Source organism: Puma concolor, chromosome E1 (genome assembly GCF_028749965.1).
Source record: "Puma concolor isolate L17-30 chromosome E1, mPumCon1.1.hap2, whole genome shotgun sequence".
Lineage (NCBI taxonomy): Eukaryota > Metazoa > Chordata > Mammalia > Carnivora > Felidae > Puma > Puma concolor.
Window position 1 is genome coordinate 43,609,636 of NC_141680.1, and position 121,896 is coordinate 43,731,531.

A 121,896-nucleotide genomic window follows, 5' to 3' on the forward strand; every position below is an offset into this window, starting at 1 on the left:
GTCGGCTCCTTAGTTCCAGGGGCTTCTGTGGCATAGGAGGGGAGTGCTGAGCCACGGTCTGTGGCATCTGTCTCAGTCTCTTGGGTGTGGTCACTCTACCTCCCTGGTGTCTTTTCAACCCATGTCCTTTCTTCTGTGGCCGTCAGTCCACACACTCTGTACCCTCCCCACCCTGTGCAAGAGGCCCTCCAGGACCCCTCATCCTTGCCCAGCACCTTCCATGGCCTCCTTGAGAGTGTGGGGAAGCCAGCTGACCCCTCAGTACGCGAGGGGCCAGGGAGGCCCTCATTGCCCCTGGATGTAGTGGCAGAGCAGGGCTATTACCCACTCAGGGCTCTGCGGGGACGGCAGGGACACAGGGCCTTCTGCTCTGGTACACTTCCCAAATCGGTGAGGAGGAAGGGGTTGGTGCTCCCCTCCCCCCACTTGACTGTTGTCTTCATCGTGACCTATGGATGGCCATGAAGGGGAGTGTCACCGGCAACAAGGACATGCAGGGGAGGGAACAGAGGTGACCGTGCAGCACCGAATCCCCTGAATGTCACATGGGGATATGGAGAAATGGAGGTCAAGAAAGCGGAAAGGCTCACGGCAGGCCATAAATCGTGAGTCAATGGCCGCATCAGGTCAAGAGCCTGGGACTTGGTAAATCACCCCTGAGCCTCCCTCTGAACCAGGCCCTCCCTGTCCCAGGTTCTGTCGCGTCCAGCTGTAACAAGCAGGGTGGTGTATAGCGGTTTTAAACCACGGCTCCAAATTCTCTGACACTCTTCCTCTTGAAATCCGCGGTCTTGGCCTCCTTTCCTTGAATATTGTGACTGCTTCGATCATCAGAGGATAGTGAGGTGATGCTCTGTGACTTCCAAGTCTAGGCCATCCCGGGCCACCAGCTCCTGCCTTGTTACCTGGAACACGAATCCTTAAAGCGTGAGCTTCTGTGCAAAAAGTCTAATTGCACCGAGGCTGCCGGGCTGTGAGGAAGCCCAAACCCGGAAAACAGGTCAAAATGCTTGGCTCCCACCTTGAGAGATTTGGCTTCGGTCAGTCTAGAGCGGAGCCCGGGCCCCTATATTTTTACGTTCCTCCCGGGGCTCTGACGCACCGCGTTCACGCCCCAGCATTTGAGGACCACTGCCTTAGAGCATCCTCTCTGGCGCCCTCAGCAGACGGAAGAGGAAAGTGAAGTCAGAGAAGGACTGTGAACGGCACCCTTAGCCCTTGGCCCTTGAGAAGGCAGCCGGGTCTCTGCCCCTCATCTCCACCTGTTTTGGATTCCAGGGGAAATTCTGTCTTCCTGTTCTCACTGAAGGGGGCGGAGGCACAAAGCCATGGGCAGGGGAATCAGATGGGTTGGACGTGACACCCCACTCTGCTACTCACTAGCACTGGGACCCAGCAGCGTTGGTAAAGAATCGGCAGACCATTTTTTAAAGCACATTTCTTAAATTTTATAATCTGTACTAAGTCCTTAGAATAACCAAAAGAAGAGAGAAAGCTAGAACACTGAAAGAGATAGGTGATTGGGCAAATACATCATTAGGTAAATTGGCTTCGGGCTGACGGTTTGGTTGCCGTGACATTGGGCAAGTTGCTTGTCCATTCCAAGCCTCGGTCTCCCCATCTGTAAAATGAGGCTGATGAGGCCCATTCCACTGCATTGTTGTAGGGACGCCGTATGGCGGCGTGGGTTACACGCCAGGCAGACGGTAAGCATCCAAGAGATTCGACCTCCCTCCCTTCCTGAGCATTCGGACCACACAGAGGCCGCCCTGCTTTTGGCTTTGGTTTTAAGGAGCTTGTGGTCACTGAGAGGATATTTCACACTGGAAGTACATGCATTCCAAATTGATACCTAACTGTATATTTTTTTGGTATAAACTATATGTCGACTCTAACTTTAGCCCGGGGGGAGCTTTGTTATTTGTTTCCCTCTCATGAAAGGTATAATAGAGGAAGCAAAAAACTTGCCCTGTGCGTTCCAACTCCTAAATACACAATTTCCAATTTTCTGGGATATTATTTAAGTTTATTTTAGTTCTGGAGTCTCACCGTCCCCATGAGTAGCTTATTGAAGTTCCGGGTGGGCTCTAGAAAGGCCCGGAACAACGTCTCAAAGGGGAGGGGAGGATAATCTTCACGTTCATTAAATAGCAGGGCCTGGGATCTTTGCTGGTTCTAGGGCCTGGAAGCTTCCCTGACACGAGCTGAGGGATCTCAGTAAGAGGGCCGAGCTCACACCAAGCGGTATTTCTCTTGGCTTCTTTCTGACTTTTCCATTCTCTGCTCACACTGAGGCCAACGAGGGACATGCTGGATCGTGGTCTGGCTGGGGGTTCACTTTCTTCTCTTCTTTCTGGAGTTGATCATTGGCCTCACTGCCCGTGACTGTGCCCCACGTGTGAGAAAAGACCTGTGAGATTCTTCAGGTTCTCGGAGGGGTCGGGGGACTCCAGAAGAATAAATGCCACAGGCCATATGGTCAGTGTCTACCTCTCTCCCACCCACTTCGTGTCCCAAGCGCTGTTCTTGGGACAAGGCCTTCTCTGGCACTCAATGGTAACAAGAGAAGCGGCTAAGGCCACGGTAGCACCATTGTGTTCTAGGTGCTGTTCTAAGTGCTTACAAACCACAGCCCCATGAAAGAGGCGCTCTGCACGTTTTCACTTGCCAGATAAGGAAACAGGCACAGAGAGGTTGAGTGGGGTTTACCCTGGGGCTTCAACATGAGGGGCGCCTGGGTGGTGCAGTTGGGTAAGCGTCTGACTCTTGATTTCAGCGCAGGTCATGATCTCACAGTTTGTGGGATCAAGCTCCGTGTCAGGCTCTGTGCTGACAGCACAGACCCTGCTTGGGAGTCTCTCTCTCTCTCTCTCTCTCTCTCCCTCTCGCTCTCTGCCCCTCCCCCACTCAGGCACACCCTCTCTCTCTTTCAAAATTAATAACTAACCTTAAAGGAAAGAGTCTCAGGGAGATACAGCTCAGTCCACAGCAGGAACGGAGCTGGGGAAAGTATGTGTAGAAAACAGCAAGGAGAGGGGCGCTTGGGTGGCTCAGTCGGTTAAGCGTCTGACCCAGGTCACGATCTCACGGTTTGTGAGTTCGAGCCCCACATCAGGCACTGTGCTGTCAGCAGATCCTGCTTCAGATCCCCTGTGTCCCTCTCTCTGGTAAAGGTAGTTTGGCCCTTGTTGTATAATAAAGAATTTGTCTGTTCTTTGCCCTGGATTTATGGGAAGGAGCTTCTAAACCCTTGGAATTTCCCTACAGTGACAGGAGGGTTTGTTATTCATGGTAGGTCCCTGAGATCACCCTGAGTTTATGCTAACAAGGTGACTCATGTGAACCCTAGATGGTTTCAGGTTAGGGGCTGGTCATCTGGAAGCGTTGGGGCTCCGAACCACGTGATGTCAGCCTGACCTCTGGTGAGGGAAGGGGGCTGGAGATCGAGTTCAATCATGGGGCCGATGATCCAGTCACTAATGCCTATGTAATGAACCCCCAGCAAAATCTCTGGGGATGTGATGAATATATGAAAGTGACAAATCTTGATTTGGCGGGAGAGCACGTGGAAGGTCCGTGTGTCCCTGGTGAAATAAAACTGTAATTGTAAGTATAGTGCTTTCCTGAGGTCTGTGAGTCATTCTAGCAGATTATCAACCATGAGGGGGTCGTGGGAAACTCCAAATGTATAGCCAGTTGGTCTGAAGTTCAGGTGGCCTGGAGACCCCCAAACTTGTGGCTGTTGTCTGAAGTGAGGGCAGTCTTCTTGGAGCCCTTACCCTGCAGAGTCTATACTAATTCCTGGTAGTGTTGAATTGCATTGCAGCAGGGGCTCCTGGGTGGCTCAGTCAGTTAAGCGTCCAACTTCGGCTCAGGTCATGATCTCACGGTCCGTGAGTTTGAGCCCCGCATCGGGCTCTGTGCTGCCAGCTCAAAACCTGGAGCCTGCTTCCGATTCTGTGTCTCCCTCTCTCTCTGACCCTCCCCCATTCATGCTCTGTCTCTCTCTGTCTCAAAAATAAATAAACATTTAAAAATTAAAAAAAAAAAAAAAGAAAAAGAATTGCATTGCAGTATTGTAATGCTAGATGCATGAATGCCCGATTCAAGAATTGGACTTTATTTGCCTGGGTGGCTGGGAGTCATAGGTTTGGGAGAAGATGGTTATCAGGATTAGTAACTGGGGTTCTGGAAGAATAATCTGGCAGAGAATGAGGATGGCCAGAGCTCTCCCTGAGTCCCAGGCACCCTTGGTCATGCATTCTCCACATTGACATGCAATGCTGGTTACCAAAGATGCTTCCTTTCAGAAAATAAGGAACAGCCCACATATATTGGTAGAGTTGGAGCCACTCGAGGTAGGCCAGCCAGGAAGCTGCAGAAAACACTCACTTGCGGGAGGAGAAGCGCATTTCTTTCCGGTTCACGCTCTGCAGATACTAAAGCTCATGTAAGAGTCCTGGATCCAGACCGGGCCCAAGCCTTCTCTTTTTTTTTTTTTTTTAAATTTTTTTTTTTCAACGTTTATTTATTTTTGGGACAGAGAGAGACAGAGCATGAACAGGGGAGGGGCAGAGAGAGAGGGAGACACAGAATCGGAAACAGGCTCCAGGCTCTGAGCCATCAGCCCAGAGCCTGACGCGGGGCTCGAACTCACGGACCGCGAGACCGTGACCTGGCTGAAGTCGGACGCTTAACCGACTGCGCCACCCAGGCGCCCCCCAAGCCTTCTCTTTAAATGTAAGGGGAACATAGGAATGCAAACTGGTGTAGCCACTCTGGAAAACAGTATGGAGATTCCTCAAAAAACTAAAAATAGAACTACCCTACGACCCAGCAATTGCACTACTAGGTATTTATCCAAGGGATACAGGTGTGCTGTTTCGAAGGGGCACATGCACCCCCATGTTGATAGCAGCACTATCAACAATAGCCAAAGTATGGAAAGAGCCCAAGTGTCCATCGACGGGTGAATGGATAAAGAAGATGTGATGTATATATATACAATGGAGTATTACTCGGCAATCAAAAAGAATGAAATCTTGCCATTTGCAACTACGTGGATGGAACTGGAGGGTATCATGCGAAGTGAAATTAGTCGGAGAAAGACAAATATATGACTTCACTCACATGAGGACTTTAAGAGACAAAACAGATGAACATAAGGGAAGGGAAGCAAAAATAATGTAAAAACAGGGAGGGGGGCAAAACATAAGAGACTCTTAAATATGGAGAATAAACAGAGGGTTGCGGCAGGCGTTGTGGGAAGGGGGATGGGCTAAACGGGTAAGGGGCATTAAGAAATCTACTCCTGAAATCACTGTTGCACTATATGCTAACTAACTTGGACGTAAATTAAAAAATAAATAATTTATTTTAAAAAACCATAAGGGGCAGAGCAGCAGAAGCAGGGTACAGCTTCCCCCTGGGTATTTGGGAAACCTGGGGCCCCTTTTCTTAAGCTTCCTGTGCTCTCCAGCCTGCTTCTCTCCAGCGACAGCTAAGCGCAGGGAGCTTGTATTCAGACATTTCTAGAATATTCCCTGCAAGCGAGGCACTGCGCTGCAGGCTCCCCCCTCACTGGATCTGATTCAACCTTCACTGAAACCCTACCTGAGGAGATGACTTAATCTCTGGGCCGAGTGAGTGGAGCCACGAAGTTCAGACGGATTTTGCAAGACAAAAACCTAAATCTATTTTGTGGCTGCCGGTACACATTCCGACTTCGCCACATCCGCGGTCATTCCACCACAAACACAAAAGGTGCTATAAATTCATTTCCATGCAGGATTCATTGTTTCTGGCATTGTTCATTTCTTGATAAGTCGGCCAGTCCAAATAGCCAGTTCGGGTCCGTCACTGATCCCAAGAGCGCCATCGTGGTGTCCTGGATTTACTGACGGTGTTTGGCCTTAATCGCTTACAGCTGTTTCTTCTCATGAGCTGTATTTTCTCATCGACTTTGATGAGAAAAAATTTCAAGAGAGACGCTGGTCAAGAAGTTTAACTGCACATACGGAAGCAGGAGACTTGGCCTGTATTAAGTCATGGCCATCAGAGAAGACTCGAAAAATAGGGATGTATAAAGAAGAAAACAGAGCACCCGTAACTTCATGGCCTGGAGATAACTGATGTTCACATTTTGGTGTGTTTTCTCCGTCTTTTTTCTATGCACGTGCCTGTGCTTGCTCATAGCTGGGATTACCCAGCTATGATTTTGTCCTTGGTCCCAGCAAGCAGCAGAGGAAATCACCTGCGAGCTTGGCAATGCGGGATCTCAGGCCTTGCCCCACTCCTACTGAATTAGAATCTGCATCTTACCAAGGGATTTCTCCGCGTAGAAAAGGTTGATGAGGGCTGGTTTATCCCATGCTTTTTGCGCTCTGATTATATTGTAAGCATTTCCACATGTCATCGAAACATTGTCCCGTAAGATGATTTCTAATTGCGTAATTGCATAATATTCCATCGTGCGTGTGAACCACAATTTGCGTACCGCTTCCCCTCTCGTCCTCCATATTATAAGGAACACTCCAGGGAACACCCTTGAATCCACTTTGCTCCCTACCTCTGATGATTTCCCTGGAGCAATTCCTAGGAAGGAAATTACAGAGGCAAAGGCTATGGTGTTATACAGTGTTTTTCACGCTTTGGGGCTGCTCAGTACCTTTTGAATACACTTCTTATATCTGATAAATTTCCCACCACGTGAGTTCCATATGACCCTAGTAGAAGCCCAGGGGCGCCTGCATGGCTCAGTCGGTTATGTATCTGACTTCGGCTCAGGTCATGATCTCACGGTTCGTGAGTTCGGGCCCCGTGTCGGGCTCTGCGCGGACAGCTCAGAGCCTGGACCCTGCTTCGGATTCTGTGTCTCCCTCTCTCTCTGCTTCTCCCCCACTCACACTCTGTTTCTCTCTCAAAAATAAACACTAAAAAAACAAAAGAAATTTAATAGAACATTGACACAAGGGCCGAACTTAACCAAAAAGTAAAGCATAAAACCTTAGGAACAGGGGCGCCTGGGTGGTTCAGGTAAGCATCTGACCCTTGATTTTGGCTCAGGTCACAATCCCACGGTTCGTGGGTTCAAGCCCTGCATCAGGCTCTGCGCTGACAGTGCAGAGCCTGCTTGGGATTCTCTCTCTCCTTCTGCCCTTCACCTGCTTGTGCGCTCTCTCTCTCTCTCTCTCAAAATAAAAAATAAATAAATAAATAAATAAATAATAAATAAACTTAATAAATAAATAAACTTAAAATGAATAAACTCTCAAAATAAATAAACTTTAAAAAACCACCTTAGGAACATGGCCCACCAGACATTGTACAAGGGTTCTAATTTCCTTACACCCTGGACAGCACTCACCATTTTCCATTTTCTTTTAAATTTTACATTAGAGCCCATCCCTAGTATGTGCGACATGGTATCTCGTCGCACATTGTGGTCTTGATTTGTATTTCCCTAATGTTTCATGATTTCAAGGTTCTTTTCATGTGCTTACTGGCCATTTGTCTATCTTCTTTGGGAAAATATCTGTTCAAATCCTTAGCTCATTTTATTTATTTTTAAAAATTTTTTTTTAACATTTATTTATTTTTGAGACAGAGAGAGACAGAGCATGAACGGGGGAGGGGCAGAGAGAGAGGGAGACACAGAATCGGAAGCAGGCTCCAGGCTCTGAGCCATCAGCCCAGAGCCCGACGTGGGGCTCGAACTCACAGACCGCGAGATCATGACCTGAGCCGAAGTCGGACGCTCAACCAACTGAGCCACCCAGGCGCCCCACCTTAGCTCATTTTAAAACTCGGTTATTTGTCTTTCCATTGTTGAATTTCCAACGTTTGTTATATATTCTTGACGCTAACCCTGTAAAATATATGATTTGCAAATATTTTCCTTGTGATTTGCTTCTTCACTTTCTTGATAGTATTCTTTGATGCACAGTTTTTCATTTTGATGAAGCACAATTTACCTATTTTTTCTTTTGTTGCTTGTGTTTTGGTGTCATATCTAAGAAACTGTTGTCTAATCCAAGGTCATTGAGATATACAACTATGCTTTCTTCTAAGAATTTTATACTTTTAACTCTTACATTTAGGTCCTGGATCCATTTTCTTTTTCTTTTCTTTTTCTTTTTTTCTTTCTTTCTTTCGTTTATGTTTATTTACTTTTGAAAGAGAGAGAGAAACAGAGCGTGAGCGGGGGAGAGGCAGACAGAGAGGGAGACACAGAATCCGAAGTAGGCTCCAGGCTCTGAGCTGTCAGCACAGAGCCTGATGTGGGACTCGAACTCACCAACTGTGAGATCATGACCTGAGCTGAAGTCGGACACCCAATTGACTGAGCCACCCAAGCACCCACCACCCTCCCCTTTTTTTTGAGAGAAAGACAGTGAGAACATGTGTGAGCAAGGGAGGGGCAGAGAGAGAATCTTAAGCAGGCTCCACACTGGGCGGGGCTCAGTTTCACAACCATGAGATCATGACCTGAGCCGAAATTAAGAGTTGGACGCTCAACCCACTGAACCACCCAGGTACCCCACCCCCCTTTTCTGGATCCACTTTTTAGTCAATTTTTGTATGTGGTATGAGGTAGGACTCCAAATTCATTCTTCTACATATGGCTATCTAGTTGTCCCTGCATCATTTTGTTGAAAAAACTATTCTTTTCCCATGAAAATGGTCTTGGCACCCTTCTCAAAATTCAACTGATGCAATAACATCAAAGAAATAGAATACTTAAGAATAAACTCAACTAAAGAGGCGAAAGCCTGTACACTGAAAACTACACATTGCTTAAAGAAATTAAAGAAGACACCAATAAAAAGACATCTTATATTCATAGATCACAAGACTTAATGTTATTAAGATGCCAATACTACCCAAAGCAAATCTACAGATTTGATGCAATCCCTAACAAAATTCCAATGCCTTTTTTTTTTTTTTTGCAGAAATAGAAAAACCCATCTTAAAATTCATACAGGATCTCCCAAATGATATTGAATAGCCAAAATAATTTTGAGAAAGACGAACAAAGTTGGGGGTTTTACCCTTTCTGATTTCCAAACTTACTACAAAGCAACAGCAATCCAACAATGCGGTACTAGGATAAGTCAGACATCTAGACTGAATAGGGAGCCCAGAAATAGACTCTCATATACGTGGTCAAATGATTTTTGATGAGGGAGCCGGGACCATTCAGTGAGGAAAGAACAATCTTTTCAACAAATGGTTTTGGGAAAATTGGATATCCACATGCAAAAGATGGGAGTTTGACCCTCACGTTATACCATATACAAAGATTAACTCAAAACGGATAAAAGACCCAAGCTACAGTTTAGTAAGAACTAACACTATAAAACTCTCAGAAGAAAACCTTCATGACATTGAATTTGGCAGTGAATTTTTAGGATATGACACCAAAGACACACACGACAAAAGGAAAATGGTAAATCGGACTACGCCAAGATTAAAAATTTAATGTGAGGGGCGCCTGGGTGGCTTAGTCGGTTAAGCGGCCGACTTCAGCTCAGGTCATGATCTCGCGGTCCGTGAGTTCGAGCCCCGCGTCAGGCTCTGTGCTGACAGCTCAGAGCCTGGAGCCTGTTTTGGATTCTGTGTCTCCCTCTCTCTGACCCTCCCCCGTTCATGCTCTGTCTCTCTCTGTCTCAAAAATAAATAAACGTTAAAAAAAAACAACAAACTTAATGTGAATCAAAGGAGGTGATCAACAGGGTAAAAAAGGCAATCCACAGGATGGGGACGCAAAATAAATGGACAAGCAAAATGAATGACAGATAAAGGGGTAAACAAAATGTGGTAAACAATACCGTTCAGCCTTGAAAAGGAAGGAAATCCTCTCACGTACTACAATACGCCTGAAACTTGAGGGCATTACATTAAGTGAAATAAGCCACAAAAAGACAAATACTGGATGATTCCAGTTACATGAGGTCCCTAGAGTAGCTGAATTCATAGAAAGTAGAATGATGGTTGCCAGGGGCTGGGAGCATGCGGATGTGGGAAGTTATTGTTTAATAGGTAGAGAGCTTCAGTGTTGCAAGATGAAAAAAGTTCTGGAGACGAACGGGAAGTATGGCCACACAACAACGTGAGTGTACTTAATACCTTTGAACCGTACGTTTAAAAATGGTTAAGATGGGAGGCACCCGGGTGGCTTAGTCGGTTAAGCTTCTGACTTTGGCTCAGGTCACGATCTCGAGGTTTGTGAGTTCGAGCCCCGCGTCGGGCTCTGTGATGTCAGTGTGGAGTCTGCTTCAGATCCTCTGTTCCCCTCTCTGCCCCTCCCCCACTTGCGCTCACTCTCTCTCTCTCTCTCAAAATAAATAAATAAACTTTAAAAAGACGGTTAAGATGGTGAATTTTATGTTGTATGTGATTTACTACAATTAAAAAATATATTTAGGGGCGCCTGGGTGGCTCAGTCGGTTAAGCATCCGACTTCGGCTCAGGTCATGATCTCACAGTCCGTGAGTTCAAGCCCTGTGCTGACAGCTCAGAGCCTGGAGCCTGCTTCAGATTGTGTCTCCCTCGCTCTCTGCCCCTCCCCACTTGTGCTCTGTCTCTATCAAAAATAAATAAACGTATAAAATTTTTTTAAAATATTTAAATCAATTCACCATACATGTATGGGTTTGAGAAACTTTTTTTTTAAGGACATTTTTCAAATGCTCAAAGAGTATACCGTTCTTTGTTCCAATAAGTGGTCATACCTTGCCAACCCGTCTCAAGATGTGGCGACCTCCAACATTTTAGCAGCTTGGCTAGCCACAAGAATTACCTCTCTCCCATTCCACGCGGTCCCAATGCCACACTGTCAGTTATGGGACACCGACCTCCCACCCCTGTCCCAGCTAGAGCAATCGGGCTTAACCCCCAGGCATTTGGATCTGGAGGGAGTCATCAATGCAAAAGAGCAGGGATTCATGCCGTGAGAACCACACTGCAATGTCAAGGCCTTGTGGGATTTCGGAGAAACACACCCCATCTGCCCAGCTCTGAGACCGGCAGAAAGCCTTTGGGATATTCGTTTACGGGTTCAGTCCGGCAACATCTACTAATGACCCTTAAATCCTGTGCAAATATATTTGAAGTGGCCCCGGGGGTTAAGAATCTGACCATTGTTTCTCCAGCAACAGCACTTCTGCCCCACAGCCTGAGGGATTTTCCGTTCTGCTTGCTATTAAATATTTGGTTATCGCATATTAATATACGTCAGAAAGGACACCCTCTTTCAGCCTGTTTGGGTCACATGATTGCAAAGTGGTACTTATCTTCTGGAAAGGGATCAGACAAAATACGTCAGGAGACACAGAAATATCCCCTTTCTGGGAAAATAGATAATCCTAAATACAGAAAAGTCGATTGGGGCAGGATGTTCAATGTCCACGGTGACACAACCGTCTGCCTTGTAACCCTCCAACCTCTGACTGGGGGACTCGTGACATAATCAGCCTCTTTCTGCTTAGGGTGGATCCTCAATGTGCCGCTCTAAAGATTTAGGATGCTAACAGATTCCCTCTCCTAGGGATGAAGATAGAGAAGGGAAAGAAGCTGACAGGGCCGGAGAATCCCATCCACCATCCTGACAATAGTGAAAACATTATAAACCATCAGATGTTTCAAATGCCCTCTTGCATAGCCAGAGCAGGGTCCCAGGAGCTGGGGCTAGACAGGGGAGTTACTCTAAGCAACAAAGCATCAGATCTAAGCAGGGCAGGCCAAGGCCAAGGTCCAGTTGTAGAGAAGCATTCTGGATTGCCTGTTTTTTTTCAATTGGGTATGGGTGTGGGGACACAGTGTGCTAACGGCGGGGCGGGAGTGGTGGTCAGAAGGCAATAGTCAACCCTTAAGGAAGCCATGGCCCGTCATCTCAATGGCCCTGGCAGCCACTGGGAATAATGGCTACGAAGGTCCCTGTAGCACCGTGAAAAATGCTTATGTTATCACGGAGAATACATAACTTTGTGGGCCTATATCACACACATACTCATGCAAAGGAAGCAAGACTAGGGTTTGTGCTGACTGGGACGGGTGGGACTGTGGGTGGGTTCATTTGTCCTGTATTTTAAAATTTTTTTTTTCAACATTTATTTATTTTTGGGACAGAGAGAGACAGAGCATGAACGGGGGAGGGGCAGAGAGAGAGGGAGACACAGAATTGGAAACAGGCTCCAGGCTCTGAGCCATCAGCCCAGAGCCCGACGTGGGGCTCGAACTCACGGACCGCGAGATCGTGACCTGGCTGAAGTCGGACGCTTAACCGACTGCGCCACCCAGGCGCCCCTGTCCTGTATTTTAAAATAAAATCATGGCACAAATCAGGAGATAACTGAGTCACTATGTCATCCAGCAGCCCTCAGACCCCTTGGGAGAAGCCCACGGCAAGCCGAATTCCCACACCACGGCCGAGAAGGTCTGGGATGGCTGAGAGTCTCTCTCTCTCCCTCTCCCGGGACCCTGAGCCCCACTCTTTGGGGGACCAGGCGGGGATTAGGGGCAGATGTTGAAGCTGGCAAGGCCCGGCTGTGTGGAAGCCAGCGTGCTGTGGTTCCAGCTCCCTGGCTGTCCGTCTAAAGCAGCCCTGAGGCCGGTCGGCCCTGCCCCACACATGCCCACATCCCCGGCCAATCAGGCCCAAGGGACCTCCAGGACAGCATCTTCCTCACCGATGTGCTGGAGAAAGAATCTGCTTCCTGTTCCAGCTCCTCGGGAGACCCGCGTGGGAGGTCCTCAGAGGTCAGCAGCACGGGCTGCGGTGGCACCCCACCCATGGATGGCCCTAAGCCCACCCACCATCCACTCATTTCTTCCCAGCTGCTTCCTTCTCAGGGTTCTCAGCATTCCCGGGACGGCAAGGACACTTTCTTGGGGCCAAGGCGTCGCTGGGCCTCCGTGTCCAGGCCAGGCCCCTGGCAGGGCTCCACACCTAACCTCTGCGCTTACCCCCGCTGCCGTTCCCCTGGTGCTCCCCCGGTAGCCCTTTAGGAAACGTGGGAACATTTAAATCCCATTCAGGGCTTTCAGTGAAAGCAATATATGATCTCTAGGGACTTATAAATAGTTTGACAGTAATTATCGTTAATAAACTAGGTAAAAGTCATTAATTTTTCGGTTAGAAAAAACAAGAAGTTTCCTCTATTGAAGAATCCAACTCAGGGGCACGCGGGTGGCTCCTCCCATTAAGCGTTGGACTCTTGGTTTCGGCTCAGGTCGTGATTTCACAGTTCGTGAGTTCAAGTCTCACGTCAGGCTCCGAGCTAACAGTGTGGAGCCTGCTTGGGATTCTCTTTCTCTTCCTTTGCCCCTATTCGTGCTGTCTCTCTCTGTCTCAAAATAAACACTAAAAAAAAAAAAAAATGATAAAGAATCCAACTTAAACTATAAAAAACACATTCAGCCCCCTCAGAGTCAACCCAGTGTGGCCAACTGCCTACATCAGAACCACTCATGGTGTTTGGTAAAAATTGCAGATTCCTGGGCTCAGCTCCAGAATCAGAATCTTAGGGAGGTGAGGGCTGGGAACCTGAATTTTTAGAAAATGTTTATTTTAAGAGAGAGAGAGAGAGCGTGAGCAGGGGTGGGGCAAAGAGAGAGGGAGACACCAATCCGAAGCAGGCTCCAGGCTCCGAGCTGTCAGCACGGAGACCTACACAGGGCTCGAACCCATGAACCCTGAGATCATGACCTGAGCAGAAGTCAGAAGCTTAACCAACTGAGCCACCCAGGCACCCAGGGAACCTGAATTTTTAACAAGCTCCTGTGGTCATTCTGGAGGACAGCGAAATGAGTAGCTGAGTGGCTTCCCTGCTGAGGGAGTCTGGCTCCCTCCCCTAAACCCCACACCCTGAGCTGGGCACTGGCCGGCCCGCACGCACCTCGGGGTCCCCAAGAGACCCTGAGAACCTGGGGGTGTGGACGACGCAGCAGGCAGTGGGAGCTGTATTCCGGGTTTATGCCAAGTTCTCTAGAAGCACAGGAGAGAGCGGGACTCCGAGAGAAGAAAGACGTCTAGGAGAAAAGGTCTCCAGGGCCACATCACGAAGTGGCCCGTAGAGTTGACCAGGGAGCAAGGCTGTTCCAGATCAAGGGCGCAGCGTGAACGGTTCAGGGCCAGGGCCCGGGGAGGGGGTGGGGTGAAGCAGGGGCGGCTGGGGAGCTGCAGGGGGGCAGGAGAGGGGTGGTTGGGGGGTGGGGGAGGGCAGCTCCACGCGTCGGTTTGGCTAAGCTGAGAACCCCCTTCCCCATGGGGTCTGGGGCAGAGTTGCTCCGAAGAGGAACTTCCAGGAGATTTGGAAAAGAGAAGCAGCATCACGGCTTTCAGAGGGTTGTCTCCACCGCTGTCTCCAGAGGCAGGGGCCTCCCCCCACCGGAGCCAGCTAGTTTGTCCTCGCGCTTTTCTGCTCCCTGTCCCGCCCGAGGGCCTTGCTGGGCAACGGCCCCCACAGGCCTCTCCATCGGCTCCCTGCACGCCTCCCCCTTGGGCAGCTGGACGCGCTTGGCGTCTCACATTTCCCTGCAAGCTCCAGCTTGTCACCCGGGCAGGACTTTCTCTGATTGTCCGACTCTCCTTGCTGAACATTATTCAGCCTGTCCCACGTTTGGGTAAGGTCTAATGCCTATAATAATTCCCTTATTCCCACATAGGCTGCTTCCCTGGCTGGACCCTTTCCAAACAGTCCTTGTCATGAATCTTTTTAAGAGCAGGAAAACCCTTCTGTGTAAGCATCTTACACACACACACACACACACACACACACACACAGATGCACACAGCTCATCTGGGGTAGATCTCTTACTATCCAGGGCTGAAGAAGGAGAGGTCCCTCTCACCCTCACATGGTAGGAGAGCTGTGCCCTCCTTCCCGCCACCTGCTGGGGACAGGAGGGTGGGGAGGCCCGGGTGGTCCAGTCCTTCACTGACGGGCCATCCTCAGCTTCAGATCCTCTCCAAAAGCTTGGAGGGCTGTCCTCTGATGTGTCCTTCTGAAACACAGTCATGGCTGCTTGAAGACAAGATCAGACCACAGGTTGCCTAGGGCCCCTCTTTTCCCAGAAGCCTCTAAACTCAAATCAGTTTCCCTCCCGGGAGATCAGATCTTCCTCGCCGGGATTTCGAGCTAGAGATGGTCCAATTTCTATCCTTCAAGGCTGACTTCTGCAAGTTAAGTCACAGGATTTTCACATCAGGGGCTTCTCTGCAGTCCTGAGCATGACAGCCAGCCCCTGTCCTTGCCACCTGGCGATTCAAGAGCACTGTACCGAGAGCAATATGGGAGAAACTACATCGTGCCATGAGAATACGGGGGAGGGCCCTCACCTAGGCTGGGAAGCCGAGAGGGGGCTTCCGGGAGGAAGTGATGTAAGCCGAGGCAGGAGCAGCAGGGGGGGCCCCGGAAAGGCTTTCAGGTGGGGAGTGAGCTGCACGAAGGCAGGAGGTATGGGAGAGGAGGGGCTGCGGGGAACTAAGTGGTGCCCAGTGAGGCACCTGGGAGGCGGTGGGAAGAGAAGGAGCTGGAAAGCTGGGAGATCTGATCAGGTTGAGCTGAGGGCTCTCTATTCTGGGGCCACAGTCAGCAGAGGAGGGGCAGGGTCAGATTCTGCTCCTTTGGGACGACGGGCTTGGAGGAGGTGTGTCCGGAGGCCAGAAAACCTCAGAAGCCAAGACAAGGGAAAGGTGGCTGAATCAGGGGGCAGCCCTGGAGAGAGAGAAATGGATTCGAGGGTCATACGGCCGCTGGAAGATGGGGGAAAACCATGCACGTGGTGGTCGGTGGGTTGGATGCAGGGGATGGAGGGGGAGCAGGAGGAGCCGTGGGGGGTCCCAGGTGTCTGGCTGGAGCCCCTTGAAGGGCTGGAGGCACCCAGTTGGTCGGCCGAGCGGAAGCTACAGTGTGAACAGTATTGTTGGTAAGGTGAAGTCTCTAATGAAGGCGTGACTATCAGGAAAAAAAAAAAAAAGGGAAAATAAGATGATTGAGGGGAGGGAAGCATTTCGCGCCTGAAGAGACTAAGAATGAGAACTAGAAAAGCTGAAAACGTGTTTCCGGGTCTGGGGTCTCTCACCCCTGCGCCAGAAAGAGGGTCATGTGGACCGACGGAGGCGCGACAGCGTTTGGGGTGTGGTATTTAAGTGATGGCTGCAGTGGTGGGCTAGGCAAGGCCCACGGCCACTTCCCCTTGCTGGTTCACTAACTCGGCAAACACCTACAAAGCACCTGCTTGCCACGTGCCTGGCCCCGTGGTCTCAGCACAGGGCACACGGCCCTCAGGCCCTGCCTGATAGAGCTTCTGATTGGGTGCGAGAAGCAGACATGAGGCGACACTGATACGAAATGACAAATCGTGATAAGCGTTGGTAAAGAGAAGAGTGGGGTCCTGTTTCAGATGGGGACAGGCCTCCAAGGAGGTGACATCTGAGCTGAGATTGGAAGGCACAGGACTCAGGAAGAGCATTCCAGGCGGTGGGAATAGTGTCTCCCTCCCAGTGCTTTCGAGGAATGAAAACAGAGGCACTGTGGGTGGAGGGGGGCCAGAGCTGGGTGAGGGTTGGGGACACCGATGGGAGATCGGCTGGAGAGGCGGCGGGCGCTGGCTGTGCTGTTTGGAATATTTTAGCCAAGTCCGGGCCAAGTGATTCCTCAGGGCCCTCGTTACCCCAAGTTTCAAGGACATTTTTTTCAGAGTCATCCTGATCCCTTCTGTCATAACAGGCTCTGGAGTCTGTTTCCATCACCAGCTCTCCTCTGAGAAGAGGGGGCACTCGGGCTCTCACGAAACAGGTGACCCGGAAGATGCCCCTTGGTGCCCTGCCAACCGCCGGACAACATTTTTAGAAAAGTTCCCTTTTAAACTCAACTTCTCTTAGCCAAATTGACCGGGGAAAGATAAGTCCCTACAAATAGCGATCGCCAGTGCATAAGGAGAGTCATTATCTTAAATTGAGGCTGGTTTCTAAGAAAAAAAGAAAAAAACCCCGCACGCCACTGGCCAAAACCTCACCCCCACCCACCCCCGGCACAGACGTGAGCGCGGTGGCTCCATCACCCTCCTTGCAAGGACAGGGCTCGACATGGGCCTCTGTGTAAAGGGAAGGAAACAGGCAGAGGAAGGAAGGCCAGAGATTAGAGAAGTTGACAGATGTAAATAGCCTCAGAGGAGCCACACTGTCCCAGCGTTGCTCCCCAGGGAGCCTTTTGTACCAAGGAATCTGGTTGCCTGAATGAAAAATGATATCATTTATTTCTTTAGTCAGAGCTGAGCTGTTTTCTTCAGACACAGAAATAACTCAACACCGCAACACCAAATTGTTGGCCAAGTGCTAGAGGTATCTGTAATTTGGGCGCTTGGTAACATCCTAGGCAAGGGGCCAAGGACTTGGTTTCTTGGGAGGGGCCCTGCTCCCCGCAACAATGTTGCAAAGCTCAGAAGGACGGGGAATGAAAGAAAAGCTTTTGCAAAAGTCCCAGAACTCTAGCGTGCTGTGGAGCTGGAAGGGAGCTGGACTTTTCATCACTGCTGCTCAAACCATGCTCCCCCGACCAAACATCCATTCATTCAACAAATATCTACTGAGCACTGACTGGTCCAGCCTGTGCAAAGGCACGGGGGCCACAAATGTGCAAAAGCTGGGGCCCTGCCCTGGAGAGACCCAACCCAGAGGGGAGGCAGCCAAGTTCAGCCCGTGTGGCAGTCCCTGGGATGCAGTGGTCTGCCCCCACGGAGGAGGCAGCGTTCGAGTTGACTGGAAGACAAAGAGGACTTTCCAGACCAGCGAAGTGGAAAGAGAGTGTCCTAGATGGACCGAACAGCATGTGCGGAAGCACAGAGGCTTTGAAATTACACCCGACTCTTTGGCAACTAAAAGAAATACAATATTGCAGGGAATAAAGTGTTAAGGAGGCCAGTGATTGACGATGTGACTGGACAGGTAGGCAGGAACCCGATCCTATCTTTGTGAGCTAAGGAATTCAGAGTTTATCTTTTCGGTAAAGGGGGCCAAGGAGGAATCTTCAGCAGGGAAGTGATACGATTAGATTTTTGTGTTAGAGTACTCACTCCTTTCTGTCTTGAAACTCTACCATACATCACATTGGAAAACTAATGCAGGCAACTTCTTTACGGCATTGTTTGTAAGAGTGAGAACACTGGAAACAAAATAGATGTCCAGGAGTAGAAAAATGGAAAAACAAATACTGGTGGAATTATAAAATGTCATAGGGCTCAATAGTTAGCATGGCTCGATCTTAAAAGCATGATTTTGAGTAAAAAACAGGTGAGTTTCAGATTATGTATGGTATGGTAAAATGTGTGTAAAATTGAAAACCACACACGTTTGTATATCGTTATGAAGAATATATGTGTAGAAAAGCATAGAAACATGGATTGGTGCTTCTGGAGAGTGAGGGAAAGGCATGGGGAAGGGGAGAAAGACCAAGAGACATTTATCTAGAATGTTCTATTTGTTTTTATGTACAAAAGAAACAAGGGAGCAAAAGCAGTAAATTTCCTGCATTTAAAAAAACTTTGAACTTTGGTTTTTAAAAAACCAAAGATCCATCTGGTGGTCCTGTAGAGGATGATACGGGAGAGGCTGAGAGAAGGGAACCCAGGCTGGCCTCGCTGCCTCCATACGGCTCCTCCTGGTTGGGGGCGAGCTGGGGGCAGACCCGAGGACCCCCAGAGGGCAATGCACAAGGAAACACCCCACCTTCTTGGGCTGCTTTCAGCCTCTGGACAGAGCTGATATGCAATTCTGGCCTCTTGGCTGGTGTCCCTGGAAGACACGGCCACTGCTCGTCCTGTCCAGCTCACTGACAGGAATGTTCTTCAACAGTTCAAAGAAGTAAGAATGAATCCTTCCAGAAGGAATTCGTTTTTAGACAACTACTTACCACTCAGATCTCCACCCCTTGACCTAGTGAGAACAGGAGGAGCATGTATACATCTACATATGTTTATGTGTCTGGGCTAGAGCCATGGCAGAAAAGAACAATCAATGCATTTACGTTTGTGCTTTCCTGGGCCAAGCTAATCCTTGCTTCCATCGGAGCCTGGATTTTGTGAGCATCCAGTAAGGGAAAACTGACTTTTCTGCAATTACATACAAATCTCATAACTTAGGTGTATCCTAGAAGGAATACATCTGCCCAAAGCCCACAGCCTTACTTAAACAAACCTATCATGCTTTTTTTTTTTTAAGTTTATTTATTTATTTTGAGAGGGAAAGAGAAACAGCACCAGCTGGGGGGTGGGGGGCAGAGAGAGAAGGAGACAGAGAATCCCAAGCCGGATCCGTACATTTAGCGCAGAGCCCAACACAGGGCTCGATCTCACAAACCATGAGATCACATGACCTGAGCTGAGATCAAGAGTCAGATGCTTAACTGACTGAGCCACCCCGGTGCCCCTATCATGCTTTTTAAGAACAGAGGCATCCATAGCTACATAATTAATAATATGCAAATTATTCTTCTTGGGAGGGGAGGGAGGGCATCCCTTGGTCTTTAATATATAGAACCAGGAGAACATACCAAAGAGAGACTCACTGTCTTTTACACACACACACACACACACACACACACACACACACACACACCTCCCCACTATAATTATAATTACCATGCTGGTTTCCAGATCAGGGGTTAATAGCCTTGGCATGGAGACGCCTGAAAGGCACCCAAGACAATTAGTGGTGTCCCTTCACCACCCCCCTACATGCTGTCAGAGTCTTTGCATCCCCCAGGTCCCTGTGTAGCTCACTCCCTTGCTGCACTTAAGTCTCGGCTCAAATGCCACCTCCTCAGAGAGGCCTGACCCGGCCACCTGGCTCTCTATCTGCTTACAGAGCTTTATTATTTTTTTTTACAGAACTTTTCATTGCTGGGCATTATGCTGTGCATTTCTTTGTTTTCCAGCATCCGTCTCCCTGCCCTAGACCGTGAGCTTCATGAGACTTCGTCATCACAATAACATGTCCGGAGCCTGGGGCGGTGCCTGGCACACAGCTGGCCTTCTGTCCATCATAGTGGGACGAATGAATGATCATCCCTCTTTTTCTCTCCATGCCTACTTCTCCTTTCCCCGACTTCCTCTCGACTGCCCCATCTCTCCTGCCTCCGTCTTAAATCTGCTGGCAGGATCAGCCCTCAGGAAGTTGTGAGGCAGGTGAGGTTCTTGGCTCCTCTCCTCATGTCCCTTGCCCAGCCTCCCTCATGAGTACCTGTCTCCCACCTGACAGCTCCGGCCTTCTCGGTGGGCAGGACTCAAGCTCAGGGACGCCCGATGATTGTAGGAAGTTGGGGGGAGTGGGGCTGGAGGGAAGAGTGTAAGAAACGTAGGGCTCAGTCTCCAAAGCAGCCCTGCCAGGTCACAGAGAACGGAAGGTCATCCGGGGCACCCGTTAGCACCCAGGACCCAGCTTCTCGCCTTTCGCCAAGGAGTCAGCACTGCCATTGTAGGGACTCAGCCCCTTCCTCCTTGCCCCTGGGTGCGTCCTCTCTCCTGCCCCGATAGACAGTATCTGACTCTGCCCCACCCCCACACCGCTGTTCCTTCTGGCTTCTGCTGCTTTGTGTAATAAGCTGGGATAGAGAGATCTAGCTGTGTGCCTGGTTCCACGCCAGCATCACCCCCCACACCTGGTGTGTGTGCACCCCCCAACCCCAGCTCTTTTTCTTCCACTGCCTCTCCTCTCTGCCCCTCCTCGTCCTGGCAGCCTGCAAAGCTCAGCTCGGCTGGACCCCACCACTACCTTGCTCCCTGGAAACCCGCACCCCCTCGGGTCTCTACCACTCTGGCGGCAAATGATCACATACTCCATGGCGGTATTTTCCACTTGATTCCCCAGCAAGGTTACAAACTGCTTGAGAGTCAGGGCTGTGTCTTAACCTCAGAGACCTAATCTGCAAGGACGGACTCAAGCTACTTCTTTTCCCCAGAAGCCAGATACCCTCCTCCCTCTTCCCAGCATCATCCATACATCCCGGTCCGTTCTAGCCAACCTGATCTCACAGAAGAAGAAATCCTGGATAAACTGAACAACTGTGTAACCACAAGGCACACAGGCGCCTACTGTATGCTGGGTCCCAGCGGTGCTCTGGTGAGCAGCAACAGACCAAGAATCCCTGCTTTCCTGGGTCCTCCAGTCGGGGGGAGGGGAGAAATTAATCAAACACTTACATGATTAAATCTATCGTGTGACTACTAAGGTGAGTCCTTTGAAGGAAGGAAGCATTGCTCATGAAAGATGAAGCATGGTTTCGTTGGTCAGGGGAAGTGACACTTGTCTGAGGCCTGCGGGACAGACAGGCCTTGAGGAGGTACGCAAGGGACTTTCCAGAGGGGCCAGCATTTGAAAAAAGGCATCTGAGCCCCAGCCTTTCCACAGAAAGCTGTATCTCTTATACTTGCGTCTATAATAGCCATGTAATTTATTGCTCGAACAGGATATTTCTGAGGGTAAATGTGGGAGCTATTAATAATTTCACTGGGCCAATAGGTGTCAGTGCCTGGGCAAATCGGGCGCATGGTTCCATTAGTTAAGAGTGACAATCCCACCGCCTCCTGCCCCTCTAGCAATGAAAGGAACTTCCAACTATCGGGGTGGAAGCCGCCAGAAGCCTGAGGTTCACCTGCCGGTGGACAAGGGAGAAGACAGAGGGTGCACTCTAGGAACATTGTGGGGGGTGGGGGGCAGGGAAGTTTACACAGGCCCCAGAGCTAGAACCAATGATCAGGAACTAGGGCAGACCCGCGTCAGGGAACAGGTGGGAGGTGGGCGGTGACACCAGTTTCCAAGGGCAATGACTCCAAGCTTGGCGTGTGAGCTCTCCGCCCTCTCCAGCTGCCCAGGTCCCGCCTGCTTCAAGGAAAATGGGGAAGTTTGGGTTCCTGTGGCTTCTTTGAGTTTCTTTTCCTTTACCTCCTTGTGCAAAGGTGGCCTGATTTGTACTTGGAGTGCAGGTAGAGCCTGATGGATTGCGTGTGTGTGTGTGTGTGTGTGTGAGAGAGAGAGAGAGAGAGAGAGAGAGAGAGAGACCTGTTTCCCTCTGCCCCTCTGTCTGACTCTCAAGACTATTAATACAAACTGTACCGCCAGAACATGTGCTCCCCACAGCAGAACGCCACCCCCCCCCCCCAGCTGAGCCTGTTGTCTGTTCTGTTTCTGATCGGCGCCAGGCTCATAGACCCCATGTAGGTAGAATATAACTTTCCATAAATAACCCCTAGCCCGACCTACAATTTAGGCTTTGGGTTTTTTTTTTCCCCCTCGTGGTAATGAGATTATAGCCTGGGCTGATCCCTCCTGGTCCTGGGGTCCCAGAAAGCGGACCCTAGGTCTATCTGGGGTTGGACATTGCTTGAAATTCCCCGGCTCCCCCACGCTGCCTGGCACATGGTGAGGGCTCAGTGCATGTTGAGGAATGTGGTGGACCGAGTCTCATGCCCCCTCGCACGACCACGCACCTTCAGCCTCAGTGCCTTTGTTTGGGCCAATGCCCTCTGCTTAGAATGCCTGTGCCTCCTTCCCCACCGGGCAAACTTCTAGGCAGCACCCACCTCTGCGACAGCTTCCCTGAGCTTTCCTCCTCATTCCTACCACAAAGTGAGTCCTCCTGCGCTCTGTCCCGTAACGCTTTGTACAGACAGTGTGACCTGATGGCTTGCCCACGTGCCTGCCAGGCTCCCAGTGGCTTAAGTGAGTGTCAGAGCAGGAACCGAGCCCACATCTGGCCGCGGGCAGACATTTAACCCCTTGGTGCCCCCACTTTCCTTCGAATCAAACACAAGCCTGGCTCCAGAGCCTGTGTCCCCATCCACTGTAGCACGTGGCCTCTGAGGCTGGACCATGTGTCTGTTTCCTACCTGCTCTCATTCCCCAACTCTGAGACATTCCTCAGGGTGCATGGATTCCCTGCAGGCTCTCGCTGGGGCCTCCTCGGGGCCTGGAGGCAGATACTGACAATTATCAAAAACTTGCTGCTGATGATAAGGAATTTAGGAGGGTTCACTGGGAGTTAAAGTGAAAAATCGGCGGGGCTGGGGAGGGCTTTGGGGTGGGGTTACCCCGAGAGGGGCTGGACTGGATTCAAAGCTTTGAGTCATCCCTCCTTGTGGCAATTGAAGGATATTTCCTGAGTGTCAGCCAGCGTCCAGCGCTGTGAGGCGCCTTGGTGAGGCCACGCTGAGAGAAGGGCAAGACGTCGGCCCTGCTGGTGAAGATCGTTCATTTTTACCAGGGGGGGCGTGAGATTCACGTTTGGAAAAACGCCTGAATGAGCCCCCTGTGAGCTGGAACCGAGTTGTACTTGGCTTTGTGTCTGTCCCAGGACTCCGCAGGGCTTGACCAGGTGAGACACACGTCCACGAATGAGTATCGCACGGAAGACAGAATCAGGAAGCAAAGCAGTGGCATGGACAAAAGGCCTGGGGCACATGAGGAGAGATCAGCGGGGATTGCAACATCTCTGGAAGGTGCAGGCTCAGAGGTGACAAGGAACATGAACTCCGAAGTAAGAGCAGGTGTCATTGGGGGTGGTCTGAGGTTGGGGGTGGGGAGGATCAACTAAAAAGGCAGGGGCGAGTATAGTTCGGCCTCTTGGAGTCAGGAAGGAAGTTTGGTAGAGGGAGGATGGGAACCCAGCAGGGGAAGGCTTCACGTGTCAGGCTGAGAAGCCCCAACTTGATCTTGGGCAAGGAGGAGCTACGGAAGGATTTTGAGCAGGGGTGAGGCACAATGAGAACAGTGTTTCTGGATGACAGTGTGGAGGGCAGGCTGCTTCAGGGAGACCAGGCTGAAGTTATTACAATGGCCACGGGGAACGAATGAGGTTTAGGTTTGGAAAGGAAGGGACAAACATGACTTTTCAAAGGGAGGACATAATTGCCACAAGGGCCACCACAGCCCAGGCAAAGGTGCCTCAAGGTTGCAGTCCTAGCGCCGAAGAAAAGGATGTCAACTTTGACAGGAATGGCTGTGTGTGGTTGATGAACATGAGACCACATCCTCTCGGAAATGATTCATTGTCTTTATTAACAATGCCTCTGGAAAGAACAGACTGGTATTTCATAAAGCAATATTAACGTTGTCATTTCTCTACAAGAAAAACTTTTGCATAAATAACTTAAGTGAGAAAATAAATATGTAACTTAACTCTTTGTAAAAACCACGACTTTCATTCTTGTGGACAAATCCCACATGGAAGGATTGTGGAAAGGACCAGCCTGGCGGGATTTCACACGGCATGTGCTTCTGGTTTGGTGTGTGTGTGTGTGTGTGTGTGTGTGTGTGTGTGTGTGTGTGTTACACAATTAGAAACTACACAGAAAGTAAGAGGTGTCTGGAAATGACTTTCAAAAAGATTTTTGGATGACATCTATCAGGCTTTGTGGTTTCTCGGCATATGTACAGCACTTGTAATTTTTTTCCCCAAGTAATATTATTTCAGTGTAAGATATGACATCACAGGTAACAGCACTAAGAAGCTAGGTTCTAGACAGAATTGTGTCTGTGAGTGATAGGCAGGAGGATGTCTGCAGAGGGATTTGCTGGTCTTTGCATGGGTGGTGGCTGCTCCCTTGGGCCTGCAAGTCCAGTGTCCTGGGACCTTCTCCTTCTTGATTGGGAACAATGCCCAATCAATGGCATTGTTTCTGCATCCTTTGGGATGGAGGGGTGAAGACAGGCAAACATCCGGGGAGGGCCAGGCCGGGAGAGAACACAGCTTCTTCCAGGAGTTTGTCAGCCCTAAAAAAGACGCCAACCCCGCACCCCACCCCCACGGCCACACTTGTTTTTCATCTTTGGCTGTCAGATCCGGGCATCACAACTCTGAATTCTGGACGTGACCATGGCAGCATTTCAACCCAACCTCTCTCTCTCTCTCTCCTTTGCCCATTCAAAAGACACGCAAGGCCTTGGAATCAGGTGACCGTAGACTCCTCGAGATACAAATCCCACCCCCACCTCCATTTTCCGAATAGGAAATTGAGGACAAGAAAGAGAAGAGTGTGGTCCAAGGTCATCCAGCACGTTAGCGGCAGAGTCCGGACTAGAAACCATATCTACGGACCCCGGTCCTGTGTTCTTGGCACAACAAGGCACTAAAGGCTTTTTGAGGGGCAGAGAAGTGGAGAGGGAATCTTATCGCACTTTCTTAACCAGTCCCGGGACTTTCCTCCTCCCCCATTGCTCCCTTAGAATCCCTGGGCGGTGAAATGCTTGCTTTTCTGCCTCCTCGGAAGTGGGACCAGCAAAGGTGGGCGGCCCCTGTAGGCGGGGCTGCGTGGCTCAGTGTCTGTGACTCTCAGCGCCCTCCCCTGCCCTGCGGGACCCCCTCGGAGACGAGGGAGTGGGGGCTCTGCTGGCGCCCGGGATCCGCAGGGCCTGGCTACCTCCTGCCAAAGCCCAGAAGGTCTCAGCCCCCTGCCCTGGGTTGCAGGCATTTACAATGAGATACAAACAATCAAACCGCGCGCCGAGGGCAGAAACCCAGGCGCCTGGGCCGGGGCGCGGGTTGTGGGGGGAGGCGCGGCGCGGCGGGCGGCCTCTAATAGGCGTTCTCCAGCTCGGCCTGGTTGGCTTTGGCGCCCCGGGCGCGGGGGCGCGGCTTTCGGCCCTTCTGCGGCCGCGCGGCCTCGGGCCCGAAGTCCTTGAGCTCGGACTGATTGTGGAAGCGGGTGAGGCGCTTGCACTTGCACGAGGCCACCAGGCGCACTTTGCGCGCGCGCGGCGCCGCGTCACCGGGGCACAGCAGCTGCACCCGCTGCGCGCGGTAGCGGTCGGGGATGCAGCGGAAGTCGGGTCCGCTCGGGCGCCACCACTTGCCGCGGCCGATGGCGTTGGGCAGCAGGCGCGCCGGGCCGCACTGGCCGGAGCACACCAGCTCGGTGACCGGCTTGGCGCTGCGGCAGGGCCCGTCCGTCACGTAGCGGGTGAAGTGCAGCTCGCGGCAGCTGTACTCGGACACGTCTGCGGGAGAGACGGCTTGTGAGGCCAGCCCGGCTCCCTCCGCGCCACCAACCCCCCCAGCCCCCAGCCCAGGTCTTTTCCAAACCTGCGGGCTCTCCAGATGGGCATCTATTACTGGGAGGGAGGGGGTGGCGGCTGGTGGAAAGAACGCCGGCCCACCCTTTCCCCCTAAAACTTTGGAGCCAAGCGTCTGTTGCCGTTCGAATACCAGCCCCATCACTGTGTGATCTTGGGCAAGTCACTTAGCCTCTCTGTGCTCCTTATCAGAAAAACGGGTTGCCCTAAGGAGTTAGTTGCGTATACAATGCAGGGGACACTGTGAGCACACAGTAAGAGCTGGAAGCGTTGGCCGTGGCTGTGTGTTATTCTTCTTCTCCAAGGGGGCCCTTTTCTCCAGATGGAAGTCACATCTGTGCCACAGAGGGCCTGGTCGAGGCAGAGTAGGTATTAGCCACACCCTTTACATGGTCTTGGCTTCTCCTAAATTCTTTTTCCAGCCACTTGGGAGGGATGGTGAGGGGATAGAGAAAGGAGTAGGGGTTAATTGGAGGTAATAAATCAGGGCAACTGCCGCCAAGGACAGGGATGGAAGGGGAGCTGGGGAGGAGAAGTCATTAGACGTGAAGAGAGCCAAAGGCAGCTTGTCCAACCCTCTCATAATCGCTGAGGACACGGAGGCCTCGAGAGGGAATAACACTTGCCCAAAAGGCAGAGTTGGGTCTCCTCACCCCAGTTCCCTGGGGCCCCGGCACCTCTGGGGTCCCACAAAGGCAGAAGCTATGTGCCTGAGCGCCCAGGTGGGAGGCTGGGCTGGGGGTGGGGGCAAAGGGCTGCCTTTTACTGCAGTTACTTCCTGCCCCAGGGGACAGAGCTCTGACTGAAAACCTACAGGTTCGCCTGCCACAAACATTTATTAAGCACCTGCTGTGTACCAAGCACTCTGCCGGGGACATCTCTTGTTTTGTGCCATTTAGATGGATCTCCGAGGGTGACACAGGCTTGTTCCTGGGTTGGGGGTGGGGGAGGGGGGACTGGGCTCTGTGGCCTGGCTTCGTGCCCTGAAGGCACCTTGATCAACTCTCCTACTGTGGGCTTAGACAGATGGCAGCCTGTCCACCACCCGAGGGTCTCATGGGGACAGTTCCCATGTGACACAAGGGATGAAAAATAACCCACGACCAAAACCAGAGAGAAGCAGAGAAGGCTCCACTCCCCAGGCCCTGCAGAACAAGCATGGCAGGGGAGATGTGGGGTCCGCCTTCCTCCCGTGGCTGACCTGGTTTCTGCACTGGTTTGGCATTCTCGCCACTGTTCCCGGGCTGCAGGGGTAGCATGTGGGGGTGGCCTGTTTGCCCAGGGAAGGAGGTGTTTTGGACTTTCCAAGAATAGTGCCCCTGGGTCAGGCACTTCCTCTGCAGAGGGTGACTTTGTTTTGAGCTCACAGCCTCCTCGGGGCCTGTGGCCTCTTATAGGAGCCCGGGGAAGTGGATGGTTTGTACTTGGGACCCAAACAGCGGCATGAAGCAGTCGCTTGAGCTTAATCGACCTTGCTCGGCAGGTGGGGGGGGGGGGGGAAGGGGGTGATGTGCTGCCGCCCTCCTCTTGTGAAGACTTGAGGCCCCAGGCCTCCTGTGGGGTTCCCCAGCCTTCACAATTGTGGGGCAAGGAGGGATGGGTTGAGAGGGGCCTGGGCAGTGGATTCCTCACCAGCCCGCCCAACGACCGGAGGGCAGTGAGGCCCTCCCTCTGAAGTGTCATTCCGGCCCCCGCCCCCAGCCATTCCTGCCAGCTGCAGAGCCAGCTGTCACCCCCGCCCTCCCCGGGCTTCTCTGCGCAGACCTGACCAGGAACCCAGATGTGCCCTCCAATGGGGCTGTTGCCTTGTCACTGGGGTCAGGCTCCCTCCCTAGGAACGAGGCAAGGCCTGGTCTGGGGGCAGAAGATGGGGGCACCTGTGTCCACTCCCTGCACAGAGGATGCCACCTCCCCTCCAGGGCCCGGCCCCAGCTGCCGCCCAGGTCCGAGGCTAAGACTGTCCCTGCAGCTTGCATTCCTTCAAGTGCCAGCTGGCTGGGCAGACCGGGGGCAGGGGGAATGTCCCTTTCTCACGGCTCTGTGTGGGGTTTTCTCTGGCTCTCAGTTCCCCACCCCCCCACCCACGATCCCCCTCCAGGGCTGTCTTGGAATGGGATCAAACTGGGGTCAAACCCGAGCTCTTCTCACTACCAAGTTACTTAGCATCTGGAGATCTCATTTCTTTACTTGCCAGCTGAGAGGTCACCTCATGGGGCTCCCGCACGGTGGATCCCCGGGGTAAGGTTCAGGTATGGCCTGTGTAAAGGATCTGCATCCGGCAGGTGCTCACAGCTGTGAGGCTCCCTTGCCTTGTCCCCTCTCCCGAGGTGCCAGCTGGGGGACCTATCTCCTGTGATCTCCGGAGGGGATTCTTTGAAACTGTCTCCGTTCTGAGGCTCTGAGCCTGTCCCAGAATTGGGCTCTCGCCACCTCAGCCTCCTTCCTGCCCCGGGCTCCCGCGGCCAGCCCCCTGCCAGCCCTGGACCCCTGCACCTCAATGCCAAGGCTACTACGTTAGGCATGCTGTCCTCCTCTGCCTCCAGGCAAGACTGTCCCTCCTGGAGCGCCGGCAGCAGGGGGACTGTCTATCCCAGTCTTCAAAACCTCCCAGAGAGAACCCTCCCAGGCCCCTTGTGCTAAACATGCCCTCCTCTACCCCATACCTTTGGCCTCAAAGGGATGGTGAGGGGGTCTCCCTCCGTTCTCCGCTCGGTTCATGGTCTTGTTCTCCAGCTCTGGTGGAGGCTCAGGGTACTCGCCCAGCTCAGGGATGATCTCCGTGGCATCGTTCTTGAAGCCCTGCCAGCCCTGGCCCTCCACCACACGGAAGGCTGCGTGCACCAGCAGGCAGACAAGACACAGGGCGAGAGAGAGCTGCATGGCGCCAGCCAGAGGAGGGCACCCAGCCTTCCAGTAGCACAGGCTCCGGTCCCCAGCCTGGGACACGTTTGCCTTTTTAAAGCCCCCTCTGCCTCGTGCCAACCAATGAGGACAGGCTGGGGCAGGGCTGGTCCCACGTTTCTCTCAGCCCAGGGGGAGGGAACGGGTGTGCTCAGAGCAAGCCCTCCCCAAAGACTTCTCAGGCACAGCAAACTCCCTGGGAGCCGGTGCTCCCAGGGGACCTAGAGAGAGGGGGGCGTGTGAGGCGAGGCTGCCCTCCAGCACCTCCCACGTGCAGGCGGCTGTGGTTTTCGGATATCAAGATGAGCTCCAGCTCACAATCTTTACCTCCTTGGGCCCCTCGGGCTTTCTCAAAACAAGCTTTGGGCCAGCTTCACAAAGAAAACTACAGCCCGGAGCCCTCCAAGGGCTAAGCCCAGCCAAGTGCCTTTCTCAGGCCAAGTTCGTTTGTTACCCCACTGACAAGTGGCCCGAGGGGTATATCTTTGGCCCCCACAGACCCAGGCAGGGGCAGAGGATACTTTTTAAGAAACCCCATTGGTCCCGGTTCCATGAGGCTGAGCATCGATTACGCTGATCAAGAAAGCCCCCGTTGGCACCCTCTGGAAGGCAAGAGAGAAAACTGGAGGGCCGCGGGGAGAGTATCTGCTTGGGCGAGGGGGCGGGGATTCTGGCTCCAAGGCCAGGATGAGTAAGTCAACGGACAGTGGTGATGGAGCGCGAGGAGGAAACCGTGGGGATTCTGCGCGTGGTGACAGGCACTTCTTGGCCAAGACACTCACTGCTGCTTGCGGACTGATGTGCCCAAGGCAGTCATTTCCCTGGCCAGGCTGTGGGTAGGAACGGAGAGCACAAAAGTCCCTTTTCGTAGCAAAGACCAAGGCCGGCATTTTCAGTGCTGACATCCTTTTTTTCTTCTGCATCATCTTTTTGTTTGTTTGGTTGGTTGGTTGGTTTCTCAGACAATTATATTTTTCAAAAACAGCTTTGAGTCCTATATGGAAAACCTTGTTGGTCCATGCTATGGGGTGCATTCCATGAAGCCATCCCAGGTCCAGCTAGCCACAAAGAAATCAAAAGGAATTGCTACCTTAGCCCTGGAGCAGAACCAGGGGCCTGAGAGGGGTAGAGGCACTGGGGAGGAAGGTTCACACCTGAGGTGCAGGAAAAGAAAGGAGAGCCAGCGGAAGCTTTCACTGCAGATGGATTGTTCCAGGAGGCTGGGAAGAGGGCTGTGGCCCGCGTCCCCTTGGTATTTTCACTGGGCAATGAATCAGTATGCCCCACCTGCAGAGCCTCCGCGAGGCCTTTGCCACCTGCCTTGACTTGCAAGCCGCTGTGTCCATCTGAAGCCGTCTGTCCCTCCTTTCCACCATCCATCACTCGACACATGAATGCAGCTGCCCTGACAGTTTTACAAGCCAGACAGAAGCCCCTGCAGGAAGGGCCCTCTCTGATACCTGCTTCCTAAGTCAGTTTCCTTCGGGGCAGACGAAAACAGCTGTGGCCATTGTTGGAGGTGATCTATCTCTCCCAACAGAGCCCGTGGGTGTTGTGAGAAGCCGGCCCTCTGCGCCCCCTCCCCCTGTCTGTGACCCTCCAGCCTCCTTTTCCCTTGCTCTGGAATGTAGACCATTAACCCTATCGTGGCCGGACAGCCGCCTTCTTGCCCTGGATTTGGGAGAGGGCAGTTCCGATGCCCGGATTCCTGAAACTTGGCGCTGTTTGCGCGGGAGCCCCACCTGCTGTCCGGAGCTACAGACCCATCCGCCTGAACCGGAGCCCGTGGGGGCCCATCCTTGGGACACTCCTGCCACCTGCTGGAGACCGAAGGGGGAGCCAGCGGCCCGAGGATGGCTAAGGATTTCATTTGGCTTCAGGGTTTTATTTGAAACTGAAGTGAGGTGAAAAGAAACAAGAGAAGAATCCAGTGGATTTGAACCGATGAAGTGTGTCCATCCTTTCGAATTCTTCTCTGCCAAGGTATAGCCGTGCTCTCCACGGAACGGCTCACAGATGCCATCGATGCTATGATGCTCATCTGCTTCACTTCCTGCTTATCCAGCTTTATATGTACTCAGTTCAGGAGTCTGTCTTTCTTCAGAGTTAAACCCCTAGGGTTTTAGCTCACTTCTGTTGTGGATACTTTAGGCTATTTCAATGCTCCCCTATCCTCAGTAGGGATGCTGTGAATTTCCTTGCCCAAAGCAATTTTTTGAGTTAAACTTTTTGAGATCATTGTAAATTCACATGTACGTATAGGGAATAATACGGAGAAAATTCCATGTACCCTTCAGCCAGTTTCTCTGTATGGCAACATCTCGCAAAGCTATAGTACAATATCATAACCAGGATACCGACATTGATACAATCCACCAATTTAGTTCAGATTTCCCATTTTACTTGCCTTCTTGTGCGCATGCACACGTGTGTGTGTTTCGGTCCATGTAAATTTATCACACGTGTAAGTTCAAGTATCCATCACAGCTAAGATAATGAATCACTCTGATCACAAAGATCCCTCTCACTGCCTTTTTATAATCACACCTACCTTCTTCCCACGCCCTCCCTCTTCACCCCTAACCCATGGCACCACTAATCTGTTCTCCATTTCTATAATATTGTCATTTCAGAAGTGTTACCTAAATGGAACCAAACAGTATATAGCCTTTTAGGATTGGCTTTTTTCGCGCCACATAATTCCCTGGAGATTCATCCTGGTTGTTGCATGCTTGTATCAATGCTACATTGCTGGATAATAGTCCACAAAGTAATTGAACAGACAGACAAACAAAACTTTGGGGTTATTTCCAGAAGCAAACGCTGGGTCTGAGAGGGTGAACAGTTGGCTGTGTATTGCAGGGTTGTTCTCCAGAAAACTCAGCCAGGTCCCCGCTCCCACGAGTGACATACCAGTAGGCATGTGCGTAGGTCAGCCAGGGCTGCTGAAACAAAGTACCACAAAGTGGGTGATACAAACAACACAAATGCATTGTCTCCGGGCGCCTGGGTGGCTCAGTCAGCTAAGCTCTTGATTTCGGCTCAGGTCATGATCTCGCGGTTGGTAGGATTGAGCCCCGCGTCAGGCTCTGTGCTGACCCTGCAGAGCCTGCTTGGGATTCTCTCTCTCCCTCTCTCTGCTCCTCCCCTGCTCACGCGTGTGCACACGCGCCCTCTTTCTCTTTCTCAAAATTAAAAAACGAAAGAAAAAAAGAAATGCATTGTCTCACAGTTCTGGAGACTGAAACTGTGAGACCAGTGTTGGAAGGGTTGGTTTCTTGTGATGGCTGTGATGGGAGAGTCTGCTGCATGCCTTTGCTCTAGCTTCTGGAGCCTCTCCTGGCAATCTTTGGTGTTCCTTGTTCCTTGACTTCTAGAAGCTTCACCACGATCTCTGCTGTCACCTTCACATGGCGTTCCCCGTGTGTGCTTGTCTGTGTCCTAATTTCCCTTTTTTTAAAAATTTTTTTTTAAACATTTATTTATTTTTGAGACAGAGAGAGACAGAGCATGAACAGGGGAGGGGCAGAGAGAGAGGGAGACACAGAATCGGAAGCAGGCTCCAGGCTCTGAGCCATCAGCCCAGAGCCTGATGCGGGGCTCGAACTCACGGACCACAAGATCGTGACCTGAGCCGAAGTCGGACGCTCAACCGACTGAGCCACCCAGGCGCCCCCTAATTTCCCCTTTTTTATAAGGACATCAGTCATATTAAATTAGGGCCCACCCTAATGACCTCATCTTCTCTAATTACAACTGCAACAAACCTGCTTCCAAATAAAGGTCACGTTCTGATGCACCAGGGGTTAGGATTCACGATATGAAGTTTAGAGGGGGCACAATTCAGCGCATAACAGCATGTGTCTCCACAAGGTGGCCAACACTGGGTTTGGGCTAAACAATTTTTAATTGCATTTAGTAATTTACTCGTTGTAACTAAATTTCTAGCAAGGCTGTTTTTCTTTTTCAATTTTTTTTTTTTAGTGTTTATTTCTGAGACAGAGAGAGACAGAGCATGAGTGGGGGAGGGGCAGAGAGAGAGGGGGTACACAGAATCTGAAGCAGGCTCCAGGCTCTGAGCTGTCAGCACAGAGCCCGACGCAGGGCTCGAACTCACGGACCGCGAGATCATGACCCGAGCCGAAGCCGGACGCTCAACCGACTGAGCCACCCAGGCGCTCCACAAGACTGTTTTCCTACGTGATTTGCTGGTTTTCATTTCCACCGAGCTGCCTGTTCATATGCCCACTTGCCAAACATTTAACGAAGCAAGACCTCATCTCCTGCTAGGAGGTCTGGACTGATTCGTGCGCCCCTCCAGGAGCTCCTGTACCAGGGAAGAAAAGAGTTCTTCCACAAAGAAAGCGGTTAGTGCCACTGAGGAAAGGTGCAGATGCTTTATTTTTTTCTTTAAAGGGACAAAGTGTTATGAGCTTTCAGAGGGGAGAAGAGTCTCTCCCACGTGGGATGGATCAGGGATCCTCACAGGAAGATGAGGCGTTTGGACCACACTCTGAAGGACAGGCCAAGTTTGGAAAGTAAGCTATGCTCCTTTGAATCCTCAGGATTACAGGATCTTTGATCTGAAAGGACGCTCCAAAGGCATCTAACTCTTTACTTGGTACTCAAGCCACCTGTCTATAATTCATGGGACCTGAGACTTCTTGTTGGCTGCATTTTTACACAGACTTTGCTCCCACAGGTCGGGGTAACATGGGGTCTCTGGATTCGGAGGGCAATCTATTTATAGGCAGCTGCCTGCATTGAGGGACGTCCACACCAGCCTGTCTTTATTCACAGCTGAGAGATTGTTTCCTGGAGAGCACAGGGTCTCTCAAAGTGGAACCCTTTGACTTGTTCAGTCAGCAGCTTCTGAGGGACAAAGAGGAGAGGGGTCCCAAAGACCATTGTCACTTACCCCCACCCCCTACTCCATGCTTAGAATGGGCCAATGGTTCCCCCAGCCCTTACAGGATGGAACCACCGTGTTCTTTCTGGAAACTAGGACAACCAATTCCAGAACCTCCCCAACGGCCATCCAAACTACCACCCTCTGCCTGGAGGGCCCCTGTCTGAAAACCCTAAAGAAACAAGTATTTCTTGTTAAAAATGGTAAAGTCAGGGGTGCCAGGCTGGCTCAGTCAGTTAAGCGTCGGACTCCTGATTTCGGCTCAGGTCATGATCTCACAGTTCAGAAGCTCAAGCCCTGCATCAGGCTCTGTGCTGACAGTGCAGAGGCTGCTTGGGATTTTCTCTCTCTCCTTCTCTCTCTGCCTGCCTCTCCCACCCCACTCATGCTTGCCTGGATGGCTCGGTCAGTCGAGCGTCTGACTTTCCGCTCAGGTCATGATCTCGCGGTTCGTGGGTTCGAGCCCCACGCCGGGCTCTGTGCTGCTAGTTCAGAGCCTGGAGCCTGTTTCGGATTCTGTGTCTCCCTCTCTTTTTGCCCCTCCCTGTTCACACTCATCTCTCTCTCTCTCTCTCTCTCTCTCAAAAATAAACATTTTAAAAAGTTAAAAAAAAAAAAAAAGAGTTCAGGAGAAAATGAGTAAACTCTGGCCAAAGAGAGGTTCTGTCACCCCATGTGTTTGGAGACCGATGTCCCTCTTCCAAGCCCAGCTGCACCTGTCCTCTGCTCTCCATTCTCTTTTCAACTCTTCCCTTCCTCTTCTTTCTGTCCAGTGCTCCAGTGCATGGAGAACGTTCCACTGGAAGGCCATTTAGCTCATGGGCTTGCAGACCAGATCTCTCAAAACCTCACATTTCCATAGGGATGTCTTAACGTTTTAGTGTATGTGCTGCCGAAGAGAGCACTTACGGTTTTAAAAATATGTACATTTCAATTATTTAAAAATATAATAAAAGCACATTGATCATACATGCTGTGTATCTATCTGCTTTTAATGAACTGGAGACCCCCCCCCCATTCATTGTGTTGCTCTAGGTTAACTCACTCTAGTGTAGACTGCCAAAATCGAATCTTTGCATTTGAACTTCTTATAAATGAGTCATCAATTCAGAAGGCCATGACTCAGAGACTGCCTTTCTAAAAATAAGGCTTGGGCTGCCACCCCCATAAAATAATCTTTTTTTAGGGGTGTCTGGGTGACTCATTCAGTTGGTTAAGCATCTGACTTCGGCTCAGGTCATGATCTCGCAGTCCATGAGTTCAAGCCCCGCGTCAGGCTCTGTGCCGACAGCTCAGAGCCTGGAGCCTGTTTCAGATTCTGTGTCTCGCTCTCTCTCTCTGACCCTTCCCCGTTCATGCTGTCTCTCCCTGTCTCAAAAATAAATAAATGTTAAAAAAAAAAAAATTTAAAAAAAATAATAATCTTTTTTTGAAAAAAAAGTAATCTCAGGGCGCCTGGGTGGCTCAGTTGGTTAAGCGTCCGACTTCGGCTCAGGTCATGATCTCGCAGTCCGCGGGTTTGAGCCCCGCATCGGGCTCTGTGCTGACAGCTCAGAGCCTGGAGCCTGTTTCGGATTCTGTGTCTCCCTCTCTCTCTGACCCTCCCCCGTTCATGCTCTGTTCTGTCTCAAAAATAAATAAACGTTAAAAAAAAATGTTTTTTAAATAAAATAAAATAAGAGTACAGAAACCACCGTATACCATACACAGTGGAATGCTATGTAGCAGTAAAATGAATGCTACTGTAAGAAACAATTGTCTGTTAAGCAAAAAAAGCCAAGTGCAGAACATTTTCTATGGAATCTCTCCGTACACACACATGTGCCTGGGATTTTCCTAGCAGGATATACTTCTTAAGAGTGGCTTCCTCGAAGAGGAGGGATTAAAAGTTTGGGGGTAGGAGACACTTTTTGTGATAAGCCTTTTGTATTGCTTGAATTTATACTATGTATATATAGCATTAGCTTTTCAATGAAAAGGTTTTTAAACTTATATTTTAAGAAACACTTTTCCCAGTCTCCTAGATTAGTGTTTGGCCCTAAAATCCTATGTAAAGATATAAAGATTATATTTGTCCAAAGAGACTGGACAAATAACGAGTTAGTCTAGGTTGCCTCTGCTACGGGGAACGAGAGATGAAAAAGGTTTTTTTCTGTCATGGAGAAAAGGCACCCAACTCTTGAGTTTTTTATTCGGAGAAAAAGAAAAAAAGCCAATGTTTATCATAAGGGAGATAAAAGCTAATGGTGGAGTCCAAGGCGTCTGAGGGCGGGGCCAGGTTTGGGGACTGCCCATTTGCAGGACCCCCCAAACCCTAAAAATGCCACCCAGTCATCTTCACGTGAGGCCACCTTGAGACTGTCACCCCCAGTCTCCTACTGTCTTGGGAACATAGATCTACCTCCCTTATTTGGGATGGGCCACTCTAGTCAAGAATATTCCAGTCAATTATCCCTCACAACAGCTGCAATTTTTAGAAATTAAATAAAAAGATTATTCCTATCACAGGAAATTTCTGGTACAGGGAAGATGTTTAATAAATATCTACTGCATAGGGCACCTGGGTGGCTCAGTCAGTTGAGTGTCCAACTCTTTTTTTATGTTTGTTTATTTTTGAGAGAGACAGTAAGAGCGTAAGCGGGGGGGGGGGGGGGGGGGGGGCGGGCAGAGAGACAGGGAGACGCAGAATCCGAAGCAGACTCCAGGCTCTGAGCTGTCAGCACAGAGCCCCACGCAGGGCTCAAACCCACGAACCGTGAGATCGTGACCTGAGCCAAAGTCAGACGCTTAACTGACTGAGCCACCAGGTGCCCTGGAGTGTTCAACTCTTGATTTCAGCTCAGGTCATGATCTCGAGGCGATTTGGGCTCTTTGCTGACAGTGCGGAACCTGCTTGGGATTCTTTCTCTCCCTCTCTCTCTCTGCCCCTCCACCCTGCTCGTTCTCTCTCTCTCTCTCTCTCTCTCTCTCAAAATAAATAAATAAACATTTAAAAATAACGAAATAGGGGCGCCTGGGTGGCGCAGTCGGTTAAGCGTCCGACTTCAGCCAGGTCACGATCTCGCGGTCCGTGGGTTCGAGCCCCGCGTCAGGCTCTGGGCTTGATGGCTCGGAGCCTGGAGCCTGTTTCCGATTCTGTGTCTCCCTCTCTCTCTGTCCCTCCCCCATTCATGCTCTGTCTCTCTCTGTCCCAAAAATAAATAAACGTTGAAAAAAAAAATAACGAAATAAATACCTACTGCATAAATACAATCATCATGGAAATGAGAACTAGTTCAGGAGGGCTAATTTTTAGATGATGCTTATTTTGAAAAGTTAGAAAAAGCAAACAGAAGAGCAGGGAAGAAAATCAGCTGTGGTAAGAAGGACAAAAAGATCATTTCTATGTAATGTAAGACATTTATTTTGGTTACAGTTAGTGTTTTAACACTGATTTGTGATACAACAGACGTTAAGCTTACTTTCCTTTAAAACCAATTTAATACCTTCCCCTTTTCTGCCCAGAAAATTCACGCTTTCACAATCAAATCACCCTAACAGCTGGCAGGAGGTAAGTTAAGCTTCCGACGGATCTGCTCTCTCAACCGGAGAGGGTTTCTATTTCCAATCAGGATAAAACCTTGACTTGGAAAGACCAACTCTGTTGGCTCTTCGGTGATTCCTGACACCGGTTTTACGACAGAAAATTTCCTGCGAGGAAAGTTCGTATCTTCATATTATAAGATCAGTGCTTATTTTAATTAAAACATTAGCATCTTAACATTAACTTGTGACACAAAAGGCACCAACTTTCCTTTTCAAACCATCCGTCACCATGGGTGGAACACAGTGCCACCTGCTGGTCATGTTATTACATACCCTATAATTTCCAGGTGGTAGTAAATTCCAGGTGGGGGTTCTCAGAGAACCCTACAGTGTCAGGGCCAAAGGGACCTTAGAGGTCTTCTAGATGGGCCCCCTGGTTTGACAGATGGGTGGTTTCTGCTCTCCAGATAACTCAGAGTGGCAGGGAAACAGACCAGCCTGTGGAAAGTGTGCTGCTTTAGATTTGAGAAGAAAGCCATTTGGTGCTCTAATTCGACCTATGTGAGGGTCTGCTAGTCAAAGAAGGGATCAGGTCAGGGAAGGGGGTAAGGGCACCCTGAGTTCCTATTCCACCATTTCCCAGGGGTAGAGAGCTGTCCAGAAACAGCTTCCACTCACAGCTGGGCATATGCTGGCTCTTACACAAATAAGAGTTTTATTTTACTCAAAAATTAGGAGCTAAATCTCATGAAGTAAATACGGGGTTTCTGGGACTAAAGACTACCAAGAAATCCCAAATTATCAGCATAAAAGTAGCCCCAGAGTAAAGGCAGTAATTTTCTCAATGGCCTTTTCTCCCTCATGCCCCCACAAAAAGGCCTTCGAGAGGTCTGGTTAACTAGCCTAAGTAGCTGTGGCCGTCCTGTGGGGTGACCACTGCCTAAGTGTGGGAGGGGGAACCCTGGCCCCCCAGCCCCAGAGCCTCTTCTGGAAGCAGAGCAGAAAGCTCCAACTTAGGGGTGCTGCATGTTTCCTGGAGGAAGAGCCACACATTCTAACCTAATCGGGGACCCACGTTTTACTTCCGTTTCCTGGAGCAGGGATGGGTTTGTACCAACTCCCTCCCGCCCGCGTGCAGACCCCCTGGGCAGTACAGCTTGAACCGCCGTACTCCATCCAGAGCACCGACTGGCTCTTGTGCACGCAGGCTGGGTCAAGGGCATGTTCAGGGCACCTGGGCACTCCCAGGGAGCTCCTGTCTTGGGGGAGGAGGGTAGCATGAGACAAAGAATTCAGCTTCAGGGAGCAGCAAACTTCCAAGTCTTGCCTTGGCTCTGCCTTAAGAGGCCGGGACAGCCTGGGGGCCATGCCCTCCCTCAGTGTGAACCCCAGCTCCTTTTTCTTAAAAAAGGTAACCATACATGAAGAAGCTCTACCAACTTGATCGGGTTACTGAAAGGAGCAAGTTAGATTACGTGGGACAGTGCTCTGGAAACCGTGAGGTGAGGTACACAGGTTAGAGAGGATGGCCGTTTCACTTAGGTGGGTCTACGTGGGCAGTCCGGTATCTGGAAAAGACGACAGACCCTAGTTTGTCCAGGGTGACTGTGGTCACAGAGAAAAGGGACCATGTAGCAACAGAGGTCACGACACCCATGAGGCCCTGCGGCACCCTGCTTCTCCTTGTCTGGCCGGACGTTCCAGACGTTCCCGGTCAACTCTTGAAAAAGGCGCATTCCCCGCCTCGACAGGTCAATGCTGCCAGAATTCAAATTTAAAACGGAATTTTTAACTACTCAACAAAAGTCCTGGATTTTTCCCTTCAGGCTTTCTGGGAGCTTGATACACCCACCAGAACAACACCCTGCACATGTCTGGTGCTCAAAAAAAAAAAAAAAAAAAAAGTTTAATTCCACCAACTTTTATAGACCTCTACGTGCTAGGACCTGGGGGTGTGGCTGAGGGCCACCTCTCTGCTGGCAGGGAACCTGGAGAGACAGGAACGCCTCACTTTCCACGGTGACGGTCATGGAAAGTCCTAACAAGACCGTGTTTGAAACAAAACTCCTATATTCTGACAAGCGTGTGCACACGTGTGCTAGTGCGTTCCGACATCATCCTTACAAAGTCCTAAAAAAGGCTGTTCCTGTTTGTGGTTTGCTCTACCAGCAGTGAAGGCTCCATTTGGACGCGCCGCCGTGTTTCATTTCTGCCTGGCTGAGTCATTTTTGCTCCCGGGGCCCCAGGCTCGCTCCTGGCATCACAGAGCCGTTAAGAACTACCTATAAGCGGGCACGGTGAGGAGCCACACGTCCATCCTCTGCCTGTGTTTCTGAGACACACACCCCCCGACACACCCACACACCCACACTGTAATTGGCCAACTTCCTCCCGTCCTTGGAATAGCAACCGAGACAAGAAAGCAGTTAGCAAGAGAGGCTGGCGCTGGCCAACACGGTCATTCAGGACAAACCCTTTGTAATTCTTCAAATGGTGGGGTTTTTAAATAGGCTGGAACTTCAACACTCTGTTTTCTATAAAAATAAAAATAAAAATAAAAAAAATAAAAATAAAAATAAAATAAAATAAAACCACGCCCGAGGCATCGCGCTTCTAACAGACCAAGCGACCTGAGAGCAGTCCAAGGGGAACATTCCAAAGCAGGGGATTCTGAACGCAAGCCTTCCAACGATTCGCAGCTTAAAAACTATTGACTTAGGGGAGTCCTCCAGGGGGAATCTGTTTGCCCCTCCGAGGGCCTCTTCGTTTAGATATCTTTAATCCTAAGGAAATAATTACAATGCAGTCTCTTCATGGGAATTTCCACCCGCTAACAACTGATGGCTTCTCCAGGCCAGTTCAGACCTCACGACGGGCCTCTGCCTCTGAGCAAGGTGCGGACAGCTAGGAGGAGCAGGGGGAGACAGGCATGGTGGAGGGAGAGGAGCCTGCGTTTGCATAGTTCCCTTACAGGGCTCGAGGTGCGGGGGTCCCCGCTCAGGAGAGGCCCCAGGGGTGGATGGTAGGGAGCAGGGGGGAGGGAGGCAGGGGGCAACGGAGGTCAGGAGGGACCCCTGTGGGCATCTCGAGCCTTACACTTGCACGGACCTCCTGCCTTCGGTCATCCGGGAGAAGGACACATGCCACACGCCTTCCCCCTCTGCGCCCCCACCTCAGGGAGGGGACATCATAAACTGCAGGCACAGGACACACACCAGGGAGCAAGAACGCCCTCCTTAGCAAGCTTCTTTATATGCTCCCCAGGGGGAAAGTGGCCCAGGGCTGTGTTGGGACAGACTTGTGGGCGAGTGCCTGGTGATGCTAGGAGCAGGGTGCACTGTGTTTCCTAAACATGGTGGCTTGGGACACCTCAACCGGGGGCTCCCCTGTCTGCCTCTAGAGAAGAGGCGGCAGGAGTGCCCTAGAGTTTCAATTTCCCCTCCTTGACCAGTCTGTCATTGAGCTGGCAGAGCTGAGCCAGGAAACCATCGTTGGGGCCGATCTCACGGTTCTGCCTCACGATGCTCAGCGCAGACTTGACATCCATCTTCTGGCGCATCATGAGGTACGCGATGACTAGGGTTGGGGAGCGGCTGTAACCTTCCCGGCAGTGGACAAGCACCCGGCCTGTAAGAAACAGGGACATGTGAGCTGGAGCTGGCGCCATCCAATCACAGAAGACCCTAGTCAAAACTCTCCTGGGGGCGCCTGGGTGGCTCAGTGGGTTAAAGGGTCTGACTCTGGATTTCGGCTCAGGTTATGATCTCAAGATTCTTTTTTTTTTTTTTTTTAACGTCTATTTAATTTTGAGAGAGAGAGAAAGAGAGACAGAGTGTGAGTGGAAGAGGGGCAGAGAGGGAGACAGAATCCGAACCGGGACATGGGGCCCGAACTCATGAAGCATGAGAGTATGACCTGAGCCAAAGTCAGACGCTTAACCGACTGAGCCACCCAGGCACCCCTGATCTCATGATTCTCGAGATTGAGCCCCACATCAGGCCCTGTGCGGACAGCACGGAGCCTGCTTGGGATTCTCGCCCTCCCCCTCTCTCTGCCCCCTCCCCTGCTTGTGCTCTCTCTGAAAATAAATAAATAAACATTTTAAAAAGTGAAAAACAAAACCAAAAAAAAAAAAAAAATCCTTCCGGGGAAATGCAAACGAAAAGTAGAGTAAGAAGCCATTGCGTACCCACCAGAATGACTCAGTGAAAAAGACGGAAAACACAAGGCGTCAGTCAGGCTGTAGAGCAGCAGGACTTCTATCTGTGGCTGCGGAGGGGGCTGTGCGTTAGCACAGCACGCCAGCAAACTGTGGGGCAGTATGTGCTCAGCCTGGACACACGCAGCCCCTACGGCCGGGCGGGAACGTGCGCACACGTCCACCAAAAGACACCAGAACATTCACAAGGCAGCGCCCGTCACCATAATCCCCGCTGGCAACTCCCAAAGTCCCACCAACGGTAGAAGAGATAAAGTACCAAGAACGAACACCAGAAACAACACAGATGAAACACACACAGGGCATCTGGGACCCCATGGAGCAGGAGAGCGGGCAAACTGCTCTGTGCTATCAGAAGGCTGGATGGTAGTGATGGGGGGACTGGGAGGGAACACGTGGCTGGCTTTCTAGGGTGCTGGCGGTGTCCTGTTTTCGGATCCGGGGGCTGATACGTGGGTGTGTGCGGCGCACTGATCCACACGCCTGTGATACGGGCGCTTCTCCACATGAAACTGCTATTTCAATCAAGAGCAGAACATGGAAACAACCCAAATGCCCGTCAACAGGTGAATGGACAAACCGGTACATCCACATGTTGGAAGACTACTCGGCATTAACAAGGAGCGAATTGTTGATACTTGCAGCAAGAGGGATGGAATACCCAACAATTACGCTGAGTGAAAAAGGCCAGGCCAAAAGAGCGTACATGTAATTCCATTTATACAGAAGTCTATGAAACGTATACTCAAGTCTGGTGACAAAAAGCAGACCAGGGGTTGGAAGGTGGAGAGGGGCAGAGCAGAGAGGTCACGAGGGCATATGAGGAAACTCCAGGCAGCGGGGGAGGGGATGGATGTGCTCACGATCTTGTTTGTGGTGATGGTTTCACAAGTGCATCCGTATGTCAAAACTTCAAATTGTAGGTTTTAAATATGTGTGATTTACCGAATGTCAATTATACCTCGACAGAATGGTTTAAAAGATAAAAGAAACATGCATGTCAACTACAAATACAAAGACAAAAATATCAAAACACACCCAGGGCACTTGGGTGGCTCAGTGGGTTGAGCATCTAACTCTTGATTTTTGGCTCTGGTCATGATTTCACGGTTTGGTTTGTGAGTTTGAGCCATGTCCATCCGGCTCTGCACTGACAGTACGGAGCCTGCTTGGGATTCTCTCTCTCTCCCCCTCTCTCTCTCTGCCCCTCCCCAGCTCGTGCATGCGTGTGCACGCGCTCTCCCTCTCTCAACATAAATAAACCTAACAATAATAATAATAATAATAAATCACACCAACAAAAAACACCCTCTCATGGCCCTTCAAATGGCCCACGAGGCCCTACTAAAGCTGGCTCCCCACGTCCAACGCCATCTCCCCCTATCCCGTTATTAACGTGATTAACGCTATTAACGCTATGACCTATCTAACCCCATGACGCCTCAATTTCCTCATCTGGGTTAAGAGCACCCATTGCATGATGTTGTTAGGGGACTGAAGGAAATGATATATAAACCCCTTAGGCTAGAGGGGCACCTGGGTGGCTCGGCCGGTTAGGTGTCCGACTTTGGCTCAGGTCATGACCTCGCGACTCGTGGGTTCGAGTCCCACACTGGGCTCTGGCTGACAGCTCAGAGCCTGGAGCCTGCTTCAGATCCTGGCTCTCCCTCTCTCCCACTCACACTCTGTCTCTGTTTCTCAAAAATGAATAAACATTAAAAAAAAATTATTTTAAGCCCTTAGGCTAGAGCCTGGCACCTGTAAACACTCAATAAATAACTATCATCTGGCATCAGGAGTCCTCTAGTGGCACCTAGTATCTTCCACTATGGCAGCCCAGCTCTATGTCACTGTTGGCCTTGCACAGATCTACCCCTCCTCTGCCAGACTGTGAGTTCCTTGAGGGCAAGGCCTGTGGGGTATTGGTTTCTGGATGCCCAACCATCCCTAGGATACATTGGTGTTCGATGAGTATTTGCTGACTAGCCAAGTAAATGATTACCCACCAATACATGTAGACTGCCATTACTTTGAAGGAAAGCGGCTGGTCCAGGGTCAAACACAGTCTCTTCTGTTCCCATCACCCCACCCCCAAAACATGACTCTATTTCCCCAGTGCCTCCCAAGCAGGAAGGGGGAGGCCTCCACTTTCCTGCCCATTCACTCTCCGGCCAGTGTACCCAAAGTCCGCAGAGCGGGGAACTCCCATCCATGCCCTGACCCTGGCAAGGGGACCATCTGCACAGAGGCTTCCTCACCACCTGGAACAGACTCAGAAGCCCAAGACGCACAGAACCAATGGGGAAGGGGAGGGCTCGACTCCCATCCTTCCAGGCCCCACCCAGACGCCATCCTCCTCTGTAAAGCCTCCTTTGATCTTCCTGGCTGGAAACGACGGCTTCCTCCTCTGAGCACTCCTGGCTGTTCCCACTTCTCCAAAGTGATGGACACCTGGTTCCCCTGAGCCCTGCACACTGTTGGAGGCCAGTGCATTTCTGTTGACTCACTTGGCCAATCAACCCCAGAAGCATTTACACTTGGCATTAGAGTCCTTGGAATTCGTTTTTGTCACTCACTCGGTAATTATTTGCAGCGTTGTCTGCTATGTGCCCGATACTACATCAGGGGCTGGGGAGACAGACAGGGGGACCCAGTGACCCAGCCTGAGGGCAGGCTTCATGGAAGAGAGAACACTGTGCCCAGCGCTAAAACGCAAGGTGGAGTTTGCCAGAGGACAGGGTAGGGAGAGGCAGAGAGAAATTTCCAGACTCAGCCCATGTGGGCTCCTGCTAAGGCAGGAGGTCACAAGAAGTCAAGCTATGTTCCTAGTTGTATGGAAAGAAGAAACAAAGTCAGAAAGCTCTAAGCTCCCCGAGTGGATGACCAATCCATATACAAGATGAGCAAAACGCACCCCCTTACCTGTGCCCCTTGTTGCCATCTACACAAGAACTCAGTACAGCCGAAGCCGGGGTTGGGGGACACAGGAGACCACGAAGGGCCTGACAGTGAAGTCTGCAGATTCCCTGTGTGATAACACTTCCCTCCTGAGCCTCAGATACGCCATAATCAGCATCTGGTACAAACTGGTCATTGGAAATCATTCCGGGGCGGAGGCCAGGCACAAGAAGCATTATGTAGTAGAGACAGCCTAGAATCAGGGGGACGAGGCTGACCGTGCCTTAATGGGGGGGGGGGGGCACTTCCCCTGAGAAGGTTGTGGGGAGGGGAGGAAGAGCTGCTGAGAGAAGTAAGCTAAAAGCAGAAAGGGCAAGAGGCCCAGCCTGCTCAGCTGACGTCTGCCTTCTGCCTTCTAGGATTTCCCCCAGGGACACCTTCCCTGACTGCCAGTTCCTCACCAGTTCTGCTTCAGTCTAAGGTTTGGGAGCATTTAGAAAGTAGCTGGAAGACGTGGCCCATGGGCCACAGCTTGCTGAGCACCAGCCTAAGCCAGTCACGGCTGCCCCCATTCCTCTGGCCAGGCATTCACGTAAGCCAAGTCCAGCCAGCGAGATGTGAGGGGAACCCTACTGAGGAGTTTCTGAGGACCATTCTATGAGAAAGAAAGAACAGAAAAGCAAAGCAAAGCAAAGCAAAGGAAAGGAAAGGAAAGGAAAGGAAAGGAAAGGAAGAAAGAAAGAAAAAAGAGAGAAAGAAAGAAAGAAAGAAAGAAAGAAAGAAAGAAAGAAAGAAAGAAAGAAAGAAAAAGGAAGGAATGAAGAAAAAGGAAGGAAGGAAGGAAGGAAGGAAGGAAGGAAGGAAGGAAGGAAGGAAGGAAGGAAGGAAACACATGAGAAACAGACGGCGGCCTCGTCTTTCACTGCACTTTGTCCTGCTGGGATGTGGTGACTGGGTCTGCCACTGCCATGGTGGGACCACTAGGGGACTGTCCAGCACAGAGGGCAGCAGGAGAGAGAGAGGAGAAACACCTTGTCCTGATGCCACCACTGAGCTGCTGAATCAACCGGCCCCAGAGCTCCTTCACCTCACGACTTCTTACCACGGAAGATAAACTGTTATTACTGAAGCTATTTGAATTGGGGGCATGTGGGGAGTGGCTGGAAATGAACTCTCAGCCAAAGTCAACTCAAACACAAGGACCCCAAGGCTGCCACCCGGTGAAAGGTTTGTACATCTTGTGTAATGTAGCACCACTCGATAGGTTCCAAGAGGAGGCCCACTGCGGGCCTCTTTTCCAGAAAAAAATCCAGTCAAAGTTGCCTTGCACTGTTTCCTGGGAGGCAGGTGCCTTACCGTTCTTTTGAGCCAAGGCCTGGTCAATGAAGTCTGCAGCCCTTTCAAAGTAGGCGCTGAGGTTGAACTCCTGCGTGTCATTGGCTTTGATGCCCAGGTAGGTGATGCCGGAGTCCTTGTAGAAGTTGGCGTTGGTGTTGACGTGCATGAAGGACCTGCCCTCAGCAGCATTCAGAACATGGGTGATGCCTAGTTTCTGCAGCTTGGGGATGTCTTGAGCCACCGACCTGGACAGAAGAGAGCAGCAGGGAATGATTAACTGACCCAGTGGCAGCCCCGGGGGGAGGAAGACAGAGAAGATTCTAAGTCTCTTGGCAACGCAAGGAACCCTCCACGCTCAGCCCCTGCCAGCTTCTCCCCATCTTATGACCCACCTTCCCCACGCCAGCCATATCTAATTACCGGCAGCTTCCCCAAATAGACTGGGTGGTTTCATACCCGTGTTGTTCCCGCTCTGGAATGCCGTCCTCTAGCTTCTCCATGGACACACACCCTCTCATTTTTCACCACCCTCTGCAGTATGTCCCGGTCACCCCTCCATTCCATCTGGCATCGTGTTCCCTATGCTGAGGCGGTGGTAGAGCCCAGTGGCTAAAAATGGGCTCCAGAGCCGGACTGCCTGGGCTGAGTCCAACTCTGAGACTCACCAGCCAGGTTAACCTTGAGCAAGTCCCTTGACCTTTTTGTGACTCCAGCTTCCCCGTCTGTAAAGTGGGGATGGTAACGGCAGCTACCCCGGGGGGTTGTCATTGAGTGTTAAATGTGCTATTGCGTAGACAGAGCCTGACACTGAGGACAGTGCTTTTCTAATGCCTGATGGTGCTTATTTGTTTTGACGGGCAGGCTGTGAGCTCCTGGAGGGAATGACCACGTCTGCTTCGGGTCTGCATGCCTAGCACCTGCTATAGCACCTGGCACATAGTAGGTGCCGAATAACTATGCAGTGAATCAGTGAAAAAGAAGGAAATCGGCACCACCTAGGCAGCCCCCCCTCCTTGGATTATAAAGCACGGCAGCCCCGCCAGTCCCCCAGAGGGACCCTTTCCGCCACAGACCACCAACCACGGTTCTGAAGCTCTCTCGGGTGAGGAAGCACTTGGGGACCAAGTGGCGCCAACAGAACCCTGGGGGTTACAAAACATTTGATCTGAATAGTCAAAGGGCTCCTTTATTTCATCTCACAACAACATCCCAATTCAGACAGCAGTGTATACTTTACAGAAATGCCTTCTCCTACAGGATCCTGTTTGCCTATCACAGCAGCCTGTAAGGAAGCAAGGACTCGGCTTAGACTCGGGCCCAACAGGACAGCGGAAGGATGTGCTTGCGCTCACATGGGCTGCTTGGAGGCAGAGCCGGGAGGAGACCTGACGCCAGCTCTGTTCTGTCTTCCCCTCACTCTGCCTGTCATGTCCACATCAACTGCAAATCCTGAGTTCTAGAAAACAAGGCTCATACAGGATCCTCTCTGCCCTGTGAACCCTGATTTGGTTAAGGGGCTCCCAACATGCGGGAGCACCCCCCCCCCTCACACACACACACACCCGTGGCCAAGTCGAAGCCAGATTCACTAACTGGGCAGGGGATGTGTTTTCTACAGCGGCCATCAGCACTTGCCAGTCTGGCTACCACCAGACATCCACAACCTAGGTTTTCACTTGGTAAGTGGTGGCAGCCGAATGTGCCAAACTGCCCAAGACAGCGGGTCCCAAGGGTGCCAAGGCCACTTGCTGCTTGCGTTGACTGGACAGGGGGCTGGCTTTCCTCAGAACTCCGCAATTACTGAGCCCTCTGGCTGAGGCTCTGGGACGGTTTTAGCTTGTCCCTGCTCACCATACTGCACACGGTTGTATTGTAAGGCAGTGGTTGATGAAAACAAACAACTCTGAAGGTGAACTCCCATTCACCTCCCTTCTCTATTACTTGACATTCGACAAATTTACCATTATCATTAATATCCCTATGAATGCGCATTATACAGTGCCTGACACACAGTAAGTGCTCAATACGGTGAATGCATAAATGCAATGGAGGAGACGGTCCCCCATGAAGGTGGGACCTGCCTTTGGACCCCTTTTGGCCCCGCGATGATCCCCGTTTTTGTGGCACTCCTTAGGGTAAGCAGCAGTCCTGTAGTACAGGACAGGGGGTACAGACATGAACAAGACTTTGACCCTGTCCTCACAATCCCTCAACCACTCTGGGCCACCATTTCCCCCTGGGTAAAAGGAGAGAAGACAGTTAGTTCTGGGTTTCCAACACGCAGACCCTGGCCCACAGAGCTCAGGGCGTTGGTTAATCAAACCCTATGTGCAAGGCAGGAAAAGGAGCGAGGAAACCCCGGCCCCGCTCTCCGGATCCCACATTCCTTGATCAGGCCTGCCCAGCCGGGAAACTTCCACGCCCGATTTGTGACGTCAGCCCGTTGCCATGGCAGCGAAGGCAGACATTCCGCGGTGACCTCACTGCAGAGCCAGGCAGCTGTCACATGACGCGCGGGCTGGAGACCGGCCGGGTGACTGAGGGCCACCTGTTAAGTGATCACGGTAGCCCGACCCCGCCCAAAGCCGAGTCCCTAGCGGGTAACGGCTGCGGGCCGCACGCCGGGCTGGCCGAGCGCCCCGGGCTCCGTGCCCCCCGCGAGGGGGAGGACCTCGTGGGGCCGGGGCGGGGTCTAGCCCCTCCGCCCCCACGCACGGGGGCGGGCGGCGACTCCAGCCCCCTCTGTGTTCCCGGACGGCGACCACGCCCCGCACCCCCCCTCCCCACGCCCGCGACGCCCCCACCCCGGCTTTCGGGTGGGCGGGGCGCCCCAGCGGCGACTCACGCGTTGCCCACGTAGATCCTGGGGGTGACCTCGTTGCAGGGCTGGCTCGGCAGGCTGTAGCAGCCGCTGCCGTCCGAGAGCAGGTCGTTGAGATCCTGCACCGAGAGCTCGAACGGGCCCGACATGGCGGCGGCCGGGCCCAGCACGCCGGGGCAGCAGCCTGCGAGGGGAGAGCCGCCGGGTCAGCTGGGCGGGGGCTCGCGAGCCGGGACCCGCCCCGTCCCGCCCCGGAGGCGGGCCCGCCGGGCGCGGGAAAAGGCGGAGCGCGGGCGGCCGACGCGCCCCGCTCCCCGCGAGAAGGCGCGCCGCTGGGGTCGCGCGGACGCTCCGAGGCCCCTAGGCACGTGCCCCGGCGGAAATGGCGCCGCCCGTGTTGGGGGGGGAGGGGTCCTTTTCGGCCCACCCGCGGCCTTTTCTGTACCGTTATCCACTGGGAAGTGCAGTGGCTTCATTGGACTAAACTCGGGACGCAATAAATGTTCCAATTGACCAGGCTCCGGTTGACACCACAGGTGTCGCTTAGTTTTGCAGGATTACCGGGACACCAGGGTTGGGCTTGTGACCTCTGACTGCCTGCTGCGGGACCAGCAGCACAGACCTCGCCCGGGGAGCTGGTCCGAAAGGCAGAATCTACGCCCCAGCCCAGACTTGCCGGATAAGAATGTGCCTTTTACAGCACACACTCCCTTCCCCCACCGCGATTCCTACAAAGGTTAGAGTTTGAGCAGCACAACTCTGAGACACGTTTCTTCCAACAGTTATGGAGACCCAGCATCGTGCCCAAAAGCTTGGGTTCTGCGCAACCAGACTTGGCATTCTGACGCTGGTCTCTCTGAACCTGTTTGCTGTTTAAAAAAAAAAAAAAAAAAAAAAAAGGATACTGTTGATGTGGGAAACAAAGACAAAAGAAAAAGTTAAATTTCCCTGCTACTCACAGCCCATTGATCAGTCCTTGAAACAGGCAGAGTGACCTTCCTCTGGGAGCTCAGCTGTCTCCACGTTGATACTTTGCTAAGGGCAAAAGGGAATCTTAGCTTAACGTTACCCGCCCCCTCCTCCTCCTGCCAGGATCTTGTGAGTCTACTTTAAACATATAGAAATTCCTTTGGAAACTTCCTTTACCTGTACCCCCCAAGATGTATGTTAGCAATCATCCTCCAAGCATATGGCCCCAGGATATACATCTGAAAGGGCTCCTGACTTTTTACGAACAGTAATAAATGACTTTTTCGTAACAATAGCTAGCCTCCTCAGGGTCCTGGAAATCTTGTTTCCAAAATTCCTTACAGGCTTTCTCTGTCCCTAACCCCCTCCCGACTTGAAAGTATATATTCACCTTTCCACAACCCCAGTGCTCTTTCTCCCCACTGGTCCTGCCCTCATGCTTTAAGAAAACCACCGATGGGGCGCCTGGGTGGCTCAGGTTGAGCATCCAACTTGGGCTCAGTTCATGATCTCGAGGTTTGTGGGTTCGAGCCCCGCGTCGGGCTCTGTGCTGACAGCTCAGAGCCTGGAGCCTGTTTTGGATTCTGTGTCTCCTCCTCTCTCTGCCCCTCCCTCATGCGTGCTCTGTCTCTGTCTCTCAAAAATAAATCAACGTAAAAAAAGAAAACCACTGTTTTGCCCCAAAGATGTCTCAAGAATTCTTTCTTGATCGTTTGCCCCAACATTTCCACATCATTTGTGCCTCGTTCCTAGGGTTGTTTGAAAGATTAAATGTGACGCTCAAGGAAAGCGCCCAACACTGTGCAATGAGCACTCAGTAGGTGTTCTCCTTCTACTTTGGCCAATGTAATGAGCACCCACTAGGTGCTACTACACCTGTGATACTGTGGAGGTGAATCAGGCTCCTTTGCAGCCGGTCCAAGAGCAGCTGCCAGCCCAGGGTTGGCTGCTCCTCATTTGCCGAGATCCCACTAAGAGCGGACGACGGTCTCTGTTCTCCCCCACTGCCGACGGCAGATTACCCACACCCACCCTTACGCCTCCCACCCAAAACCAGATGTCCTGGGAGTTCAGGAAACCTCATCCTGAGTCCAGCCCTGCCACTAACTCGGTTCTTGAGCAGCAAATCAGGCTGTGACTCTGGACTTCAGTTTCCTCATCTGCAAAAGGAAGAAATTGGATGAGATTATCCTTCAGGCCATCTTTCACCTTCCCCCCCAAAGCTGGTGGTCTCACGGCTCCAGGGGATCCATCACGGTGGAGACTAGTTAGCTTAGAGCCCAAGGTGTATAACCAAGGCTGGACTCCTCCACCCCAGCCCCCACCCGGAGCCTTCCCACCCCTCCCAGCGCACCACGCCTTTTCCCGTAGTGCTGGCAGCATCTGCCCTCGAGGCAGGTGGGAGAGCAAGCTTCTGAGTCTCGCCCCTCATCTTGACTTGGACCTAGATTAGCTTTCAAGCAGAAGCCCAGGGGTGGCCAGGCATGCTCCGCCACTCCTCTTCCTTCCCCAAGACCCGTCCCTGATGTCATAACTGGGTAACTATGACAACATGTCACGGGGACCGCTAAGGACCTCACAGAGGAGACTGAGTGCCTCATTTCTGAAGTGAGACTAGGAAGAGAAGATGAACAATTGCCTGGATTATCTCGCCTACCCTGTAATCGTCTCTAATCACAGGCAGAGCACGACCTTCAGGAAGAAACTGGACTTTGGCCACTACATATTTCACAAGAATAGGATACAAATAGGTATGTGGGCCATTGGGGCAGGACACTGTGATTAGGGGTTCTGGAAGGGTCCACCTTAGAGAGATTGACGGTAAACCAGACCAGGACAGGGCTTTGCAGTGATGTGGCCGTATCTGCTAGGTTGGGTCAAGAGAACAGCGTCAGTGACAAAATTTATCTTCCACCCGGAGTCCAGTGGACGGAAATGCTCATTTAAACTCGTTAAAGCCCGAGAAAACTAGAGAGGCTCCCACAGGCTAGTCCTATTGTGGAGGATGAGAGAGATGTTTTGTTTTTTTTTTTAATTTTTTTTAATGTTTATTTATTTTTGAGACCGAGAGAGAGCATGAGCAGGGGAGGAGCAGAGAGAGAGGGAGACACAGAATCCGAAGCGGGCTCCAGACTCTGAGCTGTCAGCACAGAACCTGATGTGGGGCTTGAACTCCCGAACCGTGAGATCAGGACCTGAGCTGAAGTCAGACACTTAACCAATTGAGCCACCCAGGCACCCCGGGAGAGGCTCTTTCACTGGGTGCAAAGAACATTGATCTCTACGTTTTACTTGTTCCCGCCCTCACGTTCTTTCACGTCTGCTAAAAAACTCATCAAAGATGTCAGCTTGGGACAGTTAAACTTCCTGAACTAGAGTAATGTCGGAATTCAAAATCGTAATGTGTATTAGTCGGACGGTCATTTAGAATGAGTGGGTTTTCCGAGGTGGCTGAGGGGACTCCTGTGTCGTAACGTGGCTCTCTTTTATCCTTCTCTAGTGAAGCCTACTGTCGATACCAAACCTCCGGTGGCACACACGCATCACATTTTAAAACTGAGCAAACTACAGGTATTTGTTCTTGCCATTTGCAGATGTACTTGACTGATCTTTATCTATGTCCTGAAGGGGTCCAGCTTCCCAGAGCCTCATAAATACCCACCTAACCCAGAGATTTGTCACTCCTCCCCTCCCCTTGCACACCAGCCATTTCCTGTGCTCTGCTCCCCGTCTCCATGGTGGCCCCCAATTTGCCCCTCCCCCACCATCCCAGAGGACGGTGATCCTGAGCCGTTGGGTGTTGGACGATGTCACCATGCTGGGGTGTGGTTTCTTACCAGGGTGAACAAAAGCGAATCGACAAAATCGAATATGAAAACAAGCAACTGTGTCAGAAAATCGCAAACGCCCATCGCGGTCCTGCCAGGGTGGATTGTTGGAACGAATATTTTTCCAAGAGGTAGTGTTCTTTCTCCCCTTTTCATTTTTGGAAAGTCAGAATTGACTTGCCCCTCGTTGAATTTTAGTGCGAGTTTCCCCTGAGCAGGAGGAGGACTCGAAGGAAGGTATCTTGACGGGTAAGCTGGAGAGACCAGATTAAGGGGAATAGAAACTACTCAAAAGAGGGACCTTCCTCTAGCATTAAAGACTCCTAACTTTTATTGCATCTAAGAGACTTTTTGGAGTCCTATTCAGAGTTTGTCATGGGAAAATACCGCATAGTTTTGTCAAATGGTGACCAGAGGTGGGACTCTGAAGCACAGCGTTCTTAAGGATCGGTTCCTCAAATATTTCCTGAGCAACTACTATGTGCTAAGTGCTATGAATAGAGATGAAATATATATATATATAAATGATGAAATATATATATATATATTTCCTTGTATATCTGAAATAGTTGAAAGCTGAAAAGAAGCAAAGCAGAACTTGTCCCTGGCCCTTTGTGATGTATCCATAGGCAAGCCCCTTCCCCCATGACATAAACCAGACATTCTCAGTCCTGGTTTCACATAACCATTCCTGGGGTGCTGCTACCAAATGCCAATGTCCAAGCTGCACCCCAGACCAAAAAAGTAGAATCTTCTAGCGGACATCAGGGTTGAAAAACCACTGATACAAACCTACCAATGCTGTGCACGTTCGCCAGAGTGTAGTCGATTTCAACAGGTATATGGGGCCTCAGGGATCAGCAGGACAGTGTGTTCCCTGCGCTTAGGCAGCCTGGGTTTATGACATCACGACTTCATCTGAGAGGGGTATTTTATTCTTCAACCATCTCAGGATTTTGTGTTTTTCAGCTTGAACAGAGAAACAAGAAACCGGGAGCTAGTGAGAATCACCGTGGAAAACCAGGGCATTCTGAAGAGGCTTGGCGATCGAAAACCGCACTATGACCGCAGATCATCCGAGATAGATTGGCAGGCACGTGGATACTCCGCCCTATTCCCTCGCACACACAGAGTTCGTCTGTGTTCAGAGTAGAGTCGGTCTCAGAAGAGACCCCTGAGTGGCTGAGGGAGCGATCATGAGAAATGCAACAATCGGTAAAAGGGAAGCTACCCAGAGCAAACAAAGCTAACGACAGGAGCAAGCCACCCTCCTTGGTAGCAAAGCTGCTATGCGTCAGTTTCAGAAAAAAATACCTCGTAGCGTCCTCCTTCAGGCTTTAATTCATTGAGGAAAGCCAAACGTACAATCAGAGAGGAGGAAGGGTATACCATTCAGTGTGCGGTTGATTTCCTTCATTTAGGAATGACCCTTCAAGAAGGAAAAAAAGAAAAAAGGCATCTGCGGTGTTTTTAAAAAACCCCCACTCCCTGGCTTTGGTCTGTAAGCCTTTTCTAAGCCAGCCTTAGGAGTTAGACTTTCAAGTTAAAAAAAAATTTTTTTAAACGTTTATTTATTATTGAGAGACACACAGAGAGCAGGAGCATGGGAGGGGCAGAGAGAGGAGGAGACACAGAATCGGAAGCAGGCCCCAGACTCCGAGCTGTCAGCACAGAGCCCGACGCGGGGCTCGAAATCACAAATCCTGAGATCATGACCTGAGCCGAAGTCGGACGCTTAACCCACTGAGCCACCCAGGCGCCCCTAGACCTTCCACTTTAGCACCAGCCCCCTGGCACTGACATAATTCTCTCTGATTTTTTTTCTTTCAAGAATTCAAGGCGCTATATCAGAAATACAACAAAATATCTTCTCTCCTGAGATGAATAGGTATGTCTTCCCATGGCTGCTTCTTACTGTGAAATAACAGTGATCACAGTTGATATCAAAGCCCTAAGAACTGTGTAGATGAAGAACAAGGGGCCCAGTTAAAGGGATGGATTTTGCTCTTCTGTTAGTATAAGGGAACTTAGGGCTGTGTCTTCTCTCCCTATGAGTAGGAAATGACTGGCTTTTGTCATCAGCTTTTGAGTCTTCATGTGAGTCTTAAGGGGAAGTGATTTGTTCCAATAAAACATAAACAGGAGGTCTCGTGGCTTTACTGTTGTGCCAAAAGTTGAATTATATGTCTCTGTCACTGTTCAAAAGTACCGTTGTGTTGGCATTTTGTATTATTTAACTTTATTAGTAATGGCCAAGTTTGGGATTTTTTTTTTTTTTTTTTATCCCTGGGGAGAAGGATAAATGGACACGCAGGCTTTCCAAGGAATAGGTCTGTGTAATTAATGTGTCTCTATTTCTCTCCCTCTCTTTTCCCCTGAATACAAGGTTACTCACAGTGGAAAAGATACAAGAGAAAGCCCTAGGATTTCTTAGCTGCTTAGACTCTCAAAACACTCCTAAGTGGCTGAATGCTCAATCCTAGGATGCTACAATAAAGCTTGGAACATAAAATGAGTAAGTTACATTTAAGGTACCTGAAGGCTTTAAGTCCCATCCCAAAATGGAGACAGAGTGGGGCAGGCAGAAGGAAGGATACAACCATTTTTATTTGGGGCTATGAAAAGAAGTGTCTATGAGAGAGAAAGCAAGAGAAGCATACACCATCACCACCATCGTAGAGGGGAGGAAGGCGGGGTAAGATGACCCAGCCACAAACACAGCTCTGTCAAAATGGAAAACAGAAGCACGTGATAAGATTAAGGTCCTGACAACACAGAGAACAAATGCCATTTCTCTGTGAATACACAGAATTGGAAAAGAATGCTTCATTGAAGTTTCCGTGTACTCTGTTCATTTATAAGGGGGCGGCCACAGTGAAAATGTCAAACGTATCTCAAAACATATGGCAAGACAACATTCCCTGACTGCTGTGACTGGTCATGCTGGGGTTGAGCCTGACTTTGTTTAAACTTTTTATTTTGAAAGAGTAGATCTTAAGTGTTGTCATCACAAATAAATAAACTGTTTTAAAATAGATTCACAGACGGGGCGCCTGGGTGGCTCAGTCGGTTAAGCGTCCGACTTCAGCCAGGTCACGATCTTGCGGTCCGTGAGTTCGAGCCCCGCGTCAGACTCTGGGCTGATGGCTCAGAGCCTGGAGCCTGTTTCCGATTCTGTGTCTCCCTCTCTCTCTGCCCCTCCCCCGTTCATGCTCTGTCTCTCTCTGTCCCAAAAATAAATAAACGTTGAAAAAAATAAATAAATAAATAAATAAATAAATAAATAAATAAATAAATAAAACGTTAAAAAAAAATTTAAAATAGATTCACAGGAAGTTGCAAATAAAGCATGGGGTGGGAGTGGGGTACTTCCGCACCCTTCACCCAGCCTTCTCCACAAGTTAGCATCCTTTTTTTTTTTTTTTTTTTTTTTTAGCATCTTGCATAACTGACAAGATGTAGTTCCTAGCTTTTTGGACTATTACGAATAAAGCAGCTATGAATATTTGTTCCATGGGTCTGCATGAAAATCAGTTTAACTTCCTTGGGATAAGTACCCAAGAATACAATTGCTGGGTTGTATGGTAAGTCTATTTTAAAAGGAACTCGGGGGGCGCCTGGGTGGCGCAGTCGGTTAAGCGTCCGACTTCAGCCAGGTCACGATCTCGCGGTCCGTGAGTTCGAGCCCCGCGTCTGGCTCTGGGCTGATGGCTCAGAGCCTGGAGCCTGCTTCCGATTCTGTGTCTCCCTCTCTCTCTGCCCCTCCCCCGTTCATGCTCTGTCTCTCTGTCCCAAAAATAAATAAACATTGAAAAAAAAATTAAAAAAAAAAAAAAAAGGAACTCGGGGCGCCTGGGTGGCTCAGTCGGTTAAGCGTCCGACTTCGGCTCAGGTCATGATCTCACGGTCCGTGAGTTCCAGCCCCGCGTCGGGCTCTGTGCTGACAGCTCGGAGCCTGGAGCCTGCTTTGGATTCTGTGTCTCCCTCTCTCTCTGACCCTCCCCTGTTCATGCTCTCTCTGTCTCAAAAATAAACATTAAAAAATAATTAAAAAATAAAATAAAATAAATAAAAAATAAAATAAGAAGGGCACCTGGGTGGCTCAGTCGGTTGGGCGTCTGACCTTGGCCCAGGTCATGATCCCGCACTTTGTGGGTTCAAGCCCTGCGTCGGGCTCTGTGCTTCAGCTCAAAGCCTGGAGGCTGCTTCGGATTCTGTGTCTCCCTCTCTCTCCCCTCCCCTGCTCGCCCTCTCTCTGTCTCCCAAAAAACATTTTTTAAAGAAACTACAAAACTATTTCCAGAGTGGCTGTACCATTTACCTTTCCACCAGCAATGGATGAGTGCTGCAGTTTCTCTATGTCCTCATCAGCGTTGGATATTATTCTTCATTTTAGCCATTCTGATATGTGTGCAGTCACATCTCATGTGGTCTTCTCATCTGCATTTCTGTAGTGATTAGTGACGTTGAACGTCTTTCACATGTTTGTCATCTGTATATCCTCTTGCATAAAATGCCTGTGAATATCTTTTGCCCATTTTCTAACTGGGCCGTTCATTTTTTTAATATTGCATTTTGAGAGTTCTTTATATATTCTAGACCAAATCCTTCGTTGGATCTGTGATCTGCAAAATATTTTCTCCCAGTCTGTCATTTGTCTTTTTGTCCTCTTAACAGGGTCTCTCATAGAGCGAAGTATTTTATTTTAATTTTTTTATTGTTTATTATTTATTTTTGAGAGAGAGACAGAGAGAGAGAGAGAGAGAGAGAGAGAGAGAATGAGCAGGGGAGGGGCAGAGAGACAAGGAGACACAGAATCTGAAGCAGGCTCCAGGCTCTGAGCTGTCAGCACAGAGCCCGATGCAGGGCTTGAACCCATGAACCCCGAGATCATGACCCGAGCTGAAGACGGACGCTTAACTGACTGAGCCACCCAGGCGCCCCAAGAGCAAAGTATTTTAATGTTGATGGCATCCAATTTATCAATGATGCAAGTGTTCTGTGTTTTGACTATATCGATGTCAATATCCTGGTTGTGATATTGTGCCGTAGTAATGTGCGACCCCTGGGGAAAATGGGTAAAGGGCAGACAGCATCTCTCTGTTATTTCTCACACCCACGTAAAATCTACAATTATCTCAAAATAAAAAGTTTAAAGAATAAATCCATATACCCAAATATAAATTAACTGGGTCCAGTTTATCTCAGTTTGAGGAATTACCTCAATCTAGATTCTTCTAAACATCCAGGTTAGAAACCCGGGGTCATCCTTTACTTTGTACCTCTTTCTCCCTCCCCCGACTACATATTTTATTATTTTTTTAATGTTTAGTTTATTTTTGAGACAGAGAGAGCGTGCGCATGAGTGGGTGAGGGGCAGAGAGAGAGACACACACAGAATCCAAAGCAGTCTCCAGGCTCTGAGCCGTCAGCACGGAGCCTGATGCGAGGCTCGAACCCACGAACTGTGAGATCATGACCTGAGCCAAAGTCAGAGGTTCAACGGACTGAGCCACCAGGCGCCCCTAACTAGGTATTTTAAATCGAGCACTCCTATCGCTTTGTCTCTGTGTGTGCTGTTAGTTTCCCTTCATCTGAGAATGTCACTTCCCTTTCATTCCTTAAGGATAATTTCATCACATATAGAATTCAAGATTGACAGTTCTTTGCTTTCAGCACTTTATAAATGTTGTGTGACTTCTTTCTGCCTCCATAGTTTCCTTTATAGGCAATACTAAAATAGAACTTGAATTGGTATTCCTTCCTGGTTGTTTCCCCCTGTTTTTCATACTTTAGCTAAAGTGTTCAGCTTTCAGAAGATTAATTATGATCTGTCTAGTGGATTTCTTTGGTCTCAACCTACTTGGAGTATATCAGCTTCTTTTTTTTTTTTTTCTTTTTTTTTTTTTTTTAATTTTTTTTTTTTTTTTGGGGGGGGACAGAGAGACAGAGCATGAACGGGGGAGGGGCAGAGAGAGAGGGAGACACAGAATCGGAAACAGGCTCCAGGCTCTGAGCCATCAGCCCAGAGCCTGACGCGGGGCTTGAACTCACGGGCCGCGAGATCGTGACCTGGCTGAAGTCGGACACTTAACCGACTGCGCCACCCAGGCGCCCCAAGAGTATATCAGCTTCTTGAACCCACAGGTTTCTAACTTTCACCAACTTTGGGGAGTTTTCAGCCATTATTTCTTTGAATACCTTTCAGCCCCACATTTCTCCTCTCCTAGGATTCTGATGACACAAATGTTAGCTCTTTTGTTATTGTCCCATGGGTCCCTTATCCTTTTTCTTTGTTGTTCGGATTGAGTAAATTTCATTGATCTGTCCTTAAATACCCTGATCTGATCTTTTGTCATTTCCATGCTACTACTGAGTTCATCCAAGTTTTAACTTTCATAGTAATTTCTCATTTCTATCATTTCCATGTGGTTCTTTCTCATAACTTCTATTTCTTTGCTCAGATTTTCCAATTCAAGAGAATTTGCAGTTGATTGTTGCAGCATTTTTATTATAACTGCTTTAAAATTCTTGTCAGATAAATCCTAACATCTGAATTATATCAGTATTGGTATCAGTTGATTGCCTTTTATTTACATTGTTGTTTTCCTGGTTTGGGGTATGATGAGTGATTTTCTATTGTATCCTGGACATTTAGGTCATTACGTTAGGGATCTTTTAATTCTATTTACATCTTCTATTTTAGCAGGTGGGAGTCCTGTTTAGGTGTAGTATATTGGTTCTTTTATGGGTTTTACTTCCAACAACCGTTGTTTCCTTCTTTTCTTTTTCTTTCTTTTCTTTCTTTCTTTTTCTTTTCTTTCTTTTTCTTTTCTTTCTTTTTTTCTTTCTTTTTCTTTTTTCTTCCTTCCCTTTCCTTTCTTTCTTTCCTTTTTTCCCTTCCTTCCTTCCTTCCTTCCTTCCTTCCTTCCTTCCTGTTTTTCTGACTTTTCTTTCCAGTTTTATGTTTTATTAACACAAAATATGACATGTACATAAGCTGTCTATTCATTTTCTTCTCTGAGCAGCCTCGCATTGGGGTTGGTGACTCCGATGGCCAGCTGGGCTCCTCTTTCCACAAGGACTTTGTGGTTCTTTGTGGTTCTTGATGCTGTAAACGATCTCTGCACAGTAAGGTTTGCTGCTCTTCAGTGGTACTTCCAGCTCCTTGGCATTGTAGACTAGGAACTTCCAGAAGCCACTGGGCAGCATGGACTTGGTTTTCTTGTCACTCCCATAACCAATGTTGGGCATCAAGATCTGGCCCTTGAATCTTCTGTGCACCCTATTGTCAGCGCCTCTGGGTTTCCACCATTTGCACTTAACTTTGACATATCAGTCTGACTGGTGCCAGATGAGCTTCTGGGTCCTCTTTTTCACGATCTTGGGCTTCCCCAGGGGTCTGAGGGCAGCCAGGATGCCGAGTAAGAGCTGGCTGCCACCTCCACAGGCAGCGCCGAGGAAGAGACGGCAGTTCGGTTTGTTTTTTGAGCCCTTGCAATACTATTCTGGTCTGCGTTGTTCTTTTGGTACAGCTGGGGTTCCTGCTCAATCCCTGCCGGTGTCTTCTGTGGTGTCAGAAGGTGCTTCCCTGGGTCGCATGGTGTTGCTGGGCCTTCTGCAGAGGGACAGGCAGGGAGACACAGGGCTTTGCAGCTGCTGTGAACAATTCGGGCCACCTGCTGGCACGCTGGTCTGAAACTAGGGCTGGGGTTCCCCGTAAGTCTCTACTGGGCTCCCCCTTTCTTGTCCTTTGGCTGAGAAAGCAAGCTTTCCACTTTTTTTTTCCTTCCTCCTCTTTCTGTTGGTGGCTCTGGGTTGCAGGCCCCTTCAGAGCTTAGTCCAGGGTATATGGGAAAGGAAAAGAAAACCCAGGGAGATTCACCACTTTGTTGTTCCTCGACTCTCAAGGGCCCAAGCCAGCCCACCATCTTCTTTCTAGCTTTCAAGGTTTCTAGCTATCATGGTTTTTAAGCTTTCAAGGTTTTTAGTCGTACTTAGAGAAGAGAAGGAAAAACTGATTCTGCACCATCTGGTTCTAAAACCACAAGCCTGCCTTTTAAAGGAAGCAGTGGTTGGAGACTGTATTCAAAGGGCAGGAAAAAATAAAATAAAGAAATTGACCCACATCAACTCCCCCAGTTGGTTCCTTGGTTCTGAACTGTATGACTCAAAATTGGGCCTTGTGCTTGGTCTGGTCTGTTGTCATTAAATAAGTCATCAAGGGCTATCATTTTGGTATGCATGATTCCGGGGACTGGTGGCACAAACGGTGTGACGCTGCGTAAGTGGATGTAAAACTGTGATGGGCTACGTGTCTTTATGTGCGTATTCAAGCACACAATGGTTTTAAAAGCACAATTGGCTAAGGTTTATCATAGCTGAGCACTGCCTGAAGGACGGATGGTTGTAACTTTCTTAAACCCCTCTCCTGCAGAGAGTGGAGGGGGTGGCAGGCATGGTTACAAATTACTGGATCAGGGATGGCAAACAGGATTAACTCATTTGCTAATTCTGCTGAATTGATGCCAGATACTTTGTCCTGAAAGATCCAAAAGCAGGGCTTAGACTTAGGGTCATGTTCCATGAGTTTGGTGTGCCGTGGATATAGGAATGGGCGGTGGCAGCACATATGCCTCACCCGTTTAACATCCCTGATCTAGAAAAGTCCTCCAGAGCTCACATTCTTCCTATAGACACAGGCAGGGCTTACCTGAGTTTGAAGGCCCAAGAGTGGAAAAAAAAAAAAAAAAAGCGATCTATCTTGAAGAGTATGTAATAAAGAGATTTCTTGGCGTGGGGGCCCAGAGCGATGGGCTTTTGCAAAGATTTTGCCCAGTGGTTCAGCACATAAATAGTTCTAGCTGGAATGAGACTTGGCCTGATATTTACACAAGTCCTACCAACATCTATTTGTAAACAAGTGCGTGTTTTGTCTTGTTTTGTTTTTTAGCAAGACTTTTCTGCTTTTTACAAAGAGTAGAAACACTTTCCAAATGACCTCTGACCCTGGGGCCCTACCTGTTCTACTCACAGACTCAGTAGCAGACAAACAGCTGTAGACACAGCTCATCTCAGGGGCCAGGAGGTGATTCGGACGGGAAATAAAGCAGGGATCACATTTCCATGCCTTGCTTCGTCATATACAGGAAGAGAATTATTACCATTTTATCTGACAGTTGTGTAAAAATACTAAGAAGCCAAAAACGCCTGTTGTGTAAATGAAATACAAAAAAAAAAAAAAAAGAAAAAAAGAAAAAAGAAAAGAAAGGAAAAAAGAAAAAGAAAAGAAGGCTTTAGGTGCTCAACCACTGTTCATATACTGGAGGAAAAACCACCAGAGGGGACTTGGCTAAGAGTTGGTTATTGTCTCTCAAGGGTCCTTTTGACCTCTGCGTTTTCTGCCTCGGTGCTGACTTTAGATCCTGGCTCTCCTGTGTAACGACACAACTTTGTACGTGTCATTCACACGTCAAGGGCCAGCTGCCTCCCTGCCCTGCTGCCTTGTGGAAGAGGTCAAGACTCCTAGCGCCTGGTCAGTGCAAAGAAGTCTGCGTCCTTTTGCTTTTTTCGAATGTGATCCTGGCAGGTGGACCTACCAGGTTAGTGAGCTACAAAGTTGCAAAGGTGTCTTTGTAGGAGAAGGCAAAAATGGAAATTTCGACATGGGCAGCAAATCTCAGGAGGGATAGAACCTGCAATGGGTAAGCAGCCTCCTCACAATCTTAACAGTTACACCCCCCCCCTGCATTTTGTTGTAAATTCTAGCTGGAAACACAGCCCTCACATATAAGTCAATTCTTTAATGGGTAGCCTCAATTATGGGACCACAAAAGGACGAGGCAGCAGAAGATACGGATTAATGACCATCTCTGGTAGGGAGACTTGAGTTCAAATCCTATGGCTCTGCCATTTCTTTAGAACTATGTGAGCTTGGACACGTTGCTGAAACTTTCTAGGCCTGTTTTCCTCATTCGGATAATGGGGTGATAGGCCCACGTCACAGGCTTGGTGTACGTGTCAAAGTAATGTATATAGCGGCCTTAGCATAGCTCCTGGCACAAAATCAAGACTTATACACACTGGCTATTAACAAGAAATCAAATTCTCTGAGCAGCTAAGATATATCACAAATCCTGTGACGTTGAGCACTTTTGCTCAAGGACAACCCATTAGGCCCGCACTGAATCTTTATACTTTGATTTTGACAGTCAGGACCGATCTGTCTTTGACAGGGGATATCATTTGGTTTCCCATGACCTAGCATGGCAAAAGCCTCTATAATCTGAAGGTGGGGGCAGAGGAGAAGCAGGGCAATTGTCAGGGACAAGAAGGACAAGTGATGGAACAGAACAGAGCAAAGCCAGGGCTCCATTCTAGGAATCTTGAGGGTATTTAGAAAAGGTACAAGCAGCCTTGTATTCCTCCCGAGTCCCTGAAAACACCACTGTGTCGTCCAATACCCCAGTGATTCATGACGACGGTGAAGTGTGCCTTAGGCTTCAGATAAAGTGTGTGCTCGATATTTAAGAAGGCAGAGAGCCAAGTTTTCCACTGCCAAGCAAACACTATCAGGGAGGTCAAAATCAACACGTTAGTGCTTGATGACAGGGGAGTCTCAGTTGCATGGAACATCTCGGTGGGCAAAACAACTCAATTCCCAACAAAGCTGAATAAATGAAGCGTCACTCTGTTTATAAAGCTTAAACATCTCTGGGGCACCTGGGTGGCTCAGCTGGTTAAGCAGCCGATGTCGGCTCAGGTCACGATCTCACGGTTGGTGGGTTCGAGCCCCGCGTCAGGCTCTGTGCTGATGGCTCGGAGCCTGGAGCCTGCTTTGGATTCTGTGTCTCCCTCTCTCTCTGCTCCTCCCCCACTCATGCTCTGTCTCTGTCTCTCAAAAACAAATAAACGTTAAGAAAAAAAAAAATTGTTGAAAGCTTAAACATCTCTGCAAATCGGCACTGCATAAATTCACCCCCGCCTCCCCCAAAAGACAGTGGCCACTTCACTTTGGTGCAAAGAATCAGGGTCAACTTGCCCATGACACTTTTAATGAATGAAATGTGTTCTTTTGTGATATGCCCCCTCTCAATTCGTGTTTTCCGCTCCGAAGGGGCGCAGTGAAAAACAGCAGACAAAATCCAGTAACAAACAAGACCTCACGCACGTACTCTTCTCGACAATGGAGTTTATGGAAAATTCTGCTCCTCTCCACACTTGAGGTTGCATGATGGTTGGCCCGGGGGAGGCCGGACTAGGTGGTGTTCCAGGTCCCCTCCGACCCGGCCGTTCTAGGATACAGTTACCTGACCCAACTAACAGGTACCCAGTGAGTGTCCTTGGTCAGCTTCTCTAGGAGCGCTCTGAGCTGGCTGTGTGCGCTCTGGAGGTCCTCCTTCACCAACACAGAGTCCACCAGGTGCCCGTAGTGCTGGTCTATGAAGGCGGCGGAAGCGGCCATCTCCCGCTGCTGTTCATCCTGCAAAGAAGAGAGGCGGTTACGGAGCAACTGGGTGGTTCTCGCTCAAAATGAGACACCTCCAGTCTTCTTCTCGGGCAGTGGTCCAGCCTCTCATTTTCCAGCGATGAGCGGGCGACTGTGGCCCGTGAGTAAGCGACGGCGCGCCCAAGAACAGGGTGTAGTGGTGACAACCCGTCACGGCCCCAGAAATGTCGCCAGGCGGCAGACCTCATCATCGTTCGTCCTCTCGAAATACCCACTACGCATCTGTTCACCTCCAGCCATGGCATGTGCTCTGGGGGGGGAGGCCGATTCTCTACCCATGCGTACATCTATGTCAGTATCACACTTCCTGTTGGAAGAGATTTCCAAAGAAGCGGTACTGTTGTGCTGCACGTCAACTTGGTTGCATAGTTAACAGCAAAGCACTACAAACACTACTAACTAGAAGCAAAGCAAACATTTCTGGAATCGACGAAGGGGAGAAAGGAGAACGAGTAACTCTAATGCCTTCTCAAAACTCCTAACTTCAGCACCTAGAACTGAATTCTTCTGGTCATTTCCTCAGACGCAGAGCCAAACACTAGCACAGCAGCTAGAGTTTTTTACGCAAGGGCTGGGATAATCCCGACCAAATGCCCCATTTCCTTTCATCCTGACACGTAAAGGTAAGGGACAGGGAGCCAGTGACCCCTCCTTTGCTCAGCCTGCTCAGGGTTTGCTTCTTCATTCAAAAACACTTGGAATAAGCAGAAGCTCAAGCGGGTAGCTGACTGACAATGAGCTTGATTTGGGCGGGGAAAGGCCAGCGGCAGATCCTACTTTAAGTAACACTGCAAAATGAAAACGGGCCTCTGGCACTCACCCACCTCCCTTTCTATCTCTTTCCAGTCTTTTTTTTTTTTTTTTTTTTTTTGAGTTTTATTTATTTTGAGAGAGAGAGAGAGAGAGAGAGAGAGACAGCATGAGCAGGGGAGGAGCAGAGAGAAGGGAAGAGAGAATCCCAAGCCTGACGCGGGGCTCAAACTCACGACCTGTGAGATCATGACCTGAGCCTAAATCAGGAGTCAGCCACTTAAACCTGACCGAGCCCCCTAGGCGCCCCCACCGCTCTCCAGTCTTGGGCTTACAGAGACTCAGTGCTTTTACAGAGCAGGGCGAGCTGTCCTCCCCCAAAGAGACCCACATTCCAAAATTCTCTCTCCTCCTCTTCTCTCTGTTGCCAATCAGCCCCAGACTCCTATTTTGGTTTAGAAGATATGTTCTAAAGGTCTAGGAAACAGGTTGGCATGCTACCACAAAAACGACAGAGACACGAGAAGGCTGAGGCCCCTTCTTCCCCTTACTTCTTTCTCCCAAGAGGGGAAAAAGTAGATGACACTGGGAGAATCTTTCCTTATTTTTTAATTAAAAAAAAAATTTTTTTTAAGTTTGTTTATTTTTGAGAGAGAGACAGAGCACGAGCAGGGGAGGGGCAGAGAGAGGGGGAGACACAGAATCCAAAGCAGCTCCAGGCTCTGAGCTGTCAGCACAGAGCCTGACGTGGGGCTCAAACTCATGAACCATGAGTTCATGACATGAGCCAAAGTCAGATGCTTAACTGACTGAGCCACCCAGGCACCACTTTAATTTAAAAAAAAAAAAATTAATGTTAATTTATTTCTGAGAGAGAGAGAGAGAGAGAGGCAGAGAGAAAGGGAGACACAGAATCCAAAGCAGGCTCCAGGCTCTGAGCTGTCAGCCCAGAGCCCGACGCGGGGCTCGAACCCACGAACTGCGAGATCATGAACTGAGCCGAAGTTGGACGCTTAACTGAGTCACCCAGGCACCCCCTTTTTAAAAAAAATTTTAAAGTTTATTTATTTATTTTGAGAGAGAGAGTGAGCAGGGGAGGGGCAGAGAGAATTCCAAGCAGCTTCCACACGGTTAGTGCCTAAATCAGGAGTTGGACGCTTAACCGACTGAGCCACCCAGGTGTCCCCAGGAAAAGCTTTCTAAATAAATACTCTCTCCCACAGGGCTCCTCCCCTACTCAAAAGCACTCTTCAGTAAGCCAGCGCTGTCCCTGGATCTTCAACCCCACCTCCCCATCCACCCCACATACACACCTGTGCACCTGTACCCCGCTTCTGGAGTTTCCCCACCTCCAGGCACCCTCATTGTTCATCTTGGAAGCATTTAGCTCTTTAAGAAATCATAGAAGGAACATTTTTGCCACTAAGTACCTCAATCCTCCTAATATTTGCATCTTGAAGGAACTCAAGTAAATCTCTCATGGAGTAAAATGGATGACATTTGTTTTACAGCCATAAATCCCCTGAACCCTTTTCCTGGGCTGTAAAGGTGGAACTCAACCACCCGTGGCTTTAGCAAGAAAGTCACAGGGGCACCTGGTGACTCAGTTGGTGAAGCGTTTGACTTCACCTCAGGTCACGATCTCAGAGTTTGTAGGTTTGAGCCCTGTGTTGGGCTCTGTGCTGACAGCTCAGAGCCTGGAGCCTGCTTCAGATTCTGTGTCTCCCTCTCTCTCTGTCCCTTCCCCACTCACACTGTGTCTCTGTTTCTCAAAAATGAATAAACATGAAAAAAAAAATTTTTTTAAAGACCGTCACAGTCCTGAACAGCAGACAGGACGGATTCCTGCCGTGCTGTCGCTTGCCCCATGTCGGATTCACTTGCTGGATCCAAGTCGGTATTTTAATTAAAAACTACTTGGGTTTGGCTTGGGAATTTAACAGATTCGTGTGTTCAAGTTCTTGACAGATGTCCTTGATTTTCTGGGAGGGTGCTTATGTGAAAGAGGGAAGCGTGGGGAGCCCAGGCAAAGTCACTGCTGTCTGAACTGGGAGGAACTTCCAGATGCCCCGTTTTGTGCCTTCTGGTGACGTGACCATCTAAGTCTGGCCAACAGGCAAATGGAAAGACGGTCCTGTCCAGAAGGTACAAGCACCCTTATGCAGCTGGAACAGGCCTTTTTAGGCCTTCAGAAATGATCAACTTTAAACTTACAAGTGGGGCTGCTGTGTCCTCACAAACTGGGGATGTAGGTGGCGTCTTCCTTTTTTCCTGTATTGCAGGCTTTACAAATATAACATAGGGCTTGAACTCTGAGGTCCTCAGTTGTTGCAGTGCCTGTGAAAGAAAGTTCAAGAATAGTATGCGTTTCGGAAATACGTTACTGTGAAAACGCTTTTCGAAGGCTCAGTAATAGTGTGCTTCATCACATAACCTCGGTGGCAAACGTCCCGAGCACACGGTCCTATGACACTGGACTTCAGCTGGGCAGACCAGCTGCTCCTTTTCCCGTCCTCCACTTTGACACTGGACTTGGCTGGGCCCCAAAGGCCCACTTGCTGAGAACGAACGTTCCAAAGCTCCAAGAGTTGCCATTTCTTTAAGCCCTGACCCCACAAGCTCTGATTAACCTTCTTATGCCCTTCTCCACCTGCCCAGTCCTGACAGAAGAGGCAGCAAGATTCAACGTGCTTCTATTTAGTCAACTGTCGTCAATTTGGACTAATCCAAAATATGTGTTATCACACAGGCCTCCTTATGATATTCAAAGAAGAAAAGGTTTGCTAAGCAAATGAGGAGACGAAGAAATCATCTGAAACAAACCCTAAAGACTTTAGAAGATGTTCAATATGCAAATCATCCTGTTCATTAGCACATATGACCTATAACATTAGGGCGTCAATTTGGAAATACTGCTAAATGTACAATCTGGGGGCGCCTGGGTGGCGCAGTCGGTTAAGCGTCCGACTTCAGCCAGGTCACGATCTCGCGGTCCGTGAGTTCGAGCCCCGCGTCGGGCTCTGGGCTGATGGCTCAGAGCCTGGAGCCTGTTTCCGATTCTGTGTCTCCCTCTCTCTCTGCCCCTCGCCCGTTCATGCTCTGTCTCTCTCTGTCCCAAAAATAAATAAACGTTGAAAAAAAAAAAATTTAAATGTACAATCTGTACCCTGGCCCCCAAAATCAATAAAATCACTTTTCAAAGAAAATGCTGAAATCTAGACTTTTAATTTCGATTACCAACCCCCAGTAAGTCCAAATGAGAGAGGGTTTTCCTCCCTAGACATAATGTGCTTGCTGGAATCTGTTTCAAGCCAACTGCTGTAAAATAAAGCCTTACAGCTTATAGCGTAAGCTGTGTCTATAGAGGAAGAAAAATCCCCAGATTGGGTTCATAGCTTAGAAGTTTTTCTCAAAGACAAGGTTAAAAAAGATGGTTAGGTCCCGGTCAAACACACAGCATGCAGCGTGTGCAGAACTGGAAATGTTTTTGAAGCGCTTCACGGGGTCAGGTCTCCCTCTCTTTTCCCTTTCAAACGGCTCTCCTGATCGCCTCCTTCGGTGATTCCCTAAGTCACTGTTTCACTTGTCTGGGGAGGCGGGGGTGGGGGGGGGAAGGAGGCACTAGGGATGCGGGAGGGGGGCGCTGTCCTGATACCGAGAGCTGAGCCCCAGCCTCCACCTGTGCATGGACATCTAATTCCCGGTCACGTCACAGGTGACCACTCGGTGCCGCCATCTACTCCATGATTTACTCCATGCAGAGGCTACTGTCCGAGGCCTGCAGGCCCGCAGAGGGTCCACGAGCGCCCTGCAATTAATGCGGCTTCGTGTATAGATGGGCACAGTCGGGGGTACAACAAGGCTTCCGTTAGATCCTCAAAGGGAGACTGAAGGACATGCAGTACTCTGGACTAGAAAACCCTAAAACTGAAGTTCAAATGCTCTGTTAAAATACACAGTCCCCTCGTTTACATATTCCGTCAACAGAAAATGCCCAACTGGCCCAGAAACTCACGTCCGGCTCCACGTCCACCAGACACATTTTGTTTCTGGCCATCACGGCCTGAATGGCGTCCAGGCTGGTTCCATAGAGATTTTCCTTATATTCACCATGCTCCAGGAACCTAAAACACCACCAACGGGGATCAGGCCTTTAGTTCCCAAGCTTGTCTGAGTGAGTGTGGAAAGACGGGCGGACTTTGCACCGCAAATTCTCTCCCGCTTCCCCCATCTCTTCCGAGAGCCCTCCCACGAGGTCAAGTGGACCACTGGACACGTGCAAAGAGCCCCAGCCGCACCGAGGCCAGCCGGGCCGGCAAGTCCACGTACCTGTTATGATGTAAGTCGGCCTCGAATGCTTGCTTAGAGACGAAGTGATATTCCACGCCCTCCTTCTCGTGGCTCTTTCGGGGCCTGGTGGTGTCTTTTAAAGAAAGGAAAAGGGAAACTGGGCAAAGAAATGTCACCCCACGGTGAGCGAGAACAGCGGCAAGCCCGTGGCCGCCTTCCTCTCCGGAACCCATTGCTGCTTTGCGGATAAATGATTTGTCTGTGTCCCTGTGGGGCAGGCACAACCTGTGATGTAGGAAAAGGAGGCCTCCCACTTTGCAGGTGAGGACACTGAGGTGCAGGCTGTGGCTTTTATTTATTTATTTATTTATTTATTTATTTAATGTTTATTGATTTTTGAGAGAGAGAGAGAGAGAGAGAGAGAGCGCATAAGCAGGGGAGAGGCAGAGAGAGAGGGAGACACAGAATCCAAAGCAGGCTCCAGGCTCTGAGCTGTCAGCCCAGAGCCCGACGCGGGGCTCGAACCCACGAACTGCGAGATCGTGACCTGAGCTGAAGTCTGACACTCAACCAACTCAGCCACCCAGGTGCCCCAAGGCCATGGCTTTTAATGAATCACAGAAGGGATCCCTAATCCTAACCTTTGATGGCCAAATTGTTTTTCTTTTTGAGAGCAATGGGGCCCCAAATAGAGATGACGCTGCTGTATGCTTTTAATTCCTTATTCGGCTATTTCTCATTTTGCAAGAAAAGGCATGAAGACAGTCCCGTTATGGACTAGATGTGCCTCAGCAAAGCTGGCTCTCACGCTAATAATTTAAAAACACACAGCGTTTCCCCACTGATTTCTCTAGCAGACTTGAGATGCACACTCGGGGGAAAATCCAGTCCTTCACAGAACAAGAGTACACATGAAGTAACACACCGTTTTCCGGAGCATTCCAAAAGAAAAGATGGGATCTTGAGGGACGTTTTCATGCCCTTGAGAACTACCCGGGGATGCTCTGTGCTCCATATGTGGCATCTCTGTCCAACCTCTGGCAGAGCTGCGGGGTCACTTTTCTGACCATGCCATTCACTTGCTTAAATGCTTTTTATTCACCGCCCATTACACTCTAAAGACCTTAGATGAGTCTCTCCTCCCACATCACCCACACTAACTTCCCCAGTCCCTAACGCTGCTACCCTGGGTCACACCTCCATCCCCGTGGATGCACAAAGGGAACTATTCCTTTCTTCTCTGCCTGGAAAACTCCTATTTATGCTTCAAAACCCAGGCGAAGAGTCACTGCCTCTCTAAAGTGGGAAGAATCGGGAAGCCCTCCTCGACTCTCCTAGTTCCTAAAAGCACGGGGGAAAGTCACCTACCTGTGGTGTGCCTGGAAGCAGGTAGGCCAGACCATCCATATACCCCTGCTCCGGGGGCTGGATCTGGGGGTCTCCAAAGGACCAGAAGCAGTAGGCCGCAGGTGAGAGGCCTTTTGTGTGGCCTCATTAAGGACACAACTGGGCAGGCTGCCTGGTTTGAAACTTGGCTCCACTACTTACCAACTGTGTGACGCTGGGCAAGTTACTTAACCTTTCTGAGCCCCAGTGTCTTCCTCTGCAGGACAGGGTGGTGGTAATCCTTCTCCTCAAGGGTACTGGGAGGGCTGTCCAAGCTACCACACATAAAAGCTCTTGCTACAGGTCCTAGACTCTTCATTCTCCTCTTCCTTATCACATCCGGAACCAGGACCTCCTGCCTACTGGCTCTCAGCATCCACAGCTGCTTCTAGACTCAGGAACTGGCAGGGGCGTTAGCACCTAGGAGGACGCCCAGCCCCTCCGAGGGGCTGGAATCCAGCTACAAGGGCTCTCTGGCTTCTCTGAACTGCTCTCTTACCCAAGCAGAGGGCAGCGGCCATCGGGGTCAGAGTCATTGTGAAGAGGAAGCTGGAATGCCCCCTGAGGTTTCCACTTTGCCTGCAATGTGCTCTAGACTCACCTCCCCCCCCAGGAAGGAACTGGGCAAGTGGACTGGACTGAGAGTGGGCAGAAGTGGCCTTCTGCCTCAAAGGGTCCTAGTGGACCACTGAGAGTGGGTTTCTTATCATGTGTAGGTCTCATGATCTGCATATAGCAGGCAGTGTGTCCATCGGTCCCTCAGACTCAAAGTAAGGATTAGGATGGATATGGGGAGTCAAGCCCCCATGAAATATCCATGCACGTGCGCGTGCGCGCACCCCGCCCCCCCCGCCCCCCCCCCCCCCCCCCCCCCCCCGCCATGTGGGCCCTCTTCTCTTACGTGGAACAGCAACACCAAAGTGCTGTGGGTTCTCTGCCACCACCTTCTGCTTCAGCTCATGCAGTCGGGCTCCCAGAGATCCTGGGAAACAAAGGGAAGGTGACCAGGGTCCCTGCTGAGCAACCTCCCCACCCTTCCGGGAGGAAACCAGGGAGGAAATCCTGCATTTGTCCCCGGAAATGCAGGACATCACCTACCAATCAGAACCACCAGGCGGGGCCGCTCACCAGGCTGGTGCTGGTACCTGGTCACCTCCTCATAGGTCAGCAGCTCTGGAGACTCGGCTACTGCGGACACCTTTCCCTCCTGGGGGCTTCCCAGTCTCTCCCTTCGGCCCAGCCGGAAGCTTCTCCGAAGACCAGCTTTGGGGGAAGGGCAAGGGGAACCGCGGCATTAGTCCCAGGATCTCCCGGTAAAGACTTTCTCCCCCTGGCCAGACCTTGGAAGGGGGGCTGAGTCCCACCGGCCTGCATCCCTTCCCTCCCAGGGCTCTGCTCCCAGTGTCTGCACCCCAAAGCCCGGGCAGGTCAGCCCCTCTTCTGGCTGACAAGAAACTGAAGGGAAATGTGAGCCCCCCAGGCTCAGCTATTCCTCAAGGATTCCTGGGGATGAGATCACCCTGCCTGGTTTGGGAGCCCACGGCCAGCTGTGCACGGGCAGGGCAGCGTCCCCACTACTTACCCACATAGTGCCCTTTGAGGTACCCCTCACAGTCAGACGTCTCTGGGAACCAAACAGAGAAAGGGCGGCCAGTGAGCCATGCTGGACACATCCTCTGACCCAAAGGTTCCTGGCCCCTGGGGGCCAGGCGGAACCCACTGGGATGGTGTCTCAGGAGGGTCAGGAAGAGACGCCATATCCTGGCCCCCCAGGAAAACAAGTTCTTCTGTTTCACTCAATGCTCCATGCTGAGGCCCCAAACAGCCTTTCCAGGCCCTGGCAGGGGTTTCTGGGCCAGCAAGCCCCTCTGGGCTAGGATCAGTATGCATCAGGAGGGGACATTCACTCGCCCTGTCCACCCCCTGCAGTCTCCTGCCTCCCACCAGCACCGGCAGCCCAGCCCAGCCGGCGGGGGCCCGTGTGCTAGGCGGGCAGGGAGGAGCTCTGTCCCCAGCAGCTCTTCACACCTCAGGGCACAGGGAGAAGGCAACAAGCCCTTCCAGACATTTCTACAAAAAAAGGAGTCTCATCCGGGTGCACAGGGGATAGATACCAGCCTACCTTTGTCACAAGGCTGATCATCTGCGGTTTGCACAAAAGACAGATGGAAGAGCGTTAGCGGAGGGGAACCAGGAGGCCCTGAGGCTGACAGGCAGCCGTGGCCTCGTGTGCGGAAGGAGCCCTCCATCTGTCCCCTCTTTCTTTCCTCCGACAAACCTGTGATCCGAGCTGCGGTGCACTATTAAACTGAGACTAGCTCTAATTAGTCTTCCTGTGTGTGTCTCATTAGCGGCCCCAAGCAAGCCAGCTCATCACCGGCGTTAGCAGCCTCAAGGCCAATTTACTCAGCAGTCCTTCTGACTTGAGAGCAAGTCTGGACGAGTGGCCGTGGGCGGTGGCCCGGAGCCAGCAGAGCGGCTCACTCCAGGATGCCTGCCGGCAGCGGGCTGGAACCTGCTCTCTCTTTTCCGGGGCTTGAGACCTGCCTGGGCAAAGGCAGGTGCCAGAGGATGGAGTGGCACCGAGCAGGGCTGCGGGCCAGCTGTCCCCTGGTCACCTGACACCCCTTTGGCCCCCTTGCTTGGTTCCGAGCCCCCCTGAATCCGAAAGGCCATACCACGGGGAAGCTTCCTCTCTATACGCGGCTCTAACCTGGACACTCTGGCCACGGGCCCTCTGAAAACCTGACACCAGCCCCCATGCCATTCTCCCATGTTGGAAAAGAGGATGTCCTGACTCCCCTACCTCACACTGTGATGATTAAAAGGCAAGGTGAGTATGTTTTCGAGAAGGCAGGTGCTACACAGAGTAAGCTGCCAGATAAAAATATAGGACACTCAGTTAAACCTGAACTTCAGATAAACAACAATTTCTTAGCATAAGTATATCCCAAATATTGCATGGGTTACACTTATATTAAAAACTCATTCATTGTTTATCTGAAATTCAAATTTAACTAGTCATCCTTTATTTTTACTTGCCAAATTTGGGTCACCCACAGCCTTCTCCACTCCTCCACCATCAGTGGCTCTTGAATTGTCAGGGTCGGAGAGCCCCTTGGGAATCTAATGAAGGCCGTGGACACTCTCCCAGACAACACAAACACACAAACACAGACACACACAATTTGCACACAATTTTGGGAGAGATGTTTAACATGTCCCCCAGTATCATCTATGGGCCCCAAATATAGTAGCTTCTCTCCAGGGACTAGCCCCCCTGACCTACCCCATTGCCCCTCCGCATCCCTCTCCCCATCCCCTCCTTCCTCTGGAGGCCTGTGAGCTCAGACAAGACCCATCGTGCCCTCTCCAGTCCAGTGCTTGCTTCTTCGGGGCACAAACCCCCTGAGTCCCAACCCCGGCCCCTCCCTGAAGTGCTTCCCTGCCCATCTACTCACAGGGGGGCTTCCTGAGGCTCTGTGGGCTCGGCAGGGTGCCTGTGGCTCTCCGGTAGCTTAGTCGCCTATGAGAACACAAGGAGATGGGCAGGCCCATGAGCTGGGCCACAAAACCAGTCAGAGGGACTGTAAAACTTCTGTAAAACTCAGGGAAACTAAGGCCTGGATTGCACAGGTAGGAACAGCCTGGCACTCCAAGGGCCTCCCACCTTCACAGTCAGTTTCCATAAAGAGAGACACTTTCACGGGAGCTCAGTGGTTCACGAGGAGGAAGAAACCAAGTCTTTTGCTCTGGGAGAAGCAAGACAGTCCGGCCCAGGACAGTCAAGCGATCAGTCGGTACTTTCCTATGACTGATTCTCAAGGAAAGGAGGTCTTTTCCTCACTCTCCGCTGGCCTCCCCATCTCCAAGAAAGCTAGGAAGCAGCAGAACAACTCCCAGGAGAGGTCAAGGGCAAAAGTGACTCTAATTTAACAGCCTTTTCCCCCCAAATCAGAGAGCTCAGCCAGGCACGTTGCCCAGTTTGGCCATCAGTGGAGAGACCGTCACCAAGGCCTCATCTCTGATCTGAGAAAACACTCAGGGCTCTTAGAGGTGTCTTGAGTTCCATATTTAAATGCAGCTGAAGACTGCTCCCCCAAGACCTGTGAAACCAAAGACGCATATGGGTCTGAGGTTCCCCTGAGGGAATAGGGCAAAGGTTCGCAAACTTCGCCACCTCAGAATCACCTGGAATGTCTGTTGGGACACAGAGCTCGAGTCTGCCCCTAGAGCTCCTGATGCAGCAGGTCTGGCGCAGGGCCCAGGGGTCTGCATTTCTAACACGCTCCCAGGGGATGGTTCCCAGGGGATGCTAATGCGCCTGGCCGGAGACCACACGCAGGGGCACCGAAACAGCTGAAGCCTGAAGTCTGTCCCTAGAGCATTCCACAACCCCAAAAGATGGAGGTGGGCTACAGGCCTCAGAAGAGGTGACACGGTCATTACTGCCACACCCTCTGAGGCACCATTTACACTTTTGGAAATCTATCCTAAGGAAATAATTTGAAGCATGAGGAAGAGTCTAACGTGCAGGGTGATTCCTGCAGTCTCGTAGCACTGAAACAGTGCAGACACCTGAAAAGTACAGCCCCAGGGAGGCAGTGAAGTCACCCAGGTATGATCCTTCCCCAGAGACACCTCCCTGCACGCCCCAATGAGGGGCGACCCTCCTACGATGTGACCTTGCAGAGCACGGGTCCTCCTCTCCAGCACCCGCCACATTTATATAAAGTGTTCGTCTGAACCCTGCGTGACTTGCCTGCTAAACTGTCAGCTCCTCGGGGGCAGAAACCGTACTTGCTGCCCATGAGTGAACGGTCTGTTTTCTGATGCGATATTATACAGCCATTAAAATCACACAGTAAAGAAGAGGCAATAATGTGGGGAATGCCGACGTCAAAATATTGAGTTATATACACACAAAAAGCAGGACTTCCAGGGCGCCTGGGTGGATTGGTCTGTTAAGCGTCCGACTCTTTGATTTCGGCTCAGATCATCATCTCGAGGTTCGTGAGATCGAGCCCCGTGTCGGACTCTGCACTGCAGTGTGGAGCCTGCCTAGGATTCTCTTTCTCTCCCTCTCTCTCTGCCCCTCTCCCTCTCGTTCTCTCTCAAAATAAATAAACATTAAAAGAAAAGTAAGACTTCCAATGCTACGTGCACCACTTACATAAAAAGCACAGGAAGGAAATAAATGATGCTGTCTCAATAGGGGCAAGACTTTGGGCAATTTTCTTTTCCTCGCCCTTCCCTTCTGTATGTTTATGTCTTATTTTTCAACTTTCTTTAGGTGTGTGTTATAAAATATACGTTAATTTAGGAACATAGATTTCCATATGTTTGTTTAAATCTCCAACAGCCATCACCACCGGTTAGGGCACAGAAGACAAAACACACAAACCATCAGTACTTACCTCAGGAGCAACACACAGTGCGCCCCTCCGGCCATGGTGGCAGAGATTTGGGGCTCTGCCAGCTACCTGTGCCTCTAGCCACTCCAGAGCGCCCCCCCTTACAACATACCCCAGACCCACCTTTCCTGGAACTGCTTGGAGGGGATGAGACCGGCCCGGAGGTTGGTGTCCCCTACTCGCTTGGCCTGCCACCACGTGGGATCATCCTGGCTCACCACCTCCAGGACCTGCCTGCGCTGGAAAGGCAGGCCTGCCTCCTGGCAGGGAATGGCCCGGTCCTCCCGAGGGTTGTAGTGGAAAAGAGCCCGCATGAACACCTGAAGAGGGCGTGATCACAGACAGGTCTATGCTGCATCGAGGGCCAAATGACAACTAGCGCCCACGGTCAGGACAAGCAAGGAGCCTCGAGAGCAGAAAGCTACTCGGAAACACGCTGCACATATTTTCCTATCGTTCTTCAGCCATTTTGAATATTATAGTCAGGAAACCCATCAAGGTTCAGAAAATTAATAGATGGGCTCTATATCTGAATTTCTCATTCCAAAACTAAGTATTTCCTTATTTACCGGATCTGCTGTCCTTATAACAACCTCTTAGCGTAGACAAAGCGGCAATTAGTCCTGGGAACAAAAAGTAAAGGCGAGCACGATTTTAACTAAAATGTTATTTTTGATATGCTAACTGCCCCTGATGAAGTCAGCAGCCATCTGCTAAATAAGTAATCTAGATATTTTGGTAAGAACCCAAATACTAACAAAACTACTGTTACTGACTCCTCACCATCCCCTTTCAGTGGGTAATTGACATCCACATTTTTTACAGCTCAGTCCTGCCTCCTCTGTCACATACTTGGCCAACCCCCAACTCTCCCCTTTACCCTGAAGTCACCCTCTAGAGAAGATGATGGGAAAACAATAGCATTTTGTCACACTTCCCTGTTCTATAACTTAGTGGATAGATCTTTTTTATTTCTATTTCCAGACCATTGAGGCCCAATTACATTAACAGCAAACAGGAGAAAAAAAAAAAAAAAAAAGCCAGGGGGCTTCCTTAAACAGATCCAAGTCATATTCCTTTATGCACCAGTCAGAAAAGATCCAGTTAGACAACAGTAAGAACTTTCTGGCCAGATATTGCAAGGACAGACACCCTCAACCAGCCACAGATGTCACCAAGGTCCCAGGTACCCGTAAGAGAGTATAATCTTAAATGCCCAGCCCAGATCAAGCTTCTGGATCAAGAATATTTAGGAAGGATGGGCTAAGGCACAGGCTACCCATTTTATCCTCCAGGAAAACCAAGTTTTCTCCCTGTATCGAGTTAGAACCTGCAAAAGCTGCTTACGGAGATCACATCAGCATGTCCAAGAAAGAACCACCTTCCATCAGATAAGAGTCTACATTAGGTAAGCCCTGGGATTTAATCAAAGTGTGCAAATAAGAAACAGTCGCGGAAAGACTATGTGTTCATTTGCTGTGAAACACGGACATCAAAGACGTTGTCCATTACTGATCCCCATTCACCAAAATGTTTATTGACAGCTACTCTGTGCCAAGTGTTGTAATGTCCCTTCTTTCATGCACTTAGTGCTGGGAGGCAGGAGCTGGGAATCACCTTTCTTGAAAAATTGGCACGCTTCCTTCCACCTACTAATGAAAAGTATGTTGTGCATTTCATCTCCTTTCTGCCTTGGCTGCCAGGAAGACCAGATCCAAATTTATTTGAAATCAGAGCCACGCCCTCTTTTCCGCTCTACCCACCACCTCAGCTCGGGTCATGATAATCTCCCACCGAGGCTTTTACAACAGCCTCCCCACCAGGTCTCCTTGCCCCCAGTCTCTACCCACTCTAGCCTCCCCCACGGAGCTGCCTGGGAGCTCCCGCATCCCCCGGGGCCTTACCATTCCAGTGCGCGCCAGGCAGACTTCCAGCAGCCAGCCCCGGCATCTCTTTGTCCAAGGGCTTTCTCTGGCCACTGCTCTACTCTAATCCAGCCAGCAGGGATTGCTGGGAATTAATTCCCGGGTGCAGCCTGGTGCGAGTTGGTGCCCTGATCTCCCAGCTGCCCTGGTGCCCTGGTGCCCAGATCTCCCAGCTGCCCTGGCTCTTGGGTGGGAAGACGGAGGGCGTGTGTCTGTAGGGCAGCCCTGAGTTTGTCCCAGCAGGATTACACCCACAGTGGTAACTTCCTCCTCTCCACACCCTTGAGCCTCCGTCTAATGCAGACCCCTCTGCCTGAACCTCCCTCCTCCTCATCTTCACCAGGGAAGTCCTACCAGTCCTCACCTTCCTCCAGCCCCACTTCTAACACCCTTGCTACATGACACCTTCCATGGCACCTGTAACTCTGCTCGGGATCCTTCTGAAGCACCAATCGTCCAGCAGTGAAACACTTGGTCCCCTGCCCCCCCCCCCCGCCCCTTCTGAACTAGGAATCCTCAGAGCTACTAACTGTCCCTGTCTCCAGCACCTGGCAGAGCGCCCGGCACAGAGGAGGTGCCCAAAAAAGGGTGCCTCACCGAAGAATTAAACAAATGGCAGTTACTTAATTGGTCCCGAATCCAGCACATTTGGTACCTTCTCCTCTTCATGGCCCTGATTTTCTACTTCAATTAAAATAACCTTGTCTTTTATTAGTAAGCTACGTCAAATCCTGTTTAGAAAGAGACAGGTACAAATACATGAATCACACTGTGACTGAATCACAGTTCTCCACTGAGCGTGCGGTCCAAGGACCAGACACGTGATCTCTTCCGGAATGACTGCTTCAAAGCCCTCCCCCACTTCCAACCCCGCCATACCTTGCTGTCCTTTAACCGGCCCTCCTCCTGGGTGGCTGGGATGATTTTCAGGGTAATGGATCCCTGGGACTGCGCCTGAAAGGGGAGAGGGCGAAGCTTACCACCTCCCACGTCCAAACCTCCGTGAGTTCAAGTCTTACTGTCCAGATCTGGAAACTCGCGTTCAGAAGGAAGTCAGACTCGCCACCACCCCTGTGGCCCACTGTCCCATGGTGGCACCCAGTTGGATTAACTAAAGGAAAACTCAAAACCAAGTACCATTTGCATTTTCATGGGACAAAGGGACAAAGGAGCACCAAGGACAGCGCATGCAATGAATTCCACTTTCCCATCCCTCCTGACCTCCCGTGCCCCAAAGGGCTGACCTCTCATGCCTCAAAGGGCCACCCTTCTTTCTATTCTCTCAGGTTATTTTAATAACCAAGTGCAGTTTCCTTTCCCTTCCTTGCTTCCATTTTCCCCACACGGGTTCTCCAATCTCAAGCCACTCCTCCTACCTTTCCAGGGGTTCCCCTTCCCTCTACCCGACACAGACTCTGCACCCCCACGTGGGGGCCCACGAGGCAGAATGCTGGCAGCCCACGAGAGCACATCTCGCCCAACGGTCTCCCAGGCCCAGCACCACCCTAGAACACAAGGAGGCCAGTGCCCAGAACCAGGGAAAGGGCAGTGGCGGCAGGAACACCAAAGGAGCCTGCCCGCTCCCTACAGCGGGGCCTCCTCTCTTCGGATCTTCCCATTTCTGCCCCTTCCCGAACCATCAGAAGTTAGAAAAGAGGGTCATGTTCGGGGAGGATGCCTTAGGGTAAAGCAGACAAAACTGTGATTGGGGCTTTTTACAACTGCAGCTTGACTTGAACTTCCAGTATGGGCTCTGGAGGTGGTTTGCGTCCCAGCACGTAACACCCTCTAGAATCCCCTTACAGATGGGAAGTGCTGTAGCCTTTCCCAGATGTTTACATCCTAATCATAACCACACACTGGATGAAAAGCCACCCCTGCTCTGACTTTACAGGAAAGTGAAACGCAAAGTGAACTAATGACCTGCCGGAGGCTGCACAGCTAGAAAGTAGTGTAGGCAGGATTCAAACCCAGGACCGGCTGACCCCAAAGCCCTTGCTCTTGGTCCTCCCTGTGCTGCAGCTTCTTGTTCCATATTCCTCAGCCCTTCGGAAGAGGGGGCCCTTTTGAGGGGATCTCCCAGAAGGGTCCTCGGGAAAGGGACAGGGGGAGGGGGAGGGCTGTGCTGAAGAGACGGTCTGAGAGGCAGGAGGCCCGGAAGCGCCATTCTTCCTGTTCCCCCCGCCCCTCGCCCCCTGGACACGCTGCAAGGCCACTTTGCCTGTAGCCTCTAAACATCCCCCCCCCCGCCCCCGCCCCCAGCATGCATGCAGCACAGACCAGAATCTGGCTGATCTCGTCCGGGCGCTTATGCAGGACTGTGATCCCGTTCACTTCTCGGAGCTCATCTCCAACGTGGACCAGACCTAAGAGACACAGGGGCTGCCCCTCAGCACAGGAAGGGGCCTCAGCCCCAGGGCCCCACTGGTGCCCACCCGAGGAACCCGCCGCACGCACGGCAGACCCAAGGTGTAAAGGCAGCGGGTGGGCCCGGGACTGGCTGAGCCCTACTGCGCGCGGGGTCCCTCACTCGGCACCGCGGCCTCCAAACCACCCAGGGAAATCCCCAGTTTACAAGGGCGCAGCTGAGACCCATAACGCAGCTTGCCCAAGGCCGCTCTGCCAAGAAATAAAGGAGCCTGTGTTCGAACACATTTATTTTGACATAGAAGGTCTGTGTTCTCTCACTTATAACCTTTGCTTCTTTAAAAACATTAACTCTTCACCTTCCCGGATTAGCAGACACACTCTAAGAATGTCTTTCTCCAGTCTTAACAAGAAAAACCGAAGGGCCCCGGGAAAGATGGCATCAAGGGTGTCACACACACCTGTCCACTGGCCTCTGCTTGAATGACAAGAGTCTCTACACACTGGGCCCTCTTTGCTAATCAAAATGAGGCCGGCAGCAATGGCCCCCAGAAGGCAGGCAGGAGTGCGGAATCTTGGGCCCGCCCTCGACCTGCTGAATCAGAACTGCATTTTAACAAGATGCTTGGGAGGGTGGGGGGGGGCTTCTGTGCTTGTTAATGTTTGAGAAATCACTGGACTTCACAACAGCGATCCCCAGACTTCTGGGGTAACACCTCTCTACACCAGAAGGTTTGCCTCCCAACGGAGTAGCTCTTTCACACAAATGATTCTCAACCTGTTTCCCACCCAAACAAATCTGGGGCGTGAACACCCTTCCCTCTGTAATAGTGACAACCGGGGTGGTGGGGAAGGGTGTCCCGGCTCCTCAGTTAGAAATTACCCGTCAAGCCCGTGCCGTAGGCTGAGCTACCATAGCCCTCGGCTAGGCCACGGGGCAAGACCCCGACGTTCTCCAGGCCCAAGGTATTTTCAGACGATCGAAATTTCTACCAGGCTTGGGAAGAAGAGAAATCCAGCCACACTTCCCGAAAGCAAAGCACATCCCAAACAGGGGCCAGAGAGGAGGAAAGGAGACTTGTGGGCCAAAGGGAGAAGGCTGGGGCACGCTGGCCATCACCTCGGCCAGGCCAGCACTGACGCCACTCACCGCTCCGGTCTGCTGCGCCCCCTCGCATGATCCGGGCCACCACAACAGCTCCTGAGTGCTCATCCCGCCGGATGGTGGCACCCTGCATCAGAGACAGAGCGGGTGGGATCCTAAGAGGCAGCCCCAAACCTCAAACCCCAACTCTCTGGACCCAACAGAGTGTCCCCATCTCTCCTTTTGTCACCCCAGAGGGCAGATCAATGGGGCTCTTTCCAGTGCTGAGGACATCATAAAACCGGCATCTCACATTAACACAGCACAGCAATTCACACCTTACAAAGCACTAACACTGGGGAGCCTGGGTGGTTCAGTCGGTTAAGCATCCAACTTCGGCTCAGGTCATGATCTCACTGTTCGTGGGTTCGAGCCCCGCCTCGGGCTCTGCGCTGCCAATCACAGGGTACTGGGCCTTCTGTGGTTGCCGAGGGGAACCAGTTATGCGCCAGCCAGAGCTTCGGGACCAGGACTTGGCCCGTGGACCACAGCAGAGATGATGTCTAGGGTGAGAGGCGCTAACAAGCCCTCAGTTTCGTGCACCGTGCAGGTGGGACTGTGGCAGGCAGGGCAGTGTCAGGTGAAGGGCTGGAGTTGGATGACCCTGGATTTGAATCCTCTCTGCCATTCACTGAAAGCATGCAGCCTTAGCAAGGAAGCCCCTTATCTTCTCTGAGTCTGTTTCCTCTAGGGTGTGGGATAGCACTTAACTCTGGGGGTTAGTACAAGGGTTCTATCAGGTAATGCAGGCAAGCCACGTAGCATACAGTAAGCACTCAGTAAACGTTAATCTTTTATTATTGGCTGTTCCTGCAAACGCATTGGCACACCCATTATTATCTTCATTCACGCCGCCTATTTGAAGCCCATAGGACAGATACTGCCAGAAACCATCAGCCAAGAACCCCATGGCTTCTTGCTCCCTAGACCTTCAAACTTTCCAGCATCTCTGTCCATCCTTTCCTCCTTTCTCCCCCCTCTCAGAGGAGGGGCGCCTTCCGTCTGGGCTGGTCCTTCTGTCCCCTCCCTTTCTCTGCCGCAGTCTCAATGCCCCATCTCTGCTGGCTCCTTCTCCTGGCTCCAAAAATATCACATCCCCTTCATCAATAAAAAGCCTGCCCCCCTCCCCCCATCCAGCAGCCACCGGTCTCTTCCTTTGGAGCAAATATCTTTTTTTTTTTTAATTTTTAAATGCTTATTTATTTGAGAGAGAGAGAGAGAGAGAGAGAAAGAATCCCAAGCAGGCTCTGTGCTGTAAGTGCAGAGCCCAACACAGGGCTTGAACTCACAAAATGTGAGATCATGATCTAAGCCCAAACCAAGAGTTGGATGCTTCACAGACGGAGCCCCCCAGGCGCTCCTGGAGCAAGCTTCTTAAAGAAGCAGTCGCATCTGCTCTCTCCACTTCCTGCCCCCCAAGTCCCACCAGCTGCCAGCTCCCACGTTCCATCTTCTCTCCTCTCTCTCCCATCTGACTTTGGTGCCCGCTCTCCCTTCGGGATCTTCTCTTAGCCTCGGCCCTGGTGATACCCCTCTCTCCTGGGTCTTCCCGGTGACAACTTGTCCTCCTCAATCTGTCTTTCAAATGGTGATTAAAAGGCCAGGATCTGGCCCTGGCCCCCTTCTTGCTTCACTGTCTACTCTCTACCCAAGCGGTCTCGACCTCTCAGGTGTGATTTTCACCATTCCGGGATGCTGGTGGCTGCCCACTCTGTATCTCTGAACAAATAACCCTTCCACTTCCTGGATGCCTCCACTTTTGAATTCAATGGGACCTAAGCTCCCTATTCCTCCCTTGAATGATGGCCCCAGTGCCCACCCGGCCATCCCAGCTGGATACCTGGGCACTATCCCAGGGATTTCCCACCCCCCCCCCGCCCCGACTCCTGCCCAAAGCGGTGCAGCCACAAAGTGACATTAATTTTTTTCTGAAATACTTCTTGGCTTTCTCTTCCCCGTTCCCACAGGCCTAAGTCAAGCCCTCTTTCTGAACCTCCACCTATCTGGTCCCCACCTTCAAATCAGTCCTCTGCTTCTGGCCTCCTCCTCCAGGCCACTTTCTATCTGGCAACCAAGATGATCTTTCTTTTTTTTTTTTTATTTAAAAAAATGATTTTTTTAAATGTTTATTTATTTTTGAGAGAGACAGAGTGTGAGTGGGGGAGGGGCAGAGAGAGAGGGAGACACAGAATCCGAAGCAGGCTCAGGCTCTGAGCTGCCGGCGCAGAGCCCGATGCGAGGCTCAAACTCACAAACCGTGAGATCATGACCTGAGCCGAAGTCGGACGCTCAATCGACTGTGCCACCCAGGCGCCCCTGGGATGATCTTTCTAAACTGCAAATCTGACCATGTTATTTCTTACCTAAAACCTTACAATAGCTCCCCACTGCTTTCAGGATCAAGCTATGACACGCTGCAGGGACAAACAGCATCTCCCTCCGATCCGGCCCCACCTCTGTCTCTCCTAACCACAACTTAGCATTCTACATCCACACTGGGAAGCCCAGAGCTCCCTGAATATGACAGAGCGGGCAATTAGCTAGATATAAGCAGGGAACAAGTGCTTTCTGACTGATAAAATAGCGGAGGCCAAGTTCCAAACAGCCAGGACAGACCCTAGGGGATATGCCCGAGTTCCTCCCTCTGATCACTACCCTACAGTAACCGATGGCTTCATTGTAATGCACTTACATTGTGGTTTTTAACCCCTTGCCCCCGCCCTCCCCCATTGTTGCCCTGACAGGTCAGACAAGGACCATATGGGGCTAAAAACTCCCCCTCCCAACTGACAGGAGGAGTCCCTTGGATGCCTGGCTACAGCCTTGGTCAGGAACCGCCCTATCTCTGACCCATAACCTATCCAAACAGAAAAATGAAAAGACAACCCTGACCCACAGTGCAGCTGTCACTTCTGGGCCTGCCAGCTCTCCAACGGTGGAGAGTGTACTTTCACTTAAACTGCTATGAAACCCTTGCTTGCGGGGCGCGTGGGTGGCTCAGTCGGTTAAGCGTCCGACTTCGGCTCAGGTCACGATCTCACGGTTCATGGGTTCGAGCTCCGCGTTGGGCTCGGTGCTGACAGCTCAGAGCCTAGAGCCTGCTTTGGGTTCTGTGTGTGTGTCTCTCTCAGCCCCTCCCCTGCTCGTTCTCCTGCTTCCCCCCTCTCTCAAAAAAATATATTAATAAACATTTTAAATAAATAAAAATAGACTAAAATAAACCCTTGCTTGCTTTAGAGTTTGGTTCTAAATTCTTTCTTGGCCAAACTCAGGAACCAAGGAGGGAGAACAGGACTGCCCATTGACAAATACACCATGCTGTTTCCCTCACCGTGATTTTGCTCAGGTAACTCTGTGCGGAGTGCCCTTCCTCTCCCTTTTCCTTCTGGGAAACTTGTTCCCTCTCTTGGAATTCAGCCCCGGCATCACCTCCTCCGGGACCACCCCCCCCACCCCGCCCCGTCACTCTCCTGTGACCTCCCAGAGGGCAAGGACTAAGTCTTAGTCGTCTCTGAACCTCCGGTGCCCAACACGGTGCCTGGCACACGATATGCTCACTGCATCAGTGGGTGCCTGCCCCATTTTGCAGGTGGGGAAACAGAGGAGCACTCCTCTTCCGTTTGCAGAAGTGGTTTAGCTGGGGATCCTTGGTGAGAGTGGAATGGGGGTCCCTGGAATGCCAGCTGCGGTAACTATCCGGGGCAAACACTCAATTCTCTGGACTTCCTCCACTTCCCTCCATCTAATAAACACCCCTGTCCCTTTGCTCGGTAAATCGGTGCTGAACTAGGACCAGAATGATGACAATGTGTCAGCTGGGGAGGAGAATGGCTGCTGCCCCGTGCTTCCTCAGTATTCAGAGCTGGATTTGGCCAACTTTTTCTGTAAAGGGCCAAATGCAAATATCTTAGGCTTTGCAGGCCACACCATCTCCGTGGTAACTACTTAGCACCGCTGTCACAGGGAGAGGCGGCCACAGACAATGGGGAAGTGAAAAGGCATGGCCGTGTGCCAGTAAAACTTTATTTACAAAAACTGGCAGTGGGCTGGGTGCGGCCTTCGGACTATAGTTTGCCAACCTCTGATTCGGAGCAGGATGATCAGGGTGGCCCTGTACAGCTGCGAAGGTTATTTACTGCACAAAGGAGCTCGGCCACAGTTGAATGAGGCCGTATACACCCACAGAAAGAGGTACCCTGTACACAGTGGTGCCACGGGGACTCATAGCAGCCGTGATGAAGCTGCCATCACTCACTCCAAAGACTTCGGGGCTGGGGGGGGTCTCTTCCCAGTTTTCTGGGTGGGTGAGGGACAGGTACAGCGACAGGGTTAGGGTGGGGAGAGGTGAGTGTCACATACCAGGGGCTCCTTGTTCTTCACCAGGCGGACAATCTTCACTGATTCTTCATCAAAATCCTCGTCAATATTCTCGGGCAGAGGGGGAAGAACAGGGTCGAAGTTCTTTTGGGCAACCGTATCGTGCACCATAAGCATGGCCTGTCAGGAAAGCGAGAGAAATGAAGGGCTCCAGCCCCGAAGCTCACAGGGGCCCAGGGGGGCCCTGACTAGGCAAAGATTTGGAGGTCCCCGATCTCAGGCCAGAGAGACCACCGCCCCCCAGACACAGGCACTGAGGACCCCTCCGCTCAGAATTCTCCTTCCTTCCTCAGCCTCCTGGCCGAGCGCTCCCTCCCGCCCCCATCCCAGGAGATGCACGCTGCGGGGACAGGCAGGGACTGTGGCGTGACTACCTTGAGGTGGGGGGTGGACAGCAGCTGGAGCAGCTCCCTCTCGTCGCTGTGCACGGAGGCGGCCTGCAGCTCTTCTATCACCTGTAGAGGAAGGACCAAGACAGAATGCACCTGCCGGAAGTCGCCCAGGGAAAGACGCCGCTCCCTGCGCTTCAGACCCAAGGGCCCTCGCCGGAACCGTGACAGCACCCAGGAGTTCACTAGCCCCTCAGCCACCCCAGGACGGTCGCTCCCAGGGAAATCACAGCAGGGACCAGAAGCGCCTCGGTAGCTCTGTAAGGTATTCCTAACGGGAGCTAACCTCTTAAGCCCTTCCTACGAGCTCTTCTGTTTATGTGGAGCTCCTCGCCTAACTGGCACAGTGAACTGAACACAGAAGGTGCTGTTGTTTCGCCATTTGACAGGCGAGGATCAAGTAAGAGAGATGAAATATCTTGCACGAGGTCAAAAAGCCAGGATTTGAACCTGAGCTTAGCTGGCTCTATTATCTGTGTCCTCACCACTGTGCTATTTTATAGATGAAGCAGCTGGGGCTCCGAGAGGTTGACTGACTTGTTGAAGGCCACAGAGCTAGTAGGAGAGGCAGTGCTGACAACCTAACGTGCTCTCAGTCACATCACAGGAGCGAGGGAAGGTCTGCACCCACAGGCTGCAGCCGGGCCTCGCCAGGCCGTCTCCTGAGGTTAGGTGAGTTTATTCAGGAGCTGGTCTTGGCAACCAACTGGGACAGCTTTTCCCAAGCCATGCAACACAGAGGACAGGTCTAGAAGAAATTAGGAAGCATTCCTTTTTTTTTTTTTTTTTTAATTTTTGTTAATGTTTATTTATTCTTAAGAGAGAGACAGAGCATGAGCTGGGGAAGGGCAGAGAGAGACAGAGGGCAACAGAATCTGGAGCAGGCTCCAGGCTCTGAGCTGTCAGCACAGAGCCTGATGTGGGGCTCGAACTCACGAACCGAGAGATCATGACCTGAGCCGAAGTCAGATGCTTAACTGACTGAGCCACCTAGGCACCCCTAGAAGCATTCCTGTAAAAAACAAGAATGCTGGGACGCCTGGGTGGCTCATTCGGTTAAGGGTCTGGCTCTTGGTTTTGGCTCAGGTCATGATCTCACAGTTTGTGGGTTTGAGCCCCGCTGGTAATGCAGAAACTGCTGGGACCCTCTTGTCTCCCTCGCTCTCTCCCCCTCCCCTGCTCGCATTCTCTCTCTCTGCCTCTCTAAACAAACAAACAAACAAACAAACAACAAATAAATAAATAACAAGAACCCCGAACCAGTAAGCAGGGACGCACTGCAAGTCTTTGGATCCTAGGGCTTTACATGGGGCCTCCCCCAAAGCACAGAACAAGGTGATTGTTTGACCTTCATATCGCCAGTCCTCAACAATGTGAGAACTGCTGATCTGATCCAAATGCTCTCATTTCACAGCTGGGGGAAGAGACTTTCTCGGGAACACACAGTAAGTGGGCGTCATTGTGTCCCCGAGTCCCCTGGCCTCGTGCAAGGCTCACAGGTTCTTTCCTTCCTGTTAGGAGGCCCAAGGAGGAGCAAGAAGAGAAGGGAAGGAGATGCCTCTTCACCTCTGGGCTCCGAGCCCCTGGGTCCCCTAGGCTAAGCGATGGTGACAGGCAACATGAAGGAGGCCTACGGGGTAGGGAGCAGGGCTAACACCGTAAGGAAAAACCTGGCTTACATCCTCAGCAAGGGCCACAGCGCTGTGCAGAACTGGGGTTGGACTTTGCCTCTCGTAATAGCGCAGCTTCTCGTGAATCTGCAAAGACAGCCGATTTCAGGCTGGGGCCTCCCAAGTCAGCTGCCCCGGTGTGCCCCGGATACCACACAGCCTGCCCATGACTGTGGGGCTGCACGGGGCTGCACCCGTGGGGTCACCGGTGGGACAGCAGAAGAGAAAGCCATTCACAGTGGGCTAATGAAGACCTTCCTGGGGGAGGGAAAAGGTTGAGATGAAGTGCATGGGCCCCGGCTAGGAAAACCTCTAGAAACCCTCACGAAATGGGATGAAATGAGGCTTTTACCTTCATTAAGTAACTGAGGCTTTTTTCACTGAATACATCCCTCAAGAAGCCCATCTCTTCCTTGTGGTTGGAGTCAGGTCTGAGCTGAGAAGTCAACAGTGCCAGGGTTTCGTGCAAACCTGAGGAGAGGGGAAGAAACACAAAGTAGAGCCAATGCAATGGGTACTTCCTGGGGACCCCAGGGAACCCGAAGTGGACCCTGCCGTATGGACATGTTCTCTCCCCAGGCTCTGGTTCCCAGGGTTCGCAGGTAAGGCCGCTCCCGTGAGCCAGGGCTGGGTCCACCTGCTTTCTGTCCAGCCTCGGGCTGCTGAGCAGGCTCTTGTCCTTCAGGGCTATGGCAGCCCAGCCAGGGGTCACACTCACCGGAATCCTCAGACAACACTGGCATGTCTGTGCTGGTCAGCTCCTGAGCTCCGCCTGGGGATCCTGGGAGAAGGAAGGTAAGCGCTGTAGCTCCGTCAAGCATGTTCATTCAACAAACAGTGATTACACGTCTGCTGTGTCTGTCCGTGATCAATCTGGGGACAGAGGGGTTGGGAACAAGTAACTGCTCCCTTTTGTCAGAGAGCAAAGGAAGACTAAGATTTGCTAGTACCCCCGATGTGCCAAGCATTATGCTGGGTGGTCTCATATGACATTTTTCTTAATCTGCACAAAGCTCTGAGAAATGGATACTAATATCCCCGTTTTAGCCTGATGAAGCCTGATCAAGAAACAGGCTTGGAGGAGTTCAGCAGCTTGCGGGTCAGAATCCATGCTCTGGTGGCCCTTCCAGGCTGGTCTCAAAGGTACAAAGTGGCCTCTGCCGGACAGTGGGTGCTCTCCTCTGCAGCATCCCCTGTGCCCTGTTACCTTCTAAGAGGTCGTGGTCTGGTCCCTTGGCCTTCACAAGTCCCTCGGTCACCTCCAAGTCCCTTGTCACACCTTCAACAAGTACCTGGCTGGGCCTACGAGCTCCCTCCTTCCCCACCACCCCCAAGTCCCAAACTGAAGGGAGCCTCCCCCAGAATGGAGTGTTAGAAAGGAGCTGGAGAAACGGGAGTCGGGTTTCTACGGGAGTCGGGTTTCTACTACGCAGGACTGGGGAGCCCTAGTTCAGGAGCCACCCCCCCCCAACGTGCTCTGCAGCACGTGGACCTCAAAAAGTCCTCCTTCAGAAGGGGACAAGGAGAGTAATGATTCATTCATTCCGCAAACATGGAGCACCGGTGACACCAAGATGCCAAAGAATGATCCTGGGCTCTCCAGCCACCGCACCCCCCCACCTCCATCCAGACTCACCCTCCAGTTCCTTCTAGCCGTGCCCCCCCCCCCTCCCCGAGGCGGCCAGCCACGCACTCCAGCTCGCTTTCGGAAAGAACCTGTGGGACGAACAAGGAGCGCGGCTGGCCGAAGGGGAGGCGAGCCCCAGGGGCCGCTCGGAGGCGGTCGGGAGAATGCCGAGCGGCGGGAAAGGAGCGCGGCGCACCGCCGGGAAGGGGGGGGTGGCGAGCGCGGGGAGTGGGCCGGGGGCCGAGGGGCGGGACGCGGCGCCCCCTCCCCCAGGCGGGGAGCTTGAGGGGCCGCGAGGCAGCCGCGCGCACGAGGGGCGGGGCTCAGCCCAGCCTCCCCGCCCCCTGCCGCGCCCCTCCCGCCGCAGCCCCGCTCCCGGGTCCGTTCCCCGCGGGGGTTCCTACCTGGGCGCGCCGGGATCTCCGTTCCACCGCCGGGAGCCGCGCGGGTGCCCGGAGCCTCGGCCGCGGCTGGCTCCGCCTCCCCGGCCCCTCCCTGCCGCGGCCGCGCGGGGCGGGGGTGGCGGAGCCGGAGCGGGCGGGGCGCGGGAGGAGGCGGGGGAAGGGGGCGCGGGAGGGGGCGGGGGGAGGAGCGCGGGGAGCCTGGGCGCCCGGCCCCGCCGGTCCTCTGCGGACCCGGGCTCCGCTCTCGGGCCTCGTATACCCCCACCGGGTGCCCACCCACCGAGCACCGAGGAGCCCGCGCCTGTGTCCTTCTACCCGGCACGCGGCCAGCTCTCCCTTCTGCCCCCACCGCCCGCACATCCCCCACCGCCGCGAGTTGAGGGCTGGACGCTTGCTTCACGTATTATTCAATATCGCAAACATTTATGGAGTGCTCTCCAAGTACCAGGCACTGTGCGGGGAGGCTGGGGGTTCAAAGACGACCAAGACAGACAACCTGGATTTAAGGAACTCCTAGGCCGGACCGGGGACAGTCAGACGCGAGGGCAAGTGGCTGTAACAATGCAGCGTGCTGGGAAAGATTTATCGGTGCACCGTGCCCAGGGGGCGCGGAGAAGGGAGGGAGGAGAAGTCGAGCTGGGAAGACAGCCAGGCTCAATTCTGCCCCGGTGTAGGGGGTGGGGCTGCGGGGCGGTGGGGGCGGGGGGCGCGGAGGCAGCTTGTATGCTGGGACTGCTGGGCGACAGGCACTGTGAAATGGCCGTGAAGATCACTGACTTTTATTGTGCTGTCTCTACGCCCAGGTGCTCCTTAGATCGCTTTGCATCATATCAGCCCCTGAGATAGACACCATTATTATCTGGGCTGTGTAACGGAAGAAACTGAGGTTTAAGGGTGGAAGGATGTGTATGGAGGAGAGGGCAGAAGCTGCTGGGTGAGTGAGCAGGTGGCTGTGGGTATTAAGAGGGTGAGGAGTAGGCGAGTGAGTTCCCTCCCCTGTCTCCCAGCAGCAAAGAACGCGCCGCAGCACTTGTCGGGAGTGGTGGACCCTGAGATTGCTTCTGAGAGTAAGCCTAGCGTCTAAGAAGAGGAAATGAGTTCCCAGGACCCCGCAGCCTGCAGTAGGATATAGGGAGGCTGTCCGCGGTGGAGTGTCATGATGACATTTCCCCCACCTTCATCAAAAATGATCTACACCAGTGCTTCTTTCTCAAAATGTAATGTGCCTGTGAATCATCTGGAGGTTGTATAGGACTGGAATGGGGCTGGAGTCTGCATTTCTAACAAGCTCCTAGGTGATGTGATGCTCCTTGTGCTGGGTATTCACTTTGAGTACAGAAAGACTGCACAGACACATTTTTACCAGAGAGCTGTGTTGGAGAGATACCAAGGGCCATCCGATACAGAGTCAAATGATTTTTTATGAGCACACCAACAAATGATGCTGGTATAACTGGGTATTCATGTGTGTACGTGTGTGTGTGTGTCCGGGGGCGGGGGGAGGGGGGGTACTGCAATCCTTACTTCACACCGCAAAGTTCAATTTAAGACGGACCATAGTCCTAAGCATAAACTGAATTGATAAATCTTCCAGAAGAAAACATAGGAGACTATCTTCTCCATCTTTTGGTAGATGAAGATTTCTTAGAAAGGACATAAGCAAGAGAGACACTAAAAAAAAAAAAAAAATTGAGGGGCGCCTGGGTGGCGCAGTCGGTTAAGCGTCCGACTTCAGCCAGGTCACGATCTCGCGGTCCGGGAGTTCCAGCCCCGCGTCAGGCTCTGGGCTGATGGCTCAGAGCCTGGAGCCTGTTTCCGATTCTGTGTCTCCTTCTCTCTCTGCCCCTCCCCCGTTCATGCTCTGTCTCTCTCTGTCCCCAAAATAAATAAACGTTGAAAAAAAAATTTTTTTTTTTAAAAAATTGATAAATGGACCTCATGTGAATTTAAAACTTCTGTTTATCAAAAAACACTATCAAGCCACGGACTGAGAGGAACTCTTCAGAGCAGATATATCTGACAAAGGACCTGTACCTGGAATAAAGAACCCCTGCAACTCAGTAATAAAAAGGCAAACCACACAGCCAACACACACACACACACACACACACACACACACAAGCAAAAATGTGAACGCACACTTCACAAAAGAAAATATATAAATAGCCAATAAGCATAAAAGAAAGTGCTCATCCCATATCATTTGTCAGAGGGAAATGCACCAGCCGCCAGCAGGTAGCACTATCCGTGCACTGGAGGGTGAAAGTGAAAAGTACAGGTAAGGCGGTGAGAACGCAGAGCACCTGGAACTCTCCAACTGCCATGTGAGTACAACATGGTACGACCACTTAGGAAAACTGGCAGCTTCGTTGAAAAATTGAACGTGCATCTACCGTGTGATCCAGCAATTCCAGCCCTACGTGCTCACCCGAGAGATATAAAACCATCTGGCTACAACAGCTGTACAAGAATCCAATGCATCTTTATTCATAATACTAAAAAATGGAGAACAATCCAGATGTCCTTCAATAAGTGGACGGATAAATTGTGGTGTATCCACATGGGAGCATCATCCTTAAAAAGAAATTCCTCTTCGAAGATTATCCTCACCATGCAACAACACAGGTGAATGTCAAAATACATGATGTCGAATGGAAGAAGGCAGACACAAAAATACATAACAGTATGATTCCTGGAGTGTTAGGATCTTTTTTAAAGATCTCAAAAGTGAGAGAGAGAGAGAGAGAGAGAGCAGGTGCACACCAAGGGGAGGGGCAGAGAGGGAGAGAGAGAATCCCAAGAAGCACGGAGCCCAAGTTCATGTTCCCATGAACAGTGAGACCATGACCTGGGCTGAAACCAAGAGTTGGACGCTCAACCGACTGAGCCACCCAGGTGCCCCATGGGGTGTTAAGAGCTTGATGCTGTCACTGCACCCAGAGGACTTGATTGGTCCAGAAACCCAGTTTATTATTATCATTATGCAAATTACCTAAATTATCCCAGAGGAGAGAGAGCTATTAACAGACCCATTTCAATAGAGTGGAGTTGTTGGGGCACGTGGCTGACGCAGTCGGTAGAGTTTACGACTCTCGCTCTCAATCTCAGGGTCGTGAGTTCAAACCCGAATTTGGGCGTGGAGCCTAAAGTTAAAAAAAAAAAAAAATAGAGTGGAGTTGTCAAAAAATTGCTCCTTCAAAAAGCACCAGATAGTGGGGCGCCTGGGTGGCGCAGTCGGTTAAGCGTCCGACTTCAGCCAGGTCACGATCTCGCGGTCTGTGAGTTCGAGCCCCGCGTCGGGCTCTGGGCTGATGGCTCAGAGCCTGGAGCCTGTTTCCGATTCTGTGTCTCCCTCTCTCTCTGCCCCTCGCCCGTTCATGCTCTGTCTCTCTCTGTCCCAAAAATAAATAAACGTTGAAAAAAAAAAATAAAAAAAAAAAAAAAGCACCAGATAGTGCTGCAGAATTTAACCACGTAAACAGACACCTTAACCTCTTCTAAAACATAGAAACAGAAGGAAGTCTTCAGAATTCTTTTTATGAAGCAAACACAGCACTGAGATGAAAACCTGATGAAGAAAGCAAAAAACAAAGAAACCCAACCCCAGAAACCTATCTCACTTATTCCTGAAAACTGCATGAACTGACAATTTCACCAGAACACCAAAAGAATACATCTTTATCAAGTACAGTATACTCTAAACGTGGCTTAATATTTGGAAATTAAGTGGCCTACCGTTTGTAAGTCTATTACTGTAACTCCATGTAAAGTAATATATTAACGTAATAAAAAGTGAAAATTAATATTAAGTCCATAGATGCATCCGTACATGATTTTCTTAATATCTTTGAAAAATGAAGGTGAACAAAAGGTTAAACTGAAAGTTACCATATGAGCCTCCTAGACTCCACTCCTAGACATGTGCCTAAGAGAGATGAAAATGAAAACACAGAATTTGTACAAGAATGTTCAAGCAGCATTATTTGTAATAGCCCCAAAGTGGAAAAAACCCAATGTCTATCAGTTGGTAAATGGGTAAATAAAAAGGGGCATCACCATGCAATGGATTTTTTTTTGACTTTTTTCAATATTTATTTTCGAGAGGGGGGCAGAGGGGCAGAGAGAGAGGGAGACACAGAGTTCGAAGCAGACTCCAGGCTCTGAGCTGTCAGCACAGAGCCCAAAGCGGGGCTCGAACTCGTGAACCTCGGGATCATGAACTGAGCCAAAGTCGGACACTTAACCGACTGAGCCACCCAGATGCCCCAAGTAATAAAAAGAAATGAAGTACTGATATACGCCACAACCTGGAAGAACCTGAAAACGTGGTGCTAAGTGAAAGAAGTCAGTCATAAAAGACCAATTGTTGTATGATTCCATTAATAGGAAAAATCCAGAATAAGCAAATTTACAGAGACAGAAAAAGGTGTGGTTGCCTAGGTTGGGGGAATGGAGGTGAGGAGTGAAAGGTAATGGGTACCAGCTTTCTTTTGAAGGTGATGAGAATGATCTAAAATTAGATTATGGTGATGGTTTTACAACCTCTGTTGAATATACTAATCTCTGTGAGTCTACTAAAAATGCTACTATTCAGTCTCTGAATAGACTACAAGCCATTGAGTTGTACAGTTTACATGAAGAGGTTTTATGGTGTGTAAATTATATCTCAGTAAAGTTGTTTTTATAAAAAGTAAATAGACTAAATCCTCCAATTGTAAGGGATTGTCAGACTGATTTAAAAAGCAAGACTTGGGGGCTCCTGGGTGGCTCAGTCGTTTGAGCATCTGGCTCTTTTTTTTTTTTTTTTTTTTTTAATTTTTCAACGTTTATTTATTTTTGGGACAGAGAGAGACAGAGCATGAACAGGGGAGGGGCAGAGAGAGAGGGAGACACAGAATCAGAAACAGGCTCCAGGCTCTGAGCCATCAGCCCAGAGCCCGACGCGGGGCTCGAACTCACGGACCGTGAGATCGTGACCTGGCTGAAGTCGGACGCTTAACCAACTGCGCCACCCAGGCGCCCCGAGCATCTGGCTCTTGACCATGGTCTCGCGGTTTGAGACACAGCCCCACACTGGGCTCTGAGCTGGCAGTGAGGCTCTCTCTCTCCTTCTCTCTCTGTCCCCCACCCCCCCCCCCACTCGTGCTTTGTCTCTGTCTCAAAATAAATAAATAAACTTAAAAAAAAAAAAAGGCAAGACTTAACTGTAGGCCAGCTAGAAGAAACTCACTTTGTACATAAAACACTTGGGTTCAGGTCATGATCTCTCGGTCTGCGATTTCGAGCCCCGTGTCAGGCTCCAGGCTGACAGCTCAGAGCCTGGAGCCTGCTTCAGATTCTGTGTCTCCCTCTCTCTCCCCCTCCCCTGCTCATTCTCTGTCTCTCTCTGTCTCTCAAAACTAAATGTTGAAAAAAAAATTTTTAATAAAAAAAATTTTTTAAGTTTGGTACCGAAGAAACCACCAACAGCTAGACAAATAGAACAGACTAGAAAGTGCAGAAATAATCCTCATGTATATGGAAATTTAACTTTTTAGAAAGATGACATTATAAATAAGTGTGGAGAGAGGAATTACTAAAAAAAAAAAAATAGTGTGGGGACAATTAGCTTGTCTTTATGTAAAAAGAAAAAAAAAAGAAAGCTGGATCCCCACCTCACTTCTCACACCAAAATACTTCTCCAGTGGATTTATTTTTATAATCTTGGAGTGAGGGAAGGCCATTCTAAGCCAAAATCCAAACCCAAATCTATAAAGGAAAAGATAGACATGTGTGACTAAGTGAAACGTAAACACATTTATGGACAAAATATTATTTGTAACATGATAAGATATGGTACACAACATGACCCATAGTTAAATTCCTTAATTTATAAGCATTCACACAAATCAATAAGATGGAAAAAAGGGGCACCTGGGTAGCTCAGTCGGTTAAGCAGCTGACTGGTTTTGGCTCCGGTCATGATCTCACAGTTTGTGAGTTCAAGCCCCACGTCGGGCTCCGTGCTGACAGTACGGAGCCTGCTTGGGATTCTCTCTCTGCCCCTCTCACTCTGTCTCTCTCTCTCTCTCTCAAAAATAAATAAAATTTTTTTAAAAATTTAAAAAATAAGATGGAAAAAGGAAAACTGGCTAAAAAAAGTAGTTTGCTACAAAAGAAATAGATAAGTCAATAAACATACAAAAAGATGCACAACTCATAATCACAGAATTCTAAACCAAAATAAAAAGCGATGTCCCTTTTCACCTACTAAGGCAAAAATGCTTAAGTTTGTTGACATCCAATGCGGTCAAGGACATACATGGAAATAAACAGCTTTATACTGGAAGGGGCATTGGTGCACGCCTTCTGGAAGATGATTTAGCATATTAGTTACTAAAATGTTTATATGTCCCTGTCCTTTAGCCCAGGGGATATTTGGGCCAGCAAGTTGGAAGGAAAAATACGCAGAGAGAGAAAGAGAGGGATGCTTGGGTGCATGAGAGTCTGGATTGGAGAGCTAGGGAGAGGCCTGCACCCCAGGACAGAGATGACTCAGGGCAGAGTGGGCCAGGATGGCTGGGGGCCCAGGCAGGGCTGGCGTCAAGGGCCAGGTCGGGGATGCTCTGGGCGGGTCAGCTGCACACGGAACGGGAAGAGGAGCTTGGTGGCAGAGAAATGAGTGGCTTGGGCTCCATCCTTACAGGGAGAGGAGGGTAAAGGAAGCAATTCTGAAAAAGTCAGACTGTCAGCGATCCTCAGAGAGGTGACGCAAAGAATCCTTGAGGCTACAGGTCTGCCTCGTTCAGTTTGGCGCTCGGCCCAGACACCGAAGGGAACGGGGAATAATTCCAAGAGGAAAAATGGGCTCCCTCCCAGACACACATCAGGAGGGTGAGTCAGAAGGGTCTGAAGAAAGGGCGGGTTCAGCCCATTTACGTCTCACGGAGAACAAAGGAAAGTACTTGTAACTACTTTTTTTTCTTTTCTGGTAACGTTTCCCATTTGTTGCTATTGTTATCCCATCTCAAAAAAAAAAAAAAAAAAAAAAAAAAAACCACAGTTTAGGGGCGCCTGGGTGGCTCAGTCGGTTAAGCTTCCGACTTCAGCCCAGGTCGTGATCTCACAGTCCGTGGGTTCGAGCCTCCGCGTGGGGCTCTGTGCTGACAGCTTGGAGCCTGCTTTGGATTCTGTGTCTCCCTCTCTCTCTCTGCCCCTCCCCTGCTCATGCTCTCTCTCTGTCTCAAAAATAAATAAAAACATTAAACAAAAACTAAAAAAAAAAAAAAAAAAAAAAAGGTTTAGATTCGTGAGATAGAATGCGCACACAGGAAAGGGCACAAAACAAGACTATGTCGCAAATCAGTGAAAAGTGAACACCTGTGGAGCCACCGCCTGGGCTGGGGAGAATCAACTGGGGGCCCCAGAAGCCCGGGGGTGCGCCCTCCCTGCAGATTACAAATTCAACCACTACCCTGACACGGAATCCAAAGCAGGCTCCAGGCTCCGAGCTGTCAGCACAGAGCATGATGTGGAGTTCGAACCCACAAGAACCGCAAGATCATGACCTGAGCCGAAGTCGGAGGCTTAGATGACTGAGCCATCCAGGCACCTCTGCCCTGACTTCTATAGTCATTATTCCTGCTTTCTGGTTTTACCATCTAAGTGTATGCACGATGTGTCTGGTCTGTTTTTAAACTTTTCTAAATGGAATCCTACAGTATGTCTTTCGTATGCCTGGCTTCCTTCACTCAGCGTAATCTTCTTTTATGATTTATCCAATTTATCCGTGTTGACTGAGATGTATGGCCAATATTTCTCCCCCATGTGGGGACCTAAGTGTCCAAACACTACTTAATGAAAAGACCACCCTTCCCTCACTACTCTGTTGTGCCACCTGTCACCACTGGGTGTCTATACTGTGCCTCCCTGAGACCCAGGCAAGAGGGTCCCCTGCCCCAGGCAGCAGGTGCTAGCACCCCAGTTCGCTATTATCATCTCAACTGTGTCTGATCCGAACCCCGTCTGTTGGATTCTTCATCATAATGATCATACTTTTTTCAGTTCTAGAATTTTATGTCGTCCTTTTTCGAGTCTGCTATGTAATTTTTTTATAGTTTCCACTTCTCTGCCCAGCATTACAAGCTTGACCTGGACCTCCTCAAACATAGTAAGAATGGTTGTGTTCAGGCTGCCGCTGCTGTTTTCAACATCTGGAGTCTCCACGGGTCTGTTTCTATGCTTCAGCTGTCTCTGCACGTTCTCGCTTATGGAGTCTTGTCTCCTCATACAGCTAGTTATCTTTGATGGTTTATTAGATGGTATTTTCTTTTTTTTTTTTTTTAATTTTTTTTAACGTTTATTTATTTTTGAGACAGAGAGACAGAGCATGAACAGGGGAGGAGCAGAGAGAGAGGGAGACACAGAATCTGAAGCAGGCTCCAGGCTCCGAGCCATCCGCCCAGAGCCCGACGCAGGGCTCGAACTCACGGACCGTGAGATCATGACCTGAGCCGAAGTCAGACGCTTAACCGACCAAGCCACCCAGGCGCCCCCTAGATGGTATTTTCAAAAACAATTTTTAAAATAACTTGAGACTCAGGCTGATGCTATTTTCCTCCAGAAAGGATTTTTTCATTGGTATCTTTAAGGTATCTTTACCTGGGGGTAAGGGTAGGGTCTGAAACCAGACCAGGACCATTTTAAATACAGGTTTAAAGCCTGAAATTTCCTTTTTTTTTTTTAATTAATTTTTTTAATGTTTACTTTTGAGAGAGAGAGAGAGAGAGCAGGGGAGGGGCAGACACACACACACACACACACACACACACACACGATCCAAAGCAGGCTCCAGGCTCTGAGCTGTCAGCACAGAGCCCTACTCGGGGCTCAAACCCACCACCTGAGAGATCATGACCTGAGGCCAAAGTCAGATGCCCAACTGGCTGAGCCATCCAGGTGCCCCAAAGCTTGAAGATTCCTAAGACACCTAAATGACAGAGGAAGCTGAGTGAAAGTCCATGGTGGCCTCATTTATTTGCAGTTCACCCTTCTCCCAAAATGCAGCCCTTAGGAGTTCTAGCCTAATGTGATATTATGTATAGCTATGTATGATACCTAAGGGTGGGCAATCTGGTGGATACATATTGAGAGAGAGGGCCACAGACTCCTAGCTCATCTTCTTAGCTGCTTCTTCTGAATCAGTACATACTCTCAAGGACAAAAGCACCTTGAACACTCAGCTCATCTTTCTGGGTTTCGACTTGTAGACCTCGGCATAGTAACCCCTCACACTCTTATTAGCTCTTCCCCGCTTGCTCTAAAACAAAAAACAAACAAACAAAACTTGTATTGTGAAACAATCTTAGATTTACAGAAAAGTTGCAAAGATAGCCCAGAAAGTGCCTGGATATCCCTCACTCCGCTTCCCCTCATATTAACATCTTACATAACCTGGTACATTTGTCACAACGAAGCAATTAACATGGGTACGTTACTATTAGCGGAACTCTAGACTCTATTAGCATTTCACTAATTTTCTTCCACTAATAGCCTTTCTCTGTTCTGGGATCCAATCCAAGCGACCACACTACTGCATTTAACTTCCAAAGTTTTTTGAGATTTTAAAATCTATGTCTGTTTCATCCAGCTTCTGAGGGAGGGTGGTCCTCATCAGCTCATGTGCTTTGCTGCCCTCCCCCCAGGATTTCACAGCTACTCCTGGAAGTCAGATGTGTTTCAGAGGTGTTTCAGTGGAAGGGATTGAAAACTTCAATTTGCCACTGGCTGGGGATGGGGGAGCCACAGGAGGGCCAGAGAGTGGGATGTGTGTGAGGGAAGCAGACTTTGTGGTGGTTTAGGCTATGTAGCCTCTCTTTGTTGTAGCAAAAAACAAATTGAAGGGCTCAGTGGCTAAACACATCAAAGCCTGCCTCTCGCTCACGCCTAGTCCGCTGCAGGCTTGGAAACTAGGCGGGGGGGGGGGGGCAGCTTTCTTCCAAGCGGTGATTCAGGGATGCAGACTTTTTCCAGCCTGTGGCTCATCCATCTTAGTTGGGGGACCCTTCTTCCCTCTTCCTGATGTTTCTTTCCTTCCAAGAGGAGAGACCCCCAGTGGTGTTAACACCCTTGGTCTCTCTCCACGCCTTTATTTATTTGATTTGAATTTGGAAGGAGAAACAAGGCGTGTATCAGGCAGCCTGCTTTTCTACTCTTTCTCCTGGGAGCTGGCTCGCCTGCGGAGGGTGTGTTAGGCGCTGCCACTCCCCGGCTAGGGTGTGACAGGGACGGCCCGGCCCTCGGTGGGGGGAGGGCTGCAGTTTTCTAGCACGGTCTAGGACGGTAGAAAGTCGTTCTGATTCTGGGGTTCAGATGAGGAAGCCCACTCTGCTCTACCCAAAGCCTTGTGTGTGCACCTGTGCAAACACAACTTACACAATTTACACTTTTTTTGAAGAATTTCCTCTTTTTTTAAATTTTTAACGTTTTTATTTATTATTTCTGAGAGAGAGAGAGAGAGAGAGAGAGAGAGAGAGAAGGGCAAAGAGAGAGGGAGACAGAATCTAAAGCAGGCTCCAGGCTCTGAGCTGTCAGCCTAGAGCCCGACGTGGGGCTCCAACTCATGAACCGTGAGATTGTGACCCAAGCCGAAGTCGGACGATTGACCCACTGAGCCACCCAGGCACCCCACGCTTTTTTTTTTTCATCGATTCAGTCATCATCCAAGGCAGTGGCTCTCCACCTAGAGTAGTTTTTCCTCCCAGGGGGGCATTTGACAATGTCTAGAGACATTTTTGATGGTCACGACTTGGGGGGCAGGGAGGACACTACTGGCATCTAGTGGGTAGAGGCCAGATATGCTGCTAAACATCCTATAATGCACAGGACAGCCCCTCATAACATAGAATTCTCTAGTCCAAAATGTCAATAGTTGTGATGTCCAGAAACCCTGATCTAAGAGGAAAAAATCTCTGTCTTAGATCAGCAGAAGCGGCTTATTCCAGGCACGTCCAATCCAGAGGGGAACCAGACCCGGTGACTGTCAAGCTGGGCTCTTTTCTGGCCAGATGTTGTCTGCCCTGCTCACAAGCCTTTCTAAACCCTGCCCCACAGCTGGAACTTCGGTTTCAATGAAGGTTTTCTCAGATGGCTCAGAGTAAACTTGAGAGTATCTGCCCCATTCTCCTTTCTCCCTAAGGTGGTTCTGAGTCCTGGAGGTCATTAATTACCATTAAGAACTAGAAAAATAGGGGCGCCTGGGTGGCGCTGTCGGTTAAGCGTCCGACTTCAGCCAGGTCCTGATCTCGCAGTCCGGGAGTTCGAGCCCCGCGTCGGGCTCTGGGCTGATGGCTCAGAGCCTGGAGCCTGTTTCCAATTCTGTGTCTCCCTCTCTCTCTGCCCCTCCCCCGTTCATGCTCTGTCTCTCTCTGTCGCAAAAATAAATAAACGTTGAAAAAAAGAACTAGAAAAATAGAGGGCAGCCTTGACCATTACCTACCTGTGTCAGCATCCGCTGGGCTCTCCACTTCCTGGGGGGCTGTTCCTTCCTCCCCGGGTCTGCCGCCCACCCCATCACCCCAGCCGTGGCACCTCCAGGCTCACGGATGTCATAAGGATGTGATGAGGCTGCCACAGAGCCACAGATCCAGGGGCCCTTTTCCCCACTGCTCTCCCATCCTGTGATGGCTGGGCACCTCCCAGCACTCTGGTAGGAAGCAGGACACAGGGCTGCTCTCAGATCTCCAAACCCATCGGGGGCATCTATCTGATGCTCCTCACATCCCCCATGGGATAGGACTAGCCACAGCGCCCACACCAATCTTCACTCTAGGCCCTTCTCCCCAACTCACGCACTACTTTTGGGCCTGAGGATCTATTTCTAATGGAATCCTCAAGCCTAGCTCCTGGCTAGGGGTGGGGCTGGGAGGGCAGAGGGAAGGACTTCACAATACGCATGCCTGGAGCAGGGACGATGCATATTGGACCCAAGACCATTTTCATAAAAATAAAATTTTTGTTAATGCCTCCTTTACTCTCCATAAATGACAACCATAAATAGTATGCCTTCTCATACACTTAATTTTTAAAAATCATAATACCGTATCTGTACCGTAATGGGGAGGGGGGAAGGAAAACAACTTGTAACCATATAACACATATTTCAAAATGTCAGTGCTCACGCCCCATGACACTGGAAAACATAATAAAGTGTCAGATGCTTGCCTCTGCTTATAATAAGTAAGTTCGGATTTAAGAAAAGTAAGAAGATCAGAATTTACTCTGTATAAGGACAAAAACAGGAAAGAGAGAGATAAAGATCAAAGGCTAGAATAAATATTATTTTAACCTGTGTTTTCATTTTATTTATTTATTTTGAGAGCGACAGAGAGAGCAGGGGAGGGGCAGAGAGAGAGAGAGAGAGAGAGAGAGAGAGAGAGGATCCCAAGCAGGCTCCAATGGGGGGGCTTAAACCCAAGAACAGTGAGATCATGACCTGAGCTGAAATCAGGAGTCCAAAGCTTAACCGACTGAGCCACCCAGGCGCCCCAGCCTGTGTTTTTTAAAACTGCAAAAATTGATTACATTTTGTAGTCTGTACATGTGATGGGAGTCAGGTTCCCAGGTCCCTGCTCATTCAATGCCAGCCGTGCCTCCTGGTCATTGTGAAATTAAGACATGTCTCCCCACATTGCCAGAATCACACGCACATACAGTCGCGGTTCCTTGAACCACTGAGTTAATGCTTCAAATAAATATTAACCCACCAAGTGAGAAAAATTCCAACCGTACGTGTGGCAGCATATATCCCAAATGTTAACCGTCGTTTTCCAGAGGGAATTACAGGAAACATGCCCATTCTTTTTTACCTTATTTAACATTTCCCAATAAAATGTTGCTTGCAACCACTATGAAGTTTTGCGACCAAGAAACCCCAGTCAGAGCTATCTTGAAGAACGATGTGCCAGGGCTCCCTCTAGTGGGCGTGTTTGTTTTTGCTCCTTTAAAGGCGGATTCAATTCTGTGATGAGACATTGTCAATTCACTTTGTTTTTTAATGTTTTTATTTTCTTTTTGAGACAGAGAGAGACAGAGCACGGGCGGGGGAGGGGCAGAGAGAGAGGGAGACACAGAATCCGAAGCAGGCTCCAGGCTCCGAGCTGTCAGCACAGAGCCCGACACGGAGCTCAAACTCACGGACCGTGAGCTCATGACCTGAGCTGAAGTCGGACGTTTAACCGACTGAGCCACCCAAGCGCCCCATTAACTCACTTTTTTTTTAATGCCAAGATAACGCAGACGGGGAGCCCCGCCTCACAGCGCGGTCTGCAGGTGGCTCCAGGTATCCCGCTCCTCCCAGTCCTTCTGCTTCCCTCAGCCCCTTCCGCATCGCCGCCCGGTGGCCAAAAGCGGTACTGCGTCCTCGGGAGGCGACGCAGAGGGAGGGGCAGTGGGCGCTGCCACCAGGACCCCTAACCTCGGTACCGCTGACCACTTAGTCTGGTAAAGCTTATGGACCTCCTCTCAGAAGAACCGTCTTTTAAACATGTAAGATCACATCCATATGCCTAAAAGAAAACCAATAATATTGAAGTGATTATCAAAGTACTTATAATTGTGTGATATAGTAATAAATGTGTTCCATCAGCGCTTTCAAAAATCAGCTCTGGTGGCAGGCCTAGTAACTCTTTTCCAAGTCCTGAGGGACACATACGGTATTTGGAGCTGTCGGCGACAACTTGATGTGCTCTATCTAGTGTCTGCCTTTTTTTTTTTTTTTTTTTTTTTTTTTGGTGACAGAGTCACAGGCACTGCTAACACTCACACTAGAAGGAAAAGATAAATCCCTTAAAGGTTAGTAAAAGTCAATGTGCAAGTTTTTTCCCATCCAAATTTGTGGACTCCCTGAACGCTACACTCAGACCTTCTGGGGTGCACGGCGGCGGGCATGGTTAAGACCCCTTCCCCCCCCTCCCCCCAGGGGCACGGGTTTGGGTGAAGCGCCCCGGGGGGGGGGGCTGGGGAGGGAGGGGGACGGTAACCCACGGGGCTGGCGCTGCACCGGGAGGGTCAGTAAAGGGAATGACAGAGGCGCCTCCCCCTGGGCGCGGAGGGTGTGACCGACACGGCCCCTCCCCCCCTTCCGTGTCTTGATCTCGTGCCTCTGGAGGAAGTTAAAGCCCCGCGTGGCCCGGAGAGGAGCTCCCAGTTCCCGCGTGTGCTCCTGCACGTCCAGCGGCCACCATGTGGCCCCTCGTCCTGGTCCTGCTGTGGGGCTGCCTCTTGTTCCCAGGTGAGGGGAGGGGGGCGGGGAGGGAGTATGGTGGAGGGATGCGGGGCTCAGGCCCCAGCTGGCAGAGAGAGGACCTCTTGATCCCACCGTCCCTTTTTGCGACCCAGCCTAGCCGCCTGATCCTTCCAGGTTCAGTCCACCGCACTAGCCCTCAGCCCGCAGAGGTTTGGGGGGGACGGGGGGGGGGGGTGCTGTTTCTTAGAGCCGGGTTTTCTCCCTGCCCTATCCGTTCCAAACCCTCCCTGGTCAGGTGGCCATAAGGGAGGTTTTACCTGTCATCTTTCATTTCCTACTCCACACTCAGCCTGGAGGGAGACCGGATGCCCCCTATGTGGTTGCCATGGTAAACTCTGCAAATATGTCTAGAGCCTCCGCTGGTGAGAAGTATCCGGTCTCATCACTTCACGGCCCGTCTTTTTTTTTTTTAACTTTTTAACATCAAGTATCAGGATGCATCTTGTCCCCGATGACAATTGTTCGAGTGACGATGCTTTTTCTTAGTGGTATATAAAATTATGGTGTCTCTTCCATGTGACAGCGTCTCGATTTCAATGAAATAGGACGGTATCATCATCATCATCATCTGTAGATGAGAAAACCCAGATGGCCAGGGAGGTCAAGCAACTTCCCCCAAGGTCGCACAGCTACTAAATGGCAGTGCCAGGATTCAGACTCTGGGCTGTGTGAATCTAGAACTTCCCCCATCACCATCCTTCAGTACCCCCAGTTTAGGGGACCAGCAACAGCCCTGTCCTAATATCCCTTGGCGGGGAAGGGACTACCAGCTCTTAGAGGGCAGCCGCAGGAGGGAGTGAGAGAAGAGGCGTCTTGTGGTCTTGACCCTGGTACTCGCATCCAAGGGATTCCGACCTCCGTCCCTGCTCTGGTTGCAGGTTGTGGAGCCCTGGTGGGCCCCAAGGAGATCAGTGGATTTGAAGGTGACACCGTGTCCCTGCAGTGCACCTACAGAGAGGAGCTGAGGAAGCACAAGAAATACTGGTGCAAGGAGAGTGGGTTCTTTATCTCCCGCTGCTCCAGCACCGTCTACGCGGGGGACGACGGCCAGGAGAGGACGGAGGGCAGGGTGTCCCTCCAAGACAACCCCCAGGAGCTCACACTCAAAGTGACCCTGAGGAAACTCACCCTGCAGGATGCCGGGAAGTACTTCTGTGGGGTCTCAAAACTGGGCCGAGATGAATCTTTCCGGGTCTCTCTGCTTGTCTTTCCAGGTAACAAATGTCTCTCCTTCCCCGGATGGGGCATGGGTGATATGGAGGGGAAGAGGGACAGGTGGGCAGCTGATCGGTGCTGGACCCGGTTCCCCATCACCAAAGGGTGGAGTGCTTGCATAACCTCATCAGGGCGGGGCACGGGCTGGGGGGGGGGGACGGGCGGGTCTCAGGGACTCGGTGAGGTGACACCAGGGTGGCGTGAGCCTCAGCCGCTGTTTCCCAAGGTCACATCTCGCAGATCCGTCAAACTCTGTGCTCGGTGCCTTTCCTTTTTGCTCATATGTGGGAGAGAGATTGCCATGGGCTGGGGTGGGGGGGAGGTGGGGGACAAGGTGAACGTCCCACAGAATAAAAAAGCCTCCCTCCTCAGAGTCAGAGATATTCCTGAGGATTCCGCAGGCAGGACCCACCATCGTGCATCCCAGACGCACTCCACCGCACTGCCAAGCCATGGCCACACGGGCCTCGCCTGGCTTGTGGCCCCAGCTCTTCCTTCTTGCTTCTCTTCCCCAGATGTTGAAGTCCCAAAGTCAAGTGTGAGGAGGGCCTGGGAACCAGCCTCGGAGGAGCTCGTTGAGCTCAGGGACACTAGGGGACTGAGGCTGGAGTCATGGGGCTCCGGCTGGGGACTGAGCATTTCTCTGGATGCCCAGAATCCTACCTGGCTCTGCAGAGCTGAGAAGAAAGAAGTCAGAGAGGACCCAGGGAGGTGGGCAGCCCCCGTCCACTAGCCAGTGAGGGTGAGGCAGGTCTTTGCATCTTTTTTGACACATCGGGGGGGGGGGGTGAGACTGCAGAGATGGAATGATTTGCCCAAGGTCTCATGGCAGGGAGTGGTGGAACCAGGATTCCAATCCAGATTTTTTCCGGCTTTGGTGTCTCCTCTTGCCCTTTCCTGGCCCCATAGCTGAGCCCCATCCCACCCCCGGCCCCATCCCCACTGCCAGATCCCCGACATCCATGGGTCTTTATTTTCATTCAAGGAAATAGAAATGTGCTCACGAAATAATAACAGCAGCACCAAAACCACATTGAACCTGTTCTCCATGATTTACAAGATTCTCTGATTTCTTCTGATTTTCATCGGTATTCAGACCTCATTCTTACCTAGTGGTGGTCAATTTTATCTGTATTTGGGCTCTCTATTTTCAATTTTTACCTCACTTGTAAATATTCATTTGTGTATGATGTATGCATTATTATGTTACCCTGTGTCAGACGTGGTTAACCTTTCTCTGATAACATTTGGGATATAGAACATAAAGAAGATTGACGGCCGTGGCATGCTGGTGAATGACAACCGGCTGCAGAAGCTCTGATTTGCAATGTTTGCCAGTTTCTGTGGTTTAAATGCCCCTGCCCTTGCCAATTTCTAGCCACCGATAGTTTAACAACCAGCTCACAAAATTCCTGAAAAGGTGGACAGTCCGCTCTCCCGGGTCAGTGTGAGCTGTCTCCAGCGCACCACCGAGTACGGTAAAAGATTAGAATTTCTAGAAAGGTCAGAACAAGACAAGAACCCGCTCTCATTTCTTTTGTTCACCATTGCCTGGAGGCTCGAGGCAATGAAATGCGACAAGATAAAGAAGTATAAATATTGGAAAGGAAGAGATAAATACTCACTATTTGCGGAAGGTCGGAGAAAGCTTGACCTTGTGTTAGAATAGAGGATGGTGGGGAAAGGGAGTGAGTGAGTCCGGGATGGCTTTCCAGCACAGAGGTGACTGAGGGGCACTGGGGAGTCAGGGAGCTCGGCGGCTCCCGGGGGATCGGCCACACCACGTTTCTGCCCACTGTGCTGGCAGAAGCTAGGCATTTTGTTCTTGAGAGGTCCTAGCCTCGCAGGGAGTCCCAGGAAACAACGTGTTGCAACATAATTGGGCGCAGGGTACTGTGGCTACCTACTCAAGAAGAAGGGACTTGCTCCTTCTGGGGAAGGCATGATGGAGGAGGGGAGGACAGAAAGAAGGTGGTTTAGGCCAAGATGGAGAGGAGAGGCAGGGGACACACAAGGCATAGAGGCCGACGGGACACCTTAATTAGGCACAGAGGGCAAATAGTGGTGTGGCTCGTACACCAGATGGCAAAGACGTAAAGCCAACATAGCGAGCGGAGGTCTGAGTTTTAATGCTTATTTATTTTTTTGAGAGAGAGCACAGGCAGGGGAGGGGCAGAGAGAGAGGGCGACAGAGGATCTGAAGGGGGCTCTGTGCTGACCACAGAGGGCCCCCAGTGGGGCTTGAACTCCTAAACCGTGAGGTCATGACCTGAGCCAAAGTCAGCCGATCAGCTGATCAACAGACTGAGCCACCCAGGCGCCCCAGGGTCTGAGTTTCAAAGACTTTGAAAGGCATGTTGCAAAGCTTGAGCTTCCGCTTATAGGCAATGAGGGGGCCATTAACTGCTCTAAAGCAAGAAGTGATGGGATCCGGTATATTTTTAGAGACGAAACCCGTATTGGTGCAAAGCGTGCCTTGGAAAGGGCAGGCTGGTGGGCAGCTGGGGACAAGGGAAGCCGAGGGTCTGAGCTGAGTGGGAGGCCAGCCGTCAGCTAGCATCTACCAACCATGGCTCCCAAGCGGCTGAGGGGAGACTGCGAAGGCTGTGAACAGAGGTGGGGGCGGGAAAGCCACTGGCTGCAACCCAGGCAGGAAATCTGGCCCGGAGCAGTGATCCTGGCCTCCCCTGAGACCAGCCTCTCCCTTTCCCTAGGTCCCTGCTGCCCTCCCTCCCCCACTCCCTCCTTCCAGCCTCTTGCTACAAGGAGCCTCCAGCCCCAGGCAAAAGCTTGGCAAACTCCGCTCCCAGAATTGAGTGAGTGAATGGTTTTTTCTGTCTCTCCTCCATTCCTCTCTAAAGAAACACCCCTGGAGTGCCTGACCTGGTGCCAGGCACTGCCCTTTATGGGCCCCCAGAGCCTGGGAGCTGTACTGTCCGTGGAGGAATCAGGGACTCAGCGGGGTTAGTTCCAGTGAGAAGCAGTACAGCCTGACCCCTGGACCTGTCCCTGTCGCCCTGCCCTGTGGACCCCGTGGCTGCTGAGGGAGGTCAAGGCCTGCAGAGGCATAGGTGGTGAGGGTGGGTCTGTGATGGTGACATGAGGTGAGGGCAGAGGTGATAACTGTCCAGGACCGTAGGGGCGGGGTGTGATCACACAGGCACCGAAAGGGGCTGAAAACCACACACGGGTGTGGGGTGTGCCTGAGATAAGGCCTGCTTGCTCAGATGGCTTCGTCTAGGACACCCGGGGTGTCCTTTAGCTGGGATTGTTCTGAGAAGTTGGTCCTGCGTCCAGGGATCGAGGGTCAGAGGTCTGGGAAACGCTGGGATTCGAGGATCAGAGGAGGTGCTGAGGCATTGCTTTTGGACTTGTAGCTTCTCCTGGTCTCCACCAAACAGTCACCACAGCCACGCGGGGGAAGACAGGGGCCGAGGCCTCTCTGTTCCCAGGGACCACTCCGTCCGGGCCCACAGGAACCACCCCGTATGCAGGAACCTCTCCATATGCAGGCACCTCTCCTCACGAAGCAACCTCTCCTCATGCAGGGACCCTCCGCCCATCCACACAGCCGGAGCCCGCCTCGACGGAGGACACTCGTCTGGCCCCCAGTAGGACCTCCCTGTCCAGGTGAGCCCCAGGCGACCAAGGTCACCTTTCAGGCCATCCTCAAAGCATAAGGTGTCTTTGAGCAAGTGAGGTCCTAGCACTTCCCCCAGGCCAACACAGCCTCCTGTCACAGTGCGGAGGGCAGACGCGGTCCCCAGCCCCCTCAGGAGGGCCCTTGAGCAGTGAACAACCTACACTGCCGAGCCAGCAGCCCTGGTGCTGTGGACACACAGACCCCGCCCCCCCCCAGGTGAAGGGTCCACCGTGGCCCCAGTCCCCACCTCTCTCCCTGCCCCAGCCTAAGAGGCAGCCACCCCAGTTTTGCCTGCATACTTTGCACTGGGCCCTGGGCCAAGCATGAAAATATGGAACCCGACCCCCCCAAATTGGTTTTTTTTCTCACCCAAATGGAGTCCCAGCCTGAAGGATTGGTTCTTGGGGGTTATATATCATCGCGTTCAGTGACTGACTGAGGCTTCCTGCCTAACTGTTGCCAAGTCCAGACCTAGCTGAAAGTGTTTCCTGGGGTTGGTAGTGGGGGCGGGGGTCCCTTCCACTGGGACCAGACGCTGCGGTCCCTGGGGCCCTCTGATCTCCTGGGGAAAGTCAAAGGACATGGCTGGGAAGCAGACTAAGAATGCCACGGTGCACGGCATGCCACTGACGTCTGGTGACAGCTGCTGGGCTCCTCCCGCCTCACCCACAGGGTCTCCATCCCAATGGTCCGCATCTTGGCCCCGGTCCTGGTGCTGCTGTCCCTTCTTCTGGCTGCGGGCCTGGCTGCCCTCGGCAGCTATCTTCTCCGCTGGAGGAAGGAAGGTGAGCAAAAGTAGGGAGGAGAGGATGGGAGGCCAAGGACCTCACTGAGACCTGCAGTCCCCCCACCATTGCAGGGACACCTTATGGGTCAGTGTTTCCCTCTGAGATATGGGCATCAGGAGCCCCGCCCTTCCCTTCAGAGGGAGCCCCAGGTCAGTCAACATTAGGAAAAAGCAATTCAGATGTGGGAATGGGAGAATGGGAGCTCTTGGCTTGCTCCCATCTGTCCGAACTCATCAGTCACTTCTGTCCCTACCGATCCCAGCAAACCCACGTCCAGCCTCCACAGATCTAGCTCCCGGTGTGACTGCTGTGGGGGCGGGGCGGGGCGCAGGAGGGCTAGGAGACTAAGCACTTGACCAGGATGGACCCTGCCTCGGGGTCTGGAGACGTGCTCAGCTCCCGTCAAGGCGTGGCTTCAAATCCCAGCTCTGCTACTTTTTATCTGTGTGACCTTGGGGAAGTCACCTAACTTCCCTGAGCCACAGCTTTTTCAGATCACAGATAGAGAATACAGCAGAAATAGAACACAAGCCACACGTGAAGTCTCAACTTCTCGAATCGTTAACATGAAAAAAAGTAAAAGGAAACCGGAGCTGTTAATTTTAATCATATACTTTATAAACGTGATATTTCCAAAACGTTACCCTTTCAACGTGGAATCAGTATAAAAAGCTTAGTGATACATATTCCACATTCTGCATTTTTTTCATATGGAGTCTTTAAAACCCCGAATAATTCAGAGTAGTCATGCCTGCATGACTGCGGCCGTCGCGGCTCGTGGCTCCTTTGATGAACAGCACAGTGTAAGAGGGTTGGCTGAAATGACGGTCACAGGAGCTGCTATGTGCCTTCTGTCGCTTCTGTCGCTTCTGTTGCTTCTGTTGCTTTTATCCCCTTTAATGCTCTCAATACTGTGGCATTAGAAACTTACTACAAGTGCCCCCGTTTTACAGGGGAAGAAACTAAGGCAGGGTGGTTACTCAGCTTGCCCCGAGTTTGCACAGCCAGGACACGGTGGAGCCAGGATGAAGGGTGCCAGAGCCCTTTGCAAATGAGCAATGTTGTCCTAGTGCAGGTGGCCATGGGGGGGATCCTGGCCATGGGAGGGGGGTGAGGGGGGGATCCTGGGCCTGCCTCCGACTTCTTCTTGTGTGGCCCCCAGGAAGAAATGTCGGCTTTGCCCATGTCCCCAGGTCACCACAGAGGAGTCAGGGAGAGCACACAGAGTGGGAGCATTCCTGATCAAGACCTCAGAACTTCTTAGCACCTTGCCTCTCAAATTGTGGTCCCCAGCTAGCAGCAGTGACATCCCCTGATAGCCTGTTAAAAGATTCTCAGGCCCCGAGGCGCCTGAGTGGCTCAGTCGGTTGAGTGTCCGACTTCGGCTCAGGTCATGATCTCAGTCTGTGAGTTTGAGCCACGCATCGGGCTCTGTGCCGACCGCTCAGAGCATGGAGCCTGCCTCAGATTCTGTGTCTCCCTCTCTCTGCCCCTCCCCTGCTCGTGCTCTGTCTCTCTCTGTGTCAAAATAAATAAAAACGTTAAAAAAAAACTTTTTTTTTTAAATAAAAAAAAGACTCTCAGGCCCCACCTCCAACCTGCTGAATGGGAGTGGGCATTTTTATAAAATGTCCTGGGATCCTGTATGCACACTGAGGTTTAAAAGCAATGACCTTAGCCCATGGAATTACTTCCCCAGCCAGTTTCCGGCCCACACAAGGGGATGTCCATGGACTGATCCCAAAAGGCTGGATCCGTGCTGAGGCACCAAGCTGGAAGGAGCTTCTCTGCACAGCCTGTCTGCCTGCTTCCTGTAGGGAAGGCCCTGCTCTAAAGTATAGGGGGGTCAGTCCACCTCTGTGGGAGCCGGTGCAGGCTTCAGGGTATTCCTGCTGGTCTCTTTCAGCTCAACTGGCCACAGAGACACAGAGGAACGAGAAGGTCCACCTCTCACACTTGGTAAGGAAGGCAGCTGGCCCAAACTCGGATCCCTGTGCGGTAGGACATCAGGATTCCCGGCCCTGCCTCTGCGTCTCCCTACCCGGTTGCCCATGACCGTCCTCCAGGCAAGGCTTGCATTCCATCTCTGGGGAGTGTGAGTGAGCCCCAAAACCAGGTGCAAGCCACAGAGTGCCCCTCCTCACCCTGACTTCCCAGCGGGTACCAGGCAGGGGTCTTTCCCGGGGACCCAGCGCCCTCTTCCCCTCCCCCTCTTAGAACCAGACATTGTCAGAGCAGGATCCAGAGGAGTCTTTGGGAGGGCTGCAGAACCACGGGCTCAGGACACAGAGGCCACACCTGCCTCACCCAGCCCCCCACCCCTCCCTGGGCTGTTTACTGAGATGCCTCCTCTCCATTCTCTTAAACATGGGGGCGGGAAAGGGGGGCCGCCATTGCCTTCTTTCCTGGCGCCAGCAAGGACAAAAGACTCAGGCCTGATCCCCCCCGGGGAGGGGCTGGGGCAGGAATGGGGTACTGGGCTTTGGCTTAGGAAGCAGCTGCTGTTGTCTCAGGAAGCTCGACAAGGCCAGAGATGGCGGACAGAAGTGAGAGAAAGGTCATGGACAAGGATGGGAGGGGGGCTGCCAGAGCCCCGCCTCCTGGCTATGCCTCCTGGGGTGCACCTTGCCTTCTAGAAGAGGGGCGGGGCAGGAGGGAGAACTGCTGGGGAGGCCAGAGTGCCTGCATCAGCCCCCTGTGCCCACACTGGGGAAGGGCTGCATGGGACTCTTCCTGCTCAAGTGGGAGGAGACAAGAAAGGGCACAGGGGCCGAGAGGCTGGTGGGTGGCTGGGGGACCCTTGTCGAGGGAAGGATGAAACAAGGTCTCCCGAGAGGGTCCGAGGCAAGAACCTGTGAACATGACCAATTGAGAGCTTTTGGTTTTCTTTGGTTTATTTCCCTTTTGGCTTCTTTGCAGTTTTCCTAGCAGAGTCTGCGGGTGGAATTTAAAGGGCTTGGGGTTTTCTTCACCCACATTCAGGTCAAAGAGGGAAGGGGACGCTCTGCCAGCTCTGCCAGAGAGCCCCAGGGGTGTGTAAAACTCAGAGGGAAGTATGAGGGGTCAGACCAGCATTTCCGCTGCCCAGAGAGCTATTGCAAGAAGTTCTCATCCTAGAGGGCAGTGCTGGGCTCCGATCAGGACTCGACTCCCACTTCCCAAGGCTTCCCTGATTCCCTGCTATTTTTCTAGCACCTGGACCAGGAGGCTCTCCTATGTAGCTTGTATGTTCAGCCACACAGAAAATGTCTCCACACTTGCTGGAGCGGGCCCGTGGCCCATGGCGTGGGCAGAGGGACCAACGAGGGACCCGCCCTGGACGTCAGGTGGTGGTCCTGGCCACTGCCTGCATGCATGTGTGGTTTAGTCTCTGCTCCATGAGGCTCTTTCCTCAAATTCAGTCACCCTTGAATAGGTGACACTGGCGTGGCTGCTGGTGGTCAGCGGTCAGCAGTGGCTGGGTTTGGGCCAAATCACAAAGCTATAAATACGGGGTTAATGGAGAATGGATGTGACAACGGGAGTCCTCTGATCGAGCCCCAGCTATGCCGGGTCCTCACCGTAGACAGGGCCGGGAGAGACCAGGGCCATGAGTGACAGGATTTGTGACTTCTCCTTCCCCTTCCCCTGTTCCCTTGTCCCCTCGTGTCCCCAGTCCTAGCCTGCCTGAGAAATTGTGCTCTGATTTTCATCTTGTCCTGTGAGCCTGGATGTGTCACCAGAGACGGCTCAGATGTCCGCCTCTGTCTCCATCCCCTGCCGCTAGGGCGGTGATAGCAATAGGGGGAAGGGGACAGTTAGGAGACGAGGGACATGGAAACAAGAAGTGTGAGTCACGCCCTGCCAGGTCGGCAGGCGGGCAGCGTGGTATAGGAAAAGAACTGGGGTCTGAGGTCACATGGTCGTGAGTACAATTCCCAGCTCAGCTACTCAGCAGCTGTGTTTCATCTGGCAAGTTACATCACCTCTCTGAGCCTCAGTGTCATTGGGTTGTGGTGAGGCACAAGTGAAGTGAGACACTCAGAAAACGGGGGTTTCTTTCTTTGTCTTTAGAGCCCACTGGGCCATGGGACTTACTGGCTGGGACACCTAAGGGCAGCTATGCCCTTGGGAGACTTGGCTGGGGGAAATGGGGGAGGGGCTGGCATTCCTGACCTGGGGACCTGTGGGGACCGCCAGGCCTGGTCACAGGATGACTCCTACTCATTCAGCCTTGGTTTCCTTATCTGATCAAGGAGGGGGTGCTCAGACTTAACGATTTGTAAAGAACTTTTCCTTTGCGGTTTGTTAATCGGTGAACCTTTGAGGTATTCACATTTGCTCCCCCCGCCCCCCCCCCCCACCAGGGCCTGCGGAGAACCTTGAGCCTGTACATTCTTTCTGCCTCAAGGATAGAAATAACAATAATAAAAACAAAATCGTTCCAGGAGTTCCCAGGTGTTGAGCTGTAAAACACTACCATGAATAGTCATCACAACCCTGAGGGAAGAAAAATTCTTATCCCCATTTTACAGCTGAGGAAACTGAGCCTCAGAGAGGTTAGGAGGCTTGCCCAAGGTCACTCTGAGATGTAGGAAACAGGACGGAAGGACTCTGACTCCACAGCCTGTGTTCTCCACCCCCCCCCTTGTTTCCCTCCCCTCGCTGTGGTGGGGGAACATCACCCCTGCCAAGAATGGACTGTTCTGAATCTCTGTTTCAGTCGCTGGACTACGCCGTGATCAACCTTGCAGGGCCCCCTGGGCCTCGAGCCAGCCCAGAGCCCTCCGTCAACCCCTGCACAGAAATCCGGGGCCCCAGCCAGGTGTGAACAGAAGGCACTGGGGGTCTGGAGCCGCCCAGTCGGGCTCCTCTCTGACAATGCGGGGAAATTGGTGGGTGGAGGGGGGACGCTTTCTTCGGCATCCGCTCCCTGAACACTGCCCCCTGCATCCACCCACCTACGCCATCATAACTCAGGACTTTTCATTCAGAACTCAGGACTCTTGACCTTACATCCTCTTTTCCCCCCATCCAGAAAGTTCTTGAATAGCTTGTTGGTAGTCACAGTTGCAAGAGCTCTGGGCTGCCAGAGGCTATGAAGATGCTCTCCCGAGGGGGTGGATGTTTGGGAGGAGGTGGGGGCATGAATCAAAGCCTGAGAGGTCTGGGGAGAACTTGTCAGTCTCTGCCCCTTAGATAGAGGCCCAGAACTGTGGAAAAGGCTAGGGTCGACCCCGCAGGCACCTGGGCCACCCCTCACCCTGCCCCAGCTGGACTCTGCTTTTCATTGCCTGACCGTTGTCTTTACAGACTTCAGAGGAAGAAGAAGTCTATTTCCAGGACCAGGAGGGGGACATGATCCCAGGGCCTCCCCTCCACATGTCTGGGGAGGAGCCCGGCTTCTCGAAGTTCATCTCAGTGTAGCGGCGAAAATGCTTACGGGGGATCTGAATGGCTGGCTATGCGCTAACCTGGATAAGTTTCCTGGTACAGCTTTCAGAGGTCACCTGCCAGGCTCTGGGGCTGTCCCCTAACCCTTTCCAGGCTCTCCTCCTTCGTGCCCCAGCCCGACTGGAAGCTTTTGTCAGCCCCGGAGCCTGCAGTGGGGGTCTCACAGTCCCAGCGGGAGCCTGGGACATGCCCAGTATGTTCACATGCTGGCCTAGTCGTGCAGCCAAGGAACTTACGGCCCGTGGAGCTCGCCAGAGCCGGGCCCAGCTCCGGAGATCTGGTCTGACTTTGTATCTGTTGCAAGAAATCCCCTGGGCCTGGGCGCCCAACAACAGCCACCCATCTCCAGACCTCACCATCTTCTCTCTTCCTTCCTGACTCAGCACCACTGTCTCCTGCATGAGTGAGAAAGAAATCTTGCTGGGGACAGACGGGGTTCTGATTTTCGAAATGTGCCTGTAAACCACCTGCACCGCAGTCCTTCAGGAGGCTGGTGAAACATGTGATTCCCTGGGGGTGCCTGGGTGGCTCAGGCGGTTGAGCATCTGACTCTTGATTTCAGCTCAGGTCATGATCCCAGGGTGGTGGGGGCGTTGAACATGGAGCCTGCTTGGGATTGTCTCTCTCTCTCTCTCTCTCTCCCTCTGCCCCCCCAATAAAATTTTTAATTTAATTTAATTTAATTTAATTTAATTTAAAAATATGATTCCGGGGACCTACTATGGGCTGGGCTCACAACCCTGCCTTTCTAACAAATGTCTCAAACTCAAATACTTGAGTTTGAGAACCAGTGGGCCTGTTAAATTTTCGGGTTCATCCAGCTTAGAGCCTACATTCAGTGTCTGGGGACTCCCACCTGCCCCCCCCACACACACACACACACAGAGGCTGCTATGTCCATGAGAGGTGAGTTCAGGGCTGGCAGGGACGGTTGCCTTTCCCAGATCCCCACCCAGACATGCATCCCAGGCTTTGGAAGTAGGATGGAGAAAAGCTTGGCTCCTTCCTGGTCTGGAAAGGGTTAATTGCCTATGGATTGGGGCTGGGGGTGGGGGGGGAAGGCGGGTGGAGGTAGGAAACCACAGGGTGCAGGTGGGCTTCTGAAAGGCAGGAAGGAGAGGACTGGACAGGAACCTTAGAGGAACCTGAACGTGACCCTGAGTCTGGATCCCTGGGGAGGGGACAGGGGTGGGGGTAGAATACCAGAACTGCTATATTTTCTTTTTCCACTTTCTTTAAAAAATGAAATGAGGGATTGCTCAGTATAGATAAGTTAGGAAGACAGAAGGGGAGGAGAAAAAAACAGGTCGCCCAGATTCATTACTGCCGGAGACCATCATTGCTGCATTTTGTTGGATTTCCTTCCAGTTTTTTTTTTTTTCTCCACATCATTTGCTGTTGTTCTCTTACAGACTCTTTTGGATATACAACTTTATAGCCTGCTTGTCATGTCCCACTTAATTCTTTTTTTAAAAAGATTTTTATTTTTACATAATCTCGACACCCAACCTGGAGCTCGAACTCACAACCCCGAGATCAAGAGTCGCAGGCTCCAGTGACTGAGCCGGCCAAGGCACCCCAGGAGAGATTTTTCTAAGTTCCTCCAGGAGGCGGTGGCTCATAGGCTAAGAGAAAACAGAAGCAGAGAAGGTAGAAGGGGTCATGATGAGCTTTCAGGCACCTCCAGAGCAGGAGACACGTGCTCTCCACATGCAGCACTTTGCAGAAGTGACAGGTACCCAGCGCTACAGCAGGGGGAGGCATCATGGGGCTCGATCTGAGCGTGAGGCCCCCGAGCCTAGCACCAGAGCAGGAGGTCTACTCCTCTTGAATGGATCACATGGGTTTATCCCTTTTTTATGAAGTTTATTTATTTATTTATTTTGAGAGAGAGAGAGAGGGGGAGAGAGAGAAACCTAAGCAGGCTCTGCAATGTCAGTGCAGAGCTTGATGCAGGGCTCGAACCCACGAACCGCGAGATCATGACCTGAGCCCAAGTCGGATGCTTGACCGACTGAGCCACCCAGGCGCCCCCCGAAACAAATTTTTTTCGTAAAAATAAAAAGAGATGTTGAAAGCAGACATTCTTGCCTTGTCCCTGATCTTAAGGGGAAGGTACTCGGTCTCACCAAAAGTATGATATTGTCTATAGGGTTTTCATCTTTTATCAGGTTGGGAAGGTTCCCTTCTGTTTCTAGTTTACTGAGAATTTTGTTTGCTTTTTTTTAATGAAAAATGAATATTAATTTTGTCAATGATTTTTCTGCAGCTATTGAGATGATCATATGTTCTTTTAGTCAAAAAACAGAGTCAAAGACTCTGTTCTTTGACTTTCTAATGTTAAACCAGCATTGTGTCCTTGGTGTTACTTTAGCCATGAAGAATGTTGGCTGGTAGTTTTATTTTGTTGTTAAGCACTCTGTCTGGGTTTGGTATCAGTGTAAGCTGGGAAATATTACCTCCTTTTCAAGTCTCTGGCAGAATTTGTGTAAGTTACTAATCGTTCTTCTTTATACACTTGGTAGAATTCAGCAGGAAGGCATGTGAGCCTAGAGTTTTCTTTGTGAAATGGCACAAACTAGACATTGTTGTTGTTGTTTTAAATGTTTATCTATTTTTGAGAGAGAGAGAGAGAGAAGGGATGGGGCAGAGAGAGGGGGACAGAGGATCTGAAGCGGGCTCTCTGCTGTCAGCACAGAGCCCAATTTGGGGCTCAAACCCATGAACTGCAAGATCATGACCTAAGCCAAAGTCGGACACTTAACTGAGCCACTCAGGCGCCCCTAAACATGTTGTTAATTGCTATTTTACATGGATGACACTGGCTTAGATTCTTGCATTTCAATTTTTCTCTCTTTTTTTTTAATGTTTATTTACTTTTGAGAGAGAGAGACACAGAGCACCAGCAGGAGAGGGGCAGAGAGAGAAGGAGACACAGAATCCGAAGCAGGTTCCAGGCTCTGAGCTGTCAGCACAGAGCCCAACGCAGGGCTCGAACCCACCAACCGCCAGATCATGACCTGAGCCGAAGTCAGACGCTCAACCAACTAAGCCACCCAGGCGCCCCTTGAAAATATATTTTATTTTATTTTATTTTTTCTTTTTTTTTTTAATTTTTTTTTTAACGTTTATTTATTTTTTTGGGACAGAGAGAGACAGAGCATGAACGGGGGAGGGGCAGAGAGAGAGGGAGACACAGAATCAGAAACAGGCTCCAGGCTCTGAGCCATCAGCCCAGAGCCCGACGCGGGGCTCGAACTCACGGACCGCGAGATCGTGACCTGGCTGAAGTCGGACGCTTAACCGACTGCGCCACCCAGGCGCCCCTGAAAATATATTTTAAAAAAAAGCACACTGGTGCTTTGTTCACCACTTTGCCTGAACTAGATTCCAATATCCATTTTCCAGGCACTGTGTAAGTCCTTTCGATCTTTGTAGGACTCCGGGGAAGGGAGGAAACCCTCCAAAACAGGAGTGAGATTTCATTTCTTTCTACTCTGATGAGCAGAGACTCAGGGAAAAATAAGATTCAAGTGAGAAAGAAAAGGAAGTATTTCTTACGTTGGCACATAAGATAAAATTCACAATCACCGCGTCGGAATAAAATAGAATTCTTAAACTTAAATCTGTTCGGCTTAATCGTAAACTTTCCTCTTTGTTCTGAATTTCCTCGTATCGTCACAGATGAGATGGTCCGCAGACCAGTGCCTGGGCGCCTCTGCCGCACGTTATGAGGGCAGGTTTCTGGGGAGCTGCAGAAAGGGGAAGATGTGTTTCTGGAAGGAAGACGAAGCCCCGAAAAAGATGGGTGGGGTGGGGGCTTTAAACGCTTAGGTAATTTGTGAAATTGACCGGCACCGCGCCAACGTGCGCGGAGATGAAAAAAGAGGGAAAGAAATCGAAGCGACCTCCAGATGCTGCCGACACGGCCCTTCCCCCTTCCTGGGCAGGGATGATGGTCAGAGGGGCACATTCACGCCTCACACCTGCCACATCTGGTCCCCACGGTGCACCGTGGCTCCAGCGTGGTCTTTCCCAAAGACGTGTGGCTGCTCCCGTGAACTGGACTCCCGCCACAAAAGAGATGTCCTTGGGTAAGCGGGTTCAGAGGACTGCTGTAATCATCAGTTTTGTCTTCTGGCATCCCTCCAGAAGGTTGACCCCTCGGGGTCAGCCTCGTTTTCCGACAGCTTTTCTCCCTGGGCCTTAGCATACAATAATTTTCTGATTTACCGGGCCGAAGTCCTGAAAATGGCTCTCCACCTGTAGATTTCATGACTATTACAGTCATTATTGAAATTACTAAGTACTTCGAAACGTCCCTGTAGCGGACGGGGCCCATCCCACGGGTGCAGCTGTAGCTAAGGGTGTCTGTGTTTAAAGTTTCATACTATTTGCCTAATTGGGGCCAAATTTACCTTTATCCTTTTGTATTGTCCCAGAAAGGTCATGCTTCAAGACGCTTCTAGGTCCTTCGTCACGAATGCATGCTGCAGGCTGACTAATGGTGACAAAGAGAATTAAGCTCCTGTTCAGAACTTATACAGGGCGCACCCACCTCCTCCATGTAAAATCAGGAGTCATGCTCTATCTTATAAGGCCCTTTCCTATGCAGAAGTTGAGACCACTGCCCAACTCATACATTTTTTAAGTTTATTTATGTATTTTGAGAGAGAGAGAGAAAGTGCGCGCTCGTGAGCGAGTGCATGTGAGTGGGGGAAGGGCGGAGAGGGAGAGACAGAGAGAGAGAGAGAGAGAGAGAGAGAGAATCCCAATCCGGCTTCACATTCAGCACGGAGCCTGATGAGGGGCTCCATCTTCCAAACCGGGAGATCATGACCTGAGCCGAAATCATCAGTGCTTAACCAACTGAGCCACCCAGGTGCCCCTACAACACGTACGTTTTTAACGGAAGAAAATCTCAGCAAGTGTACCTCGGATGGTTGTATTCACTTGTTCACAGATGATTTGGGATTCATTATAATTGTACTAAGATTCGTGCCAAAGTATAGGAAAGCCCTTTTATAAAAAGGAGACCCTTTTGGCCCCTAAGAGTAGGGTAGAGGAGAGAGAATCTTAGGGTCAAGGGCAGTCCTTTCAAAGGAACGAATTTTGTTTTACAAGGCAGTCACGGGGTCTCCTTGGTATCAGTCTGCTGCCGACTGGAGAGCACGCCAGTCGGACCAGTGCTGCTTGGAGGGCAGGTAGGGGGTGGGGGGCCTGGGCTGGAAGGAGACCTGAGTGAAAGGGAGACAGACCAGGGTCTTGCAGGAAAAGACTGCAGAGTGAAAACCCTTCTCAATGAGTGGCCCAGTTGCATGCAATTCCAATTAGTATCCCCACGGGAAAAGGGCGTACTCCGACAAAATGATCCTGGAGTTCACTTTCTAGAAAAAATAATTACTGAGAAAAATAACACCGATCAAGAGAGTAGTTGAAAACTTTCCTTACTAGATAAGTAAAACATAGAAGTTTCTAAATAATTAAAACCTTGATCATAACGACTAGATTAGATACACAGATGAATGGAATAAGCTAGAAGTTCTCCCTGTTCCCTTGCACATCCTGCTCAGTCCCTCCCAGGGCTGTGGGGTCACCACTACACCCAGTTCTGAGGGAGGGGGGGCCGGGGCTGGGCGAGCTTTAGACCGTGGGCACCCTCAACCACCTGGCATGCCTGGATCTCTTGAAGAGTTGAATCTGGGGATGGCAAGGTAGCCCACACTTATGCTCATGGTCCCCTTTCTTATCCCATGTTCCTCCTCCACCAAGAGCACCCCACCCTGACTCTGCCAATCTGCCTTGATCTTTGGGAAGCAGCACTGGAAGGAAAGCCCCCAGCCTGAGAACCAGGAATCCAGGGGTCTGTTTCAGGTCCGCCAACGGCTTTCTGTGTGACATTGGACAAAGCTCATCACCTCTCTAGGTCAGTTTCCCAACTATAATATGATAAGAATCCATTCTGCCCTACTAACCATGTGCTACTGTGCCAGGAGGGAAAAAGAATTTTTAAAATGGTGGAAGAATTCCTTTTAGAAATTCAACTATCTTGGGGCGCCTAAGGGGGTCAGTTGGTTGAGCGTCCGACTTCAGCTCAGGTCACAATCTCACGGTTGGAGAATTCGAGCCCCTCATTGGTCTCTGTGCTGACAGCTCAGAGCCTGGAGCCTGCTTCGGATTCTGTGTCTCCCTTTCTCTCTGCCCCTCCCCTCTCTCTCTCTCTCTCTCAAAAATAAATAAATATTTAAAAAAGAAATTCAACTATCTTTATTGGGAAAATAGCTTGAGGCCAATTCGGGGCTAAAAGGAGATTGCCTCCACCCCCAAAGTTATGGCGAAAACAGGTGAGCGGTGGTTGGCAATCTTGGCTACAGATTAGAATCACTTGAGGAGCTTTTAAAACAGGGCAGGGGCACCTGGGTGGCTCAGTCGGTTAAGCATCCGACTTCAGCTCAGGTCACGATCTCGCGGTCCGTGAGTTCGAGCCCCGCGTCAGGCTCTGGGCTGATGGCTCAGAGCCTGGAGCCTGCTTCCGATTCTGTGTCTCCCTCTCTCTCTCTGCCCCTCCCCCGTTCATGCTCTGTCTCTCTCTGTCCCAAAAATAAATAAACGTTAAAACACAGGGCTTCCCAGACTCCACTCCCAGCCTGGCAGAGACTGGCTAGATCCCAGTTCCTCTTCCTGAGTACCAAGGAAAACTACATTTCCCAGGCTCCTTTGCAACAATCCAGGGCAACATGATGAGATTCTGGCCAATGGATGTGGGCAGGCTGACCTAGCCAATAAAATCCCTGAGTAATACGCT

General features: G+C 50.9%; 5 protein-coding genes and 1 pseudogene across 18 annotated transcripts; 2 read left to right on the plus strand and 4 right to left on the minus strand.

Moving 5' to 3' along the window:
- Nucleotides 1–24,036: 24,036 nt before the first annotated feature.
- SOST (sclerostin) lies at nt 24,037–31,503 on the minus strand. The gene is made up of 2 exons (XM_025917641.2): nt 28,732–31,503; nt 24,037–25,993 (listed from the first exon to the last, which is right to left on the minus strand). Exons 1-2 carry the CDS (start codon nt 28,946–28,948, stop codon nt 25,572–25,574), a joined length of 639 nt encoding a protein of 212 aa, XP_025773426.1. The 5' UTR covers nt 28,949–31,503; the 3' UTR covers nt 24,037–25,571.
- Nucleotides 31,504–37,257: 5,754 nt separating this feature from the next.
- Nucleotides 37,258–48,899, minus strand: DUSP3 (dual specificity phosphatase 3). Its single transcript, XM_086687429.1, has 3 exons — nt 48,704–48,899; nt 45,877–46,103; nt 37,258–41,030 (listed from the first exon to the last, which is right to left on the minus strand). Exons 1-3 carry the CDS (start codon nt 48,826–48,828, stop codon nt 40,825–40,827), a joined length of 558 nt encoding a protein of 185 aa, XP_086543555.1. The 5' UTR covers nt 48,829–48,899; the 3' UTR covers nt 37,258–40,824.
- Nucleotides 48,900–51,192: 2,293 nt separating this feature from the next.
- CFAP97D1 (CFAP97 domain containing 1) lies at nt 51,193–54,991 on the plus strand. The gene is made up of 6 exons (XM_086687430.1): nt 51,193–51,399; nt 52,149–52,219; nt 52,489–52,607; nt 53,446–53,569; nt 54,308–54,364; nt 54,863–54,991. The coding sequence occupies exons 1-5, from the start codon at nt 51,276–51,278 to the stop codon at nt 54,353–54,355; spliced, it is 486 nt and encodes a 161-aa protein (XP_086543556.1). The 5' UTR covers nt 51,193–51,275; the 3' UTR covers nt 54,356–54,364; nt 54,863–54,991.
- A 4,394-nt stretch (nt 54,992–59,385) lies between these two features.
- On the minus strand, nt 59,386–61,549 carry LOC112853985 (large ribosomal subunit protein eL32 pseudogene; annotated as a pseudogene).
- A 2,101-nt stretch (nt 61,550–63,650) lies between these two features.
- Nucleotides 63,651–89,797, minus strand: MPP3 (MAGUK p55 scaffold protein 3). 6 transcript variants are annotated; one of them, XM_086687434.1, is made up of 20 exons: nt 89,391–89,641; nt 88,905–88,976; nt 88,416–88,478; nt 88,050–88,168; nt 87,707–87,784; nt 86,013–86,093; nt 85,621–85,758; nt 81,268–81,349; nt 80,031–80,116; nt 78,630–78,704; nt 75,949–76,145; nt 73,873–73,937; nt 72,534–72,554; nt 71,994–72,035; nt 71,510–71,674; nt 71,313–71,393; nt 69,065–69,158; nt 68,751–68,859; nt 66,950–67,072; nt 63,651–63,958 (listed from the first exon to the last, which is right to left on the minus strand). In XM_086687434.1, exons 3-20 carry the CDS (start codon nt 88,438–88,440, stop codon nt 63,782–63,784), a joined length of 1,758 nt encoding a protein of 585 aa, XP_086543560.1. In that variant the 5' UTR covers nt 88,441–88,478; nt 88,905–88,976; nt 89,391–89,641; the 3' UTR covers nt 63,651–63,781. The 6 variants fall into 6 exon arrangements, with proteins under 6 accessions (XP_086543560.1, XP_086543559.1, XP_086543558.1 ...); XM_086687433.1 differs by lacking the exons at nt 88,905–88,976; nt 89,391–89,641 and adding an exon at nt 89,729–89,797; XM_086687432.1 differs by lacking the exons at nt 88,905–88,976; nt 89,391–89,641 and adding an exon at nt 89,729–89,776 and having other exon boundaries at nt 88,416–88,570.
- Nucleotides 89,798–103,842: 14,045 nt separating this feature from the next.
- Nucleotides 103,843–117,173, plus strand: CD300LG (CD300 molecule like family member g). Of its 9 annotated transcripts, none has more exons than XM_086687438.1 (8): nt 103,843–103,997; nt 104,891–105,226; nt 107,942–108,043; nt 108,605–108,857; nt 109,543–109,655; nt 111,565–111,656; nt 114,361–114,462; nt 114,951–117,173. In XM_086687438.1, exons 1-8 carry the CDS (start codon nt 103,949–103,951, stop codon nt 115,062–115,064), a joined length of 1,161 nt encoding a protein of 386 aa, XP_086543564.1. In that variant the 5' UTR covers nt 103,843–103,948; the 3' UTR covers nt 115,065–117,173. The 9 variants fall into 9 exon arrangements, with proteins under 9 accessions (XP_086543564.1, XP_086543566.1, XP_086543570.1 ...); XM_086687440.1 differs by having other exon boundaries at nt 111,565–111,617; XM_086687444.1 differs by having other exon boundaries at nt 108,776–108,857.
- Nucleotides 117,174–121,896: the final 4,723 nt, after the last annotated feature.

Coding starts and splice junctions, on each gene's coding strand:
- SOST (XM_025917641.2), bottom strand. CDS start 28,948: ATGCAGCTCTCTCTCGCCCTGTGTCTTGTCTGCCTGCTGGTGCACGCA. Junction 25,994..28,731: donor CCATCCCTTTGAGGCCAAAG/GTATGGGGTAGA, acceptor TCTCTCCCGCAG/ACGTGTCCGAGTACAGCTGC.
- CD300LG (XM_086687438.1), top strand. CDS start 103,949: ATGTGGCCCCTCGTCCTGGTCCTGCTGTGGGGCTGCCTCTTGTTCCCA. Junction 108,858..109,542: donor AGTAGGACCTCCCTGTCCAG/GTGAGCCCCAGG, acceptor CCTCACCCACAG/GGTCTCCATCCCAATGGTCC. Junction 111,657..114,360: donor CAAACTCGGATCCCTGTGCG/GTAGGACATCAG, acceptor TCTCTGTTTCAG/TCGCTGGACTACGCCGTGAT.
- MPP3 (XM_086687432.1), bottom strand. CDS start 88,524: ATGAACATGCTTGACGGAGCTACAGCGCTTACCTTCCTTCTCCCAGGA. Junction 72,555..73,872: donor GAGCCTCAGGAAGCCCCCCT/GTGAGTAGATGG, acceptor TGCAAACCGCAG/ATGATCAGCCTTGTGACAAA. Junction 68,860..69,064: donor GCCGACTTACATCATAACAG/GTACGTGGACTT, acceptor GTGGTGTTTTAG/GTTCCTGGAGCATGGTGAAT.
- CFAP97D1 (XM_086687430.1), top strand. CDS start 51,276: ATGAACAATTGCCTGGATTATCTCGCCTACCCTGTAATCGTCTCTAAT. Junction 51,400..52,148: donor CAAGAATAGGATACAAATAG/GTATGTGGGCCA, acceptor ATCCTTCTCTAG/TGAAGCCTACTGTCGATACC. Junction 53,570..54,307: donor CATCCGAGATAGATTGGCAG/GCACGTGGATAC, acceptor TTTTCTTTCAAG/AATTCAAGGCGCTATATCAG.
- DUSP3 (XM_086687429.1), bottom strand. CDS start 48,828: ATGTCGGGCCCGTTCGAGCTCTCGGTGCAGGATCTCAACGACCTGCTC. Junction 46,104..48,703: donor AGGATCTACGTGGGCAACGC/GTGAGTCGCCGC, acceptor TCTTCTGTCCAG/GTCGGTGGCTCAAGACATCC. Junction 41,031..45,876: donor GGCCTTGGCTCAAAAGAACG/GTAAGGCACCTG, acceptor TGTTTCTTACAG/GCCGGGTGCTTGTCCACTGC.